At 43.8% G+C, this 144,179-nt stretch overlaps 2 long non-coding RNA genes across 2 annotated transcripts; one reads left to right on the plus strand and one right to left on the minus strand.

Annotated features, from left to right (window-relative positions):
• Positions 1–22,758: 22,758 nt before the first annotated feature.
• LOC141571031 (uncharacterized) lies at positions 22,759–111,312 on the minus strand. Its single transcript, XR_012495503.1, has 4 exons — positions 111,221–111,312; positions 108,513–108,604; positions 44,527–44,912; positions 22,759–23,532 (listed from the first exon to the last, which is right to left on the minus strand). It is a non-coding gene; the product is annotated as an uncharacterized LOC141571031 (long non-coding RNA).
• On the plus strand, positions 60,143–66,901 carry LOC141571029 (uncharacterized). The gene is made up of 3 exons (XR_012495500.1): positions 60,143–60,333; positions 62,085–62,298; positions 63,906–66,901. It is a non-coding gene; the product is annotated as an uncharacterized LOC141571029 (long non-coding RNA).
• Positions 111,313–144,179: the final 32,867 nt, after the last annotated feature.

Raw genomic sequence — 144,179 nt, forward strand, 5'->3', positions numbered from 1 at the left:
CTGGAAAGCCACATTTTCCAACGAAGGGATGCCTCAGGAAATAATAAATCTCTCAAGATTTACGGGTCAGGAAATTCCTTCTGGAGTGTAAATAGAGAAGAGGTGAGGCAGAGGTGGGGCAAGGCTGGGGAGGGTCTGCCTAGGATCTTCCTGGCACAAATCCTGGGCTTGATTGGGGTGGGGGTTTGCCCATCAGAACTCATGGCTGAGAAGAACTTTTAAGGCAATCGGCCAGAATCTCTCTCTGCCCTTCCCTCACTGAATTCATGGTTCCTTCTCTGCTAAATGATGAGGATGAAGTAAACAACCTCTCAGGTCTTTATCCCTGGGTTGATGCTGGTAGTAAAACCAGTGTTCTCACTCTGGGACCCTGCTCATGCTGTGGGACTCACTCCCCCCAAATGAAAATGCAATCAATTGAGTCTCACACATCACCCATGTTGGGGCTGAGGGTTAATGAGAGGACATCTGGAAACTTCCCTTGGAGGGATACATCTGGGCCTGATTACCTTCTTATTTATTGTCTTTTTACTCTGGAGACAGTCCCATATCCTCACCCTAAGGAATAATAACAGAAGCATGCACACCATCCCAACACACCCTCCAAATTACCCACAGCTCTCAGCATGCAGACGGCCAGTCACCCTGTATGGATCCACATACAACACAAACTCGGGCACACACATGTGCACCCACACACATGCACGCGTTCTCCCCCTTTTCTGTCTGATGTCGGGTTGAACAGTGAATTGCCCTCATTGTGGGAGATCCCAGACCACGGTTATCTCCATCACTGGTAAAATCCTCCACTCCCCCGTCTTCCCCTTCTAAGCTGGCTACTAGTTTCCACCAGCAGAGGGCACCCGGAGCTCTCACACGACCTGGCCAAGTCCTCCGGCCTGAACTCCGGGCCACCCCCACGCCCACCCTTAGAATGGGGTAAGTTGGGAGTCACCAGTGGGAGGCCTGCCAAGGACTTAAATTTACTATATGGAACTTGGATACGTTTCCCCAGATGGGACACTGGAGGGGAGAGAGGAAAAGGGAAGGGGAGCAAGTCCCCTCTGGGGTGGGGTGCCGACCTGGTGAGGGCCAGAAGAGCTCCAGTGCCGGCCACCAGAGAAGTCCTTGCTGCAAGGCCCCACCCACAGAGGTGTCTGAAGCAAGAGCTGGTCACACCCTGGAAGTGGAAATGCTTTCACTGGTGTGAAAACCCAGAACAAAAGGACTCACAAATGAAAAATGAAGCCAACAAGAGCTTCGAAATCATGTCCATTCCTCCCACTCCCAATCTCTGACTCATCTCTGAACCCCAGTTTCAACCTCACCTACTGTGTGAAGCCGCCGCTGACCTTCATGCCTCATGTCGGAATTAATTACCAGCTGCCTCTTGGGCCTCCATGGCACTTAGCTCCCTGCGGCATGTATCACAGCTCACCCAGTGTGGGAGTTACTCGTATAAATGTGTGTCACCCCCATGTGACTGTGGTTGCTCCAGGGCAGGGGCCAGACCCCATTTACCCCATTTACGCCAATAACAGCGTCTGCTTAGAAGTCCTAGAGAGTCAAAATGCAATTAAAGGACATTCTAAAAAGACACTTGCTACTTTTGTGGTCCTCATTAGAACCTGGAGAAAAGTTCTGCCCCCTGAAATTATGAGGTCAAAATTGAAAAATTCCTCTTAGGCTGAGTCACAGGACTTATGTCTTTATCTTTTTAGGTAGGTAAGACACACACACACACACACACGCACAGGCCTTGCAGCTCCAGGAGCAGTGGAGGCAGGGAATGCAAAAAATGTGGTGGTGCCAGCCGCAGAGAGGTCTGGAAATGCCTTCTTAATTGAGCCTTTCTGGGAGCAGGCTGGCTGGAGGAGGAACAGAGAGGAGCAGGAGTAGAAGGGCCAGGGTGCTTGGCACCCGTCTCCTTTGCGGTCGACTTAGAGAGAGCAAAGGCAGAGTCTTGCGTTTCTTCCCATAAAGAACCGTTTATCTCCATGATGCCCATCAAGAGAGATTTGCTCTATCCTTGAACAGCTCTGTCTATAAGAAAGTCTTCCCTAATCGAAGCCCAAGTCCATTTTTCTGCAGCTTTCACCCATTGGATTTACTTAGGTCACATTTACTTGCTTGGAAGGAATGTCCGCGGGAGAGATGAGGCTCAGGAACCTGTGCAGAGTGCCTACTAAGTGCTGGACATCTTGTGTACGTTCTGTGGGAACTAGAAAACCCCTGGCTACTATTGTTATGGGTGTGATTGTTCCCGTGCTGAGGTGAGGAAAGGTAGCTCAGACAGGTCAGTAGCTTGCATGAGGCACACGTGGGCTCTCATCCAGCCTGTCTTCAAACAGCTTCCCTTCCGATAGCTGGAGACACACTGACATCTTCAACTCTCCCTCCCAGCACATTCTGGCCAGCTTTTGGAATACCCTCTGGTTGGTCTGCATTTCTCTACAGCGAGGTTCCTAGACAGGGACGTAAATGTGTTTGTTGCTTTTCTTGAAAAACATTACATGTCAGCTAGGGACCGATGTACTTCATCTTTTGCTCAAAGTATTAGCATGAGCCTTGATGCCTGGACACACATTGGTCTTGGCCCCTGGGAGGGTCTGGGTAGCAAGGGGAGCCTCGTCTGAAGTCAGTGGACAACAAGCCCATCAGCCGGGCTGACTGAGACAGTGCCCGCTTCTTCCTGTCCCCACGCCCCCGCCACTCTCAGGCCCTGCCACTTGGAATAGATCACATGATATTTTTAATTAAATATTATTTATTCTTTTGTAAATAGGTGTTACATCTTCATGGCTTAAAATTCAAAAGGAATAAAAGGTATAAAGTGGAAAGTCTCCACCCTACCTCTTACTCCCACCACCCATCATCCCTCTCCCAGTGACCCATGTTACCAGATATATTTATTATGCATATAATATTAGCAAGTATGTATGTGTGTATACATTTTCTTTTTTCCTTTTTTATACAAATATCAATATATTATAGCCACTGTTTCATATCTTTTCTTTTTTCTTTTTCCTGAGCGTACATATGTTCAAGTTATGGATTGTGGTTTACATTCACCCCCTTCTGCTCCATAACACCAGTGGCGCAAACTTGAACTCTATTCTGTGTACCTAAAATGCAAGGCAGATGAAACCTTAGCCCGCGCTTATTAAACAGTAATCCCCAAATAGCTGTGAAGAGATAACTGCAGATATGTTCCTCTTTACATTTTCTAGGAAATCAGGAAACTTTGTACTGATCTTAGGGAGATGAGGCCCCTATTTTATGAGGAAAATAATCATTCAGGTATTGAAATGAGTTATTCAAATGAAGTTGCTACTCTATTTCAACTATTCTGATTTTGTTCTTTGGAGGCATTAGAGTTGAGCTTCTGAGAAAGAAGGCACTTGGCTGATAACAATTTCAATATACATGGACATGCTAAGATGGAATCATGCGGCCAATATCATGCAGTCATGGGCTTGACTTCCTGTTTCTACTTGAACTGAAGACAGAGCATCCACCTAACCGTTTTTCAAAAAGCTTCCTCTTAGTTTCCCTGGCTGCAAAGCAGTGATAATTCAACCTTCTATTAGGATTTTAACTGTTCCAAGGTATTAAGTACCTAACATTAAACAGCACACACAAAAAAATATATTTAAAAAAGAATACCAACTAGCAAAGTGCTAAGAATGACACTCTGTCTTTGCCTAAGTATATTGTAAGAAATGGAAAATCTGGCCTCTGCGGGGCTGTCTGCAGAGCTCAGGAGTCCAGGAACCTTCCATGATATATGTGCAATAACTTAGTTATACTGGAGAAAAGATCTAAAACAGACGTAGTTTTAGAGCATTTGTGATAAATGGTTCTTAACAAATTGAAGCTGATTATTTCTCTCCCTTGCATTCCCAAAGAGGTGGTCCCTGCTTTTAAATACAGTTCATTCCTGGAAACTCCATCTTAAAGGGAAATCATACTTTAATTGCATGGTTAAAGGCCTCTCCCTTCAAATACATTCAGTCTCATGAGAGACTCTGAGTGGATGAAAGTGCTGGGGTGGAGGAAGAGGTATTTTTAGGCCATGTCTAACGATGGTGGCAAACACGGAAGCCTGCTTCAAATAATGCTCTATAAAGAGAATGCAGTTGATTGGAAGAAACAATTGGTGAAGTTATTGAATTACATACATAGATGGCCATTGAAATAAAAAAGAAATATCAATTAAGACACAGAGTAAAGAACTGAAGATTGAAAAGGGGAGCCTGCTTTGCTGCCACTGTTTTCACTTCCTTCACCTGGGCCCTTCAACTTATACATCTTGGTTCAGTGTAAGCGACAAGCTTACTGTGCCTCAGTTTCCTTCACAAGAAAGTGGCCTTGCAGTAGTCCAAGGAGAAGGTTAAAACATGAGGAAAGGCCTGTGGGTCTTTTGAGGAGGAAGAAATCACATCTGCCAAATGATACAGCGCTTGGAGACCAGCCAAGGGAGGAGCCTCCCATCCAAGCCAGAAGGGCCAGGAGCACCTGTGACCAGAAAACCAGAAAGCAACTAATTAGGAAGTTAGCTATAGGGTCAAGTCAGTCTGCGTTTGCTCCACATTCCTTGTCTACCATTTTAAATATCAAATTTAAGTGTGTGAGGGTTTGCCCTTTGAGCTGATGGGTGGTTTGGACTCCCAGCAGAACAAACATGGAGAGAAAGCAATGAACTCTCTCCCTGGGCTGGAAGATACACCCAAATGTGGGCTGGGGTCTCCCCCAAGGGGTTGGAGCCACTGGAGCCTCCCAGAAAGAGGTGTTCGCTGGTCCCAGGACTGGCAGCTCTGTTGGGGTAGTGTCCAGAGTTGGGCTTGGGTTCTTGTAGGTGAGCTGGCATAGTTCTCTCTAAGGAAAGTACCAAAGAGACCTGGCTCAGAGGAAGCTGGAGGTTTCACTTGCCTGGCATCATCTCTAGGAGAGAGTGATCTGGCAGATACCATCTCTCCCCACCAACTTGGCAGGAATCTGGTCCTGTGCAGGGAGGTGAAGGGTTCTCTTGGATCAGGTGAGTCTCCCAGGTGAGCCAGCACACAGAGTTCCTTGTCTGCTCTGCAGACAGAGGCAAAGTAATGTTGAGAAGAGACAACTACAGAGGTACACACCCAGTCATGTCTTCTCCCAACACCCATGGCCTGTGGGGCAGTCTAGTCGATGTTGACCCAATATCCATTCCCCCTCCTTCATGTGGGGGCAGAGTCCCAGAGAGCAGTTTCCAGGCTCTCAGCCTCACATGGAAAGGTGCTGGCTCAGGTAGTAAATGGCCATCAACTGTGACTAGTTGGCCATCAGCTGTTACCAGTTAGCTATTAGCCACTAATATAAGTGCCATGGCTATGCTGGCAAGGGGGTTGGTTGGTGGAGAAGCGGTCAGCAGATTGAGGATCTTGTGGCTCCTGCTTCCTGTACCTCTAACCCAGCCGCCTGCGAGAATATAGTGGTATGACTCCCCTGTCCATGGCGCCGTTGGTGTTCCTTTTTGGCCTCACCCTATCCTGCGTTCTGGTGCAGGGAGCGGGATCAGAGTCCCGATATGACACCCCAATTTTATTTGAACTGTCAATGAGACTATATCCCTAGCCATCCCTTCAACTGGAATGGCCAATGAGATTGGCAAGCAAAAGTCATTAGGTGGGTTTTAAGGGGGTTGACATAGGAAGGGACCATGTTGACCCTTGCACTTCCCCTTCTTCCTCCCTGGATTGCAGAAGTGACACTTAGAACTTAAGAGGTGATCTTGGCCATGAGGTACATAAGGAAGTCGTGCTCTAGAAATGGCTGAGGGAAAAATCTAGAAGGAGCTCTAGTTCCCAATGATTGGCGGCTGTGGCTTATTTGCAGATGTCTTTTAGGTGAGCCAATAAAACCCCATTTTGGTAAAGTCACTGTGACATGTACTCCGTTACTAATAGCCAAACAAAATTCTTAACTGATACAGAGTGATTCATAAAGTAGTGAGCTCCTCGTCACTGGAGATATGCAAGCATCAGTTGTGGGGCGAGGGAGCTGGTGGGTGGATGGGGCTAAGAGCAGAGTGTTGAATTAGAAGCCTTCAGTATTTGATATCTGGTGACTTGCTGTACTGTGCACATACCACGCTCTGAGAGACATTCAACCCCAGCCTGTTGTGGCTATTAGTTCAACCGTTTTAGTCTGAGACCTAAAACAACAGGCTAAAAAGAGAGATAAATTCTCCCACAAATGTGGGGCCAATTTAAAACGTCTGCTTCTAAAACCTGAGGCTCTGCAGCAGAAGCCTTGGGTTGTTGGGGTGCAGGTGGTTCCCTGGGCAGCACCCGTTTTACTGTGACTGACCTTTGGGCCTATAGGGGGCACTAAGGAACTACAGGATCGCTGCCTCCTCCTGGCCAGGGTTAGTGCTCAGCTTTCAAGCCATCCCTGGCCAAGGAGAGAGGAAGGAATGGGGCTGGGGCTGGGGCTGGGTTATAATGGGTGGGAATGAAGTCCTCTCCCTTTCCCGATCCTTCTTACAGATCTAAAAATGCAGAGCATCTGGTTTTAAAGTGCAGAAGAAAATGCCCCCTGAAACCCTGCATTGAGAGCTTGACATTTCTTTCCCTGAATCTGAGACTGGGAAGGAGCCTTGGAGACTAGCCAGTCTTTACCACTCGCTTAGCAAATGAGGAAACTGGAGGCCCAAGCAGGAAAGTGCTAGGTCCAAATCCACCCAGGGTGTTAGCAGCCGCACAAGGACGAGAATCTGGGCTTTCTAATTTCCAACCTAGTGTTCTTTCCACCACACCCACCACCCTCGCCACATTTGTTTTCTTTTCCGGTCCTTGGGGGACGCTGGCAGGGCTGGGGGTCTGACGTGAACTGGAATCTGTTCAATTTCACCTCTCATTGCTCCTGCCAGCTCACCAGCTCTGGCTGACGGAGGCAATTAGAACCAGACATCCCATAAGGGCATTCCAGGGAGATCTCTTAAAATTCCACAGCAGCTGGGGACTTGCCTTTTCCTGCAGGGATCATCTGGTGTGTAAATACCCAGTTGTGTAAGTCGCAGTGTGGGAGGGGGGTGCTTACACACATACTATCTCTCTCTCAATACACACTCACCCACCAACAGAAAAATAGAGAAATATTCAGTAGTAATCTCTTTCCTTCCTACCTCCCAAAGCGAGAAGTTAGGAATTTACCGGCCACCCTAGTAACATCTAATTACTGTGTTTGCACTGGGCAGTGGGTGGCGGAGGGGTGGGGGGATATTTCTGTTTTTCTTCCACCCCCTGCAGATGGCTACTCATCACTGGGCTCTGGGGGACAGCCAAAGGGTGTTGGTGGATAGCTCAGCGAATACAAAACCGCAGGTCCTTGGCTTAGAGGTGTTACCTCGGTTTATCTATAGGAAAGCTAAGCCTCTAAAAGACAAAATGGCAGAGTAAGGAACACCAGGCCAGGACCACTGACTTTGACCCACCTGCTGATGATATCCTGGGCCTGCAGTGTCACTGAAGGGCAGACCCTAGGCGTGAGAGGATGGCAGCCCTCTCTGTTTCTCAGGGCTCCCATTCCACAGTTGTCACCAGGAAACCTTGCTTTGGCCAACAGTGTGCTACTGCTCAGTTGACCAATGTTTGGATACATAGACCCCAAGGGCCTTTTATTAGACGTTAGTGGGAAATGACTGAAGGCATTGGGAAAGGTAAGTGGGCAAACTGCACACCTTCTTTTATCTGAGCATTACCTAGGAGCACCTGTAATTTACAGGATAGAAGGGGACAAAGAACATTCTTGTGACAAGTCTAAATACCCAACTGGTTGCAGAGTTTGGACTAGAGCATCTGTTTCCCAGCTTGTGGTGTTTTTAATCCTACACCACTACTCCCAGCTTCTCCCTTTGTGGTTGGATATTTGCTTGAAAAATAGGTGTAAAACAAGAAGAAGAAAAAAACTTTAGTTTCTGATTACTATGATTTTTACTAGACATATCTAATAACTCTATTAAAAACATATCCTGGACTTTGTGGTTGCTTGGTGATTAATTGCCAACCCATTTATTATGTATTAAGTCACCTAAAGAGGCATCGGTGCCATGGGCTTTCACCAACACGTTTTTGAGCATCAACACATTGTTGTGCAAACAGGGGCAGGAAGGTTACAGGCCTTGTCATTTATAATAGAATTAATACTGAGAGCTCCTTGTTCTGGTGGGGCCTTTGCTAGTCTATCCTATGAGCGAAAAAGGAATGCTTTCATACACCTCCACCGTCAGTCACCAAGAAAAAGCATGTCTTTTATTGTTTGTGTTCTCTGGCATAACCTTTTATCCAAGGGTTTAGGTGCCTTGGTTTCTTTGTTTATAAAGTGGGCATAATTTGGGGGGATAACATTGAACCAGTTCTGAAAGAACCTTCCAAGTTTAAAATGGGGGAAAGTGTCACCTGTGGTTCCCAAATTGATAGGAGTGACTGAGTGTAGTGATGAAGGGATGTATTCATCTGTGTCCAGTGTCTAAGGATAAAGAACCACAGGTGGGCCTGGGGCAGTAGGTGCTAGTGAAGCCCAACACTATGGTTTCCTCTGGGAGTTTGCTGCTGAGAGATATTTAAGCTCTAGGCTAGAGTCAAGAGCCTGAGAAGGGCCTCCTTGGACCACTTGGTCAGGAAGACTCTGAGGAGCTGGGATTCTAGAGGTCATTTGAGAAAGAGAGGAAGTGCTCTGGCGCCTAAGCTGAGGGAGGGTTCAGCAAAGGGCTCAGCTTTGTGAGTGGGAGGAGAGAGAAGGAAGGGTGTTCCCCAGAGCAATACGTGTCAAAGCTGTCAGGGCCGCCACGGTAAATCCTTCCCCTTAATGAATGGGATCCCTGACTAGGGATTTGACTTGCCCCATATTACCAGCTAATGGTGATAAAGTTGACTTTTGGATGAGGGCTCTTTCCATCTGGGATGTGGCGGTCCCTTTGCAGGAGAAAGGAGGTGTTAGGATGGAGGTGAGAAGGGGACCAGAGGGAGCTGGGTAAGGTTCCAAAGGGGAAACGGTTGAGCCACTCGCACTAAGGAGGACTGATGCATTCATGTGTAATGGTGAGTGACGGGTGTCCACTCTCCATGCCCGAGGGCTTGTCTGCACAGTGAGGGAGACCACAAAAGTCCCTCCAAGCTGAGATGCTTTGTGGTCCCACCAAAACATTGCAGAGGACATGCTGTGGATTTTTGGGGGAGAACTGTTCAGGGTCAACACTGCTGGGAGAACATGTATTCACAGTCTCAGATAAGAAATGGCAGAATAACACGTGGGGAATGGCAAGACAAGACAATGAAAAGTGCTCTAAGCAAGACAGAAGACAGCTAAGGACTGAAGAAACGAACTGGTGGGGCTGGTGGTGAAGGGAGAAGAAAGAGGGTCAACTCATTCAAAGAAACGCTGGAGGAAGGAACAGTAGGAATCACAAAGGGCTGCCCTGCAGGGCACCAGCCTAGGGATGCGTAAGCCAAAGACCTGGGTTCAAATTCCGCCTCCCCACTTACTAGCTTTATGACCCTGAACAAGTCACAGCACCCGTGACTTATTTTCCTCAGCTGTAAAATGGGAAGAACGCTCCCAACCTTATTGGGTTGTTGAGAGAGTTAAATGATGGAATAAATATGCAGAAATGTTTAACAGTTTACTTATACATGCATTGGTTAATTTATTTATACATTCAGTAAGCATGTGTTATATACCTGCTATGTGCCTGGAAACTAGTAGGTTCTTAATCAGTTTATTAAAAAAAAATAAAGTGGGGACAGACGATGAATGCAAATGGTCTGACTTTGAAGTCTAGAATAATCATAAGTATTAGAGAAGTTGGCACATGGAACCATGAAAAAGGTAAATGAGTTACTTGGTGTTCATCTTTTGGGATATAGTAGATAGAGAGAGCTGAGCTATTCAGTGAACACTGTGACCGGTGAGATTAAATGAAAGGGTAGCGTGGCTAGATGTCATCTATAGACACCTAATGGTTCTCCTTCAACAGACAATCGAGACAGAGGTTTAACATTTCACAGCCTGAGCTTGGGCTCCTTAAACCAGCCCTGTAACACTTTTTTCCCCTAGTCTAGGGACTTTGGGGTTCTAGCCTCTCAGGCCTAAGCTTCAGAACAGTGGACACAGGTGGCATCTCTAAAGATGTTTTAGCCCTTTTTTTTTAATCCATTTGGGATACTTCAGGTTTTGGGGGTCCTATGAGTATTGCAGTAGAGATTTGCAACCTATTTTCAAAATTTCTAGCATCCTGTAAGAAAACCATGTGTCCTTACAATGAGGTTTTATTTGGCTAGAATAATATCAACCAACCACGTTGATCAGAGCCTCTGGCGTGTGCTTTGATGAATAAAAAGGATAAATAAAATAAAGAATGCTTAATAAGTTCAATGTGGTTAGAAGTCAAAATCCTTTCACACATGGGAGCCTAGAGCAGTAAGTATATAATTTAGAAGATTGAAGATATAATTGAAAATGTTGTTAACCTCGACTTTGATTCAACTCTCCCACTTTTCGGTTGAGGACCCAGAGACCAATGAAGCAAAGGCAGTTGCCCAAGGTCACAGAACTTCTCAGTGGCAAAGCCAGACCCAGGACCCAGATGCTAGGCCGCTGGGCTTTTTACTGCACCTGTGTTATGAAGCATGGTTTTGAAATCTTAAATTGGTATGTGGGTACTATAGTAAAAACAAATGACCTTCCTAAAATCACTACTTGGGACTCCAAGGGGAAAAGGATTGTACAAATAGCTTTTCCTCGGTCTCTTCCTCCTCAGAGGGTCCAGTCACCTGGTGAGCAGTTAGTCCAGCTGATGTTTGTCTGATGGAATTTCCCCAGGCAGGGGGAACACTGACCAGCAGGAATGCCCTGGGAGGTTCTTGGGGGAGATGAACGTTCTTTTTATCTTCAAAGCAAATGTTCAGGAAGGGAAACAACACTTCCCAGAATTCAGGCTGAAGCAAAACACAGATGACATATCAGACTGGCATCTAATCCATGAGATGGAGAGGCTCCATGGCCAGGGGTCACTGAGGAAATTTCTTTTCCATAAATAAGACAGTGGGATATGTAAGAAATATGTCCTATCTGAGAAAAGATCACCTGGATAAATCTACGTCTGCTAAACGGGGAATTATGTGCAGCAACTCAAAGTTGTAAGCTGTTAAAAAAAGGTATTTAGTTGAATGTGTTCCCCAAGGTTGTCAGTAAACAGCAGAACACATTTCAACTTTTCATCAAGGCACAGAATTCTGGGAAAATTCGGTAAGATGATTTTAGGTTCACAATGGCCAAGGGTCCATATAGTTTCATTAGGAAAGCTAGTGATGCCTCATTTGATAACATCTAGTGATTATGTTTATAACAAGCAATTTGTTTTTCTGTTTTGGGGGCTTTTGCAATTTAATAAAATATTCTGTTGAGATCCCTTCAAGCTGTTGGTCTCTCTAGTTTCCACAGATGTGAGATTCCATCCTGGCCCTGCTTTCTTCCGACGAAGTTGACATGCTCTGATTCCAGCTAGATATGCGTAATAGTCACACAGAACTTGTCTGCACTTTTGCCTCGTCTACATGACAACCACCTGGATCTTACAGAAAAGCAAATCTGATTATGCCAACTTCCCCTGCCTAAAACCCCATGACGGATTCCTGTTGTTCTTAAAAGTTGAAACCTCTTAATGTGCTTTTTGAGGCCTGCAAGGACTGGTCCCTCCCTGTATCCCTGGCCCTTGATTTTACTTACTCTAGCCATAGTGTGTTTCTTTTATTCCCATTTAATCACCAGTGTCCCTCCTACCACAGGGCTTTTATACAGGCTTTCCTCCCCCTCTTCACCTGGTTAAAATCTACTTGTCCTTTAGATATCGATCTACTTGTCACTTCCCCAAGAAAAACTTCCTCCAGGCCCCCGTCTATGTTAAATTCCTCATGGGCGTGTGCTCAGAGCACCACAAACCCATCTTTTATAGCCCTGAAGACAATTCAACTTTATTTTTGTGTGCAGTTATTTTATTATTAACGTCTAAACCCTCCATTAGATTGTGAACTCATGAGGGCAGGCCTAATGACTGTTATTATTCGCTGCTGTGTCCCCAGGGATTGGGACAGTGCTTACTACATAGCAACACTCAAATATTGTTTGACAGAATGAAGGTTTAATTTCATGTTTGGCCCACAGTAGGTGCTTCTTAGGGTAGCTGAATGAAAGTGGGAAAATGAGAAGTGTTAGGAGTCAAAAGAGCTGTCCTCGTCTCTGACCCACCACTGACTTTCTCAGTGACTCTCCTCTGTGCAAGGCCTGTCCTTCTCTGAGCATCAGGGCCTCCTACCCACGGTGGGGGTTGCGTCACTGTGCTGTGCTGCATGGGCTTGAAAGGACCTGAGATTGGATCCTGGTTCCACCACCTTCTAGCTGTATGACTGTGAGCCTGTTACATCACTTCTCTGACATATTATTCATGTTTAAAGTCTTTTCCAAGTTCGAAAATCTGTGAGGGGCCCAAACTAAGCATGTGGCAGTGAGAATGGAAAGGAGGTTCAGACATGAAAAGAGACAGTTCAGACTAAGTGATGAAGTGAGTGAGTGGGATCTCACAGTGTGGTCCCGGGACCAGCAGTATTAGCATCATCCGGGAACTTGATAAAAATGTAAAGCCCCACCCCAGATCTACTGAGTTAGACATGATGGTAGGAGGTCCCAGGCTGCTGAGCTTTAAGATGTCCTCCAGGAGATATTGAGACCTGTTCACGTTGACAACCACTAGATTAGAGGCTGACGGTGAGGAAGAGGGAAATGGGGCTAGGAAATGAGGAAGAGGAGGGACTAAAAAGCCCCCTGGAAGTATTAGAGAGCTTGGCTTGCCTGTGTCTGCTAGGATCAGCTCCCTGACTTGTCGGAGCTATCTGTGGGGCTCAGGGAGTGGAGCCGAGGGACTTGATGTGGGTCATCTACATATAGGAAACCCACGTTTATGAGGGATGTTAAGGTGTCATAATCAGGGAGAAACTCACATCTTGATTTCACAAGATGTCCCAACACAGCTTGAAACAGGACAAGGCTCTGGGAAATGATCGTCCCATGCACCTGTGTCCTGCAGCATCTGGCAATCTCAGACACTGGGAGAGGCAAACAGCACTGAAGAGACTTAGCTATTTCCTTTCCCCGGAAACATCTTGGGCTAGAGGGATCCACGTGTGCCTGAGCCATCTCTTCCCTAACGAGGAGTTCCAATCGGCACCCGTGCAGTTCCCAGGAATGCTTTTGGTTCTTGCCAAATAATCAAAACAGTTAATAGGTAGGGCCTTGAGGAGCTGTGTAAACATAGCCCCACCCATAGCACCACAGCGTTTTGAGCAATAAATGCAACATCTGGTTTCTTGTCTGTGACAGTACCACTGGGATGCTGTTGAGACCAGAGAGCCATTGTTGTTGGAAATCCACAGAACTCGGAATCTGAGGAACTCTTTTTTTCAGTCTGCACTGATGTATTTTACACATGCATTGGCTATATTCCTTTTGTGTTTGCTTGTTTTAATCAATATGTTGCACATGTGTATATGTGGACAACAATTATCTGTTTTCGAAATACTCTTTTGTATATGCTGAAGGGTTTTCAAGGAATCCTCATTATCCTCCTCATCATCGTCATTATTATTTACCAGCTAGTGTTCAATGGGAGGGGTCTCTAGAAGATGAGGCTGGAGAAGCATATTCATTCAGTCACTCATTTAATAAATACTGAGCACCTATTTTATGCCAGGCACTGTGGATAAAGTTCAAACTTCACAAAGCTTCTATTCCATTTGGCAATATAGACTATACCTAATAATAAACCATTAGATAAATAACAGGAGGTTATATGTTCTGTGTTGGTTTTTTTTTTTTTTTAAATAAACAAACATTAAGTAGGAAAAGAGGATAGGAAGGGTCATAGAGGAGGATATTACTGTTGGGTAGTCAGGGAAGGCTTCGGTGATAAGGAACCTAAAGGAAACAAGGGAGTGGGCCTCACAGACCTTGTGTGGCAAGAGCTTCCCAGGCAGAGGGAATGGCAGGCGCGAAGGTTCTGAAATAAGATCTTGCCTAGAGCACGCAAGGGGCCAGTGTGGCTGGAGTGGAGGAAGCACTGGAGACAATGGTAGAGACAGTTTTGAGAGCTTCTGAAGGGCCAGGTACTGCAGGACCTTTTAGGTCACTGTAATGAATTTTGCCTTTACTCTGAGCAAGGTGGCAATTATGGATTTGGAACACAGGAGCTATATGACCTGCCTTCCAGGTTTTAACAAGGGTATGTGGCTGCGATTTGAAAATAATAGTATAGGGACAAGGGAAACCAGTAAGGAGGATCTTGCAATAATTCCAGTGAGAGATCAGGGAGATTTGATTCAGGGTGATAGAAGCAGAGGTGGTGAGCAATGAGGATTCTGGATCTGTTTTGAAGACAGAGACAACAGGGTTTGCTGACTGAATTGAATGTAGGGCAGAGAAAAGGGAAGAGTCAACTATGACTACCAAGTTTTTGGCCTGTGCAACTAGATGAATGGAGTTGTCTGTAATTGCAAAGGGGAAGACTGGAGGAGAGGGTAGGGAAGAACCACTGGGGATTCAGTTTGGAGAGTTTAAATTTGAGATGTTAATTACACATACTGAGTCTAGAATTTAGGAAGCCATACTAATGAATTTTTGGTTTAATTCAAAGACAACATAGAAACACAGCTTCTAGTGAGCCTGTGAACGATAGACTGGAGGCAAGGAGAATAAAGGCAGGGTACAGTCTAGGAGGCCATGACTTTACACTTGACGAGGAGGCCCCAAACAAGGACAGAGGTGAGTGAGAAGAGGAAGCAGAGTTGAGAGATATTTAGGAGGTAGACTCAATTAGACAGGTGACAAGATTAGATGTCAAGGCCGAGAGATGAAGGCCAGCCCCAGCCATGTTCCCAGCAAGACTAGGTCATGAAGATTTGCAACCCATTATAATAGACACTGTGAAATACATTTTCATATTCCAGCCAACGGCCCACTTCTGAAATCATACCCAGAACATCAAAACTACAGGGTCACAGAGGAGTTGAGGTGGTTATTTCAAGTTCTGATAATAGGTGAAATACAAGACGTGTTACTCATTTGAATATTATTTACTAACACTTAAACTTCAATTTAAATGTTCAACCTTCTGCATAAGTAAAAACTGAGGAGAGTTTTGCAATATATTACTATGCTGCTATTTTGCCATTGTCTTCTTCTGGCAGTGACTTGCTTTCCTGTTATAACTTTTAAGCATTCCTTCTGTGCTGTATTTATTACCCAAAGCAATACATAATGGACTAGACAGGATTATTGGCCCAAATGACAAAAGCAGATGCAATATGGCAGAGTTTTTTCCTATAACCACACGTATGTCTTTGGCCTCACACAGCTGTTCATTGTGAATAGGAAGATTCATACCAGGGACTCCAACATGGGCCATGAGGGGTACAAAATCACTGGTCAGTATTCCTTTGGGAGTAGGAAGTGGGGAAAGGTGGTTCCTCAGGTTTCAGCTTCTGGCCCTGGGAGCCCTACAGGGTTTCCTACAGGCAGTGATTTGCAGATTGTGAAGGGACTCTTTCTAGGAGACAACAGGTCAGAGAACCAGTCTGGGGTTGGAAATCTGGGGCTCAGTGCTGCTCTGCCACTTCCAAATCCTAAGATTTGGGGCAAGTTGTGTCACCACTCTGAGTCTCAGTGTCCTCATCCATGGAACTGGATAATATATTCTTTTTCTTAAACGTCTTTTGTCTTGTTTTTCTATTCAGATTATGTTAGCCTCATAAAATAAATCGAGACGTGGAGCTTTCATGTCAGTTTTTCTAAAAGAGTTTATGTAAAATTGGTAGTACTAATTCCATAATTGTGTGTTAGAACTCACCAGTGAAACTTTCTGTGCCTGGGGTTTTCTTTGTGGAAATGTTTTTGACTAAGATTCTGAATTGAATATTTTTGAATAGAAATGGGACTATTTAGATTTCCTGTTCCATTCTGATCAGCTTCGGTAAGTTATGTTTTTCAGAGTTTATCCACTTCATTTAAATTATTGACTTTATTAGCACAGTTCATAATATTCCTCTATTATCCTTTTACTGCCTGTAGGAATTACAGGAAATCTTTTCTTTCAGTCTTGAAATCAGCCATTTGAGTTCGCTCTCTCTTTTTCTTGATTAATCTTAATAAGAGGATTTATAAATTTTATTAATCTTTTCAAAGAACCAACTCCTGGTTTTGTTAGTTTTCTTAATTTGGGATATATGTTTTGTTTGATTGCTTCTTGCTCTTATGTTTGTTATTTCTGCTTTTTCTATATCAGATGTAATGTGTTCTTTTTTGTATAGCTTTTTAAGGTAGAAACTTAGATAATTGATTCTAACCTTACTTTCTTTTTAATATAGGTATTTAAACTATACATTTCTCTCTTAGCATTGCTTTAGTTGTATACCATAAATTTTGCTATACTGTATTTTCATTATCCATCAATTCAAAAGTTTTCAAATTTCCCTGATCCATGTGTTCTTTAGAAGAGTGTTATTTAATTTCTAAATATTTGGGGGATTTTCTAGATATCTTATTGTAATTGATTTCTAATTTAGTTCCGTTGGTTTAGAGAATGGATTCTATAAGATTTCAATTGTTTGAATGTATTGCGATTTATTTTATGGCTCAGCAAATGTTTGAACTTGGTCCATATTCTACGTGCAGCTGAAAAGTGTGTGCATTTTACATTTATTAGGTGTAGAATGTTCTACAAATATCAATAAAGTGTTGTTTTGATCTATAACTTATTGTTGCTTTTTTGTATACTTATTATATTTATTACTGAGAGAGGGATTCAAAGCAATATTTTTAAAGCATCAATCAGAATATGTCCTTCCCAATGTAAGGTCCTTAAAAGCCTTCTCATATGTTTAGAATAAAGTTCCTTTGGATCTATAAGAGACTGTGTGATCCAGTGTATTCCTTCTTTCAGATCTCATTTTCTAGTACTCCACAGCACACCCCTGACCCGACCCTCCCCCAACACACCCTAATTACACTGCAGTCACTCTGGTCTTTTATCTGTTCTCTGGACCCACTGAACTTATTCCTGTCTTATGACTTTTGCATTTGCTATTCCCTTTGCCTGGGTTTATATCTTCACCCAGATAATCACATGCGGACTTCTTTACACCCCTTCAATCTCAGCTCAAATGTCACTGCTTCCTAATAAGCCTTCCATAACCTCTCTATCTGGGTTACTCTCTATCACCTCACTCTGATTTACTCCTTTTGTAGAACTTTTCACTGTTAGAATTGTATCCCTTTATTATGGTTTGCGTAGTGGTTTTGTTTAGTGGTACATCCTTAAAGCTGGGAATAGAGCTGGTTTATAGTGGATATTTAATTAATACTTGTTGGATAAATGAATGGTGGATGAAAGGATGGGTTAGATGAACGATCAGCATTTTATTTCGTTCAACAATATCTGTCTATTTCATCGTCAATTCTGTCTGGGTGTTGTGATTGGACTATGAGGTCTTTATAAGCAGGGACTTATTCTACTTTACCTCTGTGTCTCTGACACAGCATAGCAATTGCTCAGTAAATAACTGTTGGACAAAAGCATGGATGGTATCTTAAAAATACGCTATGTACACTTCCATGAGTAGTCACTTTACTGCATCTTTCTTCTGAATCAGCTAAACCAGAGTTTGGCACAAGGCCTTGTACATAAGATATGCTCAACATGTGTTAGTAGAAAGAAAGAAGAAAAAAAGGAAGGAAGGTAGGAAGGAACTTGTCACAGCTCCAAGGGATGCATTGGCTGCAAGTTTAAAATCTGGACCCCAAAGCCAAAATGTCAGGAAGGGTCTCCTTGCCCCTTTGTTATCCAGGGAAGTCAGAAGAACTTCAGGTCTTCGGTGGACGGTCCATTTCACCTCCAATCACAAGCACAGGAAGCAAATGATGTGGAAATGAGGTTGGAAAGTCATGGTTCTTTCTATTAGTCCTGTAGTGTAGAACAGATGTTGGTCATAGCAGTAGCCCAAAAAAAATGGTGACCAAAGAATTTTTATGCACATCCGATTAGTGATGAAGGCTTAGTTGTTTCTTAAATGTTTGCTGGAAATTAATACTTACTAGTGAAGCAAAAGTAATTAGAAATGTGCAGTACAGACCATGAAACCATTCCCCCCACCCACCCACCAACTGTTGAACATCCAGTGTTTTTTACCTTTGAAAGATTCAAATTCACCTGGGAATTTTTAAAAAATTGTTCTGTGTAATACTGAGTTCAACAGAAGTCCCAGAACTTCTTCCCCACTGGACTGCAAATTCCTTGTCTATAAGAGCATATTCACTTGTAGCTTCCATGCCTCTTGGCCCCGGGATGTACTCAGCAACTGGGTCTTGAGTTGACAAGATGCAGACTTGGGACATGCATTGTTTTAACCTGAGGTGCGTAAATATTGAGATGATCAGTCAGCTCTTGTGGCCCAATCGTCCGTCCAACCCATATGCACCCACTATGGCTATGAAGCTCCCATGGTAGATGCTGCCCTCCTATGTTGGTCCTGAACTTCACTTTATTTGCTTCGTCTATAGCCAAATGGGAGAGACAGCCGAGGTTAGGTGGGGTTTTGACATATGGTATTTCTGTTTTCATACAGTAACCAGCCAAACCATTACAGAATACTAGGTATTTTTTTTTTTTTTAAGATTTTATTGGGGGAGGGGAACAGGACTTTATTGGGGAACAGTGTGTATTTCCAGGCCTTTTTTCCAAGTCAAGTTGTTGTCCTTTCAATCTTAGTTGTGGAGGGTGCCGTTCAGCTTCAAATTGTTGTCCTTTTAGTCTTAGTTGTGGAGGGTGCCGTTCAGCTTCAAGTTGTTGTCCTTTCAATCTTAGTTGTGGAGGGTGCCGTTCAGCTTCAAGTTGTTGTCCTTTCAATCTTAGTTGTGGAGGGTGCCGTTCAGCTTCAAGTTGTTGTCCTTTCAGTCTTAGTTGTGGAGGGCTCAGCTCAGCTCCAGGTACAGTTCCCGTTTCTAGTTGCAGGGGGTACAGTCCACCATCCCTTGCGGGACTTAAACCGGCAACGTTGTGGTTGAGAGGATGCGCTCCAACCAACTGAGCCATCCGTCAGGCAGCTCAGCTCAAGGTGCCGTGTTCAATCTTAGTTGCAGGGGGCGGAGCCCACCATCCCTTGCAGGACTCAAGGAACTGAACCAGCAGCCTTGTGGTTGAGAGCCCACTGGCCCATGTGGGGATCGAACCGGCAGCCTTTGGAGTTAGGAGCATGGAGCTCTAACCGCCTGAGCCACTGCGCCAGCCCCTAGGTATTTTAAAGAGTGGAAAATATACTGCCACTTGGCTTCTTTACACAGAGATATATAATTCTGGATAGGGATGGGCATTAAGACTAATCTATTTTGGACTTCATAATCTGTATTACATTCCGGTAATAAAAATCAGTAAATATGATATGTAGTATTGAAGGGCAGCCAGTGCCCAAAAGCCAGGGTGCAAATTGACTATGATTGCAGAGCTAAATCAGAATTCAAATGTATATAATTTACCCATCAGATCCTAATGTAATACTACTGCAGGATTTGTAATATCAAAATCTCTGATGTTACATTATAAGAAAGGAGTTTATAATAAAAATTTTAAGATTAAGAAACTAGAGCTATTTGCTACCATATATGACTTTCTAAATGGCATATTTTAGGAGTATAAAATGTATATCTATGATGTATATTAACAACATTTGAATTCACCGGTTTATTTTGAAATAAAAAGAATAAGCTAGCAGAAAAATCAGACCTGGAAAATACTTTTATTACCAAGTTGTGCAACATTATCCTTCAATTAAGCAGGTTGATTTACAGCAGGGGCTTCTGAATGCAAGTCCTTACACAGAAACCAGGCTCCTACAGTGCATTGTATCACCTTGCAAGCTTAGTAAACAGGCAGATTGCCAGGCCCATCCCCGGAGGTTCTGAGTCAGGCAACCAGGTGTGGGAACCACTCAGTTTGAGGCACTCTCCCAAACATGACATTCACGGAGCCTGTGATATCAGGGTTGGCCCTTCCCTTCATCACCGGGATGGTCCGAGTAAGCATGGAGATGGCATCAGGTTCCATCTGCACTGGGACTGGGCTTCTGTCATAAAGGACTTTGGGTCTCCAATAGTGTTTAAACTCCGCGATTTATTGATGACACCCCTCTGGTTGCCAACTGTACACCTATAGCTCTAGATGCACCAATCACATTCATTTATTCATATCAGAAATAATTACAGAGGGCCTACTGGGTATGCAGCACTCAGTAAGTACAGGCTCCTCATGAGTCCATTAGGATGGCAGACAGGTACACAGACAATTACAACCCAGTGATTTTCGAGAAAGAGCATGCTTTTGGGGGAATGCATGGGAGGAGCACCTCATCAGATCTGGGGGAGTCAGCTTATGTTGATGGAGGAGGGGAAGTTGGTCCAAGTGAGAGGGAGAGACCTGTCTTGGTCCATCCTCTGGGGACGGACACCTTTCCACTTCAAGCTTAAAAACAGGGAAGATAAAAAGATTCTGAGGCAGCAACTAGGTGATCATGAGTATCTGTCACAGAAACCATCAAAATCACGTGTAACGCTCATTTCTTAGGTCTGATCACTGTACCATGGTTATGTCAGCCTGAGGGAAGACGGTGAAAGGTATAAGCAACTCTCCGTGCTACCCCTGCAACTATTCTGTAAATTTAAAAATATTTCAAAATGAAGTTTAAGGACACAGTCATTCAGGATAGAGAAAACAGGGGCCAGACCCAAGGTAGAGACGGTGGGGTTGGCGGACACTGGCAGGTTTGAGAGCTATTTAGGAGGTAGAATGAGGAGCATCTAGGGATTGACTAAATGTGAGAGGACAATGTGGCTTTGGCCAGCAAGCAGATAAGGGACACCATTCTCTGGGACGGAAAACAGAGGACAGGGTCTGAGAGGAAAGGTAAGGAGATTGGATGTGCACATGGCGACTCTCAGGTGTGTGTGGGAGGTTCAGGTACTGATGGTGGTGAGAGCCCTGGGGATCTACATCTGGGCTCAGAAGTGGGTCAACGTTAGATATAGAAATGTACGAATCAACAAGAAACAAATGAGAAAAACATGACTAAGAAAGTGATTGAAATCATTGGGGTAGATGGGATTTTGCTGAGGATGATATGTAGAGTGATAAATAAGAAAATGGATGGAGGGCAGAACTTTAAAGAAGGAGTTAGACAGAAAAAGAGTAAATTGAAAAGAACATTCAAAAAAGGAAGAAAGAACACCAGATACGTATGATAGCATGGAAGGCAAGGGAGGAAGGATTTTCAAGTAGGAGGCGAGATCTACCTTCTGAAAGGTCAAGCAAGATAGGAACAGCAGTGGCTGGGATGTTGGCAACCTTAGTGAGTTTAATCTTTGTCTTTCGCTAAATGTTTTTGACAGTGCAAAACAACATAGACAAATCAGTGAATATTTTTAAGTGCCTACTTTGATGAAACACGCCCTGAGCATCAGCCTTCCTGGTATTAAGGAAAAACCATATATGACCTCGGGTGTCAGGTAGACCTAAGTTCTAGTCATGGCTCTGTCACTACATGAGTGACTTTGAGTGAATCACTTAACCTCTTGAACTTCAGTTTCTTCGCCTGCAAGATGAGGATGGTAATATGTATTTTGCCCTTTGAAGATTAGAAATAATGCATGTAAAGCCTCTACAATGGTATTTGGTACATAGTAGGTGCTCAATAAATGGTAGCCATTGTTATAGGCCAAGTGCTTCTCTTCTGGATTGTAAAGCACCCTGTGCATCCAGATACTAGGTCACTAACCACAATATACTGAAACAACCTGGTCTTTCTGACTCTCTCGAAAGCTCAGCCTCCATCAGACAACCAGCTCTTTAAGGACGTCTTCTTTACTTTAGTTTCTCAATCAGCCAACACAGAACAGACGTCCTGGGTGGGCCCTTCATTCTGCAGGATCAGAAGGAAACTTGGGAGATGAGCTCTATCCCAGAGATGTCATGGGAACATTTGCTTCATTACGATGACATTGGAAGTGCAGGTCTGAAATCAGACAGACATGTGCTCACACAGGCCTCCAGGAACTGAAGGTTATTTTTCAAACTTTGCAAGCAATTTTATTCTGGAAATCTTAAGGAAAGGATGGTGAATTCGGAAAACTGACAAGGACACTTGGCACTGACAAGTTGGCTGATTCATCCAAAATCATAGAGTGTGACTCTATAATTATGGAGAGTATATCTTTCTGAATCAAAAAAATAAATGAGAAAGAAAGAAAAGGGAAGGGAAGGGAGGGGAAGGAAAGGAAAGGGAAAGAAAGGAAAGGAATGGAAAAAAGGAAAGACAAAAGAAAAAAAGACATGAACAGCAGGATGCATAGTCTGATGAAAGATGGTGAACAGGCAGTGGATATAAGAAGGAACCTGGAAGAGTAGTATCTTGAATATCTGGGCATGGGAATTTTCAAGTCATTTGAACAGTTTCATGATAAGCATCTCTGAAGCCAGGAACATCCTAGTCTACTAACCTGTGAAAGCTCAGAATGGCTTTCTTAACCTGAGTACATCTACATCGACCCTATTGCCAAAGAAGGTCACATTCACAAGTATCAGGGGCCCACAGTATTAGTTTCCTTGGGCTACCATAACAAATTACCATCAACTGAGTAGCTGAAAACATCAGAAATTTATTGTCTCCCAGTTCTGGAGGTCAGAAGACCCAGTCGACTCTTTCTTGGAGATTCGGAGGGCAAATCTGTTCCATACTTCTCTCCTAGCTTCTGGTGGCTGCTGGCAATCCTTGGTGTTCCTTGACTTTTAGATGCATCACTCCAATCTCTATCTCTGTCTTTACATGGCATTTCCACTTTGTATCTCTGTGTCCAAATTTTTCTCTTCTTATAAGAACACCAGTCGTTGGATTAGCACCCTCCCCCCTGGCCCCCATAACTTCATCTTAACCTGATTGCATCTACATAGACCTTATTTCCAAAGGAGATCACATTCACAAGTGTCAGAGGTTAGGACCTTAACATATCTTTTTTGTGGGGACACAATTCACCCTGCAACACTTCCAGGCCCTCCTGCTGTCCCTCCATCCTTGCGAACTATTCCCTAGTTTCTCAGAGCTATTTGCATTTCTTCGAGCTCTCCACGTTCTTCCATCTCCATACCTGCACCTGTGCTGGGCCTTCAGCTAGGAATGCTCCTCTCCACCTCTTCTCTTCCGCTTGGGCAACTCTCAATTATCTTTTAAAGCTCAAGGGACATTTCCTCTTTTCTGTGAATCTTTTGCTCCACCTGATCTCCTCTCAGAATAAGTTGCTAGGTTTTCAGTGCTTCCCCAAGTCACTCTGTCACATCTTGAGTGTGACATTCAGCAAGGCGAATCGTGACAAACTGTTGACAGGCCTGCTCTTCCCAGTAGACTGCAAGCTCTGTGAAGACAGAGACCATACATTTCTATTTTTGCATGCCTTGTACTTGCTACACAGTGGATATCCAACTACATAACGGCAGCACTTGATAGGAAGCTTAACTCAATGCTCTGTGGCTTTCCATGGGTCTGATTGAACAAGACAGCCTGCCAAGCTAAATCGTGCCACTTCTTTTAGCCCAAACCAGCACTTTCCATGAGGTCAAGTATGGGCTGCCAGTGAATTTCCAACCTGATTTCCTCTGCTCCCAGTCTCCCTGGGAGGTCTACATGCTAGACCCAGTCAGGCCAAGCCCAGTGAGAGCTAACAAGTTGGGCAGGTCACTCTCCCAGTTTGCTTTAAGAGACACTGCAAATAGGAGCTGTTGGCCTGTGGGTCCTAGTGCTACAATGCAGCATTCAGTGGCTGCTATGGGGTGCCCCTGTGTGTGTGTGTGTGCGTGTGGGCAGCTCATGATCCAAGGCCAGCAAAGCCCCATAAACATGCCAATGCTGTGCAAAGGCCATCACTCTTTGGGCTTTTTTCTCTCCTTGCTGGTTATTTTGTTTTTAATCATCTGTCTCCTTAAAATAGGCTCTTCTTTCCTCCGTCTGGGGCTCCAAGCACAGCAAAGGAGAGGTCAGAAAAGAAACTGCACAGATAGTAATGGCATTTCAGAACTCGAAAGTTCTTTAGACAGAGAGTGTCTAGTCCAAAACTTCTTCCCATAGATGGGGAAACTGAGGCCTGAGATGGGAGAGAGACTTGCCTAAGATCTTGCAAAAAACTGTCAAGAGAGGACAGAGCCTAATTCTCAGACTCCAGACCAGGGCCCTTTCCCTCCAACTACCCCATCACCACTTGTCTCCAAGAACGAAGAAAGTTACATTTTAATTGCCATTTCATAGCAGAACAAACTATGAAAAAAGTTGACTTGAACCCGTCCTCTGCCTCTGTCTAGTTACAACGACACTAACTATTCAAAGAGCCACTGTCCCCATTCTTAAGGGACTTCTGCCCAAGACACTGTTTACTGTCCAGGGTGGTGGCATCAAACATCATGGTTACTGGAGACCACATCTCATCGAGTATTATAGAGATAAAAATGGATTTGGACGTTGACTACAAATTCAAAATGAGCCAATTTAAACCTCTCATTAGAACAAAACTGGTTCATTTTTCACCATTTATTTATAGGACCCAAGCGTTCACTTCAATTACTGTTTTAAAAATAAGGGGAGGGGAGAATACTTGGATTCCTTTGAAACTCAAATCAACGAGCCAAATTAAACACCAACTCTCTCCATTTGTGGGCGTTGATTCTGTCACCACTTTTCTTCCGCTATTCCTCTCCCCACCATGCCCCCGTGCAAGCCCCAATGCTGTGACAAACAGGAGTTCCCATGCCTTGTTCTGACTTCAAGGCCCCCACCCCAGTCTGCCACTCATCTGTCCTTATCTGCTTCTGCTGCTACTTCTGTTCTCACACCTCGCCTTACTGACACGCATTCTACGATGTATCTCTACTGCTGCTTTGTTTCTTTGCTTGGAATGTCCTCTCCTCCCTTCTTCTCCATCCACACCCCTCTTGCTTCTGTCTCTACCTGTCCAAATCCACTCTCAAAGCCATAAAGCAGTCTTGCATCTCTCCAGTCTAATATGTCCTTCATCAAACGCCCAAGACACTTGATTTGCTTCTTCCAGCTTTGTGATGGACATTCCATGCATCCATGTGTCCGTCTAGTCATTATTCAACCATGTACCGAATACATCCCATGTGCCAACCACAGTGGAACTCGCGTCCCACTGTGGAAGACAGGGGACAATTATAACAAAGTGGCCATTGCCACAAGGTTGAAAACTTATATTGAAGGCAATGGGAAGTCATCAAAGGATTTTAAAAAGGCCAAGTGATGATAGGAACAGATCTTCATTTTAAGGACTGTTCTTGGAGCAATGTGGAGGACAGATGTGGAGAGGGTGGCAGTGTGGCCGTGGGGGTGATGATAGTGCCAAAGGGAAGGTTAAAGGAGAATTAGAAAGTTACTATAATAATTCCAGCAAAATATTACAGCATGCCCCAAAGGAGTGACAAAAGGAAAACAGAGGAGAAGAGGCGTGGGCTAAAACTGACCGGAAGTGGTGGTTGTAGGTAGGGACTCTGTACATCTAAGACCCCAAGGTTTCTGGGTGGGGCTATTGGGTAGAGGGTGGTATCAGCCACTGGAGCAGGAGCTGGGAGAAGGGCTGAGGCCTCACTCCTGCACATGGGAGAGACTGAGGGCAGGAAGGTAGCGATGTGATGACATCTATGGATGTGGAGGTGAGATCCCCCGCATGCTGTAGATACTTAAGGATGTATTTTCCCTAGTGGCCCTTGAGGTCAGGAACAGGGAGTGAGAATTACTTCTGTTTTTTTCTTTCCTTTCTCTCTTGAGTATAGTAGATTCTCGTTTGCTCTGTGAATGAATCAATGAAAGATGGAAACTCCAAAATAGATGATACAAGTGGAGAGAAGGCAGCCACATTTATGGAGCACAGTAACCAGTGAGAGTATAATTATTTTGATTTGCTGCTCACAACAGCTCTCTGACCCCGGTTTCTTCACCTTTATGGGAGATACTGATTCCTAGGATAGAGGACCACTATGAGGTCATGATGTCATGATGTCATCAGCCAGCCCCTGTTCTCATGAGCCAGCCCCATGAGTTTATGGAAGAATCACTGGCATCACACTTGAGAATTTTCAGTTGTACTTCAGACCATGCCTTTGGACAGGTTCCTGTCCTTCACTAGGTCTTATTTTTCTCTTTTGTAAACTGAGGGAGGATTGAATGCAGGATCTGGAAGGCCATCTTCAAGTTTAAAATGCTACATCCCAGTGATACCATGAGAAAATACTGATTTAGAGAATCAGAATCACACTCGACACAACTCAAGGCTCACTGAATTGAGGAAAAGAATGCAAAATGACTACGAAATGTCCCTTACGACATACAAGCCTGGGAGAATTACTCACTGAAGTCTGCTCTTCCTGAGGAGAACAGACGTTCACATTATAACAAATCATTATGTGCAGAAAATGCAGATATTTTGTAATTGTTGATGCCAGAAGAAGGGGATGGGCCTGTGGAAAGACTGAAGCTTTTGATAAGGGTGGGGCCTTGATGAAGACACCAAATTGATTCGTGGATTCTGCCAGGATTACGTGTGTCGTAGTCGAGAGGATATGGGATTCGGAGGGAATCCTGCCTCTGCTACCTATTGTGTTTCGGCTGGAATCCTACCTCTGCTACCTATTGTAATAGAACCGTGGGTAATTGCTCAACCTCTCTTAGCCTCTGTCTCCTCATCTGCAGACTGGGAATACTAACACCAATCCTGGAGAGTGATCATGAGGCTGACGTAAGAGAATGTAGGGCCTGGCATAGAAGATGAAGCCAGTGCAGTTAGTGGCCTTCCACTTTTCCAAACCGAGTCCAGCTGCCAAGGGGTGGGTGGGGGAGTGGGGACACAGCCGGCTGGTGTTCTCAGGCTATGGTAGGGGAAAGCGGGGCTTCCTCTGTCCCCACAGAGGAGAAGTCTTGCCTCCTGCAGCTTTGGGGAACCCTTTCATATGCGTCTCAGAGGGTAGTGGATTGGGCAAATACAGGCCACATTTTACAAAATAGCAAGCCTGTCTAGGCTTGTTTAATGAAACTTTTGTGGGGGCTTTTGTTAGCTGGTGAGACGGCACTGCTCTGATGTGGACACTTCTCCATCATAGATCAAATTGTGGGCAAGGATTAAACCTGTTTGCCTGCTCCTTCGCCTCCCAGGTTGGGGGCGTGGGGGGAAGCACTACTTTGAATGAACTGGAGTTTGAACAAAATCCAGGATTTTGTTTTCTGATGTCTGATGTGGAACACAGCAGGAAGGTGTGTGTGTTTAAATCAAGCCCCACCCCCACCCCTGCCCTACCTCAGACCTCCAGTGCCACCCACAAGCTGGGGCTGAGGTGTCAGAATGTGTGTTTGGGGTGGGGGTGGAGGCATGAGGGCAGAGGGGGCTTTGTATTACCCCAGAGCATGAAAGGATAAGCTCCATCCGGGTTATTCAGGTCAACATTCATTGAGTTATCACCTACTTTGGGTGCCAGACACAGGTGGAGCTGAGGGGGAAGTAATGGGTCACTGTGGGTTTTTGCTTGGGACAGAGGCTACTAAAGAGGGGAGGGGCTCTGCATAGCTACACTACAAAGCAAAATGCAAACACCAGAAGAGAAGTTCAGAAAAGTGCTTTTGTCCTGGCAATACCAAACTGCATTCCCGGCCACTGGCCCTCACACTTCTAGCCTCAGGTTTCTAGACAGTCTGGCTACTTTTCTGGAAGAGTCCACATACAGTGCATCTTATTCTGGAAGGAAAAGGTAAAACCAGCTCTTGCCTAAGTGGTAAGTGAAGCGTATTTATGTCTACGCATTCTCTCAGTGGCAATTTATTGAGCTTCTGCTTAACCGGACCTTGTCGACTACTACTTTGATTTGTCCTTGACTTTCTGGCATGGAGAAGACCTCAGTTGGAAGCTGACAAATGAATAATGAACAAACGAACGAACGAATGAATGAATGAATGGTAACACAAACATGAGAATACCTGAGCCCTGCTGCAGAGGGACTCTAGGAAGCAAATCCAGAGTCCTTAGTCACACAGTCAACCACCTGTGTGAGTAGAGTCAGATCGATGCCCAGCTTTGAGCACTTAATTGGCTCTACTCTGAACAAGCCCCACGTTGGGGAAGAAGTCCAGCCTCCTGCCTGGGCAAGGATGGAACTCAGATTCCTGAGCATGCATTTATCTGGTGGCAAAAATTCTCAACAGCACAAACATATCTCTGCCTTTTAGGTCTCATCAGAGAGTCCAACTGAGAATTTAAGCGTGAAGACCAAAATGGCCATCCAACTTGCTTATCATGGCGTTCAAGACCTCACACAGTCTGCTTCCCACCTGTTTTTTCCTGCTCCTGAGAACTCATTTCTCTCACCCTCGCTGCTACCTGATCTTATCACACTCTTCTCAACCACTCCTGCATTTCCCCACCTCCTCAATGAGGCTCATGGGTGACCTTCCATTATCTCTGCCTGTTCAACTTTTAGCCACCTACAGACGTCCTCACCAGTGAAGCTCTCACAGTCCCTCCACTAGAGATTAACCTCTCTCCACTGTGTTAGCGAAGTCTGGTGATTGTACCTCTGTGACTGAGAGCCTTTGATGGAGAGCCGGGCCAGCAGAGCCTCCACTGAGACACTGGCTGGCTGGGTCAGGAGAGCCAGCGAGCCAGTGTGCTCCCAGCATCTGTGTGGACCAGAAGCTATGCTGGGGTGAAAGGGACCCTGGGTACTTTGGTTCCTGGGCACGTTATTCAGATGAAGACAAAGTGGTGTTACCTCAGGAGCCTGCGCTCTGTGGAGGGAAGTCCAGACGGTGTGAGAGACCCTAAAGGACTGAGAATGCTCCACTGTGGCCTTCCCACATGCTTGTCCCCATACTTGTTCCTTGTAATGATCAGGTTGATTTTCTTCCACAACAGCCAGGTGAGGCTGTGCAGGGTGTGCACAGTGCAAGGGGCCCAGCGTGAGACGAAATCCAGACTACCCCCACTTCCTCAGCTGTGCACTCTGCTGGGGGTTTCACTCATCCAGAGGAAGGGACACCTTTTTCTAACCTGCACAAAGGTAAATTATGTGCTACAGGCCTGCCCCTAACATTTGCAGGGCCCAGCACAAGAGTCCAGGGCTATATACTTTATGGCTATTATTTTAAAGTTATAAAATAAGCTTTCAACTATTAATTAAAATACATTCTACCCTCTTACTTTGACAAATATATCTTTATAATGACCTGACGGCTGAATTCTAATTTAGAATCCCCAAATTCCTGGAGTTTCACACCAGAACTCAGTAGCACAGGGGTGCTTAAACTTGACCTATGCCCTGCCTCATTTCCCCTTCCCCCAGCAATATCCTTATCCACAAGGACCTGTACCCAAATCTGGACACCCCAGGCCACATGTCCAAGTTCTCTTCCAAATCCCTTGGCTGCCACTGTCCCTTCAGCTATGCCTAGGCCTGGGGGTGCATCCCTTGGTAACCCCTAGGCCAAGGGGGGCACATACTTGTGATATGACCCATACTTAGGAAGACAGACCTGGGGGAAGGCCCAGGCGGGCTCTGAAAGTGGCTAGCGATGTTTTGGCAGGGAATTGAGGAGTCCGGGGTGCCCAGCATCAGGTCTAGAATAGGGAGCACGGGGAACACAGGCTCGTGGCCATGTGCTCTTCACCTCTTGGACTCCTTGCTCCTTGGAGATGCGTGTAGCCTTGTAAAGCGTAGGACCTCTTGTGGGGACAGAGTCCCAGAGTTTGGAGGCTCTCAGCCTCACATAGAAAGGTGCTGGCTCAGTTATTAGATGGCCATCAGCTCTGGCTGGGTGGTCATCAGCTGTTACCAGTTAGCCATTAGCCACTAATATAACTGCCATGCCTACGCTGGCAAGGGGATTGGTTGGTTGGCAGAGAAGCTGACAGTGGATTGCAACTGGCAAGTGCGGTTAGCAAGTGGATTGCAGCTAGTAAGTGGGGTTAGCAAGCGGATTGCGGCTAGTAAGTGGGGTTAGCAAGCGGATTGCGGCTAGTAAGTGGGGTTAGCAAGCGGATTGCGGCTAGTAAGTGCGGTTAGCAAGCGGATTGAGGCTAGTAAGTGCGGTTAGCAAGCGGATTGCGGCTAGTAAGTGGGGTTAGCAAGCGGATTGAGGCTAGTAAATGCGGTTAGCAAGCGGATTGTGGCTAGTAAGTGGGGTTAGCAAGCGTGGATGGCAGATTACGGATCATGTGGATCCTACTTCCTGTGTCTCGCCCGGCCGCCAGCGAGACTGGGGTGCAAGAAGACCCCTCATTGGGTACTGGCGGATGTTTGGATTTGTGCCTCGACCAGTTGCCAGAGAGAATATAATGGTATGACTCCCTTATCTGTGGCTCCATTGGTGTTCCTTTTTGGCCTCACCATATCCTGCATTCTTGTGCGGGGAGCGGGAGCTGAGTCCCTGCATGACACCCCTCCTGCACAGGTCCAAGGGGGAATTGATGGACTCCAATACCCTTTTGGGCTAAGTTCCACAGATGGGCAGGTGGGACCACTGAACCAGCAAATGTGGGCCTTACTCTAAGGCCACCTCATCTGCTCAAGGCCAGATGGTGACATCTAGGTGGTACACCTCTGTCCCTCCACCTAGCTCTTTGATGACAGGTTCCTTGTCTTCCACTTTTTATACTCCTGATAGCAACTAATACTGTCCTTCAAAGCCTGAGTGCTCAAGGAGTATGAGATTTGCTTTGGTATGTGCGGTGAAAATAATACCAGACTTGGAATCAGAACACATGGGTTCTCTCCCAGCTCTGCTACAACTCGCTCTGTAGGCTACACTGCTCAGGTGCCCTCCCCAGGTCTCTTACACTTCTCCATCTATAAAATAAGGGTGTTGAACTGAACAATTTCCAAAGTCTCCTTTAGATCTGAAGGTCTGTGGTTTATGACTCCTGAGAGCTCTGTTTTTCCTTATCTGTCAATCATTCTCAATCCTGGGTACTCATTAAAATCACCTAGGAAGCTTAAAAAAAAAATAATACCAGAATTCTCCAGAGGTTCTGATTCAGTTGTTCTGGGGCACGGCCCAGGCAATAGCTCCCCAGATGATTTGAATGTGCAGCCAAGGTTGAGAACCACTGTTAGAGTTGGATCAGAGTCTCCCCCGCCCACTCCCCACACACAGAAGAGGAAAAATGTAGCAGGACAGATGCCTGGTGCACAAGCAGAGCAGCTGGAGGCAAGGCTAGACGCTGGGATCCTGGGGTGGGGGTCTCCTGGTTACTCTCCAGGAAGATGTGGATACATAGAGCCAATTTCCTGGCCTCCCGCTCCTCACCTCCGATCCATCTTCCCATCCTCCAGCTGAAAATCGAGGGGGAGGAGGAGACAGATCAGGCAGCTGCCTAATCTGGGGAGATTTTCTCATGGGTGGGGAGAGGCTGACTTTTGGCTCCAGTCTTCCTCCTCCCTCCCAGCTGGAGCTGGAGCAGCCAGAGTGAGTGCTGGGGCTGGGATCCCAGCTGCTGGCAGTTGTTCCCATGTTATCTCCCTGACAGCTGCAAACCTCCTGACGTGTTGTGTGTGTGTCCACATGTAAGCATGTACTCTCTAGCAGAAAAAAACAAGGTGAAGAGGCCATGAGGTTACTATTCTTTCTAGACTGCAAGACACCCCTTAAGTCTTTCCTCATCCCCACTCACTTCACGTCTGCGATGCCCTCTCCTCATTGCTCACATAAGAACCCGGTACATTTCCTCGTTGAGATTTCATGCCAGCAGCAGCTTCAATAATTACAACAGCTATCATTTATTGCGTGCGTACTATATGCAGGCAATTTCCTAAGTGTTTTAAGTCAGTGATTCTATTTAACCCTAGGAAGCAAGCACTATTACTATTCCTATTTTAACAGAGGAGCAAATGAAGGAACAGAGAAGGCGATATTTACTCCAAGATCGCACAGCTGCCAAAATTCAAAGTCAGGAAGTCTGATGCCAAAACTTGAGTTCTTTACCACATGGCTCTTCTGCCTCCTGTCAGTAATTGATTATGGATGAAGCTCTGTTTGAATAAATGAGGTCTCTTTCAGCTCTGACATTCTACCAAGAGTATTGCTAGCAGTGACATACATTTTATACTTTGATTTTTTGTTTGTTTGTTTAGATTGGGCTTCCTCTTAGACAACATTGACTGAACTCTTAAGCCACAGAGTCAGAAGCATGTGTTGCTGTCCCTGCAGAGCTGTGCTTCTAGGAGGACTGTAGGAGAAGCACCTTGAAAGGAGAACGGCCCAAGGCAGCACTGCCCACACTGGGCTCCAGGAACCAAAACATGGTTGAAAAACCACTAAAAAAGTGAACCCATGGTCGTGGTGCAGAAGTTATGGACCGGTGCCTTCCCATTTGCAAAGACTTCTGCTTATTGGAAGCTTATGTATACTGGGTCATTTTCCCAACAGAGGGGCTAGGTGTGTTAAAATCCACATGCCATTTTTCTCAGTGGTAACTCATGGGATGCGTTTCCAAGATGGCAGGCCAGGGCCTGAACGCATCTTGTGACCTGGTGCCCACAACCCTTTTTGTTTTTGGTGTATTTTTTGCTGAGCTTACTGACCTAGTATATGCATGATTGTAGGGATTTGCTGAGAGGGGAGTGACAATAAGAACAGCCAAGATCTTCACCTCAGTAATCCGTGTTCTAAAGTAGGAAGTGAGTAGTTAAATGAAAAAGATAAACCAGCCACAGCATGTTTCAACTGGTGCCTCCCCAACGATCTCATTTTAGCTCCCAAATTGCTTTATGTGAGCTTTTGCCTCCCTCTTTAACCAGGTGTCCCCGCATTTGTTTAATTATTAGTTGTATGGACAAGTCCCTCCATTTTCTCTTACTAGGTTTTAAATTTTCGTTCATTGCCACACAAAAAAACCTCTTAAAGCTCTTTACCAGAGAGAGTTGAATCCTGCTTTAGGAAAGTGCTTTTTATGGTGTACAGCAATGCTCCTCAAACTTTACAAAAGAATCGCCTGGATATCTTGTTAAAAGTACAGATTCTGGTTCTGTTGATCTGAGACAGAGTCCATTTTTAACAAGCATCCAGGTGATGCCAAAGTGGCTGGTCCCTAGACCACACTTTTAAAAAAATATGTGTAAAGCATTAAAATTTTTTCCAGATTTATAGTGTGTAAGTTTAAGGTGTACAGCATGATGATTTGATATATGTGTATATTGTGAAATGATTACCACGGTAAGGTTAGTTACCACATCCATCACCTCATATAGTTACCATATTTGTGTGTGTGTGTGTGTGTGTGTTGTGAACTTGTAAGATTTGCTCTCTTAGCAACTTTCAAGTCTAAAATACAGTTTTGTTAACTATAGTCACCAGACTGGACATTAGATCCCCAGAACTTATTCATCTTGTGACTAGAATTTTGTACACTTTGTCCATTTTTACCTATTTCTCTGGCAACTCAGTTTCTATGAGTTTGTTTTTTTAGATTCCACATATAAATGAGATCATAAAGGATTTGTCTTTCTCTGTTTGACTTATTTCATTTAGCATAACGCCCTCAGATTTCATCTATGTTGTTGCAAATGGCAGGATTTCCTTCTTTTTTATGGCTAAGTAACCATATATATATGGTTATATATATGCACCAAAAAAATGTATAAAAGTGGACACTTTAGTCAATGTTGCTCGAGCAGTAGTTTGCCATAATCAGAAGTATCTAGATGCTGATGGTAACCACTTTGAGCACCTCTTGTAATTGCAGAAGTCAAACTTGACTTGCATTCATCTTTGTTTTCGGTCTGTATTATTACAATAAATAGAGTTTTTTTCCTTTTAAAATGTGTATATACTTTTTTTGGCACCTTCTGTGTGTGTGTGTGTGTGTGTGTGTGTGTGTGTGTGTGTGTGTGTATTTGATATATATGTATTTGATACATATACATATGTATGTATATATATCACAATTTCTTTGTTGACAGACATTTGGATTGTTTTCATGTCTTGGCTATTATAAATAATGCTGCAATGAATATGGGGGTACAGATAGCTCTTTGCAATAATCGTTTTCATTTCTTTTGGATATATACCCAGAAGGATTGCTGGGTTATACCCAGACCACACATTGAGGTGCAGGTTATAGAAAGCCTGTGAGACGAACTTACTCAATTAAGCAGAATGCAGAAGACTGGACACAAATAGTCATTCAAACAACGCATCTATGCTCTATAAACATCCCCATTGGCAAATATGTAATCTGCTCTATCTATAGAGGGAATTTAATCAGCCTCATGTAGCCTCTTTTTTTTTTTGCACATGCCCATCTCCTGTCAGACTGCACTTATCTCCACATCTCTGCTCCATTTTTGTCCTGAATCCCTGAAGCCATGTTTTCCAGAAATCTTGGGCTGGCTAAAGAAAACTCCTCCTGTCTCTGACAGGTGTAGGCTGACCAACCCTCCTTCTACACCTGGCTTGTTTGGAAGAAACCTGGCAGTGGGCCACGATTCACACAGACTACACACACATGCACTGCTTCTGGGCTTTCACTCGCCCAGGTGAGGATGCCATGGGCTTTGCAAAGGGAGCATTGAGTCTTCTCCAGGTGGTTCTAGACAGTGTGCTTCCTGTTTAGGTGGGGCTGCAGGCGGTGTCTGCCTTCCAGAGGAAGACCTGGGCTCCAGGAAAGGAAATGCTCAGTGAGGAAGGGGCCCTGCTTAGTGAGAGCTAAGGTCTGTCATTAATCTCCCCCCAGGGAAGCTGATTGTGCTATGAATCAGGGCGGACCCTGTGAAATTTCTCCTTTTGAACATCAAACTCATTTGAATATTGGCAGTTTAATATGGTTTGACCTAATAGTACAGCCAAAATTGCATATCTCAGAGTATATTGGGGCAGAGTGTCATTGTCCACAGAACCAGGGTAAAAGAATACACAGACCCAAAAGCCTCCAGAAGTCAAGGTAGAGGGTATGTTATGATGACGTAAATATTTGTGAGTGTGTTTACACTTGTAAACCAACTGCTGATTTGCTCTGATGTAGGTGTGAAATTTTGGTTTAGACACAGATGTAACTGGACTGAGGGGTATGTGACTAAGGTAATGATCTCTAATGGTTCCCGTGGCCTATAGAATGAAATCTAAACTCCTTGCCTGGCGTGAAAACTTCTCTGACTTCCTTTATCTGGATCCAAAGTGGTCTCTGCCTCCTCTGTGCTTCCACCGTACTTTGAAGCTGTCTTATAACACATCATATCCTACCTTGTTATATTAAGTTCAATTTTTCATTCATTCACTCATTTAAAAAATATTTATCATCCTCCACGTGCAGGCTTTGTTCTTGGTGCCATGTTTATACTGGAGAACAAGACAGGCAAAGCAAGGTAGGAAGACAAATAAAGCAGGGTCAGAAGATAGCGAATGAAGAGAATATGGACATTATTTTAGATATGATTTTCCAGAAAGGCCTGTGTAAGGAAGTGAGGTTGCAGCTGGAACCTGAATGAAGTAAGGGAGTGAGCTGTGAAAGATTTGGAAAGAGCACAGCAAGCAGAGGGCATAGCAAAGGCAAAATATTTAGGATAGGAAAGAGTTTGGTATGTTCTAGGGCAGTGCTTCTCAAATTTTAGTGTGCAGAGATCCCAGGGGTATCTTGTTAAAATGCAGATTCTAATTCAGCAAGTCTGGGGTGAAGCTTGAGGTTCTGCATTTCTAACAGGCTCCCAAGTCTCATGACCATGCTTTGAGCAGTAAGAAAACAAAGTTGCTGGAACAGAAGGCAAGAGGGTATGACAGAAACAGAGGGAGGAAGGGGAGGCTGGTGGGAGGTGAAGCTGGGGGGGCGGGGGCCTCTGCCATGCAGAGCTTTGATGGCTATGGTATAGAGTATAGTTCCTTCTATTTGTCAGAAGTGTTTGGAGAGTTTTGAGCGGAGGAGTAATATAATCTGATTTTCACTGTAAAAGGCTTACTCTGACTTGTGTTAGAATAGACTGGGGAAGGGGTGAGGGGAAAGAGTACAATTAGGGAGGAGAGGTAAGTGGCTACAGAAGTAGAAGAAAGTGAGAGAAGGCCACTCACTGGTGGTAGTATCAGAGGTAGAAAAATGTATACAGAACTCCCCTGTTTATACTCTGGGAACCTCTTGAGAATAGGGATTGTCTTAACCATTGTCTTTCCTTCCTTTTTCATTCAAAATTCATGAAAGGTAATACCCTGCTGTTCTATTGAAACTGCTTTCCCAGAGGCCATTGGTGACCTTCCAATAATAAAAGAATTCCCTTTTCAAACTCTCTCTCTCACCACTTTTATTCAACATTGTGCTGGATGTAAGAAACAGTTTAATAAGGTGTATAAAAAAGGCATACATATTGAAAAGGAAGAAGTAAAACTGTCTTTTTGCAAACTATGTGATTGTGTATGTAGAAAATCCTCAGGAATCTCCAAAAAGGCTATTAGAACCAACAAATGAATTTAGCAAGGTCACAGGATATGAGATCAATATACAGAAATCAATTGTATTTCTATATGCTAGCAAAACACAATCCCAAAAATAAAACTTCAAAACTGCTATTCAGAGAAGTATAAAAATACTTTGGAATAGATTCATTAAAGATATTTAAGACTTGTACATTGAAAACTATGAAACCGTGCTGAAAAATTTAAAGAGACCTGAATAAACAGATATGCCATGTTCGTGGTTTGGAAGTTTTATTATTACAGAAGGAAATTCTCCCTAAATTAGTCTATAGATTCAATGAAATTCCAGTGAGAATCCCAGCAGGCTATTTCATAGAAATTGATAAGGTGATTGTAAAATTTATTTGGAATACAAATGATCTAGATTAAACAAAACTTTTTTTTTTACTTTTAATTATAGTAAAATATATATAACATAAAATTTACCATCTTGTCCAATTTTAAGTGTACAGTTAGTAGTGTTAAGTACATTCACATTGTTGTATAACCGATCTCCAGAACACTTTTCGTCTTGTACGACTAAAACTTTGTACTCATTGAACAACAAATCCTATCCCTCCTTCTCCCCAACTCCTGGAAACCACCGTTCTATTTGTTGTTTCTATGAATTTGACAATTCAATTTGTCTCTAGGTGCTTTATGTAAGTGGAGTCATACAGTACTAGTCTTTTTGTAACTGATGATTTATTTAACATAACGTTCTCAAGATTCATCTATGTTGTAGCATGGGTCATAATTTCCTTTATTTTTAAGACTGAATAATATTCCATTACATATATATATATATATATATATATATATATATATATATATATATATATCACACTTTGTTTATCCATTCATCTATTGATAGACTCTTGGGTTGCTATTGTGAATAATACTGCTACAAACATGGGTGTACAAATATCTCTTTGCGATCCTGCTTTCAATTCTACTTTTAACTTTTTGAGGAAATGCCATAACATTTTCCATAGTAGCTGCACCATTTTACCTTCCCACCAGCAGTGCACAAGGGTTCCAATTTCTCCATATCCTTGCCAACACATAGTATTTTCTGTTTGTTGTTTTGTTTCGATAATAGCCATCTTAATGAGTGTGATGTGATTTCTCATTGTGGTTTTGATTTGCATATCTCCGATGTTGAGTATCTTTTCATGTGTTTATTGGCCATTTGAATACCTTCTTTGGAGAAATGTCTATTTAAGTCCTTTCCCACAAATTTTTTTTTAAAAGAAAAAAGTTTGCTTGGGTAACAATACTTACACCAGACAAAATAGACTTTGAAAAAAAAAGGCTATAACAAGAGACAAAGAAGGTCCTAGTAATCTCACTTCTGGGTATTTAGTTGAAAGAACCCAAAATGCACATCAAGGGAATGTGTGCTTCATATGTTCATTGCAGCATTATTTACAGTAGTCAAGATATGGAGGCAACCTGGCTGTCCATCAATGGATGAATGGATAAAGAAGAGGTGGTACATACATACATACAGTGGAATATTACTCAGCCATAACAAAAGAATGAAATCTTGTCATCTGCAACAACCTGGATGCACCTAGAGGTATTGTGCTGTGTAGTGAGCCAGGCAAAGAAAGACAAATGTCATATGATTTCACTTATAAGTGGAATCTAAAGAGAGAATAAACAAACAAAACAGAAACAAACTCATAGATACAGAGAACATTTTTATGGTTACCAATTGGAGTGAGGGTTGGGGGTGAGTATAAACGGGAAATGGATTAAGAAGTACAAATTTGTTGTTATACAGTAGTCATGGGGATGTAGGGTATAGCATAAGGAATATCGTCAATAATACTGTAATTACTACGTGTGGTATCAGATGGGTACTAGATGTATCAGGGTGATAGATGGGAGGGGGTTGGGAGCAGCGTGAAAAAGGTGAAGGGATTAAGAAATACAAATTGGTAGTTACAAAATAGTCATGGGGATGTAAGAAAAGCATTGGGAATACAGTCAATAATCACTATAATGCTAGACTAGACATGGGATCACTTCTTAAATTATATAAATGTCTAACCACTATGCTGTGCACATGAAATTAATATAAAATAATATTGAATGCCAAAAAGAAAAGAACAAAGTTTGAAGACTTATACTACATAATTTTAAGACTTAGTATAAAACTTAGTAAAAACAGTAATTAACAGAGTAGTAGTAGATAACAACAGAAATATAGATGCATGGAACAAAATTGAGAGTCCATAAATAAGTCCTCAATTGATTTTGGTCAATTGATTTTAGCATAATTTAATAGGGAAAATATAAGTCTCTACAAATGGTCTTGAAGTAACTGGATAGCCATGTGAAAAAAAAAAGATATTAATCTTGACCCTTTCCTCACACCACACACGAAAATTAATTCAAAGTGGATCACAGACCTGAATGTAAAAACTAAAATGATAGAACTCCTTGAAGAAAACATGAAAGTAAACTTTTGTGACTTTGAGTTAAACAGAAATTTCTTAGATAGGTAAAGAGGCTAAAATAATATAATAATATCTTTCTGTTCACCTTCTAAGTTCTTCTAGTTGGGTTAATAAGCAAATTACCAGAGACAGATTAATAGGAGAAAATAAAAATTTAATAAATACGCATGGAGAATTCACATAAGCATGAAAATTCCAAAGACAGTGAGGCAAAATTGGATTGGGTATATATGACATTTTGGACAAAGAAGGAAAAGGGAAGAACGGAGTCTTAGATTTCAGAAGTGAGACTGGGCGATTTACAGTTAGTTGAGGAAGAACGTAACACATGTGACAGGTAAATTTTTGCTGAGCAAGCCACAGGTAACCCAGTAAACAGGCCCCTGTTTGACCACCTTCCCATCCATCATACTTAATTCATATTAGGTTAAGGAGAACACCCTAAGATTCTCTTCCTGAAGCAGGCCCCTCATTGAATCCTTTAGACAGGAAGGGAGGGCAGGTCAAAGGCTCCCTCTGAGTTCCTGCTTCCCAGCAAGCAACTTAAAGTAAACATCCCAAAATGCAGCCTAAGTATGGCAAAACTTTGGTCTCCTTCATAAGACACAAAATGTACAAATCCTAGAAGAAAGCACTTATCCATTGAGCGTCACCAAAATTTAAAAATTTGTTCAGTGAAAGAAAATGAAAAGGTATACTATAGATTGGGAGGAAATCTTTGCAAACTATCTGACTTGTATTCAGAATATATAAAGAACTCTTAATGTGCAATTATAAGAAAACTGCTCATTTAAAAAATTGACAAACAATTTGGATGAATATTTCATGAAAGAAGATATATGAATGGTCTACAAGCACATGAAAACATGTTCAACATCACTGGTCATTAGGGAAATACAATTTGAGACCACAATCAGATACTACTCTATTCCCACCAGAATAGTTAAAAACCCAACAATACCAAGTGTCGATAAGGATGTAGAAAAACTGGAACCTTCATGAGTTGCTACTGGCACTGCCTCTTTGTAAAACAATTTGACAGTTTTCTTTTAAAAGTAAACACATGTTTATCATGTAACCCAGCAATTCCACTCCAAGGTATTTACCCAAGAGAAATGAAAATATATGTACTCTTAAAGACTTGTAAGTAAATATCCATTGCAGCATTGCTCATAAAAAGCCCAAACTGGAAACCATGCATATATCCATAAGCTGGTGAATGGATAAACCATATAATATATTCATATAGTAGAATACTACTACTCACTGTATGAAAGGAACAAATTACAACTACATACAATAACATGGAGGAATCTCAAAAACAGACTAAGGGAAAGAAGCCAGACACAAAAGACTATACAATTCTATTTGTATGAAATTTCTAGAAATAGCAAAGCTATAATGACAAAAGCATATCTGTGGTTTTCAAGGGCTGGCCGTGGGATCTGTGATTGACTGTAAAGGGACACCAGGGACATTTTTGCGATGATGAAAATGTGCTAAAACTTGAATGTGGAAGTGGGTGTACAACCGTATAAATTCACGGAAACTCATTGATTGAACCATATGCTCACAGTGAGTGAGTTTTATAGTATGTAATTTATTCCACAATAATGTTGTGAAAAAATGTTTTAATATGTAAAACCTCCCTCCTGAAAACCCAAAAAAAACCCAACACAACTCTGCTGTGGACAACTGTGGTTTTGTGCTTTTCTGGCCTTACTCATACTTTCCTGATGGTTTTCCAGCTTGCTGCTTATAACGCCCTCCTGTCCTCACCCAGCAACAACCAGGGCCCCTAAGGCCAGTCCTAGACCTCCTGCTCTCCAGCTCCAGATCCACTCTCTGGGCCTTCTCATTCATGCTTTTGCTTTAACTATCTCTGTGAGTAAGTGACTCCCAAAGGTACATCCTCATCCTGACTTCTTCCCCTGAGATTTGGACTGGTTGATTCTGGAATTTTTGCAGGATATCACCATCTGGCACCTGTAGGAATGGATAGCGCATACTCCATAGATACAACATTTAACTCATCTTTTGCCCCCTTCACCTGTTCTTCTTCTCATAGCCTTTGCTTAATCCCCATTGACACAAATGTTCAAGCCAGAGATGTGAGGGTCAAATAGAAACCAACCACTAGACCTGGTGCTTTTTCTTTTCTTTTCTTTTTTTCTTTACTTTTCTTTTAAAGTCTATGTACAAAAAAAAAAAAAAATGTTTAGACTTTAAATGGTCAGTTTGATGATTGTTGACAATTATATACACCTGTGTAATCATCAGCAAAATAAGATACACAATATTTCTGAACTTTGAGGAAGTTCTGTCAGGCCTCTTACTAGCCTGCCCTCTCTTCCCTAACACATTTAAACCCGCTGTCTGATTTCTAATATGATCCATTTGTTTTGTCCATATTTGGATTTCATATAAATGGGATCATGCAATTAGTATTATTTGGTGTCTGGTTTCTTTCACTTAACATAGTATTTTTGCTATTCACCCATGTAATTGCATGTATCAATATAGTTTGTTTCTTTTTATTGCTTAATGATTTTCCATCTTATGGATATACCATCGTTTGTTTATCCATTCTCTTGTTGATGAGCATTTGGTTGCTTCCAGTTCCATGATATATAGAATAAGACTACTATAAGTTTTCGGTACAATTTTATTGAGAACATACTTTTCTTGTATCAGTTTTGGGGGAAATATTTTTTGGAGGCAAATATCTAGAAGTGGAATTGCTTGGTCATAAGGTAGATGTATATTTAACTCTCTAAGAAACTGCCAAAGAGTTTTCCAAAGTATTTGTACCATTTAATTCTCCCTCCAGCAGTAGATGAGATGAGAGTTCCAGTTTCTCCACATTTCACCAGCGCTTGGGATGGTCAGTCGTTTTGATTATACCTATTCTGGAGGGTGTGAAAAGATATCTCATTGTAGTTTTAATTTGCATTTCCCGAAGAGCTGATGGTGTTAAACACTCTTTCACGTCCTCCTTGAGCATTCCTGTATCTTCTTTTATAAAGCGTCTGTTCAAGTCTTTTGCCTGATCATTTGTCTTTGTAGTTTTCATTTGTTTCATTTGTTTGACAGTCTTGTTGGTTTTTAAATTTCAAATATTTCTCCTTTTAATCGCTTCCTTTCCATACTACTGCACCTGTACTAGTTCAGGCCATTCCCATTCTCAACTGAAGCATTAAAAAGTGTCTTTGACACTAGTCCTGCCCCTTTATGTATTATGTCTTTGATGAAGGCAGAAAAATCTCCATAAATCAACCCATGTGATTCCTCTATTCCCTGTAACCCACAGGAAAACATCAGGCATCTTAGAATGATGATAAGGCCCTTCATATGTGTCCAGACCGATGTTTGGGCCCCATCAGCCTCCACTCCCAGTCTCCTAATTTGTAGACTAGTCCTGCCAATCACCGGCAATTGTTGCCATGCAGTTTCCCACTGCTGGGCCTTTGCTTTTGCTTACCTAGAATACCCTCTCTTCCCGAGAATACCCTCTCCACTTCTCTTTCTCTGACACTCTCTTTTTCTTCTTTTAAGAGTCAGGTCAAATGGCATCTCTCCTTGGAAGCCTTCTGCAATCCTGCAGGCTTGAGTTGGGTCCCTCCTCTGTGCTCCCATAGCAACAGGATATACATCCATCCCAATGGCCCCTAGTTGTGTTGACATTCTTTGCTTCTGCTGCCCCTCTTTGCTCCTCTTTGCTTTCGTAGGGAGGCTGTCTCTTTATCTTTGAACTTACAACCCCACTCTGTGACAGGAGCTCAGCAAATGCTTGCTGACTGAGTGAATCAATGGCAATTCATTTATTTCTTAGACAGTAATGTCAGGAAAAAGCTACTCACACTTTTAACTAAAAAAAAAAAAGTGTGAAAAAGAAAGTATATGTGGAAGGGTAGGAAATGTGGGATGAAATGAATAGGTCAGATTCCCTTAATTTAAATGGTAGGCACCCCCTTTTCTGGGAAAAGCTGGCGTGTGGAGAAGAGCTGGTTTGCTGCATCCACCCCCTGGGCTGGCACCCTCTGTGCTCAGCCCAGCATCACTCACCCTGAGGGGACTAAAGGAGCTGAAGCTGCTCTGCTGTCCATTCTCTGCTCTCACTGCTTGTCACCTTGTGAAAGACATAGCAAAGATTCCCCCTCATGCTCAAGAGTGGTTTGTCAGCTCCCAGAGACTTTGAGCAAGGTGGAGACTCAAAATCCATCCTTCAGGCCTGCAGAATGATTCTGTTTTCCTTCCTTTTCTCTCACCCCACAGACCCCTGTGGGAGTTGGTTAATTTCCCCACCTGTGGTGAAGGGCCACCCCTTCACACCCAGGCATGTTTGAATAAGAACCCAGGTGTGGGCTTTAGCAGCTTGTTAAGTTATAGTGAGAGGAGGAGAAGAATCCAAGGCTCTCAAGCTAAGGGTCAACCCCTCCTCCTGGGCTTGGTTCTTCTCTACAGCATCTCTACCTGGTGGGCTTTCCATCCCGACTTTAATCCTCCGATCACATCTTGCTCTGCCTTAGGACAGCTCTGAGTAAGGAGGACTCTCAATTTTGAGCCACAATCTGCGGCCCTGGCCTCACCCCCCCCCCCCACCGCCCCCCACCACCAGAGGGCAAGTTCTACCCTCAGGGGTCTTCCCATGACACTCTCTCAGGTATGTGAAAACAACTTTCCTGGTCCCCATGTCTTTTCTTCTTCAGGCCAAAGGTCTCCCATCCTACAAATCTTCTCCATGTGACATGGTTTCAGGTTCCCTCAGCAACCGCCTTGCTGTTACCATGCCATCTGCAAACGTTCTTTGGCCTCCAGGGGACTCAGACCTTGGCCATTCTCCTTACTCTCCCAAGTCCAGTCATCTCACTGAATCAGCTTTTTTCTTGTTTGTTTTTATTTAGTTGGCCATGCTCTTGGCAAATAGACACAGACTATAAGCTTACTCAGCTGCAGTAGCAGCTAAAAAGACTGTGTTCCATTCACCTCTGTCTCCCCATGGCACTCACTACAGTCCTTGGGAATGGGTGGGTGCTAAGGAAATGTTTGTGAAAATGAATTGAATTAAGAGAGCTGGCCGGAACCTTGGCAAACATTATAATTACATGGATTATAACCTATGAAATTGACCAGATGGATATTTTTTTTTTTTTAAGCCCCAGCTCTCATCACGAACATGGTCCCTCCCTAAGTAGGGAAGGAAGGTCCTTTCAGCAAAGGCATGTCTGTGGAGTGCCTGCTGTGGGCCAGCTTTTGCGCCCGCTTCTACCCTAGGACCATAGCTTTTCACCTTCCCTTTGTCAAAGACAGCACAAGATATACATCTTGCCTTCTTTAGCTTCTTCTTGAACCACATGTCTCAGAAAAAGTGTTTAAATAAACCAGTCTGGAGGGCCCAGTCTTAGTTTGGGGTTCATATATGTATTAACAGCCCAGTGGAAAGGCAAAAGGTTGGCACCTACCTCCGAGAGGATGAATGCTTTCGCAGGAGATCTATGGCTTGTCTGATACAGCCTACAAGGCCCCGGGTCCAGGGTCTCCTCTGCTCTGGGCTCCAAACCTGGACTTTCTCTTCAAAATAAACTGCCAGACACGTGAGCAATCCAAGGCAGGCTGGCCGTCACAACTCATGAAGGGAGGGAGACGCTGTCCCGGCACAGCTGCTGAGTCTGAGTTCAGGCCCAGCGCCTGGGCTAGCTGTGTCTGCCATCACTTTCCATGTGACCTTAGGCCTACCTCTGTAGAACTGGGGCTGCATGTTTGCAATGAGCCCCAGGGACTCTTAGGAGCTAGAAGCAGTCCCCTGATACTGATTTAGGGCACTTGCATTTCTGGAACCACTCCAGATCTGAAGAAGGAAAAAAAAAAAAATCTCATTGCCAAGATGAAAATTTCAGAATCAAAAGTACAATACTCTTTTTTTGTTTTTGTTTTTACTTTCATTTATTTTAAGTGTGGTTTTCCAGAACCCATCAGCTACAAGTCAAGTCGTTGTTTCAATCTAGTTGAGGAGGGCACAGCTCACGCTGGCTCATGGGGGAATCGAACCAGCAACCCTGGTGTTAGGAGCATAGCACTCTAACCAACTGAGCTAACTAGCTGCCCCGTGGTACTCTTTTTTATGCATTGACATTTTAGTTGAAAAATGTTGTGGCAAAGATGACCTACTGCAAGATTAACAAGTCTCAGATGCTACAGCTTTTGCTCTGAAAATCTTTTTTTTCTTTTTGATCTCCTCTTTTTTTCTTTTAGCTTTATGGGGGGCATTGGGGAAAGTTACTGAGTTTGCACACTGTAGAGCATCTGAGTGTGGAAAAGATCTAGAGAAACCTAATTAAAATATAACCCAGTTGTAAGACAAAAAGCCTATGCAATTTCACACAAGGCCTTCAGTGCTAAAGATGATTCCAATCCATTCTCTCAGCAGGAAGTGATCTTCCTGAGTGTCATAGATCTGTGGGAGCAAGGGACCTGAAGGGTCTGGGCCAGCCAGGTTCACTCAGTGGAGAAAAATGCCCTTTGTGGCACTCAGGTTGCATCTGTCTGGGGTTCCCACACATACCCATGGAATCTGGAAGATTAACAGTGAAAAATGACCTATTTTAACAGGTGCACACTTATGTGTAAGTGGAATTTAGCCGAGCGTGGAATTATTTTAACATGGCAATAAGTTGTGGACATTCAAAAACATCACTCTTTTGACCACACAGGAATCAGACACATGGTCAACATTTGAGCATTTCTCAGGACTTGAAACGGATGTGTTGGTTGGATTTTTCCAGAGGAAGCTACGATATCACGGGGAAATAAACACTAATGTCTACAAGACATGACTGTTCATGTTTGAATTCCTTCTTCAAAGCATGTCCCTTTCCTCAGCGGAACAGAGAGCAAAACTTTAAGTTATTAAATGTGTTTAGGGAAGGCAATTTCAGTGATACCAAATAGCAGCAGATGAATTAAATCCACATTTCTCAGTACAGTACTTTTAAAGGTGCAGGGGTCCAGAGAAAGCACCCAGGTTAGGGCAGAAGACAGGGGTTCAACATTTGTGAGAAGCCTGACCTGAGGTAAGATTCTGAACGGCTCTGGGCCTTGACTTTCTCTTTTGTAAAATGGGTGTCGTGAGCCTGCCCACCTCCCAGGGCTTGGGAAAGAACAAATGAGCTGGTGAATGTGTAGATGCTCTGTGAATGTCAAACACTGTCCACATGAGCAGGGGCTGTCATGGTCACTGGCTCTGTCATTGCTGTGAATGTGACCTGATGTTGCACGTGCACTGGGACAGAGCAGCACAGGAAGATTTGTTGAGTCCCAGTGGTGTCTACAGGGGACGATAATTTTTTTTCAGAATGACAGCTGGTGTTTTCTGTGGCTTGACTTTCCCAGGAATCTGTTCATTTGGGCACAGAATTCGAGTGTGGGAATCCTCAGAGTCATCACGGGGTGGGTGGAAGCACATTTCCTTAATGGGAAAGAATTTAACCTTGCCTTTTCAAGATAGGTAGATGACACCTTTGAAGAAGAAGTTAAATACCCCTAAAGGTAGGATTTCAATGTCTCTTCGTCATGGTTTGTGTGTCTGTGTGTGTGTGTGGAGACATGCCTTAAATAAATGTTGACTCCTAATCATTTCATCTGGAGAAATACATTGGTTGTGTGACTTCGTTCAGGTCACTTAATCTTTCTGAGGTGGGCATCCTCACCTTAACAAAAAGGAAAATTTAACTCTGTCCTGTCTACTCCACAGGGCTGTGTGTGTGTGTGTGTGTGTGTGTGTGTGTGTGTGTGTGTGTGTACATATGAGAGTTGACAATTCAGTTCACGAATTCATCCTAGAAAAAGTGCTACATATCTCATTGCTGAATGTCACTACGGTCACCTTTGAAGTACTCCCCTTGGGAAGCTATGCACCGACGCCAGTGCCTAGTCCACCCTTCAAAGCAATTTTGGAACTCTTTTTCTGGAATGGCCATCAGAGCTGTCGTCGTCTTACTCTTGATATCCCGAATGTCACCAAATGTCTTCCTTTCAATATTTCCTTATCTTCAGGTAAAGAAAGAAGTCATTGGGGCCAGATCAGGTGAGTAGGGAGGGTGTTCCAATACAGTTGTTTGTTTACTGGCTAAAAACTCGCTCACAGACAGTGCCCTGTGAGCTGGTGCATTGTCGTGATGCAAGAGCCATGAATTGTTGGCGAAAAGTTCAGGTCGTTTTCATCTAACTTTTTTTACTCAGCCTTTTCAGCACTTTCAAATAGTAAACTTGGTTAACTGTTTGTCCAGTTGGTACAAATTCATAATGAATAATCCCTCTGATACCAAAAAAGGTTAGCAACATCATTTTGACTCTTGATTTGGATTGATGGAATTTTTTTGGTTGTGGAGAATTGGCTGACTTCCATTGTGCATTTTGACGCTTTGTTTCAGGGTCGTATTGGTACACCCATGTTTCATCACCAGTGATAACACGGCCCAAAACATCATCTTGCCTCTCCAAAAGGTCTTGACAAACTTCATCTCTTTTTTGCTTTTGTTCATCAGTGAGCTCCTTTGGGACCATTTTTGCACACACCTTTCTCATACCAAGATTTTCAGTTAAGATTTTCCTGTTTCTCTATCAATGTTTACTTGGTCTGCTTGCTATGCTTCTCACAGTCAGCCAATGATTTTGACGCACAATTCAACAAATTTTTGCAATGTTTTCATCAGTTCTGCTCGTTATTGGCCACCCTGACATCTCTTCATCAGTGACACCTTCTCTCCCCTCAGAAAAACATTTAATCTGTTTGTACACTGCTATTTTCTTCATGGCATTATCCCCATAAACTTGGACTAACATGTTCCCAATTTCACTTCCCCTCTTGCCAAGTTGAACAAGAAATTTAATGTTTGTTCATTGCTCTAATTCAAGCTCAGACATTCTCGTGACTACAGACAAACACACACAACCACAATAATGAACACCACTCAGCAAAACACCACCACACATCATCACGAACACAACAGTAAGACGCTGATATACTAACTTATGAAACCTTACCGATCTGTTTGTACAGAGCTGCCAATGTTAGCGCACGGTGGCTAGTTCGTGAATTTAATTGTCAGACCTCATATATGCATATTACAGGATAGGGAAAATGTGGTCACTATGCTGAAAGGGCACTTTTTTCCTGTCTCTTCTGATCTCTTCTACACACACACACACACACACACACACACACACACCATCTGAGACTATGGAAAAGGTGAAGTCATTCAGAAAGAGGACCGAGTGTACATATGGAAAGCTGGTTTCTAAGGGTAGGCTTTAAAAGGGAGTGAGTGAGCCATGTTTGATCAGGGATAACAATTGTGACTCTGCATTTAATGTGCAGGCATATGATAAGCCACGTCATAATTTAACCTTTACAACGACCCTGGGATGTCTCTTTTTTGCAAATGAAAAAGCTGAGGCTCAGGGATGCCCACTAACTTGCCCAAGGTCGCACAGCAAATAAGTAGCAGCATTGATTCAGCACTCTGCTCTGTCTCTTGCAGAATCTGGCCTCTGCCTGGCCCCTGTGGCATAGAGATCAGGGGACAGTGCATGAGTCAGGGATCCCCAGCTGTTCACAAAGAACGGCAAACCGGTTTCTGAGCCCTTGTGTCTTTTTCGTTTGAGCATGTGTGGTTTTTGTCTGTTTTCCCTAGGTCACTTAATCTTTAGTCTTTTGTAATCTGTTTTGCAGTTCTCAGGCCCATAGTTCTGTCACTACTCAGCCTCACATGCCTCACAACAAATGCTCCAGCTCCGTGCCTGCTCCACCCTCTCTTCCCACCCAGCCACCCCAGGTTCCCAGGCTGAGTTTGCAGGACCCACAGCGAGGGGAATGGGAAGAGGGGGCCTTGCTCAGGAGTGAGCCTGTCAGACTCTGCTTCCTGTAGCAGGGGGTTCCTGGGCCCTGCTTTGGCCACCCAGGAGACAGGGCCTGCCTGGGCAGAGCAGGGGCTGTGAGAGGTCCTCTGGCTGCCTTGTTTACCGTCGCCCAGACTCCAGGCCTGGCCCTGTCAGCCTGGGCCTGCCCGCGCCCTGGGAAATGACGGGGAGGGGGTAGTTTCAGTTGCTGATGAAAGCCACTGAAACCAGAACCAGGCACACATGAAAAGGAGGAAAGAAGACACACAGGCCAACTGCTGGGTCGCAGGCGTGATTGGGCTTGTCTCCCACTTGGGGAGCTGGAGACAAAGACGGCGTCATCCCCCAGAATGAGTGACTGAGCTGCATGTGAGCGGTGCTTCCAGGCTTGAAATGGTCTGGAAGAGAGATGCCTTTGGCTTCTTGAGTTCTGAGCAATATCCCCTGGCAGAGTGGGCTGTTCACATCAATATTCAGGAGTCCTGGCTGTTGAGAAAGCTTGAATGGTGTAAGCTGAGAGGTAGCACCATCGATTCCTGTCTAGACTAGATTTTTGGAATCCAGGTTCCCAAGATGAAAGGGCATATTATGAAGACAGGACATAAATCTACTCTGCCAACAAGACCCACATTCACCTTGGATTATTTACACCTTTTGCTCCTTCTGTCCATTGCCTGTTCCACGGCACTCCACTTTCAAGTTTTGATAGATTCACTAAATACAGCATCCCTATAAGTAGCCAGCTACATATATTTCCATTTTTGAGCGGCCCTTCACTCCAGGCCAAGGGGGTAACCCTTCCAGCTCCTGCAAAGTTTTCCCTTTTTACTTGGGACCTTCACAACACCCCAAACGTCAATTAAGGGCTCGTGTTAGTCGTGAGCATGCAGTAAAACCTGGCTGGGGAGGGCCACCAAGTGTGGGTTACTAATTCCACCTCCACCGCACCCTTGGTCCCATGCCCAGCACCTCTGTGTGGTGGTTACTCAAGGATGTGGGAAGCCGCTGGAGCAAGGCTACTGACACAGCCCTTTTCAGAACTGCCAACCCAGGCTGCTTGGCAACCTAAAGCTCACCATCTGCCCAGTCACCAGGGAGAACACAGAGGTCAGTGAACTGTGAGGACAGACGGTTCTAGGAGTTGAAAACCAGCTGTGGGGTTCCAACCAGTATCGGGGAGCCAGTTCTGCCTCGCGCAGTCTTGGGTCCGGCATTCCCAACTGTCTAGGAGACATCTTGACTTGAACGATCCCTTAGGAACAGGGGTCAAGTCACCAGCTTTTGAGGTTTTCATTTCCCCGTATTTATCGTGAGAGGATTGGACTGGACGAGTCTTTCAGATCCCTTCAGCACAGAGCAATGGGAAAATAACAAGTGTGCGCTTTGAGATCAGAAACACCCGTGTACATATCCCGGCTCTGCTATGTGACCCCAGGCAGGCTTCTGGACTTCGTCCACCCTCAGTTTCTTCATCTGTAATAATACCTATTGGCCTATAGGCAATGCTAATAACAGCTAACATTTATTATCTGCTTCCTAGGAGTGCTTTGTATAGGCTACCTCAGCTAACTTGTAAGAGAACCTCTGTAGACACCAGGGGTGAGAGGGGCTGCCTCTTTCCCAAGGCCACTCAGCCATCAGGTGCTGTGTCTGGGATTTGAACCTAGCAGTCAGACCTTAATTAATAGTCTCTCTCTCTAAGAGGATCCTCGTAAATGTCAGTTTCCTTTCCTTTTTTCTTCCTTCTTTCAGCTCTGCACACTCTTTAATTTGGTATCCAAAAGTAACATCCATCTATTATTCATGTTTTCACAACTATCCTTCTCATCCGACACAGTCACCTGTGTCTCTTGCCATTCATCCCAACCCGTTTTACTTCCGCGTTTAGTAGTGTTCCCATTAGAGGGAGCAGCTTGTGCAAATATCCTGTTGCAGGAGGGGGCATGGACGGAAGACTTAGAAAGGAAAGAGCGCAGAGACTTCTCAGGGCAGGCTGAGCTGGCAAAGGCTGAGGCCCAGACACTCCGGCTCTGAGGACCGCATGAAGTTTTCTCTGTATGCTAAGAGAAATGAGAAACTTCTGAAGGCTCTTAAACCAAGGAGTCACATAATCTAGACTATATTTTTGAAATGCAATTTTCATCCTAATAACTTCAAGAGCTGCTATTGCCTTCCTATGCCTCTGAGCCAAAGTTCCTCTGCCTCATATTCAGCGCCTCTGTTCAGCATCTAATTAGGGCATGTGTCTGGGTTGGGGGTAACGTGAGGGGTTTCCTGGATGGGCGGGAGGTCTAGGTGGTCTCTAGGACACTTCCATCTCAGCGAGTTCACAAGCCTGTGCCCCCATCTCCATCTCCTTTCACTCCTGATACACAGCCTCGCACCTGTTCTCCACAGGTGGTCTTTCATCTCCTTCCACAAATCTCTAAAATTTCTTTCTTTTCAATTAAGGAAGTACTTCCAACCTTTGAAAGTACTTTTAACCCTTTCTGATGAACTCTGACCTCTATGTTTTCAAAGATCTGTATGCATATCCAACCATCGGGGCTTACACAGATGTTTCCTGAATACCTCCTAAGTGTCAGAGGCTGTGCTAGACCCTGAGGACAGTAGCCTTGCCTTCAAGTGCTGGGGGTGAGGATGAATCGTGCCAGCCATAACTGTTATAATACAAAGATGGAGATACAGTCCAGTGGGAGTTCCAGGAGGGGAGTGACGGCTTCTGCCTGGGGGAGGCATTAAGTTCAGCACAGTCGAGTCCAACTGGAGGTGGCATTTGAGTTCGGCCTCCCAGGTGGATCTGGGCACTCGCACGGGGGAAGAGGGACACTCCGGGGGCAGGGCACAGGAGAACCAAGGCTGGGAAGCAGACAAGCACTGCTCAGGCCCAGGGAGCTGTGTGTGTGTGTGTGTGTGTGCATGTGTGTGCGTGTGTGTGTGCATGTATGTGTGTGTGCGTGTGGGTGTGTGTGCGTGTGTGCGCGCGCGCGAGGGGTGGAGGGGGCACGCATTGGCATGGGCTCCTGAGAGACAAGCCTGAGGAGGCTGGGGCAGAGTCCCACAGGAACGACACCCCTCTTGCTTCCTGCAGAGCTTTCCTCTTGCTCTAAGCTTCCGAGCTCCTACAGGGCATGGTCTAGCCACTCCTCCTCCTCCTATAAACAGTGTCAGCACCTGGAACTGTGATTTGAACAGTATGGATGTTCAGAGATGCTGAGAAACTCTCACAGGCTCTGCCTCACGGGCCCTGTGGGAGGAGAAAGGACTTGGGCCAAGAAGTGGTGGCTGGGCCCTGGGATGTCCATCCTCTCTGCTATCGTTCAGGCCATTCCCACTATCTGTGGTTCTTTGTGCCCGTCACTTCCAAATCCCCACCCTCAAGTCCCAACCCAAATACTACCCTGCCCTGTGCCTTCTCAGGAACCCCACCTAGAAGGCACTGCTTCCTCTTTGGAAACTAGGAGCATCCTCAGAATTGTCCCTTGCCTCTCTTGTACCCCTGGACACTCCCACCCCACAGATTACTTGTCCATGTACTGGTCATTCCTGCCCTTCAGGGTGAAAGGTGCTTGAGGCCTCTCTCAGCCCCTTCTCTCTTCCAGGCCTCCTCCAAGACCCGCCCACAGCAACCATCATACATTACATGCACAAGAAGTGTAACACTTTCGGCCTGAAGTCGTAGCTTCAGGAAGAGGCCCAGTCCCTCCCTAGGCCGCAGGAGCTGCATGCTGGGGGCGGTGTTTGGTCCTGGGTGAGGCCTGGGACAGCCTCTGGCATCACCTGGAGTTGCACTTATCTGACTCTGTGCCTACTTGGCAGCTACCTGCTCTGCCCTCAAGAAACGCCTGTGACTTGATGACTGAGTGTTGATAAGGCAGGGAGGAGTGCTCTGTTAACCTGACTCCCTGCACCGTCAGGCCTGCAGTCTCTGCTCTGAGTCACTCAGGGAGCCTCCCCTCCCACCTCGTGTTTGTGTGACTTCTCCCTCACATGCATTAAAAGCAGCAGAAGCCAAAATACATACCCACCAGGGAGCTGGGAGAACTCAGCAGGGCTGTGGGAATGAGGGAAGCTTATTCTGTGCAGTATTTTGGAGGATATTATTTTTTCAGTTTGGGGGCAGAATCTCCTCATTCCCAATGGGATGTCATTAGTCATACGATTTACATGCTGATTTACAAACACCTCAACTCTTTCTTCACTTACTGAAATCAGGGCAAGTTATCAAATGACTTTCTGAGGAATATTTTGCCCATCTCTATGAGTTTTAGGGTTCACAAAAGAATTATGACCCCAACCTACCATGCAAGCCTCAACTCCAATTACTTCTAAAATGCCCAATGCACTGGACAGGGCCAGCCGCAGCCACGTGGGGTTGCCATCTCTTCCCTTACTTGGCCTATACACTCCCACTGCCAGCCAGGTTTTGGCTCCAGCTGTTTCCTCCACCTGGAATCCCCTTCCACCCACATTTGCGTGTTCATATACTTTTCAGGTCTAACTCTAGGTGAGCAGTCACCAGGCAAACGGAACTATTTCCCCCAGTCAGAATTCCTGTCCCCTCACCTCCTTGGTCTCATTACAGATCCCCAGGCCCCTCCCTCTTCAAGCACCACCTGGTGTCTAGCCAAAGCTCTGTCACACACAGAGGATAGGTCAGTGCTGTGAAGAGAGAGACAACTATCCAGAGGCCAAGAGAGCTGGGTCCTGGTCCAGGTTAAACCTTGGACCCAGGTTTTCATCTTCAGCCTCTCATCTGCAGAATGAGGAGCTTGCTCAGAGCAGGGTGCCCAGTCCTGGCTTTGCCTAGCCCCATCTCCTGGGACACTTGCCCAAAATACAGAAGGCTGGGTTCCCACCCCAGACTGATTAAATTAGACTCTCAAAGGGTGAGGCCTAAAGTCTCTATTTTTAGAAAGCTTCCCAGGCAACTGGTACACAGCCTATCTGGTCCCTGTCTGGAGACCATGGTTGGAACTACTGTGCTAGAGGATTCCTAAAATGCTACAACCCTGTGCTTTCTTCAATGATGAGTTTTTTTTTCTTCATTTGATGCTCCCTGGAATAAGCTACATCAAAACCACCGCCATGAAAACAAATCTGGTGCATGAATGGGAAAACCTGGGTCACGACTCTGTTTTCATGTCTCTCAAAGTTTTTGTAAAAATTTCAGGTAGCTGAAAGCACATAAACTACCACCAACACATCACATCTGCCTTAGTGAGTGCAGGCTGCCAAAACAAAATACCACAGACTGGTTGGCTTACACAACAGACATTCCTTTCTCACAGTTCTGGAAGCTGGGAAGTTCGAGAGCCAGGTGTCAGCAGATCCAATTCCTGGTGAAGGCCCTCTTCCTGGCTTGCAGATGGCCACTTTCCTGTTGTGTTCTCACATGGAAGAGAGAAAGGGAGCTCTGGTGTCTCTTCCTTTTCTCATCAGGGCACCAGTCCTATCAGGGTAGGGTTTATAACCTCACTTAACCATTATCACTTCCTCACAGGCCCTCTTTCCAAATATAGCCACACTGGGGATTACAACTCTAACATATGAATTTGGGGGGTGAGGATACAAACATTTTGTCCATAATGTCATCGATGTCTGATGATTTACAGAAAGCCAAGCTGAACTAGCAAGGCAAATTGGGGACTAGATAAATTCCATTACCTATTTTTTCCTAGTAAATTCTTGAGAAATAGCTGCTGCTCCCTTCGTTGTGTGGGAAATTTGGGGAAGACCATGGTTGCTCCTCTCTCATGATGGTGTGGGTTCCATTTGATATCTAGTGTGCCCTCCTGGGATGCCTCTGGACAAGTTTCTGGGTGGCTCTTGTTGTCTGAACACCCCATTTCTCAAGCAGAATTCCCAACTTTTCTGCCAATTCTGTGACCAATTCCATTTCCTATTAATGACCATGTCTTTTCTACCTAAGTCAGCTAATGTGGGTTTCTACCGCTTGCAACTCAGAACTTTGATTGGCGCTTATATCACATAAGGAACGATTGAAGGAGTTGAGTGTCGGGTCTGAAACAGGGAAGTCTCAGAGAGTTACCATTTATCTATAGATATCTGAAGGGCAATCATGTGGAAGAGAAACAGACTGGTTCTCTGTGGCTTCAGAAGGCAAAACTAGACCAATGAGGAAAGCTTTGAGGAGAAATATTTCAACTCAACACAAGGCAGAACCTTCAAAGATAACGCTCAGGAACATGATAGCTGGGGGCAAAGTGAGCTTGCTCCCAGTCACTGTTGGGGTTAGTGGAGGCTGGGTCCTTTTGTCAAGGATGCTGTACAGAACGGATCTATTCCCTGGACGAAGTGCCTCTGCTTTTAAGATATAGCTCCATTCTTAATTGCCTTTCAGAACAATTCAGGCGCCATTTTAGTAATTAAGGAAGGAAAAGGGAAGAGAAAGAAAGAGAACCATGTCGTCTCTTGCTTATTAATTTTTTTCTAATCTTAATTTTCATGATGATAAGAAAAAAAAGTAAACCAGTAGAATAAAGAATATTTGCTTACTATAGAAACATATAAAGTAGAAAATGCATATCACCTATAAACCACCAGATTTGGGGGTATTAATTTCTAGTCTTTTTATATCAATATATACATAAAATTTTTTAGTAGTAATTTTGTTGAAATATACTTCACGTATCATACAATTCACCATTTAGAATGTATAATTCAGTGGTTTTTAGTATATTCACAGGGTTGTGCAATCATCACCACAATCAAATTTAGAACATTTTTCTAACCCCCAAAAGAAAGCCCCTACCCTTTAGCAGTCACCCCTTTTTTTCCCCATTCCCACCCATCAGCTCCAAGAAACCACTAATCTACTTTCTACCTTTATCGATTTGCCTATTCTGGAATTTTATATAAATAGATTATATATAAATATAATATGTGAGCTTTTCACTTATAATGCTTTCATGGTTCATCCGTAGTATAACATGTCAGTATTTCATTCATTTTTACTGCTGAAAAATATTCCAATATATGGGTATGCCATATTATTTTTATTCATACTTAGTTCATTGATATTTGGGTTGTTTTCACTTATGCCTATTATGGATAATGCTACTATGAATATTTGTGTACAAATTTTTGTATGGACATATGTTTTTACTTCTCTTGGGTATATACCTAGTAGTAGAATTTTTAGGTTGTATAGTAACTCTATGTTTAAAACTTTTGAGTGAGTGCCAGACTGTTTTCCAATGTAGTTTCATCATTTTACATTTACACCAGTGTGTTTGAGAATTCTGATTTCTCCACTTCCTCACCAACACTTGTTATTATTATTTTGATTATATCAATCTTAGTGGGTGGGAAGTACCATCTCATTGTGGTTTTTATTTGTATTCTCTGATGGCTAATTACTCATCTTGTAATGGGTCTATTGAGCATTGTATATAGTCTTTGGAGCAATATGGAAGATCCTCTGCCTAACTTTAAAATGTGTTATTTGTCTTTTTAAATATTGTTTTAAGAGTTCTTTATTCTAGGTACAAATCCTCTATCAGATATATAATGTGCAAAAATTTTCTCCCATTTTTTTGGTTGTCTTTTCACTTTCTTGATGATGTCCTTTAAAGTATAAAATATTTTTAATGTTGATAAAGTCCAACTTATCTATTTTTTCTTTTGTTGCATGTGCTTTTGGTGTCATATCTAAGAAACCATTGCCTAATCTAAGCTCATGAGGATTTACACCTATGTTTTCTTCTCAGCGTTTTATAGTTTTAACTCTACATTCAAGTCTTCGATCCATTTTGAGCTAATTTTTTAAAAACAATTTTATTAGGGAATATTGGGGAACAGTGTGTTTTTCCAGGACCCATCAGCTCCAAGTCAAGTCATTTTCGATCTAGTTGTCGAGGGCACAGCTCAGCTCCAAGTCAAGTCGTTGTTTTCACTCTAGTTGTGGAGGGTGCAGCTCACTGGCCCATGAAGGAATCAAACAAGCAACATTGGTGTTATGAACACTGCACTGTAACCAACTGAGCCAACTGGCCATCCATTGAGCTAATTTTTATGCATGATTGAGGAATGGGTACAACTTTATCTGTTTGCATGTGGATATCCACTTGTCTCAGCACCATTTGTTGAAAATATTATTTTTCCTTCATTGAATTTCTTTGGCACCAGTGTCAAAAATCAATTGACTGTGAATGTGAAGGTTTATGGCTGGACTGTTAATTCTATTCCATTGATCTATACGTCTATCCTTATACAAGTACTACACTGTCTTCACTACTGTCGTTTCATAGTAAGCTTTGAAATCAGGAAATATGCGCACTCTAATGTTCTTCTTTTCCCAGGTTGTCTTGACTATTCTGAGTACCTCAAATTTCCATGAGTTTTAAGATCAGCTTATCAATATCTGCAAATAATCCAGATGGGATTCTGATAGAGTGCACTGAATCTGTAGATCAGTTTGGGGAGTATCGTCTTCTTAACAGTATTAAGTCTTATGACCCACGAACATGGGATATCATTTCATTTATTTAGATCTGCATTTCTTTCAACAAGGTTTTTTAAAAATAATTTCAAAGTGAAGGTTTTACTTTTCTTTTGTTAAATTTATTCTTAGTATCTTATTATTTTGATATTGTTAATTAAATTATTTTTTAAATTTTATTTGACAAACTCATTTGTTAGTTCTAATAGTTTTGTAATAGATTTCTTAAAATTTTCTATATACAAAATCATATCTGCAAATAGAGATACTGTGTTTTCCCAAAAATAAGACCTAGCCAGACCATCAGCTCTAATATGTATTTTAGAGCAAAAAGTAATATAAGACTCGGTCTTATTTTAATATAAGACCGGGTAGAATAATAATATAATATAATACAATACAATATAATACAATATAATATAAAATATAATACCTGGTCTTATTTTAATATAAGACTGGGTCTCATATTAATTTTTGTTCAAAAATATGCATTAGAGCTGATGGTCTGGCTAAGTCTTATTTTCGGGGAAACACGGTAGTTTGACTTCTTCATCTCCAATCTCAATGCCTTTTATACTCTTTTCTTGCCTAACTGCCTAGGCTAGGACCTCTAGTACAATGCTGACTAGAAGTGTCAAGAGTGGATATCCTTGTCTTCTTCCTGACCCTAGATGGAAAGCAGTCATTCTTTCATCATTAAGTATGATGTTACCTGTGAGTTTTTTATAGGTACCTTTTATGAGGTTTAGGAAGCTCCCTTCTATGCCTAGTTTGTTGAGTATTTGATTATGAATGATGGGGTGTTGGATTTTGTTGAATGTTTTTTCTGCATCAACTGAGATGAACATGTGTTTTTTGTTCTTTATTCTATTGATATCGTATATTATAATTGTTTTTTGGATTTTAAATCAACATTGTAATCTTGAGATAAGTTCCTTTAGTCACGGCATATAATCCTCTTTATATGCTGCTGGATTTGATCTGCTACCTATTTTATTGAGGATTTCTGTGTCTACATTTTTAAGAGATATTGGTCTGTAGTTTCTTTACTTGTAATATGTTTGTCTGGTTTTGGTATCAGATTAATACTGGCCTTATAGAATTATCTGGGATATAGTCCCTCCTTTTATTAGTTTTGCCATAACAAATTACCACAAACTAGTGGCTTAAAACAACATAAATCTATTTTCTCAGAGTTCTGGAGTCCATAAGTCAGAAATCAAGGTGTCAACAGGATTGGTTCCTTCTGGAGGCTCAGAAGGAAAATCTATTCCATCCCTCTGTCCTAGCTTCTGGCAATTCTTCATGTTCCTTGGCTTGTAGATATATCATTTCAATCTCTTCCTCTGTCTTCACATGACCTTCCCCTCTGTGTGTCTCTGTGTCTTCCTTTTTTCTATCTCTCATAAGGATTTAGGGACCACCCTAAATCTGGGATGATCTCATCTCAAGGTCTTTAACTTAATTGCACAAATAACTGAAATATGAAGACAGGGATAGTACCAGTCATAAGATTTGGAAGCTAAAGGACTAATGGTAACAGACCAGGAGAGGGATGGGCTTTCAAAGCAGAGGGTAGAGGGTAACACTGTCAGCAAAGGCAGGCGCTAGAAAGCAGACACAGATTAGGGATTGCTGCAATTGAGTTTGGCCTGAATTGAGGTTGGAGGGTATGGGTGGGAAGAGTGGGTGGTGAGGCCAGAGAAGCAGTTGCCCAGAGAATTCAGACTCCCACCGTCATAGTTCATCTTAGGGTATGTGAAGGAAGGCTGAGGTGTTCTAGCTTCAGGACTCCATTGCATACCATCAACAGCCTCCAAAAGTAGCCTAGAGGTCTATGACTCCAGGTAGGGACCATCTGGAGTTGATCCTGCAGCTAGAAGATTCTGGCTGACCAGGAACGTCATATAACTTCTGGGGGAGGCCTCTGTAGGTAAGTCCTCACAACCAATCTAGCTCCCCAATCCAGGCTCACGCTAAAGCCAATTTTGAACATCTTCCTTTCTCCCGTGGCTGAAAACCCCTGTAGTAAACCCATTCCCAATCTTCATTTCCTTAGTGCAAAATTTGCTACAAAATCCTATCCCACCAAACAGAACTGCGGCTGTTCCTTGGGGCTCAATGAATGCAGATGTTGTGTTGTCTCACTTTTAGAAGTCACAGTGGCAGCAGTGGCGATGGGAGCTTTGTTGCTCCAGAACCCCATGGCGAGGCTCTATGACAAGGGGCCCGTGCGGGGAGCAGAGAGTGGAATGTGAAAAAGAGGATCACACTGGCTAGATAAGAGACCTTTGAGATTCTGGATGAAAAAGGTATCACCCTATCCCATTGGACCTTATCCCTGTCCTCTCCCCTCTGAAGGCAAAGGCTGGGGGCAAAGAGGAAAGCTAATTAACATTGTAAAAGCTTCTGGGTCTTCAGCCAAGGAACAACAAGTCCCAAACACATTTATACAAAGTTGTTGGAAGGGAAGCATGTCGCAGAAGCATAACAATAAATAGCCATGTTGAGCCAGCTACGCCACTTCTGCTACGGAAGCACAGGCTCAGAAGCCGATCTCCTGGGAGGAGCCCCCTTTGGTAGAACATTTAGTCACACAGGAAAAGCACACACTGGTGGGGCTTCCTCCCTGAAACATTTGGGTGACAAAGAGGTCAACCTGTGCTCATTCAGAAGCATTAGGTTATGACGTGGAATATGCAGGGACTTCCCTCTCTGAAACCACAGTTTTCTCAGATTCAAAATGAATGGCATAATATCTTTTGCCCACCACCCCTCCCCTCTTCTCGTAGTTTCTCTTATCTAATTCAGTTGGGGCCCTCACCGAGCCAAAAAGATCTCTTGAGACAGGTAGAGAGTACTGCCTTCCATCCCCTGCATCCAGGAATACCAGGAGAGCAGCAACTCGGTAAGTCCCACATGCCAAAAACAGCTTTACCCCTGCGAGAACTGAGACCCGCAATGGTCTTGATCCAGGAGATTTGACTTTTAGCTCTAGCTCTGCCACTCACATACTTGGTGACTTGCAGAATGTCATTTAGCATCTCTGGGCCTGAATTTTCTCTCCATAAAATAATCCGGGGTTAAATGATATTTGTGCATTTCAAAGCTCCTTAGAGATCTAGCCCAGGGGTCCACAAGATTTAGCCTACTAGCCAATCTTGTTCACAGCCTATTTTTTGTAAATAAAGTTTTATTGGAACACAGCCACACCCCATCATTTACATATTGTTTATGGCTGCTTCATGCTTCATGGCAGTTGGACAGTTGCGACAAACACCAACTGTGTGGCCCACAAGCCTAAAGTATTTACTATTTGGCTTTTATTGTAAAAGTTTGTCAACCATGGCTCTGCGCCAACTTGTCATTTTAACAGCAAGGAAACTGAGGCACAGACAGGCCAAGTAATTTGCCAGAACTCATGGAGCCAGTCAGGGCAGAGGCAGGGACAGCCCAGCTTTCCTGAATCACGTCAGCCAAAATTTATCACCTGGCCGAAAGCTCTCTATCCAATTCCAAATATAGGGTAGAAGCTGTGTTGAGGGAGAAAGCCTGTGGGGACAGAGGAGGTGGTTCCCAGGAAGGAAATCTGTGGAGTTGGGGCAGGGCCTGGAAACTTCTGTGGGTGGCGCAATCCTGGTGAGGTCTGCATGGCAGGAGCGACATAGGTCAGTGTGGGGCTACAGTACCAGCCCCGCTGAGCCTAAGAATAGAGCCAGGTGGCTCTCTTGAAAGATAGCAGCATTTCAGATGGAATCAGACGACCACTGGCCTCTGAGGACATTTTAACCACAGGTCACAGATCTTGGTAAACTTTAGTTGGCTTTTGAACCACTGGGAGACATTTTTTCTTGCCTTTTTACTCACTGGGTACTTCCTCCTTCTAGCATTTATTAATCTGACTGGTTAACCATTGACTCTAAATGCAGCCTCCTCTTGTTTCAGGTCCTGTTCTCCCTGTTGGCTTCAGAAAAGAGTTCCCACTAAACAAACCTACTTTTCTTCCTTTTCTTTTCATAGCCGGAGTCAAGCGATAAAGGAGGTGGGGTCAGGGGTGCCATGTTTGCTATAAAAGACACACCCCAAAACTTGGGCCCTGAGAGGGAAGGAAGCCCTTCTCATGCAGGCCAGCCGTGATCAGAAAGAAAGTCATCAGTTACAAGACAAAAGCAACTTAATTTAATTAGTGGGTGCACATTTTATAGAAGAAATTTGTAAAATTGTTAATTTATCTGATTTCTCAATCATTGAAGAAAGTATTATATTTCCTGCTTCTAAACACAATGGCTATTTTCCTTCAATTCCTCCCAGCAAAAGGGGAATGGGTTAGGGAAGGGGAACCATGGAAGAGGAAATAGAGACAGCTGCTGTGGGAGGGGAGAAGAGAGGATCTGTGACATGAGGAAAGAGCCTTCTGAACAGAAGGGTCTCAGAATCTGACATCAGCTCCATTACTACTTCCTTCTAATTGTTAGAATCCTCTAGAATGCAAGCCCCATGGAGGCAGGGATGTGATTTATTCACTGATGTGTTCCCAGCACCTAGAATGTCTGGCATGGAACAGGTGCTCCAATATTTATTGAATGAATGAATGAATGCATGAATGAATGATGCATGAATAAATTAATGAAAATGTAGTGGTCTGATCACTCTTCACAGTCTTTCAACAGGTGATGGAGCCTCCACCGTGGTTCATTCAGAAGCTGCTCCCCAGCTGGGACAGAAGCCACCATGGTAAACTTCATGAAAGATAAGAAGAGGGACTCTTTCCTGAACTATTAAGACAAGCTCAAAAGAAACATCACTCCCAAGGATGGTATTTCCACCAAGTACCCAGTGACACCCAGGCAGTGACCAACATAGCCCTTTTATTGTTAGTTTCTATCTCTCACTTAAGGAGATCCTATACCTATGGGCAGTTACACTTAATTCTAATAACACCTACTAGTTAGTGACCACGGATTTTGTGTCAGGCATTTTACGTAATTTTTCTCATTTGGTGCTCACAATAAGCTTGCTGGGTAGGTATTTATTATCCTAGTGAGAGAACAAGAGGTTAATGAATTTGCCCAAGGTCACACAGCAGAGTTTGAACCAGTCCTAGACTTGTCTGACTCCAGAGACTGTGTTCTTCCCACACATTCTGCCTCTAACTAGCTCTGTGACCTTGGACAAGTCACTTCTTTCCAAGCCTAACCTTGCATATTCTCAAACACACCCAGGGAGCCAAGCAATATTACGCAGAAAAGTTTTCTACACGTAGGTCTGTGAACAGGTGACTTCATTCCCTAGTGGGCCACAACACAATTTTGTTTTTGGGAAGTTGAAGTAACAACACCCTTTATTCAGGGCAATCTGGGGATGCTGTGGGCACCCTGCCGAGTCCTGGCCCTGCTTTTTTTTTCTAAAGTCAGGAAGAGCCCAGCTGGGCTCCCAGCACCAGCCTTGCTCCTCCAGTTACAGGTTTTTGTAATGGTCCCATCTTCTTTCCATTTGTTCTGTGCAATACTAAGTGTAAGCAGGCCCCTTCAGGGCACTTGGACACAGGGCAGCATGCCACCATAGGTGTCCCTCTGTTCTGTGAGCACCTGTCTTCAGGCACCTGCACACATGTTTCCTTCTGAAACTGAGTCTGTGAAGGGAGAAGATGGAGGAGGGGTGGCTTCTGAAGGGGAAAAACCCTGGGGAGCCTGCCCTGTTCCCAGTGGGGCTGAGTCGCAATTCACTTGTTGCTCAACTGAGGAGACAGAGGGAGTTCAGGTTCTCAACACAGAAAGAATCTTAATGATAAGTAGATACATGGCTTTCAAGCTTTTATTGGCTGTCAAATTCAGTGCGTAGAACAATTCAAAGCTTATCCTACTGGTTAAATCTAGAGGAGTGGGGCCAACGGTTCTCTTCGCCTGTCTCCCCAACCTGGCCTGATTATAGGTAGAATCCAGTCTCCACAGAGCGCTCTTGGAAATTATTTCAATCTCACAGAACCTCCAAATTTTTCACCTAGAGTTCTATAAGATGAACCATTTACCAAGCTTGACTGCCTGGCTGGTGGCTCACGTTCAGGATGGAGTGACTGCCTTGATAAGTCAGTGAGGGGGGTAGGAAAAGGGTTGAAGGTGGTGCTGCTAGGACACTACAAACCACATACAGTTACCTGAGGGTCAGGTATTTCACCTGGGTAATCCTGAAAACAGGCCACATCAAGAGTGAGGCAAGTAGTGACGTTCCTGCTTTGTTCTCTGGGCTTTTGAACCTCCAAATCCATTCTCTCACCACAACTGCCTATTGTCCCCATGCCTCACTTTTTACCTGTATTGTACCTGTTATGAAACCTCATCCAGACGTCCAGGTTTTTGGTTCCCCTATTTTCTCTAAGTCTATAGCTCTCTCCTAGTTGGTTTCTTTTCTTTTCCACCCTGGCCGCTGGGAGCCAACACTCTAAGCCATCTCTAACCGACCCCCCAACTCCATCACGCTCAGGCGGGGCTCATCTCTGTGTGATGACGCGGTGTTCCCCATCTCCAGCCCGACCTTAACCGGATGCTGAGTGGGACTGGCCAGTAGGTGAAAACAACACGCCTGTGTTCTCCACACCGGAAAAGGGGGGCCAATGATCAGGCACAACACGCGATTCTCAAGCTTGACTCCACACATCACCCGGAGAACTTTTAAGGCATTAAGAAGCCGGTGCTTCACCGCAGACCAATGAAATAAAAGTCCGCAGGGATCGAGGCCCAGCACTGGTATCTTTAAAATAAATTTTTAAGTGTAATGCTAATATACCTCAGAAAATTCCACAAAAATGCTGGCAAACTTTCACAAAGTGAATCCCCACATGTTGTTAGCCCCTACACTGAGGGGAAAAAGCAGGTCCAGCAGCCCAAAGGCCCCCCCATCCCTCAATCCCTCATCCCCAGGATAGGAACATTCTCCCAACTTCTAACATAGTGTATTTGTTCTGCTCGTTTTTGATATTTATAGAAACAGAATTGTAGAGCATGCACTTTTTGTGTCTGACTTCTTTGATTCAGTATTTTATTTGTAAGATTCAATCATGTTGTTTGGGATAGCTGTTGTTTGTTGCTTGTCATTGCTGTATAGTATTCCATTGTCTGACTATACACACAATATATGTAATTATTCTACTTTTAATAAACGTGTGGATTGTTGATAGTTTTTAGCACGCACAAACAATGCTGCTATGAACGTTCTTGTACATGTGTTTTGGCACACATATGCATGCATTTCTGTTGAGTATATATCTAGGAGTGGAACTGCTAAGATATGCCTACATTCAGCTTTAGAGAATAATGGCAGTTTTTAAAGTTGTACCACATGGGTGTTTTACAAAAACTCCTCAGGTGATTCTATGAGTGGCTAGGGTTGAGAACCCTGACCAAGGTTTACTAAGGTATAGCAAAGCCAGGCCTACTGCCAACCATCACTCTGAAACCCCTCCCTCATCAAAGGACTGAGAAGGGAAGAGGAAAGGACATGACTGGCCTTGTTCCAAGGGAGATATTTGTCCTCTGCCCTGTGGGGAAGGAAGGGGGCTATATCCAACTCTGAGGCCAGATGAGGTGGGGTCTCCACAAGAATCTTTCTTAGAGATTGGGGTATCTTCAGGTAAGGGGAACTGACACCTCAGCCCTTGGCTACTTACAGGCTTACCCTGGCACCACCACCTAAATGGACTGAAGTAGGGCAAGAGAATTCCTAGGAGAGTTTAACACATATCCCCTAAAGGAAAGGTTACATGCAAGCATAGAGACCCTGCCCACTTCTTTTGTGGCCTTGCTGGCCTGCCTGGTACCAATAGGGATTGGGAAGGAGTTTGGAGTCTGTGCCGGTAAAGGGAGAAAGAGGCACCCCCCCTAGTTTCCTGCAGCTTTCTGAGTGTGAGTCGTGATAATCCCTGCTTCTCCCAATGAGCAAGCACAGAGCCAGAAAGAACAGTAGCCACAGGGCTGCTCAATAGCTGCCAAGTGCAGGAACCCCTCCCAGTCTGGAAGCTGGGAGTATAAATGCCAGCAGGGCCTGTTCTGAGGGATGCTCTGTAACAAGAGGGACCAACATGAGGCTGAAAATCACACATTCACTCTTCTTAGAGAGATGGCCATATTGATAGAGGCCACTAGCAGCTTAAAGAACCGGAGTGAGGCCAGGGACAGCTCCCTACTATCCATGAGGACAGAAACACAAAATGACCTTCACTTCCCAAGGCCCTCCTTCCTGTTCCAATTTATAAAGAGAGAGGCCCAGAACAGGAAGGGGAAGATGGAAAGAACTGGCCTTGCACCTTCCCCACACAAATCCTTCAAGACATAAGGATAGTCCACAATGGGGGGAAGGGAAATCTCTGAACCAGGCATGAGACTGATGAGTTAAAGGAAGTTCGACTAAATTCTTTTTTTTATTAAAATTTTTATAATATAAAGTTCACCATTTTAAGAATTTTAAAGCGTACAATTCAGTGGCTTTTGTAGTTGACTTGTGTGAGATTTAATTAACTGAAAATGAAAAAGTCTGTCCAAGATGCCATTAAGGGCTAGGAGGAAAAGCAGGAATTTTTCCCTGACCGATTAGAGGGGAATGAGGAACAATTTTATGACAATTCCATGAACCTTTATTAACACTGAGCACCTCCATTTGTTTATCCCACAGGCACCTCACACTCATCATATCCCAGAGTGAATGCCTAGCTCTCTCTTGCACTCACCTCTTCGGGGAGAGGGGGTGCAGAGGGAGAACCCAGCATCTCCACCATGTATCTGATCAACCAAGCCCACATTCTGACCATCTTCCTGATTCCTTCAGCCACACCTCTTATCAGGCACAAAGTCTGTACATTCTGCCACCTAAATACCGCTCTGGCTCATCCTCTCCTTTCAGCTCTCACCACAGCAGCCTGTGTTCTGAGCATGGCTGGGTCTCCCCTGGAAAATGGCAATAGCCCCCTCTCTGGCTGTCCTTCCTCCACAGCAACCTCCAGATCTTCACAGGCTCTGCCCAGTGAAGAGCTCTACACACCTGACACCACTTTGTCACTCAGGTATCAGTAGAAACGTCTCTTTCACAGTAAGGCCTTGTCTGGCCACCACCAGCTGCCTGCCCAGGCACACACCATCACTGTTTAATGTTTTCATTCTATTTATTTCATATTTTTCATACTGCCTATCACTATCTGAAACAATCTTGCCGATTTACTTGTTTATTGGTTTATTCTCAATCTTTGTAAATTCCTGAGAGCTGAGACCGCCCCTACCTTGTTCTCCAATGTGTCCTCTGCATGTAGAGCTGGCCCGCTTGGTACAATACCCACGAGCTATGTGTGTATTGAGCTTTTGAAATGAAGCTAGTCCAAGTTGAGATGTGCTACAAGTGTAAAATACAAACCAATTTCGAACTTAAAATAATGTAAAATATCTCAATATTTTTATGTTGATTGCCTGTTGAAATGATAATACTTAGGAACTATTGGGCTAAATAAAACATATTATTATTAAATTAATTCCACTTGTTACTTTTTTCCTGTTTTAAATGTGGCTACTAGACAATGTAAATTAACATACATGGCTCACGTTGCATTTCTATGGGACATCACTTTTCTAGACTGTTCAATGAAAGAAGGTAGTCATGGTGACCTTTCTAAGAGCAAATCTCATCAGGTAATTCACCTACTGAAAACACTTTATTCATTCCCCATTTAGCTAGACCAAATTTCTGTTTTATGACCTAGCATATGAGGCCATCATGATCAGGTCCTTCTTTTCCTACTGGTTTTATCATGTTTTTTCCCAACAAGGATATAATGTGTTTTTGCACATGGGCCTCTCTGTTGGGCTGCCCCTCCTCCACCATGAGTTCCCAGGCATTTTTCAAGATGCAATTCAATGTCATCCTTTCAGAAAATCCTTCCTTACCCTATAGGCAGAATCACCTCACACCCTGGCAGAGGCTCATTATTCCTGTGTATCAGCTCCCATCAGATTACGGCCTTATGTGTGTATCCTCACAATGGATCAGGGTTCCCTGAGGTTGATTTCCTCCCTGAGGGAGAAGGGCCATGTCCTATTCATCTTTTATTCTTCACACCTAGCATAGTCTGTGGGTTGACTGGGTTCAGCTGCTGTGTGGTTCCCACTAGGGGTCTGTTTATAGCCAAATAGAAGCTGGGGCTGGAATCATCTGAAGACTCGACAGGGCTGGGCATCCAAGATGGCTTCTTCACTCACTTGCTTGGTGACTCAACTGGGATGGCTGAAAGAACTGGGGCCTGGCTATGCAGGCCTCTCCATGTGGCTAGTGTATGAGTCCTCACAGCACAACGATTTCTGGGTAGCCGGACCTCTTACATGCAGTGGCTTTCCTCAGAGCGAGTATTCCCAGAGACCCACACCAGAACTGCAAGGTTTCCAAGGTCCTGCTTTGGAAGTCAAGCAGCATCATTTCCTCTGCATGCGATTGCCCAAAATGAGTCATGAGCAGTGTCAAATCAAGAGGAGGGGACTTCTCAGGGACATGGATGTGGGAGGTTTGTTAGGAGGCCATCATTGGGGACCAACTGCCACAAGTCTAATCTGAAACTTAAACTAGGAAAGATAAGTGAAACTTAGATACCTTGAGTATCTCTGGGAACAACACAGGTGAAAATAAATATTTAATGTAAATATATATGTTTAAATAGCATACTTTCAATAGGGATTTAGGCCTCAGCTGTGTATCATATTCTATACCGCACGAGTCATCTTGGTAAACCTATAACACGTTGGGGCAAACTAACATTTGTGAGTCTCTACGAAAGCCAAAACACTTCAGAGTTTTAGAGAGTGGCCAAAATCATCTGGAGAAATCTATAGGAAACATTTGCTTAACGGTAGGGCAGCACTCACAGCATTTGGTAGAGTGTAAGACTGTCCAACATTGTTATTCATAATAACAAAAAATTAGGAAAGAACCATGGTATCTAATGTAACCATAAAATGAACCATTTCTCAAGTATTAAACACTGCTCAATGAATTTTAATGACAAAGTGCATAACAAACTGTTAGGTGAAAAAAAAAGAATCAATATGCAAAGCTTTGCATAAAATATTATTCTAATTACTATGTTCAAGTGTGTACATGCATAGAAAAAAGACTGGAAAGGTATACATCAAAATTTCAACAGTGAATATAACCACAAAGCAGAATTGTGGGAAATGTTTTTAAGTTTCCATCTTTGTGCTTATGGTATTCCACAAGTGTCATACAATAAGCATGTAGTACTATTTTTATAATCAGAAAATAAAACTAAAAGTGAGATGAAACCCCACTTGGGACTACATCATGGCCCCAAGTTCCCCCCAAAACTTTTTACCCCAGGGCTACCAGGGATCAATGGAATTATCTGTGAGGTCTTACCAGCCACTGCCTTAGAACAATATTGTATGGTCTCCCATGAGTTTCTTAACTTCTCTAGACTTTGGTTGTCTACTGTATAAAATTAGGGGGTTGGACAATAAGATCAAATCTGTAGAACTTCAGAATTTTTAAACAATTTTCCTCATCTTATTCAATCCTCCCAGTTAGCCCAGAGGGTAGAAGCAAGCCCAATCTAATCATCACCATGTGACCCAGGAGAAAACAGCTCACTAGCCGAGGGTCCCATAATACTCAGTAGAGGTCAGGATTCAAAACCAGGGTTTACCCTTGGGGCCCTCACTTCTACATCAGGGTTCCTTTTCTATCTGAGCTATAAGCTCCCATCCTGTGATAAAATTCCAGCCCAAACGTCTGCCTTCTGAGGCCATATGTACTAAAACCAATCTCTCTTCTTCCTTTCTGTATCCCACGGGTCTTAAAGGCAACCCCAATGCTTCCTCTAAGTGATACACGTCTTCAGTTACACCTGCTCTTCCTCAAATGGCATTGTTTGGGGGCCACACACCATTTTAGAATCTTAGAATTTCCGAACGGGAAAAGATCTTTAAAGGTCATCTGCCCTAAGCAGCCCCTGTAAGCCTTTTACAGACACCTTTTCATCTGAAAGCTATGTCTCTCAACAGTGCTCCTGCGGGGGTGCCTGGGGCCCAGAGGGGGTGATAAAGCTGCCCTTTCCCCTACTGAGCCACCACACATCTGCCAAGTTACCTTAATTTAAAGAGAGAATGTGGAGGCTGCAAAGTGCAAGGCAGAATGACTCAGCCTTTTAACAGGGACACGGCTCACAATGGAAAGATCTGAAAGTTCCAAAGGGAAAGAAACCGAGAAAGGCCAAGACAACTCACACACAGAGAAAGCCACTTAGAACAAATCCCCAGGGCCAAGAAGAAACCCGTGGAAAAAGAAATCTCTCTTCTGAGAGAGCTCTATTGTGTGTGCTCTGGGTCAAAAGAGTCTCCCTGAGCAAATGGGCTCCCCCACCTGCTGGGACTCTCTAGAACGAGTTCTTTTGCTCCTGTCTGGGTTCAGCAAACTTCCTGCTTCCTCCATCCCAGGGCAATGAGCCCCTTCTGCACTTGTCAGCGAGGGCGATGGGGCTTGGCAGCTGTGGGGGCAGCTTGCCGGGCACTGGCATGAAGTTACTTAGTAAATACCACACGCAGCTTTGATAATTTCTTGCTTCACTAGTCTCTTAGGTTTCTTTCTATCTGTATTAAGAAAAAGAAGTTGCACTTCCCTCGGCCCAAAAATTCAGATGCTTTCATTTTGTGGAGAATTTATAGAAATAAATGCCTATTTCTAATACCAACCCATTGAGTAATATATTCTAAATGAGTGGCAAGCCAAAGTTTTAAAAAGGAAAATTCCCCCACCCCCACCCCAAACCTTCACAGAACCTTTGTTGATATAGATATTTTAAAAGCAAAACTTTCTTCAGGTTGACTGGAAACACTTTATGTTGGAATGTCTTTTACTCAAAATGGTTTATACACATGAAAAACCATAAAGCATAAAAATCCTACAATCATTTCCCTTCCAAATAAAATCCTTTTGTGTCAACAAATGTTGCTTCATTATGTTCAGTTTTAGGGTGTATACAAAGAGATCCTCTGAGATCACATACCTTTGTTTCTGGCATTCCATGAAATCATTTCGTATAAGGAAAGGAATTCTCATTAGACACGTGTATCAAAGAACTGTAAACCTCAGATCACAGAAGGTACTTCACTCCTCCTCACCTGATGCCAGAGTCCCTCTAAGGCTGTCTTACATTAACTGTGTGCCAGGCTGGTTGGTGCATACTCAGAATTTGGATGACATTCTTATTTAATTATCCCAACAGCCATATGAGAGATGGGTAAACTCCATTTGCAAATAATGAAACCAAGTTAAGAGAGGTCAAGACATTTGCCCAAGGTCACCGAGCTAGTTAATAGGAGAGCACTGCAGAGAGATAGCTGAGTCCTTCAGATGGTCACCCAGTCACTGTTCCAGCCCCTACTGGTCAGAAACTCATTTTCCTAGACAACGCATTCCAGTTTGAGGCAGTTTCTGTTGTTTTAGGGTGTTCTTCCCTGTACTGAGCTGAAGGTTGCCTCCTTGTAACATCCAACCAAGCATAAGTGTGACCCCATACCTCCAGCAGGAACCAGACCTGTCACTGAGGATGTTAGCTAGAGGGCATTCTGGGAGGTGTAAGCTGGTGACCTACTTAGCACTAGGAAATACTGTTGCCAAGCTCTGGGTCAGAAGAAGGTGAGGGTGGCACACAAGGAAGTACCATCCTAGGGTGGTGTTGCACCAAGCCCACAGCTCCAGGACTGTCAGGGATATGGAACTCTGGGTTTCAAGAAGTACTGGGCACAGTTCATACAGGGAGGAAGGGGAAGCAGACAGTGGACCATAACCCCTATACCACAGGCTCGTTCATAGGAAGACAGTCAACTCAGAAGGGAGACACATGCTCTGATTAGATATAAGTTCAAGATTCCACACTGCATTTGTCTGCAATCCATTTTCTGGTTCTTGAATGGCAATGACCTGGAAATATAGGACATAGAGGTCATGATTCTAGAAAGGTCGCATGGAGGCCTCAGCAAGTTCCCCAGCCATGTATGTACTCTGCCCGCACATATACCTCTTGGCCACATTGTCTCATAGTGAGCTGTTTACATTAGTCTCTTCCCTAGATGGTGATCATGTAGTGCAGGGTTAGCAAATTATGGTTCACAAGCAAGTCTGTCCTACCAGCTGTTTTTATAAATACAGTTTTGTTGGAACACAGTCATGTCCATTCACTTTTGTATTGTCGATGGTTGCTTTCTCTCCAATTGCAGAGTTGAGCAGTAGTTGTAACAGAGACTGTATGAAGCACAAAGCTTAAAATATGCACTAGCTATCCCTTTACAGAAAAGTTTGCCAACCCTTGTTCTAGAAAGCAAGGACAGAGTCTTGGTCGTCTCTGTATCCCCAAAGTTATAGCCATCATTTCTTTATGTTTAAAATAGCCATGGTACCTTTGTCACAGAGATGCAGTGAAATATAAAGGAGATTTCATATTTGGGGGCAGCATATGTAAAATACCTAGCACAATGCCTGCCAGAGGACAGAAGTTCAATACGTATTAAGTGAATAAGTGAATGCAATAGGTCAATCCACCTAGAATGAAATGATGGACATGAAAGCACTTCACAAACCATAAAATGCTCTGGAAGAGCATGGCGGGTTCTCATCAAGGTGAACCTCGGGATTTTGGAGGCAACTGTATATTATTTGAGCATGGTGCTTCAACTCATTTAGTAATCTGAAAGGCTGCCACTTTTGAGTGTGGTCCAGAAAATGAGAAGACTTTGCAGCAGATCCAGCCTGCCAAGCAAGTTGCTCTGCCACCAGAATGGAACATATAATTCAGTAGATCCATTTGTGCTAGAAGTGTCTGTGGCAGATGAGGAAGCTGTGTGGAACCTTTAGCGGGTCCCTATAGGTAAAGCATAGTACAGGCCGTTAGAATTTGAATGTAAAACTATGCCACACTCTACAGATAATTATCTCCCTTTAAGAAAGCTTCTACCTTGTTATTGGGCCTAAGAAAGACTGAGAGCCTGCCTTCCAGGGGCCACCAAGTTACCATGAGACCTCAGCGGACGATGAACTGGGTTCTGTCCTTGTGAGTTCCAGTTTGTCCTTGTTCTCTTCTGCTTCATGTCCATCCAGCATTTCCCCCCAACTGCCTTTGCTGCTGACCAATAGTAACTTCAGGCCTACATCAAATGCAGTCCCTTACGTAGACTTCTTTACCAATGTTACATTGTGGTTTACTTTCATAACAGTTGGACCTGATAGATTTAATCCCCCTAATTTTTCTGATAAAGAGGCTGAGAACTGAACAATTTGCCAAGGATCTCATTCCGTGAGCGCTGGGATCGGATCCCACCCATGTCCGTCCAGTTCCAGATCTGCACCACATGGCCACCTTTGAGGCTCCACCTTTGGAGGAGCAGAAGGTCTTTGCTAAACTGCATCCAGGTTCACCCTTTGGGTGTCTGGTCTATGTTGTTTCTATAGGCTCCTTGGTCAACCCAGCCAGTAAGACTTTAGGGTCTGCCCATTCAAGTGCTCTTCTCTCTCTGTGCCCTGCTGAAGTTAATATTAAATATTAAAACATGTATAAGTCATGATATATTTCAAGTATACACAAGTGTCCAGAAAAATAGCAGCTATTCCTGTACTCAACATCCAAAATTACCATATTTGCTTCAGCTTAATTTTATTTCATATGTTAAAAAATATAAAAACCAAAAAAATATATTTGTTTCAGCATTATTTACAAATATCCAACAATATAGGAATGAATAAATATGATGTTCAAATGCTAATAAATACAATATAGTAATTAGAACTAATAAACTAGATTAATATTTTGAGAGGAAAAGACACATTGCAAGCAAAAACAATAAAATAATATTTACATATATTTTTCAAACCAATAGACCCATACCAATACATGGTTCCAAAATCTTAAATTCATTTCCCCAGCTATTCCCTCAGGGCTTCTACCCTGCCCCAATGCATGCTTCTTTCCATCCCCTCCCCCGTTTCCATTTCAAAGACTTCTCTGAAATATTTATCACTTTACAGCTCCATCATTTGGCACTAACCGCCCACCCACAATCAGCCTGCTTCTGTAACTCCATATAGAAAATTACAATAATCTTTTGCATGTTAAAGCATCCCCTGAAAAAGTAACTCATTGTGCTTATTTACAAATATTATAGCTCTTTAGACCTGGAATTGAACTGGTAGCACACTGACCTCTGGTTATTTGTCTGAAATGCCCTTCAAACCTCCCTTAGACATAAAACATATTTAAAAAGATTGGCACTACCATGTTTTGGTGACTATAAAGAGAGCTGGAAATTCTTGAGCCCTGCTGGTGGAAGCATAGACCGGTGGGACCATTTTGAAAGACTGCTTAGCAGTATTTACTGAAGAGGAAGAAGCGACACGTACTTTTTATGACCCAGCAATGCCATGCTCAGGAAAATCCCAACAGAAATGTGTGCACACGGATAAGAATGTTCCCAGCAGCACCATTCAGAATATCCCTCACACAGAACAACCCAAATCTCCATCAAAATCAAATGGATACGTAAGTTGTGGTAGACTTTTCTCTTGTGGTGGTGACAATAATGTAAACAGCAGGCTCACACCAGCACGAATTGTGCTGTTCGTAATGTTGAGAAAGGGAAGCCAGACACAAAAGAGTCCATGCATGTGATTCCATGGTATGAAGGTCAAAGACAATCCAAAGGGAATGTGGGTGTTCACGGACAGGGATGCATACTTAGGTGGTGCAGGAGAGAAAATCAGGGAGGTGTTTACCGTGAAAATAAAACCAAACGTTATTTTCGGTGGGAAGAGGTGTGACAGGAAGGGGCACTGGGGCTGACAATGTTTTGTTACTCGACCTTAGAGGTGGTTATGCAAATACTCCGCGTTTTGTAATGATTTGTTTTGCTGGTATGTTTTAGGGATTATTTTCTGTATGCATGTTGTTGAATGGTTTTTTAAAACTCCATCTATCATAGCACACTGTTACAATTTTTCCAGCGAGAATGCAAAGGGTGATTTGCAAGATTTTTCTGAGAAACTTCAAATTCTCAAATACCATTCTGGCAGTGATTGCCCCCGTAAAACTTCCTGGTCTCTTTTTTTTGCAAAGAAGACTTTATCGCGTAACAGAATTGTCGTATGTGTGAGCAGATGAAGAATAAAGATGGGCAGAGCGGGCCCCACCCACATGAACTAAGTGGTGCCCCAGGCATATCCTCTTTACAGTGCATCTTGTTTAAATTTCAAGTCCCAGACCTCCGGGGACCCTGTTAGTACAATGATAGCCAACAGATTTACTGTGTGATTTGTCCATTCCCTTTTATAGAGGAGGAAACTGAGGCACAGAGTTGGTCAATTTCCGATCTAGGAAATTGAAAACCTGGCATTGGACAGAGGCCCTCTGCCTTAGAGTCTGTGTGAGCACCTCCCAGCCATCCTACCAGCCCCCCATCATTGCCTACATCGGGGATAAGCATATACCACGAGGCCAAAAAAATGTATACACATGACTTGTATTCATTTTTTGTTATCGGTACATATTGTTACAATTTTAATACAATTTTTTTCCTTTCTTAAAAAATATATATATATTTGGCACTCTCTGTACTGGGGAATTTTTAAATTCTCCCTCTTCCCTATGGTCAATCAATTTTTTTTTTCTTTTCCAAAATATATTTTGAGTCTATCCTTGACTTTTCGTTTTCTCAGCCTAACATGGCCAAACTAATTTCTCACCTAGTTTATGACAAAAACCTTCAAACTGGTCTCTCTACGTCCAACTCCTCACTGTCCAGCTGTAAGTTTTTGGATGGTGGTCCACTGCTGCCTTTTCAAGTCCAGACCCCTACCATGACTTAGAGTTTCCTACATGGCTTGGTCCCTGCCTTTTGTTCAAACCTCACCTCCACCCCCTCTCTTTGCATATCTACCCACAAGTGACTCCAGACTATTTACTGTACCCCCATGCACCCTGGATGTTCTCAGCACAGTCCTTTTCTCTGACAACTTTTCCCCTTCCCCTTCCACCATCTCTCTACTCCCATTCCTCCTTCAAGACCTAGTGCAAATGCCAGCTCCTCCGGGAAGCACTCCCTGATGCCTTCCAGCCAGAACTGAACTACCCCACTTCTCTGCACCTACCTTGTCACCTTTATCAGAGTCTGCCCTAGCTGATATTTGCACAACTATCACCCCCACTAGACTATAAACTCTGGAGCACAGGGACTGTGTCGTATTTACTTTCTGATTCCCAAAGTCTGGCATAGAGCCTGACATACACTCGCTATTCAGTTAGTATAACTGGGTCTATATCACGCACTTAACTTCATAGCCAGTGATGAGAGCTTACATGGCCCTAACATTCTCTTGTCCTGATATTCCTCCTAGAGCAAAATGGTTAAAGCAGAAGTCAGGTGGATGGAGTCTTTTCCCGGCCAAAAGGAGACAACTGATACTGGAACAGCACAGAGGACTATTCATTTGGGGTGCAAGTCTGGCTGGATGCCCACCTGAAACAGACTTTCCCTGCCCTAGTCTGGGGCTCCAAAGATTCCGCCAAGGTGAATCAGGACAAAAAGAAGTGGAAAATTCCTTATTCACATTTCACTGAGAAACTTGAACCAGAAATCAATGTTTCAGGCCCAGCCTGTCTCGTTTTCCCAGACAGGACTCCCTGACTCTCCAGTCTGCCCTGAAAGGAGCTGTAGCAGAAACAGTGCAAAGCTGCTGTAAAGACTTTCATGTGGCTTTCACTGCTAGAAAAACACCATCCCCCCTTTGGATGCCTTCAGAACACAGATTCATTGAGAAATCTGGCTTTTCTTCCAGGCAGGGCATGGGGACTATTTTTCAAGGGAAAGCACATGCGTAATTGCTGGAGAAATATACACGTTTAATTTCCTTTAAGCCCTTGAAGCTTTCTTTCTTAAATAAATCATCCTGCACGGTCCTGTGACCTGAGACCTGGAAGTGGTTTTGTCCTGGCCCCAAGCCATGGCCTCCAGAGAGAGGGACTCTGTCCTATTTGGACGCCCACATGAACACACACGATGCTGCCTTGTTTTTACCGAAATGGCCACACCAGATGCAGTTGCTAGAGTCTATTATGTGTAAGGACTTTACAAGAGCTGAGCAGGTACCTGACAACCTGCCTACCTTATAAATTAAAAAGCACTGGAAACAACTATGTTGAGAGAGATAACAAGGCCTGCAAGCTTGGGCAAAGAGATGACTTGGAAGCCTTTGAGAAGCCCCGTGTTGGAGTTGACTGGGACAGTAGGAAATGTCTTTGACAAACTTCTCCACTTACAGACCAGGTCATGGACGTCCACAGAGGAAAACCCTGTCACCGGTATTTCCCAAGAACTACCTGTATAAGATCACCTGGGGAACCGGTCGCAGTTGCCACCCCTGGCCCCATCACAGATTCGCAGTCTCTAGGGATTCCCTCAGGATCCAGGGATTTAACCAGTTTCCCATGTGATGCTGATGTGCCCTAACGTTTGACAACCTGTGTTATGTGCTCTGGTCTTTCTGCTTAGACACAGGCAGGGTCCAACCTTCTCACATGCCTCAGCTGCTCTTTTGTCTGGCTCTGTTTGCCTGTTCCTCCTTCTACCATCAGGTCATCCTGAGCTGTCTTGCCCCTAGACTACTTCTTTCCCCTTACGATGCTCTCCCCTGCCCCCATCTAAGACTCCTGGCATCCCAAGCTGCCAACTTTAGGAGAGGGGAAACAGCACATTGTCTCCAGAAGTGTTCCAGCTGGACAGGACCCCAGAGAGGATCTAATGTTGCCTCCTCCTCCCCTGTCCCCCATCCATCCATGTTTCTTCCTCTGTTTCCCCTTGTGTATTAAGTGATGACATTACTTATGGAAGCAATAGCCCCTGCTGTTTCCGGAAGCCGGAAGGAGTGTGTAGCCTCAAGAGGGGTTTGTAAGATGATAAGGGCTTTTGCATTGAGGACTTATAAATTGAGTCCTGGGATTATTTAACAAGCAATAACCATTTTGCCAAATGTTTCTGTAGACTTCTGATCTGTATGGTTTTTAGTGTTTTACTAAATTCATGCCATGAAGCTTTTGTTGTTATAATCTGTTCCCTCCACACACCCACAACCAGCCATCAGCCATTAATTTAAGAGAAGGTCATTTTGAAATTCCTTAGTGAGTGAGTGATATTTACTTGAAGGCTGGCTTGTCTAGCCTTACAGGAAGCAGAGAAGGAGTATGGAAGCACATGGCTATGGCAAACTGGGCCACCTTCCTGCTTCACCTCTTACATCTGTCAGACCTGGAGAACTTTCCTAGTCTTGCTTGGGCTTCAATTTTCTCATCTAAAAAGGGATTGGCATATCTGTTTTGCAGATTAGGTGTTATAAAGTCTAAAAGCATCATGCCTGATGCTGACACCTAGTGACTGTCCCTCTCTTATTCCTTAACTTTACAAACTGCTATTTCAGACAACGTGCTACAAAATTTCTAGACCTAGTTCCCTGTGCTCTAAGACTCTTCCAGATAATGAGAGGGCCCTTCTGAAAAGAACTGAAATTTGTTGAAGAGAGAAGAATCGTTTCTGAGTCATTATCACTGAAATGGCAATATCACAAATAAGCCCTTGGGATGCATTCAGTCACCTTAAGAGAGTGGTGGCCACCTTAAGAAAGATAGGAACCAAATTACCTGAGTTAGAATCGATAACATCAAAGGTTCTTCCCATTCTTATGATTCTGTGTCAACAAATTTGACTTGGCATTCAAGACCCTTCATAGTCACAATTAAACCTGTCTTACACACTCATCTAACATTATTCCCCCAACCCATGAGTCTCCAAGCCATGCAGTTCACCATGTCCCATGAATTTCATGCTCCTTTCTGCTACCAGTCTTCTGAGTCTTATACTTTCCATTCCTCTTTCCTCTTTCTGATATTAAATTCTGGCCATACTTGAAGGCCCGCTTCTATCAAGCTCCTACTGCCTCCCAGCTGTAGTCCATCCCTCCAGCCTTCCATCTGTACTTCTCGTGGGATGCTAACATTAAACTACCTTGTGTTCTAGGTATGTGGGAATACATATGACCAGACTGAGGACTCTTTGAGGACAGATAGTGGGTCTCAGGTTTTCTCAGAATGCCCCCAGCACAGGGCACATAGAAGTTGTTCATGGAATGTTTATTGAATTGGACCAAGGAATTCCAAATTCCAAAGATTAATTCACATGCACTATGTCTCTGGTTTTAGTATTTTTCTTCTTTAGGGCATGTTGGCAACAAGGGTCAGGTACTCTCTCAAACAGTTTCAGATGGAAATGGGTTATTCACAGAATCTAGGGTACTGTCATTGACCTCCAAGGACACGAAGTGAGTAATGTTGGGTCACAAAGAAACAGAAAAGTCTCCTCTCTGTGTCCTTCAATGGCTAAAGACTCTCTTGTCTCTGACTAACTCCACATGTCAACCGTATTCTTCTCTTGGCAGATTAGACCTCTCTGCAAGACTCTTATTTTTCTCTCTTCCATAACTTAGGTTTGCCTGTGGTTCCAGCTTTGTTATACTAGCTTCTATGTGACAGTACTAGCTTCTGTCCTGATGTTGTAGGACCTTTCAGTTCAAGCATTCTTTTAACTTGAGCTTCTATGTCTCTTAGTTCAAATTCCATCAAGAAAGAAGCTGATTGGCTTGGCCCAGACTGAAGCCCAATGTCATGTGTCCATCCCTGGACCAACTAGCTGATGAAGATCAGTGGTACATGATACCAGCATGATTTCCCAGCTCCCCCCCTTTCAGCAAGAAAGGAGTTTGGGGGAGGGTTGCAATTGCTTCCTAGTAACCCTGGTTGATCGTTGGTTGGAGCATCATCCCTAAATGAATCTAATACAACAATGTCTACAAAAAGCAGCGAAGGATACAGAGACTGTGACATGGACCTACAATGTGGATTTACAAGTCAAAGTGTTGGTTATTTCCCAGTGGTTTTACAGAGGACACTTGGATGCTGCCCAGAGTGGGTCTCTGGGGTCGTGGAACTGAGGGCTACTTGCAGGTTCGCTCAATCTCCCTTAGAACCTTCTACTTGCATTTGTGATTCCTTTCCAAGAGATACATGGATGGAGCAGGCAGACCCAACTAGATTGATATTTCTGGTCTGCTCTCCCAGGTAACCAGCAGAGGTGATGCTGCGGTTGACAGGATGAGGAACTGGGGAAGAAGGAAAAGAGTGGAGATGGAGGATGTACACCCAAAGAGCCAGGTGCATACCCACTAAGTCATGGAGAGGACACTGCAAGAGAGAAATGAATGTCAGAACAGGTTCAGGCTGATGCCTCAGGTTGATGTTTGGGCACTGGTGTTACCTTCCTTCTGGATCATTCCCTTCAGCCTAAGACATGCTGTAATATCTCTCATCTTAAAATAATCCTCCATTGACTTTCACTCCTCTCCAATTACTATCACAGTTTTCTGTTCAACTAATGATTATTCCCAAATGAATACTCCTTCTGGGAGCGTTACCTACAGAACATGAAGATCAGTTCATTGCCACCGAGAGTTGGTGAGGCCCAGAGGATGGTACTTTACAGGAACTTCTAGGACCTTCACGTTTATAACCCACTGCATCTGCTCTTATTGTCCTTATTGGTTTAAATATTGAAAGACTAATTAATGCCTTACAGGCAAAGAGAGGGAGCATGTGTTAGCCTGCTTCCCTGCCACAGCCCCTTCTCATTACATTGTTCTCCCTACCTTCTCTTCATCTTCAAGAGACTCTTACCGACCCTGCAAGGCCCCATTTAAAAGTCTCCTCTTCTACGAAGACTTCCCTGACTGAACAGCCAGAACAAACCTCTGCCTCCTCTGGACTCTAATATCCCCTGTTCCTATCATGAAGGTAGCACTTGTCATGCTCTACTTGGGTCTCCCTGACAACCTTGGGTGTTCCCTGGAGGGAAAAACCAAATCTCCTTCATTTTTAAGATGCCTGACACCCATTAGCCTTTGAGGATTTGTTGAAAGAAGACATGGGTTCTTTCTTCCCACTTACTTTTTAATCAAGATTCAATTTCCCTTAAGCTTAGTATGTTCATCTCAAAAACAGGGGCAGAAATTATCTCTACCCACCCCCCTATTCAAATCCAGTGAGACCAGCAATGGTGAAAGCTTTACAAATCCTAAAGAACTTTAGGAGCGTGTGGGGATTATTCTCAATGCCTACCGCCTTGTTCTCAGGGACAGACTGCTGACCTGGCCCATCATTATGTCCCTGCAGGTTTATGTTGCAATGGGCTGATTACAAATTGTGAGTTGGCTTTGCCCCTGCATACTGACCCCAGATGCACCCTCCCTTCTTTGTGTGGGTCCATCCACAGTCCAGGGCAATAACCTCATAATAGCACCTATAGTTTCACACGAGATGCCTAAAAATTGTAAAAGGAAGGACAGAATTAGAACCATTTTCTTAGGCTTCCTGTAGGGTTTGTCTTAGTACCCACCCACAGGACATTGGTGTGTGAAGCAATTTCCTTTCCTGAGTCGTCATTCATTTATTCATTCATTCACTCACTATTTCATTGCTCTCCTTCATAGTTCATTCCTGTGATTTCAGGAATCACAGAGCACGGGATGGTAAGCGCTCTGACAGGTAAGGCTTTGCAAAGGTGCTCAGAGGAGTGCTGAGGAGAAGCACCTACGTCAGACTCCAGGAAGAAGCTTCCTGCCACAGGTAACACCTGAGCTGACTCTTGAAGGAAAGGACTAACCAGAAGCCTTGAGGGGGATGCAGAGGGCTATCCTTGCAGCAGGAATAGCCTCAGGGAAGTGCAAGTTGTTCCCAGTGGCTGGGAGTATAAAGGTTAAGGGGTGGGTGGGCGGAGATAAAGCCAGAGCGGGAAGCAGAAGCCAGACTAGGAAGGAAAAGCTTAGGACCTACTCCCAAAGATGCCTGAAATTTCACTGTTAAAACTTGCTGAAGTCAGGCAGTTAACCTGGGGAAGAAGCCGTCTCGGGGCTCCTAGTCCAGTGCTCCTTCACTCTTCTTTAGGTGCCCCTGGCTCGGCCACAAACCAGCCTGAGCCTTACCAGGGCATTGAATGTGAGGGGCCCCAGCCCTGAGCCAGGCCTGCAAAACTGCGTCCAGCTCAGAAGGGCTCTCTAGCAGCTGACAGGGCATCTGAGCAGGGACCAAAGATCCCCCCCCAGGAGGCCTGCAGCCCATGTTGCTTCCCAAGCCATCCAGGTCCTTCCCTTCCGTGGTTAATTTTCACTTTTCATAAAGATGTGTTCGTTTAGGGGACTGGGAGCAGAGGAACGCCTGATGGGGACCACATGCCTCTCCCACGGCGGGCGCTTTGATTCTTGCCCAGGCAAGGCTGCAAACATCTTGCCGTGCCTGCGCCAGGCGCTGTCTTTGTGGGGCTCTAGGCGCGGGTTTGCATCACGTGTAGGGAGCCCCCTTGCCACATAAAAGGCACGCTGGTCCCAGAGCCGCCCCCTTCCCGGAGGGGCAATGCTGGAGAGCGGCCGCGGGCGCCCCTGCCCCCAGCCCCGCAGCCGCATGCTGGCTTCCAGCAAGGAGCCTGCAAGCCACACAAAGGAAATGGCAAGATAGTGAGTCACCCAGAGGCACCCCTGGTGCCTGGGCTGCTGGCCCACAACGGGACCTTTGTGCTGTGCTCCGGGAGGACGAGGAGGGCGGGTGCAGGGGCAGACATTTCAGGGCGCTGAGTAATGCTCAGAGAGGGGAGGCGCCTCCACCGCAAGCGGTGCTGACTTCTGGCCGACCGACTGCCACTATGCAAAGTCATGGGTGGGGGGACTCAGGCAAGGCTTAAAGAGTGCCCTCCTGCTGCCATCTGATCACACTGCTTGTCCCCTGTGAGGGTACATCCTATTTTGTGGAGGACTGTCTCTTTCACTGTCGTGTGAGGGGCTTGAGGTCTGGGGCACCGTCCAGTTAACTCTGTCTTTGTACCATATTCCCTAATACAACATTGAGAAGGTGCTGAGAGTTTGTGCGATGGATGGATGGATGGATGGATGGATGGATGGATGGATGGATGGAATAATTCATTCACACAAATACTACAGCATGTGAGGAGCTAGCCCAGTGCCCTCCTTTCACAGATGGGGAAATGAAGGCCCAGGAATGGGGATGGCTGGAGCTAGGTCTCGCAGTAAATTGATGGAAGCTCTAGAATTTGGGCACCACGCTGCCAGGCCTGGGGGTCTCCACTGTGTAGCTGCTGTTGTGTAGCTCAGGGAACACCAGGAGGGCATAACTGATGTGTGGGCAAAGATCAGGGTGGTGAGAACCCACAGCCTGGATAACTATCAAAGGCAAGGTCAGGTCCTAGGGAGTTATTGGGAAGTGAGGGAGGGGAACAAGAGCAGTAGGAGGCAGGGTTCCAGGCCTCACGGTGATCACAGTCTCTTGGCCTAAGCAGGTCCTAGGGTTTACATAAGATGAGGGAAGAATCAGCATTGTTGAGCACCTAGGATATGCCAGGCATGGATATTTAATCCTTTACACAACCCTGAGGTAGGTATCATTGCAGATAAACAAGGTGACTGGAAGACCACTGGCCTCTGGGACAGTCAGTTGCCAGCTCTGTCAACTGGGGGCCTCAGGGTGGTGGTAACTTGGAGCCACTGTGTGACAGCACCAGGTCTCAGCTTGGCCCGAAAACTCAGTGCTCTTTGTGCCCTCAGTGGGTTCAGTGTCTCAGAACTAACTCACATCGATTCGCGCTCGGAGTCCGACGTGTTTCCGGGGGACTGAGGTACGGATGACCGGAGCTTTTCTCCCTGTAAGAAGGGGAGCACTTGGGGCAGGCAGGCTGCCTGGGGGCATGGAAGCTAAAGGCTCAGCACCACCATGGTGCTCATTGCCCATGGTCCTCATTTCCACAGTGGGTGCCAGCCTTGGGCTGCACATCTCGAGCCGGGTATGCCCAGGGCAGGGCAGCATGCATAGACGTGGCCTTTCTCTGCAGCCTTGCCTTTCTAATTCCCGAGCTGACCATACTTACCACGCTCCTTACTTACAACAATCTTCTTTCAGCCTACACCAAAACAATACACTAGTCGAAAGATTCAGACCAGCTGATACAACCACACTCTGGATACCACACCCTAGACACGCTGATGAGATTCAGACAGTACAGAAGCCCTTGGCCTCCTCTTGAAAGACTGTGGCTTAAGGCAGATGCTGTCCACTCACAGCAAGAATCATTTCCTACCTCTGGCGCTTCCCAGTTCCTTAACAGAAGCTGACTTTTAATTTGAGGATGAGAGCATGGGACTCTCTCCCCGTCCCCTGCCCGCTCCCCTCCACACACACAAATGCCACCCGAAACTTCCTAAATTATCCGGTTTAAATTATCCAGTTCAAGGAATTTAGAAGTTCAGTAACTTCCCAAAATTACATGGCTGAAAAGTGATGGCACCAAGATTCAAACCCACTCTATCACGTACACCTCCCCTTAAGACTAGTAACAACAATGATAATAAAAGCTACTGGTTGCTGAGGACTCGCTATGCTCCCAACGTCTGTGATTGGAATTTTACATGTTTGGGTGTTGTTTTGTTGTTGTTTTTCATCTAATCCTCACAGCAACCCCAGAAAACAGTTTTCATCTTTGTTTTACAGGTGAAGGTTGAAGTACAGAGTAGTAAGTAAACTTACCCAAGCCAGGGTCACACAGCTCCTTAGTACAGGAGCTGGATTTCAAACCAGTCTGTCTGCCTCTCCACCCAAGCTCTTGGCCACCCCACTCCATGGCAGAGCAAAGCACAGTTTCTGCAATCACTCACCCCCACGGTACCCCTGGGGAGAATGGCCCTATCTGGGGTTACCAAAGTCCAGTGACTCGCCTTCCGCCTTGTCAGTTTAGGGATTAGGTTTGGATCAGTTTCCCAGAGAGGAACAGGTTCAGGCAGCCTGATGATTACTCATCCTCAAGGTTCTGAGCCAAACCTAAGTAATTGATTCACCTATGAGATGCACTGGCCAGAAGGCTGTGGTTAAGAGCAGTGGCTGTGCCGTCAGACGCAGCTGGGTCTGAAACACTGTCTACCACTTCCTAGCCCCAAGACTTTGGACATATTATTCACCCTCTCTAAATCCCAGTTTCGGCCTCAGAATATGGGGAAATAATGCCAACCTCGTGCGGCGACTGTGGCTTAAACAGATATTGTGGGTAAAATACCCAGTACAGTGGTTGACCCTGAGTTGGAGCTCAATAAATGGTAATACTGCTAATTTTTATTATTACTGGGTTGAAAACTGGGATTGGCCCCCTGGTAAGGTCTCCCTCTGCCCAGTGAGCAGGTCACATTGTGAAAAACAAATTCCAGCTCAGAAGGCTGCTAGAACCCAGAAAAGAGGGTGGGGCCTGAGCCCTCAGCTTCTGTTATTGGGATGAAGTGCCCACCACCCTTTCCTCTCACCCCGGGTATTTCTGTTTGAACACCCACTTTGGACTTGAAGCCTATGTGGGGACAGAGTCTCAGAGAGCAGGTTCCAGGCTCTTGGCTCCACGTGGAAAGGTGCTGGCTCGGGTAGAAGATGGCCATCAGCTGTAACCAGTTAGCCAATTAGCCACTGATATAACTGCCGTGACTGCGTTGGTTGGTTGGTTGGCAGGCAGGGAAGTGGACAGCAGATTGTGGATCATGTGGATTCTACTGCGTGTGTCTCGCCCAGCCGCCAGCGAGAATATAGTGGTGTGACTCCCTATCTGTGGCTCCGTGGGTGTCCTAAGATATCATATAAGAACACATAACATATCCTGTGTTCTTATGTGGGGAGTGGGACCAGAGACCCCGCATGACACCCCGCATGACACCTATCTTCTCCTGGACAGAACTGCTCAACACAACAAAGTTTTCTTTCTCAGTACCTCCTTCCCACTGAAAAGCAGGCTTAATGCCACCTCGTCTTTGAAGCTCCTGGTAGGTAAACTCTTGTTCCCCCTCCAACGCCCTGGTCAAATGCACCTGTATGTGGGAGGCCTTCGCAGCTCCCCCAGGCAGAGGTAGATCAACTACAGGCCAATCATGCAACGAGTACATTCCAGGTGCTGGGACAAAACAATGGAGATCACAGAGGTGGCTCTTCTCTTTCTGGAACTTGAAGTCTAGTGGGACAATTACAAAAGCAAACAAATAAACCATATCATTACAACTTCTGGTAATTGCAAGAAAGGAAATACCCAGTATGATGTGATAGACAATAACTCTGGGGGTGACGGGGTGTCAGGAAAGGCCTTTCTGGGGAGGTGGCATTTACCCTGAGGCCAGAAGGAGATATTGCCAGCTTTGCCAAGAGCTGGGAACAGAAGGTTCTCGCCATAAGGAACAGCTTTTCCCTTCCAAGGAAGGAAAGAATTGGGTGTGTTTCTCATTGTTCAGAAAATCCATCTGGAGCAGATGGAGGGAGTGGGAGGACGCATGGCCATCAGACACAGGCAGAGACTTTGCTCCTCTGTGCACACAGCCGGATGTGTGACCATGAGGGTAAGACGGTTACCATTTATTGAGCATCTACTACATTGCCAGGCACTGCATAGGCACTTTCCATAAACTCTCTCACTCCTCATTCTCCCTGCCACTCCTACCCATTAAACTATATCCATATTCGTGTCCTAGTCTTACTGTTCGGTCAGTACTTCTCTGCAGGTTTGTTGCCCTGACCACTTCTAGCTCCTCTGTAAGACATCTCGGGACCCCAGCACAGGTACTAGAACAGGGTGCTACCATGTCTGTGTAGTTTTCAGCAGCACTCCTCTTCACCGAGCCTTGAGCAATTACAATTGGGGCATCAGTAACGGACATTAATACATCTCAGATAAAGTTTGTAGAAAACACATTTAGTCTTCTTGCTGTGATGATTTAAGAAAAACTTAATCACATTCAGTAGCATGATCAGAAGTATTATTTAGGTCAACCACTACACAGGGGCAAATGTCATTCCTTTGTATGTTGGTGTCTACTACAAAGGGTGGCCGACCCAGACATGCCCCCCTGAGGGAGTGACGTGGTCTAGGCAGGCCACACGGACGTGCTGCAGAGAGTAGGAATAAGTCTGTTCCAGTCAACACTGTCATTGAGCACCTACTATGTCTAGATCCTGTGGCAGATATTCCACGTCCTGTGCTCCTTAGTCACCACGTTGCAGAGCCAATTGTGCACAATGCTAGAGTGGAACTACAGGCGGCACAGTGATGGGGACGTGATTGGCGCAGCTGGGACCAGATCACCAAGTGCCTTAAATGCCAGGCCAAAGGCTTTGGACTTTAGCATGGAAGTAATGGAAGAGGAGGGAACCTAAAATATGGTTTTCATTTTTAATTCTTCTTTTGAAAGTAGGAAATTATAAATAGCTCTGTTTTGAAAGGGCCATTCTGAGAGAAAGTGAAGAAAGTAACTAAGAAAGGGCTTGGAATAATAAGCAAGGAGGGCATTTGTGATGCTCAGGGGGTGGAGCAGGTCAGGGCTTCCCCAGTGTGCGTGAGTCCTGGAGGCTGGCACGGAGGGACGGACCACAGTGAGGCCTTGAGGCACGGAGCGGAGGCAGGGTCAGGACCGCTCTTATGGAGATATCAGTCAAAATTTACCTAAGATCCCAGAAACCAGGCACAACTGAGATGTCATGAGGAATGTGAAAAAATACTGGTCTTGAGTTGGAATCAGGTTCCAATCCAATCTCTGTCACAGATTAGCTGTGCGACTAGAACAAATTACTTCATTCTCTGAACCTATTTTCTCAACTGAACAATGGGGATTACAACCTCCAAATCTTGGAGTGTAATAGAGAAAAAGATATATGAAGGCACCTTTTATTGAATCTGAGCGTCCAAGGTCTTCCTCCAGGTGGTGAATTGGAATGAATTTCTTCTTCCTGTGTGCATGTTCCCATCTTATGCCATCATGTGACCTTGGACAAAAGATGGGCTTTCAACTCTGTGATTCCTCACGGCCCCTCTAACTCTAAACTTCTAGGTTTCTATGAAAAATTTAGATTTTGTCAGATTAGGTTGACTCAGGTCTACAGAGCACCCAAATGAAGCTATTCTCCTAAAGAAAATTATAGTCTGGTCTATAAATAATACAATCATGCTGCATATTTACACATACTTTATTGAATCTTGGCAGACTGTGCAATCTATTCTGGTTTGATTCTGAAATGAAAATGTGATTTATTGCTTAAAGGCAGAGAGCAATGAACAGGCAATTATGTTATTATAGCCATTATAGACAGACTACATTCCGGGGATGCCAAAAAAATGTATACAAGCGGATGCTTTGGTCAGCGTTGCTCAAACAGTAGTTTGCCGTAATCAGAAGTGTCTGGATGCTGATGGTAACCACTTTGAGCACCCCTTGTAATTGCAGAAGTCAAACGTGACTTGTTATCAGCATATATAATTACAATTTTAATAGTTTTTCCTTTCTTAAAATGTGTGTACATTTTTTTGGCACCCTCTATATTTATAGTGTCCCTCCAGTAGGTCTTCTCACCATTCCCAACTGGAAATTTCCCTTGCTGACATTTACCACAACCAGTGGAGATGGTTTGTTTGGAAAGTGTAACACAGAGAAAGGAAAGAGCACTATCCAGAAAAAAGGTAGGTCGAGGACATGGGAGACCATCAGACAATTTTTGTAGGCCTGTTTGAAAGGTTTCAGCAGCCCTTTGCAGGAACTCTAACCAGAGGGTAATGAAACAGGGGTTGCCAGGTTGGCCCAGTACCTTCTGTGGATGGAGCTTTGGCCTCCAAAGGAGAACACCATGTGTGCTGGCCACCTAAGAGTTTCTCTGGTTTCTCGAATCACCAAATCAGAATTCAGGGATCTAAAACGGATGCAAGATGATCCCAATGTGAATGGTATAGATCATTTACAGAACAGATGCTTCTACCCGGAAAATCTGTAATGTGCTTTTCTTTCTGACTTGGGGGCAGTTTTGGAGAAGAATAGTTAGGCTTACAAATGCCATCCTCACATTAGTGGGAGGGCAGTGGGACAAAACAGGCATAAGGACCTAAAAGGTAAAGGTTACACCTCAGGAAGACTAAGACAGAGAAGCTCCCCAGGGATCACCATTTTATCTTGAACCTCAGGTGTCCGAGGACGCCAGAGCTCACGGTAATTGTGAGGGATGACGTCCTAGCCTGAGTTTCCACAACACGCAGTTCCACAACACAAGCTGGTAGTTTATTTGGGGAACTGATCCCAAGAAACAGGAGTGAGAGGCTGGGGAGAGGAAACGGGAAGAGGGAGAGCCAATCCAAGGGTCAATGATTGATGTGGTCAGTCCAGTGGGAAAGTGGTGCTTGAAACTGGGGACTCCTAAGGAGCTGTGAGGGGGGTATTTATCCATCACTGGCTCTCACAGGGCACTATGTGGTTGTTAGTCCCCTCCTACTTCCAGGTTTCCACAAGTGTCAGGATGACAAAACAGGTTTCCTCAAGTACTTCACTTGCAAGTGGAGTCCTGGCGCTTTAGGAAAGGAGAGAAATAAGATGCTGGGAGCAGTTGTAGCTGGAGGGCCAGAGCTGGCTGAAAAAAAGGTGGGCTGAGAGGATCAAAGGTGAGCACAAGAGGTGCCTCATTCATCAAATTAGAGAAGTCAGCACTTAGCAGCAAGCACCCTGGGCTCGCCCAGTCAAGCCTGGACTCCACTCAGGGATGAGGAACTGGTCTAATTTTATGTTTAATATTTTTAGAAGATTCTGGAAAGATAATTTTCTTTGGAAAGAGAAGAGAACAGAAGAAAAGAAGAAAGGAAGAAGGAAAGAAGGAAGGAAGGGCAGAAGGAAGGAAGGAAGGAGGAAGGAAGGAAGGGAAGGGAAGGAAGAAAATCGCTAAAATCAAAGGCAGATACAAATTCACTAGCTTCTTTCTTTTTTAAAAAACAAAACAGGGGCCAGCCCGGTGGCTCAGGCGGTTAGAGCTCCATGCTCCTAACTCCGAAGGCTGCCGGTTTGATTCCCACATGGGCCAGTGGGCTCTCAACCACAAGGTTGCCAGTTCGACTCCCACACGGGATGGTGGGCAGCGCCCCCTGCAACTAGCAACAGCAACTGGACTTGGAGCTGAGCTGCACCCTCCACAACTAAGATTGAAAGGACAACAACTTGACTTGGAAAAGTCCTGGAAGTACACACTGTTCCCCAATAAAGTCCTGTTACCCTTTCCCAATAAAATCTTAAAAAAAAAAATAGGTTTCTTTTTGTAATAATTGCAAAGCTAATTATAAGGACTATAATTATATAAACACTTAGAATATATAACAAATAAGTTTCTCTCTTATCCCAGATCTCAGTTTTTCTCCCCAGAGGTAATTACTGTTGAGTTTCTTGTGTATTTTTTCCAGGAATAGTTTATGCATATGAACACATGTATATTTTCTTTTAAAATCACAACTTAAAATACACATATTTTTTCTTTTTATTTTCTGCTTCAAAGATTGCTTTATATGAACATATATAAATCTACCTCATTAAAATAAAAATCCTTCATAATCCCCAATGAGAACTTCCATAATTTACTGAATTAGTCTCCTTTTGATGGACAGGTATTGGGGTTTTTTTCCTCAATGGTTACAATGACCTGTTGAATATTCTTGTATGTCCTACTTTGTGCATGAGTGTAAGAATATTTGAAGAATACATTTCTAGGAGAGAAATTGTAAAAAAAAAAATGTGTAGTTAAACTTTTAGAAAAGATTGCCAAGTTGCTCCTGAAGGATTTTTGCAGGTTTATACTCCCCTCCTGTTGACCCCACCTTCTTACACTTTGATTTTTACTAATCTGGTAGGTAAAACATGAATCTTACTGTTATTTTTTTAAATGTACATGCATTTAATTATGATAGCGGACATTTTATCATGTATTTATAAGCCAGTTGTTTTCGCTTTCTGAGAATGCCTGTTTAAGAGCCAAAATAACAGACATGCTTTATATGAACTACTTAGGAAGTTCATATAAGTTGAGAACTACTTAGGAAGTCACATGCTCTGGGTATAGGCTGGGACCGAATGAGTCAGGATTAATCTAAAAATCACAACTGAAATCTGCAACAGGTATTGTGCCAGATACAGGGTGACAACAGGGGGCAATGACAATATAGCACCTCCTTGCAGCACTTACAGACATGGAGAGAGGATCCAAATAATCCAGTCATTGAAATAATGTGCTTAGGTGTCATGAGGGGAACTAGAAAGTGCCACACAGCAGGTGTGAGTCCTCTGACCTGCCATACCTTTCCGTCAACCTGGAGGGGTGTTTAAAAGCTAAAAAATCAAAGAGCATGAGGGACAGCATTCTCAGTAGGAGGCAGTAGATGGCAAGTGTGGAAGCGCAGAGGTGACAGACAGCATTAAATAAAAGAAATTCAGAAGGGGTAGAAATAATGGGGGCGTGAAGAGGGTGGGATGGGGGGTGGGACAGAAGAGCAGAGAGATGAACCAGCCCAGTTTGCCAGACACTGAGGAGAACCCGCCTTTCACTGCCACAATTAAGGAGGTCCCTGGCTAATTTGGAAAAGTTGGTCACCCTATGGGGCTGAGGCCATGTCATAGGGCGGTTTATAAACCGTAGTAAGGATTTTGGACTTTACCTTAAAGGACGACAGCGAACCATTAGTTTTCAACAGGGAAGAGACAGGTTTGGAGTTACATTTCTCAAATTTCGGTGTTGTAGAGTCTGTATAATTTGAAAGGGGTGGAGGGGACAGTGCGGCAAGGCGGAGCCCGTGAGACCCGCTGGGAGGCAGTTTGTAGTATTACAGGTGAGATAAGACCAAGGTACCTTGATCCGGAATATTGGCAACGAGGCAGGAGCCAGGGCAGACTTGAGAACTACTTAGGAAGTCACATCAGCAGGATGTAGAAGGACTAATTGTTGTGTGAGTGCAAGAAAGGGGGGTTGTTGGATGGGGCTGCAGTTCTTGGAGTCAGGGAGGGGGGCTGTAAGAAGAGCAGCCTGGGGTGGTGCCGGGAGGAGGGAGCTGAGGGGTTCAGAATTCACTCTGTGGAGGCAGAGGGCCTGGTAGACATCCCAATGGTCATATGCAGGGATGTTTGTTACCTAGATCTGCAGTTCAGGAGAGAAGAGCTTGGTGGAGGTAAAATTGTGGGCACTGTCACCTTAAAAATGCTAACTGACCTCAGTACAGTAGAAAAGAACACCCAAGGATATGGCGGAAAGTCTGCCTCTGGGCTGTAAAGATAATGACATTAATTAAAAACAAGATTTAAGGGCGGGCCGGTGGCTCAGGCGGTTAGAGCTCTATGTTCCTAACTCCAAAGGCTGCCGGTTTGATTCCCACATGGGCCATTGGGCTCTCAACCACAAGGTTGCCAGTTCAAGTCCCGCAAGGGATGGTGGGCTCCGCCCCCTGCAACTAGCAACGGCAACTGGACCTGGAGCTGAGCTGCGCCCTCCACAACTAAGGCTGAAAGGACAACAACTTGAAGCTGAACGGCACCTTCCACAACTAAGATTGAAAGGACAACAACTTGACTTGGAAAAAAAAGTCCTGGAAGTATACACTGTTCCCCAATAAAGTCCTGTTCCCCTTCCCCAATAAAAATCTTAAAAACAAAACAAAATAAGATTTAAAAAAGCTTGTACAAAAACTCAAAATGATTTGGTTTAGAATAGTTTAAATATATTTAGTAAAATTGTCTTTTATGAATTTGAGTTTTAACTACCCACCTAACTCTGCCGGAGGAAGTACAGGGAGAGGGGTCCGTGTTTGATAAAACGTCCTCTAGATAGCCTTCAAATCACATGCTTCTTATCAGTAAGTTTGTCCTTTCCTCTTATACGAGGTCTGCAGTGTTGGGGGATATTCTGAGGACTGAGATCTCAGAACACAGCCAGCATGCTGCCCTCAGCTGCCAATGCCCTGGGCATCATTTGCCTGCAGTCACGTGGCTGGTCCAGGTCTCCTGGTTCCCACCCAGTGCCCTTACTTACATATGTCCCTGGTAGAAATCAGTCTGTTAGAACTGGAAGGGATCCTGGTGCTCCCTGAACAAGCCCAAGGGCTTCGGTTCACTGTGAGAGAGCAGTGTTTGCTGTGAGAGGGGAGGGTGATGCCTCCTCCCGTAGATCTGCAGAGACCAACACGGCCAAATAAGCTGATGAGGGGTTGGGGGCAGAGGCCTTGGAGGTCTGCTCCCCACAGCTACAAGCTTGCTCCCTCCCCAGAGGTGAGTTGCTCTGTAGCCACTGAGGCCTGGTCCAGGGGGCTGTGGGAAGCTCACGCATGGTCTCCTCACTTTACAGAGGGGGCACCCAAGGTCTGGACAGTCAGAGCAGTCTGCCCAGGTGCCCGCTAAAGTAAGCGTGGAAAGTATGAGGAAGACCTGCCCACCAGAGAATGTCATGGTCCGCTTTCCAATTAGGAAGATCAGATCCTTTAAACATGTCCAGCACTTCAGCTTTTCACAGTGTTTTCATATACAGTGTCCCCTTGTCAGAGACAAAGACACACTGGTACATAGCTAATAAGTGGTAAAGATGGGACTTGAACCCAGGTCTTTTTTTATTTATTTCATCATCCACTTAACAATTACCATCACTTAGGCACCTACTAGGCACCTTCCATTCTACTAGGCCCAGGACACAAAGAAGACTCATAGTCACCCTCAAGGGCACTACACAAACTCTTTCCATGCCCATTCATGCCAGGTCACCCTCCATGAGGACACCAACATCCTGCCCTGGACAACCCTCCTACCTGGATGCCCTCCCCACCCCACTTGGGCACCAACACCAACTCCTGGGGTGCTCCCTGCACAGACACCCTCCACCCACTCAGGTTCTGACACCCTCCTATGCAAACCCCTGCTCGCTCCACTTAGGGCCTGAGTCCCCACACCAGGGCACCTCCCAAAGGGTCTCTTTTCTCACCTTGTTTAAGATACTTTCCTCACTGCACTTGGGCTCTGACACACACAGAGCCACCCTCCCATGTGGACACCCTCCCTCACTCCACACGGGCCCCAATCTGACAGTGGGCTATCACACTCTTGTGTGAACCTTTTCCTTACCCGGGGTTGGCGTCACCCTCCTGCTCTTGACCACCGTAGCCACTCCCCACTCAGGAGCAGAGGCCTACCTTGCTCCATCTCACTTAATGTCTCTGATCAGAATTTTCTGGAAGAAAAGAAGAGCGCTAATTCTCCTGGCCTGTTACTGTATCCCATCCTTCCCCTTTGTTCACAATCCTTTGCTCTATAGGAACCCAGTATCCCCTGGGATTATTGAGTCATCCGGTTCAGTCAGATCTTTGCTCGGTCCCACCAGAGGTCTCCTGCCTGTCCCATTTCTGTGCCATCTTTCATGGCCTGAAACTCTACAAGTGCTAAAGCTATGTGGGTCTATTGGAAGCGTGAAAAAAATACCCCTGCTCACCACTCTGTTTTGTCACATCTGCTAGAGATGTCCCCAAGCAGTGCTGCTTGGGCTCAATATTTTATAGTTTGGAGTCAAATAGCTTTTCCACGGTGTACCTGGAGCAGCCCATTTGTGTCATTCTCTCCCATCTGGGATGGAGACAGATCTGGGGGACAAATACCATGATGCATGTGGCTTTTCCTCCTCTCTTCCAGCTCAGACTGGGTGCCTACCAGATCAAGTTTTCCGGGCCCTGATTCCAATCTTCCTAAAATAAATATCTTTCAGGAGGCTCCTTAGTCCTCAGAGAACAGACTTCTGGTTGGTTGCCCATCACCACACACTGTAGACATATCTCAACCCTACACTGGACCAATTTCAATGATCTGGCTGAACATTCTGTTCTCAAACTCTTTCCCTTCCCTCAGCATCCCCAATACACAGCTAGGTCCTCATGTTATACTCAGCCGTTGATTGAGACCCTGCCATACTGAGGGTTGAGGAGTTGCAAGGGTTTGTAGCAGAAACAGACAACGGCCCTTCTGCTAAAGTTCAAGGCCCATGTGCCACCTGAAAGACAGCCTGAAATGCTTTTCCCTCCCACCTGCCTTAGCCTTTAGCCAGCCTGGGGGAAATTAGAATCTGTTTTCTCATTTTATGATGAGTTAAGGGAGAATTAGATAAAGGAACATTTAAGCTACCTACACTCAGGAAACTTGGCTATCGAGAGAGATTTATCAGACTGTGGCTGTGTCTCTAGGGAAGGAGGGGAAACCCCGTTACTAAAATATGCAGAAGGGACCAGGCCAAGACTGGAAGATGCTGTCATTGGCCTGGATAACTCAGCTCTGCTTTTCCATTTGCCATCTTTTTAAATTCTTGAATTCTAACACAGAGCAGGCCGTTTCGAAAGAGGAGTGATGACAAGAGAAGGAGCTCACCCAGTTTATGAGAAAGTGAAGGGAAAGTTCAGAAGAAGCCAGGCAAGGCACTTGCTAAAACTAATGGCACTGGAAAAAGTGAGACCCAACTTAACCTGAGTATGTCAGGCAGCTTCTGCCCCGTGTAAAGGACCCTTGGGCCCTGCTAGGAGTCCCAGGGAGTGACTTTACCCCTACTCAGGGACAATCCTATTCTCAGTCCCACTAGTGCCCCTATGTCCAAAGTGTGCCACCACCACACTAGGCACTGAAACCCTAGCCCAAGGAATGTAGGAAAGTAGGGAGGTGGAGGAGAGCATCTGTTCTCGGGCACTGGCTCTGGGGTACTGAGAAGTCTTTGCAGATTCTTGGGCAGTAGTGGCATGCAGGACCAGGGGCACAGACACATTACACTGCCCTGCCCCAAGTGCCATCTTACTCCCACAACATCCTTACCCAAGTCCACAGTAGTGCCAGCCAATAGAACTTTCTGCAATGACAGATGTGTTCTGTACCTGTGCTCATCCATCTGTAACTGTTGAGCACTTGAAACATGGTTATTATGGCTGATGAACTGAATTTTAATTTTTCTTTCATTTGAGTTACTTTACAGTTACATCTCCCCATGTGGCTATGTACTGTGTTGGGCAGTGCAGCCCTGGATAATGCCCATTCTCCTGGGCACTGTTATCTCACTCAGGCATTGCCTATGATGACCTGAATTCCTTGGGACACCAGATGGGTGATTTGTGGGGGGTGGAGAAAAACACATCTCCCCCTAGGTCACACACTGTTATAGGGATCCCAGAGAGTTCTCTCTCTCTCTCTCTCTCTCTCTCTCTCTCTCTCTCTCTCTCTCTCTCTCTTTTAGCTCTTTGTGTTTCATTACAGCTCCTGTCTTTCCACCAGCCTGTAAGTCGACACATTCGGGGTTTGCGGGTTTGCGAGGGAGTTTTCAGAGACCTGTGACTAAAGCTGTGTTACTGATGGACTCTTCAGACTCCTCACTGTTCAGCAAGCCCCCTCTCCCAACAGCCCTTCAGTTCCCTGCTATTACCCTTCACCCAGACCTGCAAAGCAGCTCCTTCCTTTAAGAATCTCATAGACTCCTGAGTGTCTTCTCTTTGGGGGAAGTCAAAATAAAACAACTGAACAGACCAGGGCAGCCCAGCAGAGAAAGCAATTTCCTTTGAAGCTGTGGTGCTCAGGGTGTAGGCAGGGAACCAGCAGCAGCAGCAGTAGCGTCAGTTGGGAACTTGGAAATATAAATCCTGGGGCCCAGCCCAGAGTCTTGAATCAGAAATTCCAGGGGTGTAGCCCAGCAATCTGTGCTTTAACAAGCCCTCCTCACTCTGATGTCCTCTAAAGTGTGAAAACTGCAGGGTGATGAATGGAGGAGGAGGGAATCGGACCTATTTCTTGCCCTGGGGCCTGCAGAGGAACTCACAAACAAACGGTGGGGGGGGTGGGGGGGTGGAGATGGGATGGGGAGACATGCCCGGGCACAGGACCCAACCTGCATCCCACAGCTACTGTCCAAACTCACCATACCTTCTGAGTGTTTAATAATCTTGGAATCATCTTTTTATTGATTTTAAATGGTTTAGAGTAAATGGCAAAGTATTCTTTACAGTCAAATTACACTTCGTGTTTTTTTTTTAAAAAAGAGTTTTTGTTTGGACTTGATCTTGTGTTCTAAATCTAACTACTATCTTTATACTAATTTTTGAAAGTTTATAAAATTTACCTGACAAACTCATCCATTCTTGTTCCTCTGACTCCTTTAAAGAAAGCATATAGATTTTAATGCAAAACTTTTACTCAAAGAAGGATAGCTAAGATACTGCTTATTTAATAATTCTCTTCTCTTAGACGTTCATTTCTCTGTCAACTTTATTTCCCCTGAAATCCACCTCCCCACCCTCTTTCCCATAACCACTTACATGCTTCCTGGCTTTGAACAAGAAAACCAGGTAACCAAACTTGTTAAAATTGTGCAAAGTTAAGGATGAAGCTCTGAGCAAGAGACTCTCTCCCTTAAGCGTGCTTTCATGCATGGATGCTACTCTGAAATTTCACGGTTTAGTGAAAAAAGCACAGGTTTACGGTCAGACAAATTAAGGATCGATCCGAGCTCTTTGCCTCTTATTAGCTAGTCATTAAACTCGAAGTCTGTGTTTCCTTGCTTCCGTGGCTATAATATGGGGCTAAGGGTGTGTTGTGGGGGTTAAATGAAATAATCATGTGTAAAGTAGCTGGCACTTAATAAACACTTACTGTTGTTTCTACCTTCCTTTCCTTCTGCCAGGATACTGGTGGAACGTGAAGAGCTCAGGCTCTGAGCTAGGCTAACCTGAATCAAGTGTAGCCACTCATGGGTCACGTGACCTTGGGTAAATAATTGAACTTCTCCTCGTCTCCGTTTCTTCATTTTCAGAATGAGGATGGTAAAATTAAGATCTATCTCACTGAGCTGTTGTGAGGATTGAAAATCTTGATACATGCAAAGCTCACAGAAAAGTGCCTGGTACGTGGAAAGCACTCAATCTAGGTTAGCTAGTGTTAAATTGAAGTTATTACTATGCTCAGTTCTCAAGTCTTGTGAACAAGTGAGAGTGCCAGAGGAGTGACGGGCAGATAAGTAACATACTCCCACCCACTGAGACTTTCAGAGGCTTGATCACATCTTAGCACCACATAACTATTTCCATGAAATAAAGGCTCATGTTCCCTCCAGAATATCCTTATCATTCCTTGAATTTTTTAAATTTTGTTTTGATAGATTTTGATGGTTCGCATGCTCTGTATCACATGACAGCCATTTTGCTACCAATTGCATGAAATAGCGTGGGGAAAAGATTTTTTAGGGAAAAGGAAGGAGATTGACCAATTCATTCATTACCCACTTTGTTTCATAAAAAATGTCGGGTGACAAAACAGAAGAGTCTAATTTTACACTAGTCCAGTATTTTCTTTTTACATTTTTATCTATAATCTCTCAAAAAACTCCCTCGGTCAAATCACTGAATTAAATGAACTGAATTTTAGTGGTTTTTGTAGGTATCGTTACTGTTCTGAATGAAATCCTACCTTTACACTGGGGCATGGGCTATTTTGATAGAAAATTACAGGGGTTAGATAGTTTCCTGCTTAGAGTGTCTTGTATTACTTTTCTTACCACTGAATTACCTGAGATTGAAATCCGAGAAGTTATCTGCAGAATTAATTATTCTCTGTTTATAAGATTTTCCTCCCAGGAAGAGGAAAACTCCCACCCTTCACATCAGAATACTAGGCTCTCTTGCCTCATGTTTTAGGACTTAATTCCAACCTTGTCTTTTTTCCTTACATCAAATCTAGTCTTCTAAACGTGGCTTGCTCATTCCTTCCCTCTTTATGGGACGTGGATAGTTACATTTCCGGATCCACCTACTCCTGCAGGACCCTTCCCAGGACAAGCCCACCTGCCCAAAGCTGCTATGCCCCAGGCATCTACTCAGCATGGCGGTCTTTCAGGTACTTATCTGTATTACTCATAAAACATCTTACTGCTTTTTTCCAAACAGAATTCTCTATCAGTGGTTCTCAACTCTGTCTGCACATTAGAATTACCTGGAGGGCTCTTAATAAATGCAGTGACCAGGCTCCACCACCACACCAACTGAACCAGATTCTCCAAAGTTGGGGCCCAGGCAACTGTGTTTTTCGAAGCTCCCGAAGTGCACCCAGAGCTGAGTCTCACTCTTCCCAATGGATGAAGCCTAACTGAGCCTAGTGTCTCAGAACTGGAAATAGGACCCATGTCACATGACTTCTTACCCTGAGTGCTTTTTGTTTTCAGTTTTATTGCAATATAATTGACATACGATAAATTGACATACATGTGTAAAGTATACAGTTTGATGAGTTATGATATACATATAACACGTGTGAAACCTTCACCAAAATAAAGATTACGAACATATCCATTACTCCCATAAGTGTCCTTGGGCCCCTTTGTAATCACTGCCTCCCTCTCCTCCTTGCCCACACCCCCTCCATCCTGCCTGGCGTCTCGGGCAATCACTGACCTGTTTTCTGTTACCATGGATTAGTTTGCCTGTTGTAGAATTTCATATCAATGGAATCAGGCAGTACGTACTCTTTTTTGTCTGGCTGCTTTACTCAGCATAAGTATTTTGAGATTCATCCGCTTTGTTACATTACCAATAGTTCCTTCTTTTTTATTTCTATACAGTATTCCATTGTATAGCTATATCACATTTTTTTATCCAGTCATTTCGTTGGTGGACATTTGAGTTTTTTTCAGTTTTTGGCTGCTATGAACATTCTTGCACAAGTGTTTGTGTGAACACATGCTGTCTTTTCTCTTAGTATATACCTAGGGTAGGAATAACTGGATCACATTAGAGGTATGTGTTTAATTTTTAAAAATAAACTGTCAAACTCTTCCAAAGTAGCTGTAGCATTTTGCATTCCCACCAGCAGTATTGGAGAGTTCTAATTAATTGCTCCACATTCTCACCAACACTTGGTCTGGCCAATCTTTTATTTTTATTTTTTTAACTTTTATTTATTTTCTTACGTGTATTTTTCCAGGACCCATCAGCTCCAAGTCAAGTAGTTGTTTCAATCTAGTTGTAGAGGGCACAGCTCACAGTGGCCCATGTGGGGATGGAACCAGCAACCTTGTTGTTAAGAGCACTGCACTCTAAACAACTGAGCAATTGGCTGCCCCGGTCTGGCCAATCTTTTTAATTTTAGCCTTTCTAGTGGGAGACTAAGGGTATTTCACTATGGTTTTATTTTTCATTTTCCTAAATAAGTAGTGATGTTGAGCAATTTTTTCATGAGTTTATTTGCCATCCATATGTCTTCCTTGATAAAATGTATATTCAAGTTTTTTTTGCCTACTTTTTACTTAGATTGTTTTCTTATCATTGAATTGTAAGTATTCTTTATATATTCTAGACATGAGTCCTTTATCAGATATATATTTTACAAAACTATTCTTCTAGTCTACAGCTTGCATTTTCAATTTTGTAACAGTGTTTTATAAACAGCAAATATTTTTTGATGAAGTCCAATTTCTTATTTGTTTAATTTTCACACTTTATGCTTTTTGCATCAGATTTAAGAAATCTTTGCTAAATCCAAGATCACTAAGATATGTTCCTGTATTTTACTTCTAAAAGTTTTATAGCTTGTCTCTTACATTTAGGTCTGTGATTTAGCACAGGTGAAAAAATCTGAGACTCATGTAATTGAGTGGCTTGACCAAGGAGACATGGTGAGTTAGACCCCAAACTAGCCCTATGTCACATGACTCCTTGTCCTGAGCACTTTTTTTTTTTTTAACTTAGTTATAGAATTGAATTTATCATATTCCTCATTTCACAGTTCACCATCACAGTCTAAGACAAGCCTTCTGTTTTTAATTATGTTTCATTATTTTTATAGCATCAGTTATTTCTAATTATCTGGGCACCCAAGCCCATAATTTTATATTTTGCTTTGTAATACTAGGTCTTAGTCTCTAAATTCATTTCCCAGACTTCTTCGCCAGTTGGCTTCCTGGCAGGTTCTGGCAATGCGATATACTGGTTGGAGTTAGAAAAGCAGGATAAACGGAAGAAATTTCTTTCAGTTTTTCACTTCCTGTCAACATCCCCCTAGCAGCAGAGAGCCACAGCTCCAGGCCTTCCTTCTGCGCTCCTAGCACCAGCCATCAGCAAGCAGTCGTGTCCCTACCCCAGAGCTCTGGGCACCACTCCGGCCAACCAGCCATGGGGGTCTTTCCTTTGAATTTATAAGTCTCATAACACCGTCTCTTCCCTTTTGTTCTCCAGCCTTAAACGGGATAAATTTTCTCTGCAGTTACAATATTGCAGTGTTCTCGGTGTTCCCGTTCTCATCTCTCAGTCTTCCAATTCCTTTATAATCAATTTCCTGTATTACACCCTCTTTGTTTAAAATATCTAGAAAGGTTTCTGTTTTCCTGATTGGACACTGATTGATGCATTATCCCCATTTCTTGTTTTACATAGGTACCTCATCTAGTGTGTTTGGTATATAGCTTTGAATATGAATAAATCCCTGTAAAATATACTTCTTTTCTGTTGTGGTTTTAATTTTTATAAATGCTATTGTGCTAGATATCTCATTCTGTTTTCTTTCACTCAAAATCATTTTGCTTCGATCTATGCACGTTGGTGTTTTAGTTCTAGTTCACTGCTTCTGCTTATTGCGTAATATTCCATGGTATGCATCCACGTCATTGCATTTATCCGTTCCCCTAGAGATGCTGTCTGAGATCATCACCAACTCCCTGCTGCTGCAAACAACACGACTCTGACTTATGTGAGCATTTCTATGGCATTGACCCCTGGGGTGAGCGCTGGTCAGACATCACATGCTCCCTTCAGTTCAGTACATTCTGTATATCAAGGCTGCTCCCTGGAATGGCTGTACTTGCAATGCTTGCGGATGCCTGTTTCCTCACGTCTTCACCAGTACTTATAATCTGATCATCTACTTTTTGCCAATTTAGTGAGTACGAACACAATTTTGTAATTTTACTTTGCATTTCTTTGATTACTGATGAGGTTAGGCATCACTTTCTGTACTTCTTAAATTTCCCCTGTGTAACTTGCTACACACAGCTTTTGACCATTTTTCCATAGGATTTTTTTCCTGTCTTTTTGTTGGTCTGCAGGAATTCCTTATCTATTATATTTACTACCATTAGCTTATGGCATTGCAAACATATTCTCTTCATCTGATTCCTTCTTTAATCTTTATCTAATGTATAATTTATTGAACACAAAACTGTAATATTGTTGTAGCCAAATCCATCAATATTTTGCCCTAAGGTCTGTACTTTTGGATTCTTCTTTGAGAGTTCTTCTCCACCCCACGGTCACAAATACACTCTTATCTTTTCTTCTATAACTCCTTTTATAGCTTCATAATTTTATCTTTCCATGTAGGTCTTTCATCCATCTAAAATTCACCTTTTTCATAGTACTAATATAAAGGTAAAAATTCTAATTTTCTTTTTCTTCAAAGAGTGGCCCATATTCCCAAGCCCATCTGATCTCTTCCTAGTTTATATGTAGAAAAGTCAGGCCTTCCTCTCTCTGACAGAATCAAACCTCTATGACAAACAACCTAAACTCATGATTCATCTAAATGTTTTAGTGAGGTTTGACTCAACTGAGACCATAAAAAATGAGATAAGGAGATGATTATGTGCTTCCAGATTCCTCACCAGATAGTTCCTTCCATCCCATACAACTCCCTTCGTCTCTTATTACCACTTAGTGAGGCTCTTGACTCTTGCCAAACATACCTCTGGCCATCTCCTCAGGGCCCCTCCCTCCTGACGACCTACCTTCACACATGCCGCCCCTGTGGAATGTTCATTCCAGGCCATTTCCTTCTTCCCTGTGCCACACTCATCTCTCTGAAGACTGCTCATGGGAATCTCTCCAGACCCAACCCTTTCAATGCTTCATTAGCACTGAAGTCTGCACTCGGCCCTAAACATTAAGCTCAGTGTGTGTGTGTGTGTGTGTGTGTGTGTGTGTGTGTGTGTGTGTTCATAAAGATCTACTTTTTCATAGTTTACAAAACCCTTTCACTTTCTCACTCATGACTCCTATAAGTAAATGTTTCTCCCATTTACAAGTGAGGAAACTGAGCCTTGAAGAGTTTTAAATGTGTTAAAATTTAGGAAACTTGCCCAAGACACGCTGTAGGAACAAGGAATAGCTGGGACTAAACACCAGCTTTTCTGGTTCTAAATCCAGCACTCACTCAACATACCACACTTCTTCTTAGCATGTGCACTGGGCCTGTCTCTCCAATGAGAAGGATTGTTCCTCAAGGGCAAGGCAGGCTTTGAAACTCCAAAAAGCACTTGCCTCACCTGATCCAAATGAACTGTAGGAATAGAGGCCATTGCTTTGAACGCCTGCTCTTTTGTTTGGGGCACTTACACTCTGCCTAACCAGAGAGCAGGAGCCCTCTTGTATTACTGTGTTCATCTTTGTCATGGCATGGATCACAATTATAATCAAATCACCCCTTTGTCATTAGTATTTAACATCTGCCTCCCCTACAAGTTCCATGAGGGCAAAGGCCCTGTTGGTCTTGTTCATACCTGTATTCTCAGTGCCAAGTTCTGTACTCAATGAGTATTTGTTGAATGCATGAATGAATGTATGAATGAATGAATGAATGAATGAATGAATGAATGAATGAATGAATGTTTCCTGTGCCTTCTCAGCCACTGCCTGGGCTCCTGTGTTGAATAAACCAAGCACCTATATTAGCAATGCTGATACTCACCTGACTTTAAGCCCTTTATACAGTATAACTTCCCAGGTGGGCACTGGCATTTGCCACACAGCTTTAGGTTCAACATGAAGTCCACCACTAGAACATTTCCTCCAGCCCAGGTTCTGCCTGATCCTTGCCTGCTTTCCCTTGCTGGCCTTGCCTCCCCCAACTCTGTAGCCCAACACACCCCGTATCCAAGGCCTTTCAACTCAGGGTCCTCTGTGGCTCCTTCTAGAACCCAGCCTCATGGTCTGGGCAGAACAGACTCTCAATAGATGATGACAAATAATGAGCTCTTTATTCCTTCTGGAAATCAGATTTTTCATTTGTCTCATAGATATGAATGGAAAACATAGCTAATTGGTAAGTAGGAAAAAATGCTTCCCAGTTCCAGTAATGTTCAGAAATGTCAGCCATCAGAGAACACAGTGGGAAACACTATCTCTTGAATGATTATTCTGGAAAGAAACATGGCTTTAAGCATTCCATAGGAGGAGAGCCAGGTCAAGACAACCACTAGAAGATTCTCCCAGAGTGCCCACGTCCTGCCTAGTAGAGCTTTCCGTCAGACAAGGAAACCAAATACTAAGCCATGAGCAGGAAAACACATACACACACTCACACGGGCACACAAACAGCACACAGCATTGATGGAGAATGGCAGGGTGTCTTGGGCCATAGGTTTTGCAGTCACACAGAACAGGATTTAAATTTTTCCTTAGTAGTTTATCTAAGGCAAATTACTTCTCTGACTTTGTTTCCTCATCTATAAACTTGGCTAGTAATGCTTACCTCATAAGGTTGCTGCAAGGATTAAATGCGATAGACAAACAAAGCTCCAGGAATGCAGTAAGGGACAGAGAAGTAGTGGCTGTGATTAGTATCAAAACTGGAGTTTTAACATTGCAAAGCTGAGTATGTACATGTGGGGATGATACAGAATAAAGATGGCAGGGAAGGAATCTAGGGATAAATAAGCTCAGAGCTAGGTGTTGGAGAAGGGGAAGAAAATGGTTTGGAAAAGAGAAGTGAGGAGAGTCCTTGAGGTAGAATGAGGACCTGTGAGGACAGAGCGAGGAGCAGGCTCAGCTCCAGGTCCCAGCTCTCGCTGTGGTCACTGCTGAATAGTCCCAGGGGGCAGTCGTGCATTTCCTCTGGATCTTATACAATTACTTGCTTTTTATTTTATTTTTTTTTTAACTTTCCACTGAAGTAGCATTGGACATTCTGCCCAGCAGCCTGTGAGGCTCTGGGGGTGCCAGCCTAACTTGTGACTGTACCCTGCCCTTGAACACACCCTCTGATCCAGCCATGGTCTCATCCTGCTCAGGGCTCAATGAGACACAGCTTGTCAGTGAGGTCAGTGAGTGGCAGGCATCTCTACACGGAAAGGCAATTCTCATTCTGTCCCTTGCCTTTTAGTTTTAACAAGCCAGAGGAAATCTTACTGTGTTCCAAAGTCTCTCTTGCCCGTGGAAGAAATAATATTTAAAGACTTGCTGTTTCAAATGTGGTCCTTAGAACAGCAGGAGCAGCATCACCCTGAGAGCTTATTCGAAATTCTGATTCCAGGGTCCCACGCCAGACCCACTGCCTCAGGGTATCTGGGCTTACTTTCTAAGAATTGGTGTTTTTAACAAGCTCTACGGTTGATTCTTATACACACTAAGTTTGAGAAGCACTGATTTAAGGCCAAGTTTAGATAGTTTCACCTCTCTCGAGCATACCTGCATTAGCTGTAGCTACCTTTAACCATGTGAATAGAAAAAGCCTATTTCTATTCAACGGAACAGGAAGTTCACTCTAAAATGCAATTGCCAAAGGCTTTGTTTCAAAACATAGAAGATTTTTGGAGAATTCCACTGTGGATCAGCTGAGAATGATCATACTATAAATTGAACTTTTGATATTTGGACTGCCCTACTCTATCCGTTAGAATTCTTTGATTGCAAGCAAGAGAAATGGAATCTCTCTTCCACTATCTTAAACACAAAAGAAGTTTAGTAGAAGATACAGGACCACTTACAGAATCAGAATCAGAAGAATCAGTGTCAGATGGCAAGGAAACAAGGCAGGCCCTAGGTAGCAGTACCTAATGCACAGTCTGGATAGGGAGCTGCTGTAGTGGTTTCAGTGGCTTTCTGAGCTACATCAGTCCATCCAAAATACAAATTCCCAAGAGAGAATCTGATTGGTCAAGGCATAATCACATGTCGAGCCTTGGCCAATGGAAGGCAATACTCCTTGACTAATGGTCCCAGAGCCCCTCCAAGACTGAATGCAATGGGTGCTGGATGGTTCCTCAAACAAAATCAGGTGCAGATCCCAGACATGAAGGGATGGAGCCAACAGGCAAGACAGTGGATGTGCCCTGCCTCCCCAGTCTGGCTGGGTTTGACTGGACATCAGCAGGAGCAATCCAGATGTGTAAACCTTAAGAGAGATGAAAGGAAACGTGAAAGTTTTCTCAGAGAGGCTGGGCGAGTTCAAAAGCTAGGAAAAACAGAGTGGAGACAACAGTATGATTACGTATAGTTGTGAAGGCCAAACAGAACGACCTTAAGTAATGACTTCAAGAAGCCCAGCTCCTAGAAGCTGGCAGGGGCAGATGTACTGCATGTTCCTGAGAGAGAGGGAAGGAGGCAGAGGTTCAAAGAGGTGTCTGTGAGAGACAGCCACAGAGAATGCAGGCGTTCCTGCTACAGGCTCTGCTGGGAGTGCAGACCTCTTCAACACACACCTGTAATGTGAGCTTTGCATAAAAAAGGACATCACTCACTTAGGACAGTGGTGCAGTGGTGCTGGGGTGGGGTGGCCAGGGGGCATGGAAGGAGGCCTGTCAGCTACATTTGGGCTATGGGTGTCTGCAATGTGACATCAAGGACCTGAAAGAGGTAACCTTACCCGCGTGTCCTAGAGACCATCCCACACACTGCCAGTGAGTAAGCGCTTAGAGACCTTGATGTTTTTACAGAGAAATGCTGAAAATACAAAGTTGTGTCATAAGATAAAAGCTAATCACAGCTATGGAAGCCCAATTAAAAGCCCTAGAAAAATATGTAAAAAGTAGAAAGAGCACTAACATTTAACGAGCACCTACTATACACAGGCATTATGCTAAACACTTCATGTTATCTCATTTAATCCACAAAACAACCCCAAGATCTCTGTTTTACAAATAAGAGTTTAGGTGACTTGCTCACGGTCACACCGATAATACAGAGGGTGCCAAAAAAAAGTATACACATTTTAAGAAAGGAAAAAACTGTATTAAAATTGTAATATTCAATATATACCAATAACAAAAGATGAATACAAGTCATGTGTATACATTTTTTTGGCACCCCCAGTGTGGAAAAGCCAGTATTTGAACCAGGCATGTTTAACTACAAAGCCTATACTAAATATTAGGCTGGCAAAGTCTTTATTCAATTTACTAGCAAATTGAATCACAAGAATTTCTAAAAGTTGCCATCAGAAATAAAGCCTTTATAGCACTGAATGCATATATATATTATTGTACAAAAAATACAGAGAGAAAATTTGAGTATCTCTGCAGTATTTGTTTACTTTTTACATCGTAGGTACTTAATGGACATAGTAGGCATTTTATAAATAGTTGTTTAATGCCTAAGCATTCCTAGAGACATGTATGATTAGTGACACAAAACATACAGTTATTTTATATTCTAATTTATTTTTACCTGGCCAAGTCTAAACAGAATCCATCAAAAATTATATACCTAAAATACACTTGGCCAACAGTGACATGAAACACCACAAAAATCTAAAATTTCCCCAAGAAAAATTGTGAACTGTTTCAATACCAAATAAGGCAGAGCCAACGGCTTAGTGTTTCTACACATGGACTCCAACGAAGTAAAGCGAGGATGGGCTCTGGGAGAGCCAACCAACTCTGTGACTGACTGCACCAGGCTGGCTTAAATAATGAGAGCAGGTCCTATAGTTTACAATGTGATTTTATTCCCTGAGACCACCTCACCCTGTCACGGTCAATGGGAACCAACACTGGAAGTTCTGAAGTCATTCCAGGGAATGGAGGTGGACGGTGGGGTGCAACAGGGAGCAACAACAGATGTAAGGTTTGGAAAGTCCTTTTGGGGTAGGATGGAGGATCTCAATAATATGTTTTCCTTTAGTGAGGCCTTCCTTCAGCAGAGAATTGAGGTAATCTCTCTAGACTCTTCTAGGATGTTAAAACCTAAAGGGCTGCAGCATAAATTCTAGGCAAAGGTACACTACTACGGAGTGTGGTCTCCCCTCCTGGCCCAGCTGGGAAGGATTCCCAAACAACGATCACACCCCTTAAACAGCATTTCAATAGCATGTCCTTCCATATCAGAGCACTGACTTTCCAATTTGATATTTGGAAGCTGACAAGTTCCAGCCTTGGCCCATGCCCATGGGATCCCCTTTTCCTGAGTGTTCCCACACACATACTCACTCCCTGGTGGTACTTAAGCCTGGCCCTCTCCAAACCCCTAAGCCATTTAGAAAACAGTCTGTGCGTGACCCATCTCTCTGCTTGTACCAGCACTTAGCATTGGGCTTTATATTTGGCGGGCACTCAATAAATACCTAGGAAAATGCTAAATAAAACAAATTCTGAGAATAGCTGTATAAAAGGATTCTGTGTACTTAATTTAGGAACTCTTGCAGACTTATGTCTTGAGGTACAGATAAACATCTGTTTTTTAATGCCCATGACAGATTAGAAGTATATAAGCAAAGTGGCACTTAGTAGGTTCAATAAATATTGATTGAATGAATGATTACATTAACTGAAGAACGCATGCCAGGAAAGGAAGGTTATAGTAAGCATTTAAGCAGTCCTCAAATCAAGAGGGAAAGTCAATAGTGAGAGTGCGGATGGACTCTATTTCACAGTGAAATTCAAAAATCTACAATTCCACAAGTTGCATGAACAACTGAAAACCTATGCATTACTCGAGTACCATTATACTATATTATCAGCATATCCTTTTAAAATTTCTCAAGTTATCTTAACTTTTAAAATGATTGATTTCTTTTTAAAGAAGAGGCCCTGGTTCATCCGAAACTTTGAAATAAGATTTAACTATAAACAAATGTACTTTAATTCCCTCCTTCTCGATTGCAATGGTCAGACTACTTTCTAAGGTCCGGGTTTTCTTTAGTGACGAAGATGTGCAAATTAGGAATTAAACGATAAAGTCAGACCTCCTCATCTGGAAGCACAGCCTCTCTGCTTTTTAATAGGCCTCTTTTCCATTTCGTTTGCGATAAAGTGGCCCCAATTATTTTAGAATCCCTTAAAGGAAAAGATATCCATAAATTAAGCTATAGTCCTCTCCTTATTTCCCAGAGAAATTAAATTCTTACCTTAAGCAACTTAAATCACATTGCACAGAACCAGACAAAACTCTCTTCTGTGGTGTTACAAAAGACGAACACGGCAGCACAGAATTTTGGAGCTAAAAAGATAATAGAAATAGATATAAACACACACCCCACTAGCAAAGTTCAATAGTAAGATCAAAGCTAAACTTTCTCCTTCACAGAGCTCCTGTTAAGATTTTTTTTCCTCGTCTGCACTATAATCTGAGTCTCGGATACTTTCGTTCCTATTCAGACTCAAGATCAAACAGCTCACACACATCTGCTGGGGTAGTTTTTTTTTTTTTTTTTTTTTTTAAGGCATTCAAATAATTGATGGGGGGTGAGGGGAGAAGAGGAGTTTGAACATCAACAAAAAGGCAACAGCAAAATACACCATCACACTCCTTCTGCCCATGGAAATGAGGGGCCTTGTGTACATGTAAGAGTGTAAATGTTTGTAACAGGTAATATTAGCATGTTACAAAGAGAATTTTTTCAGAATACTGGTCCTACCACTTAAAATGATCTTTCTTAAAAAATAAAAAAAATAGCATTTTAAGTCAACTCTTTTCAAAGCCTGCCCCTAGCCTGTTTTGAGAGCCTGGCCTTGGGAAGCACGCAGTCTCGTATGTACTAGCTAGGTATGTACATATATGCGTGAGTAGAGCAGAAGGCTAAATGTGACTACTACTCAACAGGAATCTTTTGTAGAAGTGCAGGGCAAGAAGTGACAGATTGTGACTAAGGAATGGAGAAGCTTTCCCGGAGGAAGTGGCATTCAAACAGGGCTTTGAAGGATACATAGGGTTTTGTTAGAGAAGCCGGCAAAGTGTGTCCCAGGCAGAGGGACTGGTAGGGACAAAGTGGTGCTGGAAAAATACAGGCGTGTTCAGGGTCCAGTGTAACTGGGGTGCAAGGGGAGAAACCCTGGAGATCAGTGAGGGTCTTAGGGAGGGTCAAGGACACCCTATATGGCGATGTTGTATTTATCCTTCACTTCATCTTTCCTCTAGTCCCAGTTACTCCTTGTCCCCACCCACTCCCAAATATAATTTTTCTGTTTTCCAAGCAATAAGATTCAGCAGCATACTAAGGTCCTCTGTTATAAATGATGCAGCTTACGAAGAGCAATGTCCAAAGATGAAATATCAAAATAACCTGTGAAGAATGAAGCCTACACGAGCCCAAGGGCAAGCCTTCATAGTCTCTTCTACTACCTTCTCTGTGGGTAACACAGTTTCTCCTCTAAAAGCCATGAGCTCTGCCATTTGAGGGGCACAGTCCTGGTCGCTCTGCCCCTCTCATATCCCATTGTATTAGTCAGGTTAAGTAATGCCATCTGCTGTAACAAATACCCCCCAAATCTCAGTGGGTTAATACAGTAAAAATTTATTTTCCTCTGAGGCAAAGTCTAATGCTGATCTGCAGCTCACCTGGGTAACTCTCTGCATCAGCCCTAAGGACTCAGTCTGCTTCTATCTGCCACTAACCTGAAGTGTGACCTTAGGCAAATCGCTTCCTTTCTATGGACTCCAGATTCTTCATTTACAAGACAGGGATAATAGTCCTTGCCCACCTACCTTACAGAATTATTGTGACTGTCAAATGCTTAGTAAACCATAATTATAATTATAAAGGCAGTTAACATTTATTAAAGTTTTACTATAAAAGACACTGTGTTATGCTTTATAAGTATTATTTCATTCAATCCTCATAACAACACTGTCACAAAAGTTCTACCACTATTATAATCGTTAAATGGGTGTGTTTTGCATTCATGAGTAAAACATAATTGTAAAAGAATATTCCTTGAATATATTAAACATACTCCCATCTTGGGGCCTTGTACTTGCTAATCCATCTTTCAGGAAAGCTCTGCCCCCAGTTATCAACATGGCGTATGCTCTCCCTTCATTCCGGTTTCTAGCCTATGGCATCTTCTCCAAGAGGATGTTCCTCTTCACCACCCATCCAAAGGATCACTCCAAATCCATCACGCTTCTTTATTCTCTGACCCTGTTTGATTGTTCTTTATAAGATTTTAACCCCCAACAAAAGGGGAATTTACACACATGTAAGTATTTACTGTGTTTTCCCAAACCAAACTGTAAGATCCATGAAAGCAGGACTTTACTTGAAGCATTCACTGATACAACTTTATTGTCTATAACATGGCTTAGCACATAGTAGGTGCTCAGTAAATACTTGTTGAGTCAATGTAATCTAATCCTTACTTTATGCTGCAAATTAACATAGGAAAATGATGTTTGCTACTTGACTTTTTTTTTTTTTATCTGCAAAGAAGCTGTGTCAAAAATACAACAGCAGTATTTAGAGGACTCTGAGTCTAAACCATTGACTCCTTCAAGCTTAGGGTAAAGAAATCTACCAGACGCAACCTCTCAGTTCTCTTCTGGTGAAAGGTTCCAGGGGGAGCATGCTCTCTTCCAGCCAATTCTCAGGCATCGGGGTCGCCTGTGCAAGCCTTAATCAAGTTATCATATCTAGCCAGTGTCTCCTGGATCCCGTCACTTCTGAATGAGAAAAAATTTGCAGACAAATTTCTAGCAGCAGGAAATTGGTGCTCTCCTGCGAGGCTGCCTGAAAAGCACCTGCAACTTCAGTAGCCTCCTTCCTACTCCTGCTGGGAGGCAGCTTCAAGCTCTGGCTGTGGGACTGGGGCATTCTCTGCTCATTTACTTTCAACTTACCTGTCCCTCCAAAATACTCCTTTGGCACCAGTACTGCCCGGGCTCGGTCCAGATGAGAATGAGCCCGAGTCCAGGTCCATGACGTGTCCCTAATGGGCTTTGCTGAATTGCTCTGGTCAAAGGCAAGGGCTCTGCCCAGAAATCAAGAAGCCTATCACCACCAGCACAACCTGCTCTCCTCATTGTCCCCATGCTAAGGGGCATTTGATTAAGTGCCAGCAAATTTCACTTGAAGGTACAAGAACCCTCGTTCAGCTCTTCCAGGAAGAAAGGGCTCCATTGGCTTCTGGGTTTTATCTGTATGTGTCCAATCATTTTCACTTTTTAGTGAAAACTGTGAGAGAGAAACCAAAAGCACTTTTCCCCCTCATCAGAGAGGAAGTTTTTTTTTTTCCAATGAGAGAGTTTTGCTGGAGAAAAAGAGCTGAGAGGATAAAGATATTTGCAGAGCTTAATGCCATAAATCTGATTAATTTACCTTGTGACACTCTCAACAAAAAAGTTAAGGGTCAGAGTCTTGCCTGCAAAGTGACCTTTCACCTGCAGCCAAGGCAGTCACAATGGGGGCCTGAGCGGCCTTTCACAGCTACCTGCTGCTTCCTACAATGAGATTGGACACAGTTTTCAACATGATGGAGAACACCTTCAGAGCGAGCGGCCTTTGTTCTTGCTGCCTGCAGAGTGGAAAGCGTCCAGGCCAACATCTTCACCTTCCCGTGTTCAAATGGGGCCAGAAAAGAGTTTGTATCTCTGGGACAGAGGCAAAGGAAACTAACATAGAGAGCTTTATGACTCATTCCATGAACATATATTTAATAACTCACAGAATATACGACGATGAATAAGCATGGTCCTTGCTGTAACGCAACATAAGGGACCACGTCACTAACTAAAATAGGATACAATCGATGCCTAACACATGGGAGGTTCTCGATGCCTTTCACAGGATGAATGATTGAGTGAACTGGGAGAGCGCTTCGTACAAAGGAAGACACTACAAGAAACGGAGTCTGGAATTCTCAGTTTGAGGGAAATCAGAGAATGGTCTTCACATCCATCTCTTAAATTATGCCAATACACATAAGGGATAGAAAATCCTGCCTCTTCTCACATTTATGTTGAAAAACATCTCAGACTGGGTAAGATCTCATGAGGCACAAACAGTTTACACTGGGGCCCCTTGTCATGGCAGCGCTTTCTGGGAATGTGCGGCCCCACATAGGACACTTGCAGAGATTTCTCTGTTCCTGCTTATTGCCACATCATGTCGCCAGCCACCCTTGCAGCTTTCTAGTTTTGCGTTTCATCTCAACTTCAGCAGAATGTATTAATAGAGGGGAACATCTGGTAGAATGGCATAACAAAATGGGAACCAGACGCTCCGTCAAGCGCCACCGAGAGCTGTTTATCCGTGGAATTAACCTTTTGTTCAACATTTGTTTTGTGGTAGGGTTGTGCTGTGTTTTTAAATTCACATTTCTCCCAGTCTCTTCTAAAGGCACCCAAGTTTTGCTGATTCAGGACTTCACACGCCTGGCAGAAGGTAGTTTTAAACAGCTGGCAGCCATGGAGGCTTGAAAACCCTCCAGTGGGCAGTCGAATCTGGCTCCCCATAGATTTATGAAGCCACAGATGGGCCCAGGTGGGCTGATGTGAGAATCCCAGGCAGGCCCAGTTCCATCTGCACACTGAAACTGTCTAGACAGGAGGCTAGGCACACTTACCTTCCAAATTCACTCTGAAAGAGCTCAAAGTGTGAAAGGAATTGATTGCCCTGAAAAGGTTTATAACATGCAGGGAAAATTCCAGGAAGCACTCAGGAAGAAAGAAGAGAAGGGAGGAAGGAAAAAAGGAAGGAAGGAAGGAAGGAAGGAAGGAAGGAAGGAAGGAAGGAAGGAAGGAAGGAAGGAAGGAAGGAATGGAGGGAGAAAGGGTAGCAGGAAAGGGAGGAAGGAGGGAGAGAAAAGAAGGAAGGAACACTTATCAGAGAGAGTACATGCCAAATTAGCATAGAGCACATGATTCCTCCCTGACTCTCTGGTCTCCCCTGTGTTGGTGATGGGAGCCCCTTCAGAGGGTCACTGACCATCAGGCAGGTTATCCTTTATAGATTAGCTCCAAGAAAGAACAATGAATCCTTGCATGCCAGTCTAGAGGGAGCCCCTTAAGGATCATCTAATACTAGACATGGCCCAAAAGGAGGTGGTTGCTGTTGTTGTTGTTTTGCCTAGGTTTACATGGAAACCCAAGATATAAAACAAATCAGAGAATTGGCACTGGTTGAAATAGAAGAGGTGGCCAGGAACCCAATCACTCCCTGAGACATTTCTTCCACCTTCCTCTACCAACACCCCATCCCCCGCAGCGGGCCCACAAAAGATGTGGAAGTTGAAACCAACTGATCCGTTCTAAAGTCCAAGTTGGCAGAAGGCCTAAGAGAAGGGAATTTGCCTGTCTATGAGTTAGTGATAATACTGAATTGAATCTTCTATCTCTCAGGCAGATATTTACCCGTAGACCCCAGGCTAGGTGTATGCTTGGGCATCCCCATTACCTGATTCTACAGAAGAGGAATGGAGGTTTCTACAATTACAGGATAAGCAAAAAGAAGCAAGCTTGTGGCTGTGGGTCCTCCACATCCTGGGCACATGTTCCCAGCTGCAGGACACACACTACATATGGCAGAAACATCCTAAACCCACCTCCCGTCCCAGATTCAGACAACCAGACTTCATCTGGGTGCCATATGTATGGTCTTAGAGATTTCATTTTACACTGAAAATATAAACATCATAATAAGGCAAAAGCTGAGTTCGTTTATCCATTCAATGCTTTTTCATGAAGGGTTTACTTGGAATTTATTGATTTTTTAGAAAAAGAAAAATAATAAAGAACAACAAAACAAAACAACAGAACACATATTCTCCAAGCAACTTCTGGTGTGATGCCAGTGGTAGTCCTGTCTCAAATAGGATAGCTTGACATGTTGAAAGATATATTTCAGTAGAGAAATCAATGAGAGAACATGATATAATTTGAACAGATAAATAATGTGAGCAAAAGAAGTTCCCTGGCTTTTAGAAGACATGGTTTTGGAAGAGTATCCAGACTTGCAATTTAATACCAGATGTTGGCATCTGGAGAGACCCTGATTTGACAATTCAGCAGGAAATATGAAGAAAATACAAACAGTAGTTAAAAAAAAAAAAAAAAGCTAAAGAAAGGATTGCTGTAATGGCCCAATGGAGCAGTTCTGGAATGTCAGAAAGCCAGAATTTATCACCAAATGAATTGATATCAAGTGCATCCTGTGCCCAGGAAGGCTCCGGAAGGGTATCTCAGGGTGAGGAAAGGGAAGGTTCATTGGTGAGTTCCAGGATGCAGTCAGTGGTAGGGGGCAGCAGGCCAGAGGGTATGGCTGGTCCCTGTGATGTGGTTGCAGGGCCGAGAGGAAATGGCTCTCCCAACCTGCTATTACGGCAGCTGTGGTTGGGCCCAGCCTGACAGCTAGGCACTGGCAGACAACACAGGAAGCTGGCTGACCCCAGCCATTAACACAAGCGGGAACAGACAGCAGTTCTCCCAAGCTCTGGATGCCAGGACACACCACTGCAAACTCCTTCTAGAAGCCTCACAATCCTTAGTTTCCATACACACTCTTCTCAACCACATAGAGTGTTAATATTACACCATCTTATCTACAGCTAGAAATTCATTTAAAAAGTTTTTTGAGGTATAACTTGTATGCAGTGAAATATTCAAATTATAAGTGTTTAATCAGGTTTGACAAATCAATACACTCATGTGCCCCATACCCCAATCAAGACACAGAGCATTTCTATCACCTTCCCTAGTCAATGCCCCTCCGTATACACACAACATAAAAAAACAACTGATCTGACTTCTGCCACCACAGATTAAATTTGCTATTCCAGAACTTGATATAAATAGAATCATACCATTTGTCCTCTTTTGTGCCTTCCTTTCTTCATATGTTTTGAAGATTATCTTTTTTCTTTCTTTCTGAGTACTATTCCATTGTATGGATATACCACAAATACCATAATTTGTTGTTTATCCATTCACCTGTTATTAGACATTTGAGATGGATCCAGTTCTTAGCTATTATGAATAAAAACTGCTACGAACATTCATGTAAAAGCCATTGTGTGGACATGATTTCATTCCTCTAGAATAAATACCTAGGAGTGATATTGCTGTGTCATAAGGTAGCTGTATGTTTAATTGTTCAAGAAAGTGCCAAACAGATTTCTAAGGTGGCTGTTTAGAAGGTCACAAAGTCTAAATATCACGGCCATCCCTGTGCTTCAGTGTGTGGACTGCACTGTGGTGGATGGAGAGCAGGTGGACACACGTGGAGCACCGTGGTGAGAACACTGGCCTGCTGTGGGCAGAGGTAGCTGAACAGGTGATGTCCAAGGGTATTTCTGGTTCTATCCTGACATAATGAGTCTTCTATTGTAGCACTTTCTAGGGAAGCAAAACAAAAACATATTGGCTATTATTCTCTCTCAAAGCTCGTATCTGATTTGTAACCTACCAATAGAGTGACTAGATTTGTCATCTAACAATTTCAGGCCCTGGGTCAGTTAGGACACTTCCAAGTTCAAGGAACAGAAAACCCCATTTGAGCTAGTCTACCCAATAAAGAGGAGTTATTGGCTCATGGATCTGAAACAAGCCCGGAGGTAGAGGCCAGAGACCAGGCATGGAATGACCCCGGGCTCCCGCTCCCCTTCTCTGATGTTTTCTTGCCTTCACTTCCTTTCTATGATGGCTTCCTACTTCATTTGGTAACAAGGTGGCAGCAGTGCCAGGCCTCACTTCTACAAACAATGGAAGAAGGGAGACTATCTTTTCTAGTAGTTCTTTCTTAAGAATGAGGACATTTCTTGCCCAGAAGTTCCTAGAAAACTTGCCCTCATGTTTCGTTGGCCTGAATTAGGTTACATGCTTTTCCTGACTGGTATCTATGAGCAGGATAAAGTCATGAGATTATTCGTGTATGCCTGGATTTCTGGGCCAGTGTGTGATCCATTAGATTTATCAGCCCTACTAAAAAAGTTGGTGTGAGGCTAGTTTCCCCTGGAGTATGAGACTGTGTGGAAGTAGAATCGATACCTGAAAAAAAAAAAAAAGGGAGGATGGATATTAGTAGGCCGCTACTAATGGATATTAGTGTCCACATCCAGCCCTTTTTCACAGATACAGAAATGTGCCGCATGGTCCTTACCAAGGGCAAATGGAATCTTAAGGGATCACCCTGAAAACCAAATATCACAGACAATGCAGGAAGTATGTTAGGTTAGATATGATCACAAATACCTTGCAGCTCCTCCCATCAAATATCTATTTTGATATCTATTTCCTCATTCCTTGAACCTGAGCTGGCCTTGTTTGGACCAATAGAATGTGGTAGAAGCAGTATAGTATGTGCTCTATTTCCCAGGCTTGCAGCTTCCTGTCCCATTCCCTTTCGGCACTCCCAACACCACGTAAGAAGACCTGGGCTAGATGATAGAATAATAAGAGATCACAGAGAGAGAAGGCCCAGCTGATAGGCAAGACTCTGGATATGTGAATGAGCTCCTTAGATCCTCCAGGTCCCGTCAAGCTGTCAAATGACTGCAGTCACATGAGTGACTCAGGGCAAGATCAGCAGAAGAACCACCCAACTGAGCTCAGTCAACCAATAGAATCATGAGAAATAATAAATCACTGTTTTAAGCCACTAAGTTTGGAGTGGTTTATTATACAGCAATAGGGAACTGAGTCAGGAAAGACCTTTAAAACAATTCCAGTTTCTCCAGTAGTTGATTGTCCACTAAGCCTGTTAGGTACACTCACTACTTGCTGAGGTATGAGGTGGCCCACTCCATTTTTGGAGAGCTCTACTAGGATATTTTCCTATTGTGGAGGCAGACTCGGCCTCCTGATACTTCCATCCCTCAGCACTAGCTCCCCAGTGCTTATTGGGGCCCCTCAACTACACAGCAGCACTTCAGCTAGCTGCTCACTCTCTTCTATCCATGAAAAATCATTCTCTTCAAAGCTAAGCAATTCTAGTCATCGACCCTTTTGTACTGCTGATGGAATGGAGGATGGTTAACCTAGAGGACCAAACTAGTTAGGAGAATGCTGCAATGACCAAATGATGCTAGGAGGGTAGCCTGCAACCCTGCGGCCATGGCCAGAACATCCTCCAGGCAGGGACTGTTCAGACCTGTGGAAGCACCAGCCAACCTGGTCAGTGTAAAGGTGGGTTTCTAGAGAAGATAGCTTGCCAAGCTGCTGGAAGTGAGGGCAATACAGTTTCTGAGCAGGGGGGCTAGGGTCCTAGGGGCCAAATCTGGTGAAGGGTAAGGATTGACGAGGACAGAACAAGAGATATTTGGCCAGAAATCAGATCAGTGGGATATGTGTAAAGCAGAAGAAATAGGCAGGTGAATGGACCCAGACTTTGGTTGTGGTTTAAGAGAAACGAGGCCAGCAAGAAGGACAGGGTTGGTGGTCACTGGCTGCTGCATGAAAGTCCATGACGGGTTAGCTGGAAGTAAAGGCCTGGGCCCTGGAGAGAGACTCCAATGAGAATTCTGTGTTTTGGGGGAGCTGGTCCATGGACAGGGCAGGAAAGTCCACTTGCTTTACAAAACCCTCGGGTTGGCTTCTGTCACTGTTTCCGCCTCCACCCTGCCTTGTCATGGGAGTCCTGGGCCACTAGCAAGTAAGCTTCCCTTCTATCAGCAGAGAAGGAACCCATGGTTGTTTGTCCTCAGATCTCAGAGAGCTGGGTGAGTACATGTGTACCCCAGTAGCCCTCACTGCCCTAGGACGCAACCACATTTCTTTCCTCTCTTTATGCTGTGGAGCATACTTGAAGAGGCCTCAGTAAACATTTGTCTCAAGAACTTTGCTGCAGTCAAACAGAAACTGCACGTTGACACTTTTGGATGAGACTACTTCAAGCTACTCTTCAGCCACCCCAGCTTCTCAGCAACTTCTGGCAGTCTGCCTTCCACCGCAATCTCTGAGGGCCTCAGCAGTGGAGGGGGGATTTCAGGGAGCCCCCTGGCATGTGGAGAGTGACTCTGTTGAGAACACAGGGCAGTGTGTCTTAAGGGGAAGAAATGGAAGATGTGTTCAGGACCTGACTCCTATAGCGCCTGCCCTGCCCTCTGAGGTCCTGCTTCATGGTAGTGGGGGCAGGGAGTAAGGTGGGGGGTGTCTCCCAAAAGCCCCCAAGCAAGACCACGGGCTTAGAAACCTAGAGAACAGGTAGCTATGGAGAATGAATGTAAATCCTGCTGTTCTTTGGGGTGACCAATGCTTTCCTTGGGGCATGTATGTATGTGTGTGTGGCTGGGGAGGGGGGCGTGCTCCACAAGGAGCCCAAGCTGGCTCTGCACAAGGCAGGAGAAGACGAACCAGACAGGAGCAATCTAAGTTGTAAAACTAATTCCCATCCATTTACCTCCTTCAGCCTTTGTCATAAAAATTGTATGTCTTAACTTTTCTTGGTTAGTCAATCTTGCTATCACAAACTATTGCCCACTTACCCCACCTCCATCCCCACTCTTGGTGGTGTATGTTTTCCTGAGATGTGACTTTTTTCCCCATTATAAATAATTATCTCCATACCCCTGGATCTGGAAATGAGAAAATAAATGAGTAAGTGATTATAGACTTATGATTTCCCTACTCTTCCATTAGAAAACATATCAATAGGCTATTGTGAATCCTTAGGTGGAAATTGCATGAATACAACATTTGAAACTTAATGAGGGGATGAAGGTTAGATCAGACAAGCCCAGGAGCTCTCAGATTGTGTGTGCCAAAGTGTTTGTGAACAACTGGGGAGAAAAACCCTTAATGAGGTCACTATTACCACTATTTGCCTCAAAATGTAAAGGTGCCTTTGATAGAAATAAGGTGAGTGAAAAGGAAGCTTTTCACTTAGGATGAACTGTTATTTTTTAAGCTAATCCTACAAAGTCAGGCCATTCTACAATACGGTGGGGTAAAGAAAGGGATTTAGTAAAAGTTATGCCATCAGAATGCTGAATTATCAACTCTAAAGATAATAATCTTGATAGCAATTAAGAAAAAGAAATGCCCTCCAGGAAACCAAAAATCTTTGAGATGAAGAAACTGAGGCCTGGAGTGCATAAGTAATTTATCCAAAATCAAAGGCATTTAATTTATTTGCTTTTCACACTACAAAATCACCAGGCTTCCAATGGGAAGACACTAAAACCCAATTCATTTGCTTCAGGCAAAGAAAGGGCTAAGCACTGTCCCAGTGCCAGGAAGTCAGATCCATGGCTGGCAGCTTCTAACCGCCTTTGTCCACCCCATCAACCGCTGCAGCGAGACAAGGGTTAAATCAGACAAGTGTCAGAGAGCTCAGATCTGCACTTGCAGAAGTGCACGTGAACCACCAGGGAGAAAGGCTCTTCGGACTTGTTCCTTCTCTTATCTTGATGGCAAGGGTATTCAGTGACCTTTGTGTAACCCCAAAAGCCTCGAGTCTGACAGCAAAGTTTGCAAAGACTGTCTCCAGGCTGTTGCCGTTGCAAGTGCTTTTGCAAAGATTAGGCTGTTTGATAAACAGATAAACTTGGAACTGGAAGGGGCTTTAGAGTTTGCCCAACTCAGCTCTCTAGACCTTTAAAAAAACAACAACAACAAAAAAAAACAGAAGAGGAAATTGTAGCTCAGAGAGAACACAAGAATCACTCAAGGACCACAGTGACTTACGGGTATCAGAGCCAGGATAAGAATGCAAGCTCGGCCCCTGCCTTGCACAGCATCTCCTGGGGAAGGCTGGTTTCTGAGAAGGTCCAGAGCATTCCTTCAGTCTGAGCCACATGCTTTGTCCCACCACCATTCTCAGCCCCATCTCCTGCTGTGTCATTGCTGACTTTGCATAGAGGAGAAGTGGGAGCATGAAGAATATTGTCGCTTTTACAGAGGAGTCAACCAAGTCCTCTGCAGTTGAAGACATTCCTGTTTCAATCCTAAAGTTAAAAAAGAAAAAGTTCCTTAAGCAGCACCAGTTAAGAATTACCTGGAACTCTTGCTAAACTCCAGTGCGTGGACCCCATCACCAGGTCCCCAGGGAGGGTCTTGGGGAAACTAATTTTCAATAAGCACTTCGGGTACCTGTTTGCTTCCACTTTTTCTCCTCAGCATAGCCTTCAGGGCTCTTCATTGTCCGGCTTTAACCCACCTTTTTAGCCACATTTCCTGGGTTTCTTTCCACCATATTCCTATACCTCAGCCTCATTGAACTTTTTGGTGTTTAATAAAATCGCATTCATGGTCATGAGAGCTACCATTTACTGTGTGCCTGTAAAGCACCACATGAGCGCCGTCTCTCTGCAATGCCTCTCTGAGGTAGACGATGGTACCATCCCCATTTTACCATGAACACTGAGGCATGGAAAGGTAAATAACGTTGTGTAAGGGCACAGAGCCCAGAGCCCTCACTCCCAACCACTTCACAGCACTGTCTCCACGAACACAGCCTTTGCTGTTCTCACCTCTACCTTTGTTGACACCATTTCCTCTGCAAAACTGACGTTCCTCTGCCCGCCGCCTCTGCTTGATAAACGTCGGGCTCATTCTTCCCAGCAGCACTGTCTTCCTACACCTCTTTCCAGGCTCCTCGGACTTTGTGGACACCATCCGCACTGGCCCCTGCCCCAGACCACATCTGGATGACCACAGGAGATTCCCATCTGGTCTCTACCCTTACTCCACACAGCAATAGGAGCGAGAGTTTTTAAATATCTATCAGGTCACGTCACACCACTGTTCATAAGCTCCAATCTGCCTGAGAGTCAGCTCCGTCCCCATGGCCTACGCTTGCTCTCTGACTTCACCCCTCCTTCTCCCCTCCTTGCTCACTCCATCCAACACACTGGCCTTCTGCTGCTCTTCCAAGGTGCCATACACACTCCTGCCTCACGAGTCGCTGTTCCCTCTGCATGGAAAGCCCCAGATATCCACATGACTGACTTCCTTTAGGTCTCTGCTCAGATGTTACTTTATCATGGGGAACTTCCCTAACTATCCACTATCGGAAGATACTCCTTCGGGCCTGAACAAAGGGCGAGGCCAAGGCCCAAAGAGGGAAGTTCATGATCCCAGGACCCACGTGAGCCAGTGGCAGTCAAGAGCAGAGCCTGGATCTCTCAGCTTCTAATGAATCCCTTTGCTACCAAGCCCATGACCAGGAGGTCCCAGCATCCATTCTTCCTAATGCGTGGATTTGTCCAGTTTCTGCCATGCGTGGGATTTATGATCACAGGCAGAAAGCTTCATGTCAAAGCCTTAATTTCCTTAAACCTGGTGGGGAGAGGGAGAAGGGAAGCAAGAAACACGAATATAGTTGGCCTCTAAGGTCCCTCTGAACTAAATAATTTTTCATGAAGGATTAAGCTTTGCTGTCTGACACCCAGCCCCCAGGCAGATTCAAGTTATGTGGGGGCTAAAGCAAATAGAATTTTCAGGGCCTTATATGAGAAAAGGAATACAAAAGATTACAAATAAAAAAATAGGTACAAATATAGATATTTATTTAGAAAGCTGGTAAGTACCATAAACATTCAAAATCTTAAGGACAACTTCACGTTTTAGTGATTAATTGCTTATAATAGATACCATTTATATATACAATATTTTAACCTGTATTTTTTACTAACTACTTTTTAAATTTCCTCTTAATATGACAATGATTTTGTTATATCATGTCCAATAGAGATAATAGAAAGATAATTCATTCTTTCCTCTAGCATGGTGACTGGAGTTTGTTTCTTCATTATTATTAAAACTTGCAATGAATAAAACTCACAATTTCTCACTTACTTGCTTTTAGTAACACCCCTACAGATCTGCATCTATAGACACAGAATTGTGATGAATTCTATTTCACACAAGTCCTATTTTTAAATGGAAAAACATATGGTGCATTTATAATTATAAATAATGCCTTATTAAGTATAGACCTGACTTTGCTTTTCCCAGGCATCATTGAAATGGAATCCTTCATTTACAATTGTATACACAAGGTGATTAGACACATTTTCCACAGGCTGGCCTTTAGCTCCATACCTGGCAAACCTTGTTTCTCCTCCATTCCCCACAGACCTCCAGTGTTTAGTTTAACTCTTGATGGGACCTTCAGTCTGCAGCTGTGTCATGACCGCAGGTGAGTCGGCACAGTGAAGGTACGACATTCCTGAAAGTCATCCTTACATCAGAACACCTAGAAATAACTTCATTATACACAGGAGGGGCAGCAAATCACATAACTGTATCATGTAAAGCCCAAACTACGGTAACCCCAACTCAAGGTTCTCTTAGCTAGTGTGCACAATTGCTCTGGTATCAATTTTAATGTCACACAACAGCCCTGGGGAATATGATGGAAGGGAAGTCAGAGTAGAAACAGCATTTTTAACCAACTATAGTTTAAATATCTGATTTTTGCAAATTTTACAAAGACAAATGGCAATGAGAACACCTTAGAAGAGCCTAGGCTGATGAGAAACTTAAACTTCATTAGCATCCCTGCGAATTCACCTTGCTCTTGAAGAAAAGGACTGTCCCCTCTGCCTACCTGGATGAGAGGAGTCTAGCCAGTTTAGCTAGTGAGTTAAATCCGGGAGAAGTCTCCTTGTTCCCACAATAATATAGTTTCCTCTTTTTGGAATAACCTCAATAAACTCTAGGCAAAAATTCGATTATAGGGGCCGGCCCGGGGGCTCAGGCGGTTAGAGCTCCATGCTCCTAACTCCGAAGGCTGCCGGTTCGATTCCCACGTGGGCCAGTGGGCTCTCAACCACAAGGTTGCCAGTTCAATTCCTCAAGTCCCGCAAGGGATGGTGGGCTCCGCCCCCTGCAATTAAACTTGAACACGGCACCTTGAGCTGAGCTGCCGCTGAGCTCCCAGATGGCTCAGTTGGTTAGAGCACATCCTCTCAACCACAAGGTTGCCGGTTCGACTCCTGCAAGGGATGGTGGGCTGTGCCCCCTGCAACTAGCAACGGCAACTGGACCTGGAGCTGAGCTGCGCCCTCCACAACTAAGACTGAAAGGACAACTTGAAGCTGAACGGCACCCTCCACAACTAAGATTAAAAGGACAACAACTTGACTTGGAAAAAAGGCCTGGAAGTACACATTGTTCCCCAATAAAGTCCTGTTCCCCTTCCCCAATAAAATCTTTAAAAAATAATTTAAAAAAATTCCGTTATAGAACAAAGCCTTGATGAGTTCAAACACTAAGGATTACCTAGAGCCCTGCTTAAAATATTTTGGCCTTGTAGTTCATTCTTAGTGTTGAAAGTACTCCACTATCATTTATAATCCTCATGACATTCTTGTAAGGCAGGTGTGAGGCAAGGATCATTCCTTGCGGTGTGGCAGCCATGGTTTGAACAGGGCCAAAGTCTGGCCAATGAAATACAATCAGCAAGTTACAGGAAGAAAAAAAAGAAACCAGACATTGAAATCTTCACTTTGGGTGTTTTCTCCTTACCCTAAATGTCATGTAATGCTTTGTATAATCGGGGTATGCAACTTAATAGCAGTATTTTCACTGGATTGGTGACAACTACTTTTAGAAAAGGCAAATTTTTAAAGCAATTAAATATTGCTGACTACCTTCTTCATATATCTCTATTTAGCTTTTCAAAAGGATTACAGAGTAAAATAACTTGAAGATGAAAGAGTGTGATTTTCCACGTAAGGAGAAGTCCACTGTTTCTGTTGGCCAAGAGATGGTTGATACACATCTGAAGATAAATAGTTAATAAAGGTGTTTGGATTGCAACATCTGTTGCCATTCTTGGAAGCCGGGACTTAATTGCAGACTGGAGCATCAGATCTTCAGAGGGTTCGTAAGACAGAGATTGATTGGGGTCACCAGGTTACCCAGAAGTAAAATCCCAATCCTTATCTTTAAAATGCAGTGTCCAATTGATTCTCTCTGGATCATTACACACAGCACATGGAGGTAAAGCCAGGAGAGGAGTGGTCAAACATTTTCCTTTTCAAGATATTTCCAAAATAAACCAGAGTGGTGCTTTGATTTTGGTGAAGAGTCTCAAAGCGAAGTGCCAGCTCTGGCTTAGAGATGGAAGCAGCAGCATTACGTTAATGAATACATACACCTCCTGCTTTTACATCCAATGGAGAGGAGCAGCACTAAGAGGGCGCTGTCTGCTTTCTACCTGAGCAACCAGACCGTAGATGCCAAATATATCCAGCCACGGGCAGCAGGGGAAACTACAACCTATAAATCATAGGGTCCCCCTGCCATTAGCAATCTATAAAGTCAGAAGAATAAGTGAGACACATCTATGATTAAGATGTGATCAGCACTGATAGCCTGGGGCCACTCTTCAGCTGAAAAAGGAGAACTGAGTCCTGGTCAGATGGTACCACTAAGCTACCATGTGAGTTTGAACAGGTCATCTCCCTTCCCAGGCTGCCATGGCTCCATCTTTAAAATGACGGAGTAGACTAAATAATGTCCAAAGTTCGTCTCAGAATTTGAACTGGAAAGTCTGTTTTCTTTATTTCAATTAGTATCCATACTGTGGGTCTTATCTGGATTCCTTTCCTGGGGCCATGGCTCCTCAATTCGAGAACCCGTCTCCCCCCAGAACAGAGGCCATTCACAGAGGAGGCCTAAGCCGTGTTCAGAGGTCCTGTGGGCTGAAGGGCCAAGGGGTGTGAGTCTCCAGCTCTGAGTCTCACACGCATGTCAGTAGTTTCTAAAGATAACCAATAAACATATCTCTAGGGTCTTTCATAGATCTCAGAAAATCCTAGAGTGATAGTAGCATCACCCGAAGATAAAATGCTACTTCACCCATGAGAGTTCTAGAAAATGGACTTGTGGCTCCCTGGAGAACTTTCATTTCACTAGAGTGTCCTTTTTGACAGACATATGAACAAAAAGTCACAAGTGGAAGGTAACTCCGAGGACCCAAAATACCAGGGAAGCCTGTGACATGGAACTGTTTGATTCTAGTAATTAAAGGAGTCAACAGTATCCAGAGCCAGGTCCTCTCAGAAAGGAAGTTGTGAGAAAATACTAAGATACGTTCAGTGCCATATTTTCTATGCCTAGTAAAAAAGAGACATTCGGAAACAGGGGTGGAGTGTTCTAGTGTTTGCCTTTCCTTTGGGGCATGCCAAAGTTCAGTGCTTACAAATTGGGATTCCCAAAAAATATCCAAAGGGGCTTCCTTGAAGAATCCTGACTGCCCCAAGATAGTATTATTTACCCTTTCTTATTAAAACTAAATGATTTTGTATTCATTTATATTTCACAATAATCAAATCAGAAATTTAACATCTTGTTATAAGGATGATAAACTTGTAACATCCAAAATGCAATACGTTATCTAAAATAGAAGAATATTTAAGCAGTTCTGTAACAAAGTTTACTGAACATATTTGTGATATAGTTGCAATGGAGAGCATTATTTCACTTTTTAAAACTATTGATTTTTTAAATTTGGAATTGTTATATAGTGTTAGCATTTATCCAATGCTTATCCTAGCCATAACCAACTGTTTGGAAAGAGAAGAAACATGAAATCTATTCATCTATTCATAGTACAGCTGTGTGCTCCTTTAAAGATTCCGCCCCCACCCTGTGATTCCTCCATAACTATTCAAATTTCTCTGGTCTTCTCTGATCACTTTATGAATGTATTGCCTTAATTAACTCCTGCACATTTTCAGGGGTTTAAGAGGGCTAGAAATTGCTTGTTTCCAAAGCTAAGGTGCTTTTTGCTGCCTGGTCATCCTGTAATATATTTATGCAGAATTGCACTGTATCCCAAGAAAGAGGAGACATACCAAGGAGACCGCTAGACTTTAACTCCCTTTCCTTTCTGGTCATGGTGCTCCAGGCTGGTCCCAAATGAAGTTCAGCATATTATCCCAGGTAGCCAGAGAATGGACTCCTTAGTGCTTGCACTAATCCTCCTCTTTACTAAATAATCAAGTTTTTGGGTAGGAATGGGAGGAAAATTACATAATTTGAGTTCATTAGTTTGGGGCTCCCCAAAGCCCCTCTGTCATGAAGACGACTGTTTGGTCTTCAAGACCCAATTAGAGACATTCAGCTGATGTAAATAGATTCTATTCTTTTTTTCAAATCATTGTCAAGAGGCTCAGCCTCCATACTATACCAAAAAATATCTCCCAAAGCATCCCGAAAACATGTTTAGAAATAGGTATACATAAAGGCATGGAAGGCTATAAAGACATACTAATTAGCTAGTTTATTTTACAAGTTCAAGAATGCAGGCTTGAGTGATAAGACAGGAACTCCTTTCAGTAACCTTTCAGGGACTCTAAAATGTGTGCTAGCTAATAAAATTCTTAGAACAAATGGCCCAAACTTTATCTTTTTTTCCTAAATAGGGATTGGTTAGACAGGTTTGAGAAATTCATGTGTGGCCTTCCTAGATCTGAGACAAAACCATATGTGACTTCCATTTGAATAATCAATGTGGAAGGCATGGCCATGGCCACATAAACTTGCCAGCAACAGCAATTTGAGTTTCCAGGTATTCAGACAAAGCAAGAATTGTGGCATGTTTAAAGCCATCTGAGATGAGCTGGCTTTTCAGTCCAGCAGCTTAAGAAAATGATGCTTGAAATCAGTTTTTGTGGATGATGACAAAAATCATTCCTTTTGTAAGGCCCATGCAAGCCAGAAAGAGATTAGAAACACTAATTGTAAAGTGAAGAGGTCGCACCTATGTTTACAGAATCACTGCTTGATTCAGCAGTTATTTCCTGAGAGAACACCACGTGCACAGCACTGGAAAGGAAATAAAATTAAGACCCAAGTTCTTGTCCTCAAAGAACTTTCATACATACAGGGTGGGAGTGAATGAAGGGATTACAGAAACAATAAAAGCTGAGCAAAATAAAGGAGGGGTACGGATGCACATGCTAGAGGCTAAGAGGAGGAAGGGACCTCATCTAGTTAGAGATTTTTATAAACAAAATGATGTTCAAGATGGCTCTTGAAAGCTCAAGCTAGGTCTTAAAAGCGCTAAGTGATTCCAGCAGACCAAGGAATCACAGCTTTCAAGACTCTCTTTTTTTTCTTTTTTCTTTTTGTTTTTTCCAACTGAGCCATCCGGGAGCTCAGCGGCAGCTCAGCTCAAGGTGCTGTGTTCAAGCTTAGTTGCAGGGGGCGCAGCCCACCATCCCTTGTGGGAGTTGAACCGGCAACCTTGTGGTTGAGAGGATGCACTCCAACCAACTGAGCCATCCGGGAGCTCTGTGGCAGCTCAGCTCAAGGTGACATGTTCAATCTTAGTTGCAGGGGGTGCAGCCCACCATCCCTTGTAGGACTTGACGAGTTGAACCGGCAACCTTGTGGTTGAAAGCCCACTGGCCCATGTGGGAATCGAACCGGCAGCCTTCGGAGTTAGGAGCATGGAGCTCTAACCGTCTGAGCCACTGGGCCGTTCCCTCAAGACTCTCTTGAACACTGTTTTGTTGGGAAGGTTGTACCAAACAAAGGGAACAACATGAAGAAAAGAATGAAGACAGAAGGGTTTGAATGGAAAGTCTGGAAAACAATTGAAATGCAACCAAGAACACCAATGGGGGATAATTGGAGCTTGAGTCTGGAGGGCGAGGTCAGGTGCAGGTTTGAGGCCTTACCACCATCGTGAGAAATTTGTACTTGATTTCAAAAGAAATGGGGAGCCATCTAAGAATTTGAGATGAGAAATGCTGCAATTACAACAGGGTTTTCATGAGGGGGCAGAGGCTGACATTCAGTGGGCTGTGTGGGAAGAAGCAATGAGCGTCTAAGTGAGAATAAAATCCCAGCCTCAAAGAACAAGCCCAGAGGGTGGAGAGCATGAGCCTAATACAGGTAAAAGTTAATCTAAACCAAGGCATGCTGTTTTCTACAGCCAACGAAAACACTGATTCTGAAATAATCAAGATGCTTTCTTGCAAAGGGAGTTTGAATTCATTTGCGAGATATGATTGAGCACCTACTGTGTACTGGGCACTGTCCTGGCCTTTGGGATACATAAGTAAATAAAACAGACACAGGCCCCTGCCTTGTGAAGTAAGTAATTAACTCTCCCACAGCCCTCAGGGTCCTCTTCAGAAACAGCAGAGATGAGGGCCAGTTTCTAAATAAAAGCTTCCACAAATACAGTTCTGTCCTCTAGGAGCTTCTAGCTGCTAAGATGTTGCCTAGATTAGAGAGTACCAAAGTCATGACACGTCTCCGTGAAAGTAAGAACACTGTGGGGAGGCAAACAAACAATGTGCAGACTGTAGAGAGCTACACCAATAGAGTCAGTACACAAGAGGTGACATCAGGTAGATAGGGGTACCCCAAAGCCAGATGATGCCATAGACCAATAACAGGAAGAGCCAGGTTAGGAGCAAGTGAAGTCAAGGGCCTGAATTTATAGAAAGAAATAAAATAACTCAGCAGGAAACAGCATAGAAAAGCAGGACAGACCATTGTAATTTGGCATTGTTTGCATAGCAGGAGAAAGGCTCTGGCTACAGACAGCTCTGCTCAGGCCTGGGGTTGGGTGTCATATGGAGATAGATGCAGCTGGCCCACTGCCGTGCCTGCCCCACAGACATAACAAGTCACTTCACTTCGTCCCTTGTCATGAAACTTTGCTTCCCAGAAAGACACTGGTTCCAGTTTGTTTCCTTGGGAAGCTTGCCTGCAAGGAAAGTGTGGGCTGGACACGAGCTTCCAGTCTCCAGGAATGGCCAATTCCACCTGGTAAATGGATGAATTGAATTCTCATCTACATAGTAGGTGCCTATATAACAGGATCCCTTCAGGGGGTGACAAGGGCTGGACGCCGGAATGGGGCGACTTCACCAAAGCACAGTCAACTTTTATAGGTGTCACTATATACCAGGCACTGTTGTGAGCACCTCCCATATACAGAGGGTACAAAAAACATGTATACACATTTTAAGAAAGGAAAAAACTATATTAACATTGTAATACTCAATATAGACCAATAACAAAAGATGAATACAAGTCACGTTTGACTTCTGCAATTACAACAGGTGCTCAAAGTGGTTACCATCAGTGTAATTTTAATACCGTTTTTTCCTTTCTTAAAATGTGTATCCATTTTTTTGGCACCCTCTGTATGATTTCACCTTCTCCTTACAACCATCCTATGAGATAGTGATCATGATTCTGAGTAATGGCTAATGTTAAATGATCAGCTTGAGATCACACTGCTAGTAAGTGGGAGCCCTGGGATTCCAGGCCAGGTTCTCCTGACTTCCGGCTGCGCTGCATGGATACACAGCAAGCCTCCAGAACTGTTCTGTGTCGCTCACTCTCAGCACTAGTAACATGCAATCCACATCAGCAGGAGTGTACTCGGGGGTCCTTCAGGTGAATGGCCCCATCAGTCTCACTATCCCCGCACCTTAGCAAAAGCGTTTCACTGTGGTCACAGATCCTCTGTGTGCATGTATGTCCCTGGATCCTTGTTAGAACAGGGATCATCCTCTCCTTTTGACAGAGAAGGACACAGAGATCAAGGGAACTGAAACAGCTTGCCAAGGTGGCATGGCTGGCAGGAGAGAGACCTGCCTCCGAAAGTCATGTCTTCTGACTCCCAACCAGGGGCTCTTTCCAGTGGGTCTTGAGGAACCAGGCATCTTTCTCTCAGTGGCACAGCTGGTATCCACCAGAGCACCTGGCATGTAGTAGATGCTCAGAAGACTTTGTAGGACTAACATGAACGACATCAGGCCAGCCTTCCACTTATGCCTGAAGACTGAGTCTGACCCTCACCTCACGGGACAATCCCTACAAGTGTAGTGCCTGCTGTGAGCATTGCTGTCATAAAGGGACCCTAGAGGGGGGCCTGGAAAAGCAGGTCATAATAATCCTAAAACCTAATGCTTGCTTAAGGCTGCCTGGGCCCCAACTTTGCTCTAAGCGTGTCACGTGTATTAATGGATTTACACTTTACAGCAACCCTGAGAGCAGGCACTACCCTTGTTCTCATCTTATAGGTAAAGAACAGGAAGCTCCAGTAGTTTGCCCAAGGCCGCAGGATCAGTAAGCAGCGGAGACAGACTCTCTCGTAGCCATGCAACCACACAACCACACCTCACTGCCCCTCAGACTAGTGGTTTCCTCCTGCCCTAAGACACCACTTTCTTCCCAGCATCCCTGAGATTGTGGGTCTCAGTATCCCTACTAGTGAAGTGAGGAGATTGAACTCCATGCTCAAAAATGGCCTCAAAAATGACCTGATTCTCCAGTAGACTCACGCTGACGTCCTTTGGAATATTGCCCAATGGAAACACCAAGCCCCTGCCTGTATTTTTTTTTTTAATTTTTTATTGGGGAATATTGGGGAACAGTGTGTTTTTCCAGGACCTATCAGCTCCAAGTCAAGTCATTGTCCTTCAATCTAGTTGTGGAGGGCTCAGCTCAGCTCCAAGTCCAGTTGCCATTTTCAGTCTAGTTGCAGGGGACACAGCTCACCATCCATGCAGGAATTGAACCAGAAACCTTGTTGTTAAGAGCTCACATTTTAACCAACTGAGCCATCCGGCCGCCCCACCATCAGCTCAGCGGCAGCTCATTGTCTTCAATCTAGTTGCAGGGAGCACAGCTCACCATCCCATGTGGGAATCGAACAGGCAACCCTGTTGCTCAGAGCTTGTGCTCTAACCAACTGAGCCATCTGGCCGCCCCCTACCTGCATTTTTATTTATGCCTTTTTAATGTTACATTCAGAAATAATTTCAATGTCTAAAAACCCTAAGGAAACCAAGTGGGAAGCCCACTTTATTCCTAAGAAAGAGGTGGAGTATCCCTAAATAACACCTGCTAAGATTAATCTGTCATTAGGACAAGCCAACAGTGGGGACAGAGGGGCGCAGAGCTGCATCTGTGGGGTCCTATTCAGAGCCCATGTGGGAGCAGCTACTCTGAATGCTGCCTGGTAACTCAACACAGGTGTACTGGCCCCATAGTAACCGGGCTCCTATCAGCCAGGCCCATGGGGACCCACAGCTGGTGGGCTCAGCCAGGGTCCCCTTTTCTTTCTTTTCTTACCCCCCTCTTTATTTATCTATTTCCTTGTCAAACAGTTGGGAAGACTAAATTCTAAACAGCCTTTGTTGTTTCTGCTCCTTCCTCCTCTCTAAGTCGAAGAAGTGGCATTCAAAAGCAAAGCCATGAGGTATCCATCTTCCAGAAAGTTAAACAAGGAGAGCAGATTATAGATGGCAGGTAGCTCTTGTTTGTCAACACTCAATGGAATAAGGACACACTTGGATGATGCACCAGCGCTAAAGCCTCATACCCAGTGGATTTACCCCAGTGGGGATAAGCCCTCAGCAAAGCAGGGCTCCGTCTCCTAGGGAGACGGCTTCAACAGCCAGGTAGGGCAATGCCCGATCACACACTCCATGTGATTCTGACCCACGCTTGTGGAGCAAAAGCTGGAGGCAATTCAGAATCTTTGAGAAAAGAGAAAACTCTGAGCCAAGCTCATACATTCATTCTTTCAACAAGATTTATTGAGCATCTACTCTGGGCCCAGAGCTGTTTCGAAGTTCTGGGGCGAATAAAGCAGGTAGAATCTCTGCCCTCCTGAACTTACGTATTAGTGGATTAGTTAGACAACAATTAAACATAAGCTGTCAGGCAGTGATAAGTGCTATGAAAGCAAATAAAACAAGGTAAAAGAGAGGGGAAAAAGGTAGAGGAGGTGATGTTTTAGATTGGGTGGTCAGGGAGGTGACATTTGAATGAAATAAGGATGTGAGAGTCATGTGAGTATCAGGGATAGACTATTCCAGGTGGAGGGAACAGCAGGTGCAAAGCTCTGAGGTAGGAGTGTGCTTGGCATGTTTGGGGACAAGCAAGGGGGTTGCTATTGCTGACCTGGATGAGTGAGAGAGAATTTGGGAGATGCCAACCCCAGATCTTCTGCTTCTGGAAGAGATGGGAACAAAGAATCCAACATAATTATCCTGTAAGTCTGTAGAGAGGAGCTATCATGGCTAAAATCCTTGAGCTCTCCAAATAAAGTGCATTTTGTTTTCTAAATGCGCAAACTACCATCCATTCAATTGCATATTTAGTGACTTGTTCTGTGTGAGCTCCCAGGAGACCTTCTGCACCAAAACCAAGTCAATCCTGTTGTCCAGAGACCATTTGATTTGTATTATTTGTTCTCCTTGTCACTTTGCAAGGAACAAATGTCTCAGCAATGGTGTGCTGGTAAATGTTTAACAACTGGATCTCTGGAGAAAAGACAGATGGATAGATGATAGACATGAGTTCATTATAAATTTTATTGATATAAAAAATATGCAGCACACCATTAAAAAATGAAAACATATACAACACTATCATAAATATCATACAGCCAACTGAGTCTCACAAAATGCTTTCATTGATTGCTGCTAAAATCTTGAACAAATAGCCAATCTGTGCTTATTGTAGAAGTTGGCAAAAGAGTGTAGCTCTGACATGAATGTTGGCTGATATGGCAGGTGTCACTAGGACATGCACAGGACAAGGAACTGAGGTCTCCTGCTGATACAACTCAGTAACAACATAACGATCATCCCAGAGCGCTTGCCCAGGTCAGCAAGAGGCAACAACGTGTGAATCCAGGATCATAAACTCTGCAGAAAGATAGCCCAGCGCCATCACTTGCCAGCTGTGTGCCCTTAGACAAATTACTTAACCTGTCCAGCTTCAATTTCCTCACCTGTAAAGTGAAAGCACACCAATCTCCTAAGGTTATTGTGACGATTAAATGAGATAACATCTATAAAGTGCTTCGACCAGTGACTTAAGTAAATATTCAATAAATAATAACTGTTATTTATAGTACTACTAATAATAGCAACTATTATTAGAGGGGGAAAAACACATTTCTCTTGGCCTCCTCTGTTGGGGGAGATGAGAAAGAGGGGAGGAGAGGATGAGTTAGAGAAGTGAGTGAGGTAGAAAAGAGACAGCACTAGTTGGGAGTGTGGGAATATGGTTTCTAAGCCTGGGCTCTATCAAGATTTAACCCTTTGACCAGGGGCAAATCATTTTCCCTCTCTGGAGCTCAGTTTCTTCATCTATAAAATTACATCATTGGGGGTGGCCGGATGGCTCTGTTGGTTAGAGCGTGAGCTCTGAACAACAGGGTTGCCGGTTCGATTCCCACATGGGCCAGTGAGCTGCGCCCTCCACAACTAGATTGAAGACAACGAGCTGCCACTGAGCTTCTGGAAGGGCAGCCAGATGGCTCAGCTGGTTGGAGTGCGAGCTCTGGACAACAAGGTTGCTGGTTTGCTTCCCGCATGGGATGGTGGGCTGCGCCCCCTGCAACTAAAGATTGAAAACAGTGACTGGACTTGGAGCTGACCTGCGCCTTCCACGACTGGATTGAAGGACAACAACTTGGAGCTGATGGGCCCTGGGGAAACACATTGTCCCCCAATATTCCCCAATAAAATTTAAAAAAAAAATAGGTCATTGGGTTGCATCAGAGTTTCCTAAACTTCGCTGAGCATCAAAACTTCTTGGGAAGCTTTTTCAAAAATCTGAGTTCTCAGGCTCCACTCTGGTTTACTGAATCAGGGTCTAAAATTGGGGAGCCCAGTAATATGATTTGTTTTGTAAGCTTTCTAGGTGAGTCTGATGCATCCAGTTAGTGTTTAGGGGCCACTGGATTCAAACAAAAGCCTCCAAAGCCTTTGCACTTACTGTTCCCTCTGCCTGGAAAACTCTTCTTCTAAATGTTTCTTTGGTTTATCCTCTTATTCATATCACTGCATAAATGTTACCGTTCAAAGCAAATCTCTTCCTTGCCCTATATAATACAGTTGCCTTCCAAGCACTGTCCGACCTCTTATATGACTTCTTTTCCCCCCACTTAGACATCTCATTATATGACTTGATTGACTGATTGTTCCTCTTCCCACTACAATATAAACTCCATGAAAGCAGGGACTGGGTTTTGTCCACTCCTACATCCTGGCACCTCTGGAATAGTGCCTGGTATAGAACTGACACTCAGTAAACCAGTTTTGAATTAATAACTGAATGGATTGAATGAATGAATAAGCATGAATCAACTTGGCCTCTGCCTGAGAGTCAGGATACAGAGCCAACAAAGAGCAGGGAAGAGGGGAAAGCAGTTAGCCTGCTCAGCAACTGGGAAATGTCTCACTGTGCTCACCTCTCATGGAACCTGAAAGTTTCCCAGGATTGTGGAACATGCCTTTTGTCACACCCAAGGCAATTCCCCCAGAGAGATGATTTTAAATCTAGCTAATTTCTTCAGTTCTCTGTTTTGGGATTTCATTGACCACATTTTCCAGGTGCTTATCTTTGGGGATAATGATGACAAACTATTCAGCCATTGCTTTCTGGAGAGGGAAGAATTTCCAGTTTCCATTAGAACAATATACACTGACAGACGTGATATCATTTGATTTTGAAAAAGTGTTTGAGCTGGAAAATATTTCCAAAGTATTTTAGTGGGGAGTCATAAATGACTGATGTCTATATGTGGGTTTTTATCTTTAAAATACAGGAATGGATGAAATATTTTTGTAGCTAAGAGTATGGGCTAGCATTATACTTCCAATTTTTATTGCTTTAAAAAATATGCCGATCTGGGTCCATCAGCTTTAAGAAAAAAATCCCTTTTTCTATAACATCTTCTTATTGGCACATTTAAAATGTGTAACCCAGACTCACAGTTTGCTAGAGAAGTTTAAGTTATCTATTTCATTACTGGCGCTACCAAAAATGATCTTAAGCTTAAATACCATATCAGCAGCCTTGATTTTGACTAATTTGCTAAACATAAAAGCTCTCTTTTTCCCTTCTGAATAGTATTTTTCCAAAACTTTGGGGAAATAGGTAAGACATCAGATAATCCATGAACCTAAAGAGCACATGTATCATGCAGGGTCTCAGCTCCCACTCCCCACACAAGAATGCAGGATACGGTGAGGCCAAAAAGGAACACCCACGGAGCCATAGATAGGGGAGTCATACCACTATATTCTCTCTGGCGGCTGGTTGGAGACACAGGAAACAGGATCCACACCATCCGCAAACTGCTGCCCGCTTCTCTGCCAACCAACAACCCCACTTGCGTAGCCATGGCAGTTATATTATTGGCTAATGGCTAACCGGTAACAGCTGATGGCGACCTGATCACAGCTGATGACCATCTACTACCTGAGCCAGCACCTTTCCACAGGAGATCTAGAGCCTGGAAACTGCTCTCTGGGACTCTGTCCCCACAATATGTTTCCAATATTAATGAATATTTGGTGAAGAAGTTCTACTAATCAATTAAGTTTGGGAAACATTGAGTTAATAAAAATTTTGAACAGGATTTGTCAGAGTCTTTAGTGTGTTAATGTATGTGTGGTTACTCAGGCAGAAAAATCAGACATAACATTTCCCAAAAGTATTTTATCAGAGAATGCTTTATACACAGATTACCATTTAACTTTTTGTGGATCTAGCACTCTTCAGAAAATAGTATGGGAAATTGTGGACTAGCAAGAACTACCAGGGACTGGCTTGAATTTTCAGAAACTGTGGTTTGTTTGTTTGTTTGTTTGTTTGTCTGTTTAGAAAGTTGAAGACAATCGTTGTAAGAATCACCCAGTGATTTTTCTGAATTCATCGACATTATCAAATCAAATCCTGTATTATATAAAAAGGATAACACATTATAACTGAGATTTATCCTAGGAATGCAAGGTTGATTTAACATTCAAAAAGCAATCAAGGGCCCGGCCTGATGACTCAGGTGGTTGGAGCTCCATGCTCCTAACTCCGAAGGCTGCCAGTTCGATTCCCACATGGGCCAGTGGGCTCTCAACCACAAGGTTGCCAGTTCAATTCCTCAAGTCCCGCATGGGATTGTAGGCTGTGCCCCCTGCAACTAAAGATTGAAAACAGCAATTGGACTTGAAGGTGAGTTGCGCCCTCCACAACTAGATTGAAGGACGACTTGGAGCTGATGGGCCCCAGAAAAACACATTGTTCCCCAATTTTAAAAAAAGTATAAAGATTGGGGGGAAAAAAGCAAAAGTTTCTTTATTTGTAGATGACATGTATATAGACGATCCTAAGGGATCTATAAAGCTGCTAGAACTAATTAGGGAATTTAGCAACAATGCAGCCTACAAGGTCAAATATACAAATATACAATTTATATGCTAACAACAATTAGAAAATAAAATTTTCAAAACACCATTTATAATGACATCAAAATACATGAAACATTTAGGAATAAGTTTGACTAAAGATGTTCAAGATATCCATATTAAAAATTATACAGTATTGCTGGGGGAAAAAAACACACACACAAAAAAAAATAGAAATATATACCATGTTCATTAACTGAAAGGCTCAATAGTGTTAAGATGTCAATTCTTCTTCCCACATTGATCTACAGAGGCATCACAATCCCAATCACAATCTCAACAAACTTTTTTGAAGAAATTGATAAGTTGACTCTAAAATTTATATAAAAATGCAAAGGACTAGGCTAGCTAAAATAATCTGTAAGAAAAGTAATATTAGAGAATCTACATTATCTGATTTCAAGATGTATTAAGGATCTACAACAATCATGGCAATGTAGTATTTGCATAAAGAGAGACAAAAATAATAGAACAAAGTGTTCAGAAATAAAGTCACACATATACAGTCAATTTATCTATAACAAAGACATCAGACCAATTCAATGGGGGAAAAGAAAGCCTTCATTAAATGGTGCTGGAACTACTAAATAAATGATTGGAAAAATAAATGTTAACCCTTACCTCACACCATACACAAAAAATTTAATTTAAGATGATTTATAAAGTCAATCACAAAAGCCAAAATTGTAGAGCTGCTAGAAGAAAGCATAGAGAAATGTCTTCACAAATTTGGGTTAAGCAAAGGTTTCTTAGATGGGACAGAAAAAGTACTAATCATAAAAGAAAAAATTTAAAAATTGGACTTCATAAAAATCATAAACCTTTGCTCATCAAAAAGATGCCATTAAGAAAATGAAAATGGAAGCCATAGACCAAAAGAAAATATTTGCTATGCATATATATTAGAAGAGACTTTTATCCAGAATACATAAGCGATACCTACAAATTAGTAAGAAGACAAACCCACAAATAATGGGCAAAAGACTTAAACAGAAACTTTATGAAAGGAAATATGCAAATGGTAACAATCATGTGAAAAGGTGTTCAACATCATTAGTCATCGGAGAAACTGAAATTAAAACCATAATGAATTACCACTTCATACACATTAGAACAGCTAATGTTAAAGATACTAGCAACACCAAATGTTTATAAAGAGGTAAAACTACTGAAACTCTCATACACGGCTTTCAGAAATATAAGGTGGTGCCACCAGTTCAGAAAACTGGCAACTTCTTGTCTTCTTATATCATAAAGTTAACGATACAGCTAACAGTTGACTCAGCAATTCCACTCCTAGGTAATTGCCCAAGAGAACTAAAAACATAGCCCCCAAAAAGTCTTATACAAGAATGTTTATGGTAGTTTTATTCATAATAGACCTCAAACTTAAGCAACCCAAATGTCCATCAATACAAGACTATTCTTGTATATACATGGTGGTATAGTCGTACAATAGAGTACTTATTAATAGGATAGAGGGAAGTGATACACTCAGTCAACATCACAGATGAACCTCAAAAGTACCATTTTGAGTGAAAGATGTCAGACAAAAAGAATTCATATCATATGATATCATTTATATGGAATTCAAGAACAAGTAAAACTAACCTACAGTAATAAAAATCAAAACAGTGATTGTGTGGGTGGGTGAATTGACCAGATGGGGGCAGAAGATTTCTGAGGTGATAGAAATATGGTGTATCTTGATTGTTGTATGGATTAACAGGATGTGATACATCCAACTGGATACTTAAGATCTGAACACCTCACTGCAGGTACATTTTACTTCACTAAAGTAGGAAGGGGCAGTGAAAGAGGAGAGAATAATATGGTAGAGAAAAACAAAACTAAATTAAATTATCCTTTACTTGCAAGCACACGCACACACAGACAATACCCATATGTGTAAATACATTCATTGTGAACTGAGCTTTGTTGCAAAGAGCATCATAAACTTTAGATCCATTTCTATAGATTGTCTTCAAATCTCATTTTGAGAAAGGTCTCTCCTTTCTTCTTCTTTTTTTCTCTCTCTCTTTTGGGCTTTAGTACCAAAATACCATACGTGTTTGAAAAGAGAGGGAACAGAAACACTAATTCTGAATTTCACACTTATCAGAATCCAAGACAAATTGTTCATTGTTGATATGTTCAGATTTCATTTCCTGACACGATTCTCTTAGGGAAAGAAAACTAGAAAGGAAACGACTCTCAACTCCTCCTTAGCCTCCCAAAATCTGATCATTTGATTTGAATCTAGAATTTGCTTGATAGCAGAAAAAACATATTTTCAAGAATAAAAATAGTTATTATTTTTATTATAAGATAGCTCTTTAACTGACTTGATATCACTTTCCCATTAAGACCAATCAAGTGATGCTCTCAGCAATATCATCTCGTAAAGTGTACTGGTCACATTAAAATGTAACCACATGGAAATGAATTTCCCTCTTTTCACATCTCTGTCCTTGGTTTCCATGGAAGAAGGCTAATTACCTTTTTAATAGCCCTAATTGATGGGCTTACGGATCATATCTTGCAGTCCCCACTTGTGTGTGGTGAGGTTGGGGGTGGGGCAGCAGCTCTCCTTTTCTCTTGACCGCTCAGCTCTGGCTCTTCCCTATTGGAAGGACACTTGCTGGCTCAAGAAAGGACCCTGCCTTGTGTTTCTCTGTTTGCAAGACTACCTGCAGCCCATTGTGAGCTGGCCAGGAAGCCTCTCTTTGTCTTGGCCAATTGACACAGCTGCACACTTGGTAAATAGACTCAGATGTTGAGCTTTTGTTTGAAGGATCTTTTCAGATTAATGCGGAGAGAATTAGTTTTTAAAACTTAAGCTGGAGCCAGGATGACTAGAATGGAGCTGTGAGCCATTGAATTCACATACACAGAATGAGACCAACTGTCTTACAAGGGTGTTTATCCCCTGTTCCTTTTGGAGGTAACATTGAGGAGAGAGGCTCCCACTCAGACCATTGTGAAAAGAAGATCTGACCAGTGATTACACCGGCCCCAGTTTCATTCTCCCAGGGAGAGAGCCTGTCCTCATTAGGTAGATGTAATTACTGCAAAATATTTGTCTACAATTAATTTGGGTTTTCTTATTTCCAGATCACAAGAGGTTCTGAAAATGGTATAAGAAGACCCATGGCCTATACAAAGATGATTTTAATGAACTGGCAGACAAGGCAACAGTCTGCAGTCAGTACTGATTGGCAGCTCAGATTCTTCAGTCTTTCTCTTTAAACCACCCAATCTAGCCCTCACTTACAGGCTCATTCTGAGCTATTCCCTGTTAGGACACAAATATCAGCTATCGCTCCCAATTGATGGATGGTCTCTTGATGGTGAGACCAAACCTAAGAGTATGCCATTTCACGTAACACAGGTTGGAATTTTATTCACAATTTTGTGATTAGAACCCATAATACTTTATGCCTCTCTGAGACTTAGACTCTTTTTTCTCCAGCTACAGATTGGGGGTGAATGCTTCTCTTTCCAACAGTTCTACATACTTAGGGAGGCAGTCTGATGTTATGAAAAGAAACTTGGCTTTGACTCTGTCCACTGGCCAATAATTCTCCAAGTAACCCACCAAAAGAAAATGGTTTATTTGGGAAAAGACAAAAAGAAACAAAACCACCAAGGAGTGTGAGCACACTTGCCGGCCTGTCTGCCCACCAGCCACCCACGCGGGAGAAAGGTAGAAGAGCCCAACATGGTTTCCCCCTTTATTCACATCCCTTCCCTGGAAGTTACCACAGAGTTCAACAGAAAGTCAAGACTAGAGAGTTAACAAGGAGCCCCTCTCTACTCATAGTCCTCCCAGCTCTATAGTTAAGCATCTTAAGATGCCAGTTCACTTTTATCAACTCAGACAGATCAAAATTCAAATCCTGCCCCTGCCACTTACTAGCTGTGAGCGCTTAGGTAAGTCACTGTTCTGAGCACAGATCCTCTCGCTTACATTTAAGATTACTTGTCTTAATGTGTTGTCAGAGACTAAAAGAATTTTCTCATATATATGTAACAATGAGAAGCACATTTCCCAGAGTATTGTAGACCCCCAACATGTTAGCTCTTCCTCTCTAGCCTTCTGCTTTCCAAAGATTTTCTTCTCCTTTTAAGGAGTTAAAAAAGAGATATACCAAATGGAAAAAGCACAGAGTGAATTATTAAGATGTATACACAGCACAGGGTCCCTTTATTATACTAAACATTCAATCAATACTAAGAATGGCTGTGAGTGGGCTCTCCCAATGCTAACCTTGTCAAACCCCTCCCCTTCTTCCTCCACCTCCAGTGTCTCAGTGACTGCCAGCCACCCCACCACTGAATGTGCACACCCACCCCACCACTGCCACCCCCTCCCCACATCCACACTCCTTAAGCTAAAAAAGAACTGCTGACAAAGCAGAAGAGAGGATAGGAAAGATGCAGGGAGCAATCCCAGAGGAAAATAGACAGTAACATTCCAAAAACATGACAATTGCATAAATGAAGGGTACACAGGGTGGTATGTCACGTATTTCCCTTGCTCCAAACTATGGGATTTAAAGAAAATGCTTGTTCCTCTTTTGCTTTATGGAGACACTAAGCAATCTGGATTCCCTATCACGTGTCCAGTACAGAGCACTTTGTGCTAAAGAGTCGGAACACAAGGCCAGCCCTGCCACCAGCTTGCTATGGGCTTATGGACCCGAAAAATTTGACAGGATTAGACTATAGGACCTTACGTGCCCTTCCTGAGCCAAGCATCCAGGACTCTGATTCCCCGGCAGCTTCCTGAAAGGAAGGATGTGAGGACAAAAAAAAATGTGGGTTTTGAACCAGCTCCAACAATCAGGAAAAATGCTGGCAGGATGAGGCTGCATTGTGGAAACCTAAATCAACCCCAGGTGAGGTCAGTTTTGACCGGCATGCTCTTTAGACTCTAAGAAATTAACACTGGAAAATAAGCCTGTGATTTGGAATATAATAAGAGAAACTGTGGCTGACAGTTTTAAATTCCAAAATATATCCCCAAACTATACTTTAGTGTCACCTTCTTTTGTGACATAGAAAGAATAAGAGCATGTCTCACTCTGATAGGTGACTCCCTAATGGGAAGACACAGAGGGGGAATCATGAAACAATGCATCATGTCTTATAAATCCTTGGGCTAATTCCCAAACCTCTCTGCACCTCAGTTCCCTTCTCTGTAAAATGGATGTGGTATTCCTCCCGAAGGACATGTTTCATTCCAGGAAGGGAAGGACCCCGCAAGAAACAGGGAATGGTTTGGCGATGCTGCATTTCCTGCCTGTCCCAATCCCTCTATAGGACAAAGGAATAGGTCCATGTTCCTGGAATGAGCCATATCCAGCCAGATTGATACTGAACAATTAACCTTGGAAATGTTGGTGCTTCCCAACAGGCTCACGCTGGAGGAGTCAGTACCAGGAGCTTTGAAGTTAAATGTTTAGAGAGAAGAAGAAAGGCATTATGGAGTAGTATGTGAGAACACTGAACCACAGTGGACTGAAGACACACACATATTGGTGAACTGAAATAATTCTAAGCATGTACCAGGAGATGCAAAGGGAGACTGGACAATGGCGCTTGTCATCTGCCTTGCTTTTATCATCATGCTTACACAAGACAGTTAAGGAACACCAGGCTGCGAGTCAGAGGCCCAGATACTGATTCTGCCTCTTCCACTTTGGGCCTCAGTTTCTTCATGTGTAAGGAGAAGGGGCAGGAGCAGACGATTCCTAAGCAGATGATTCCATCTATCTCCGACCTGCTGCTCACCTCAGAAATCAGCTTGGTATTTACTCTCCTCGTCCAGGGTTCCTGAGTCTGGTTTCAGGAACAAAGAATGATGAAATCAGAGCCTTTGGTTTGGAAGCTTTGGGCCTTTGAGCTGAGTTTCTAAATCTCACTCAATTGGCCCTGTCCCAGATTCCTGCTTGGCTCAATCTACCTAAAGGTAGCAAAGGTGGCTTTGGTAGGAGCCCATGGATTAATGACAGGATAAGTCTACCTGTGTGTTTCCTCTGCTTATGGGAAGGCTCCACAGAGGGGCTGGAATTAGAGCTGAATCTTAATGGATGAGGGTTAGGAGAGGCGCTGGTGGATGAGCATTCTAGGCAAAGGCCACAACCCCACAATTCACAGTGTTGTACGTATCAGACACGGTAGCAAATTCCCTGCTGTAACAAACAGTCCCCAAAGTGTAGAACAGTTTACGCCCCATAGACATTTATTTCATGTTCATATCATACACAGGGCGGGTGGAACAGCTATCCACACATCATTTAAATGTCTGGGCTGATTGAGGCTCTGCTATTTTTAACATTTGGCTTCAAAAGTTGCCCAGAGGGTCATATCTACGCCAGGCAGCCAGACAAGACAAAGAGCCAGGAGATGGCTCCTTGTCACTTCTCCCACCCATGTCTAACTGAAAAGAGAACAGGAAAATGTCATCTAGATGTGCGTTCAGAAAACACATGATTGCATGGAAATGGCCAGCTACCTCTGCCACAGCCTGGTCCATTCCTTAAGCCCTGTTGCTTCTGGAGAGATCAGAAAGAAAAGTAGCCAAAGGTCCAGGCAAGGCCAGCGAGAGAGGAAGGAAGTTTCTGGCAGCTGGGAGCGGCACTCTGGGGGCAGACAGACATGCAGATTGACTGAAGCCAGTTTCATCTTTTCTAAGCCAATTTCCCTCTGATGGGATAGGAAGCCTGGAACCCCACAGTGTGGGGGCCTCAACATCTCTCCCGGTTGTTTATGAGAAGGAGAGTGAGGGAATGTGACCAGGTTGACTTGTCACAGGCAAGCCATTGGGCCTCCCAGGGTGAAGTTTGGAAATGCCCTGGCTTTCCCTGGCACTGCCTTTCGCCCTTTGGTTCCTCCTCCTGCCCTGTTTTCAGCCCCTCTTTCTGGACAGGCTCCAGTGACCAGGCTGTCGCACGCCCTGACACTTCGGCTAGGTGCCCAGCCTGTGGGCCACTTTGGGCTCCAGTTACTTACTGGTGGGAGCTGATTCAGGAGCTTGGCCCAGCCCTGTGGCTTTGATGAGATTTCATCATCCCGCCTGCACTCGTTGGCTGGGTGCCTGGGAGAGCTACATAGAATTGCTTCAGGCTATCTGCTTTCACCAAGAAGAGGCCTTCCTCTCTGAATAGAGGAGAACCTGGAGGTGAGGAAGTGAGGCTCAGGGCTCCCCAGTGTATCTTGCCTGAGAACCAATCCCAAGCTAAAGCCATCTGCCTTCACTTAAATTTCCCAAAGGGCAGAGACAAGATAAAGGACAAAGAATTAACACTGAACAACTTGTTAATGATTTTATTGCAGGTTAAATAAAATGTCTCAAATAAAACTACGGGGAGAACTTCTTTAACCTTACCAGGCTGTAAATATGTATTAACTCAATTACAATCAGCAATTAAGGCCTAGTTTGGGAACAGTGGCCTGAGACAAAAAAGACATTATCATCCTGGGAAATGAATTCAGAATAAAAGGAATTTATTCCACCTTAGCTAATGAGCAGCTGTATAGGGATGGAAATGAAGGCCTTTGCCTCGGAATTGCTTTTGACCGTTCATACAAGGAGAGGAGAAAAGGTTCCCCTTTACGTGAAGCGCTTAGAAGCACATTAGGGACATTGTTACAATGCAAATGAGGAAGAC

This window comes from Rhinolophus sinicus, linkage group LG01, assembly GCF_036562045.2.
Source record: "Rhinolophus sinicus isolate RSC01 linkage group LG01, ASM3656204v1, whole genome shotgun sequence".
Taxonomy (NCBI): domain Eukaryota; kingdom Metazoa; phylum Chordata; class Mammalia; order Chiroptera; family Rhinolophidae; genus Rhinolophus; species Rhinolophus sinicus.